Raw genomic sequence first — 122,022 nt, forward strand, 5'->3', positions numbered from 1 at the left:
CTATATGTCTGTATGCCCTTCCCTCTATATTGTCTATATGTCTGTATGCCCTTCCCTCTATATTATCTATATGTCTGTATGCCCTTCCCTCTATATTATCTATATGTCTGTATGCCCTTCCCTCTATATTATCTATATGTCTGTATGCCCTTCCCTCTATATTATCTATATGTCTGTATGCCCTTCCCTCTATATTGTCTATATGTCTGTATGCCCTTCCTTCTATATTGTCTATATGTATGTTTGTCCTTCCCTCTATATTGTCTATATGTCTGTATGCCCTTCCCTCTATATTGTCTGTATGCCCTTCCCTCTATATTATCTATATGTCTGTATGCCCTTCCCTCTATATTATCTATATGTCTGTATGCCCTTCCCTCTATATTATCTATATGTCTGTATGCCCTTCCCTCTATATTATCTATATGTCTGTATGCCCTTCCCTCTATATTATCTATATGTCTGTATGCCCTTCCCTCTATATTGTCTATATGTCTGTATGCCCTTCCCTCTATATTATCTATATGTCTGTATGCCCTTCCCTCTATATTATCTATATGTCTGTATGCCCTTCCCTCTATATTATCTATATGTCTGTATGCCCTTCCCTCTATATTATCTATATGTCTGTATGCCCTTCCCTCTATATTGTCTATATGTCTGTATGCCCTTCCCTCTATATTATCTATATGTCTGTATGCCCTTCCCTCTATATTATCTATATGTCTGTATGCCCTTCCCTCTATATTATCTATATGTCTGTATGCCCTTCCCTCTATATTATCTATATGTCTGTATGCCCTTCCCTCTATATTATCTATATGTCTGTATGCCCTTCCTTCTATATTGTCTATATGTATGTTTGTCCTTCCCTCTATATTATCTTTATGTCTGTATGCCCTTCCCTCTATATTATCTATATGTCTGTATGCCCTTCCCTCTATATTGTCTATATGTCTGTATGCCCTTCCCTCTATATTGTCTATATGTCTGTATGCCCTCACCTCTATATTAACTATATGTCTGTATGCCCTTCCCTCTATATTGTCTATATGTCGGTATGCCCTTCCTTCTGTATTGTCTATATGTCTGTACGCCCTTCCCTCTATATTGTCTATATGTCTGTATGCCCTTTCCTCTATATTGTCTGTATGTCTGTTTGTCCTTCCCTCTATATTGTCTATATGTCTGTATGCCCTTCCCCCTATATTATCTATATGTCTGTATGCCCTTCCCTCTATATTGTCTGTATGCCCTTCCCTCTATATTATCTATATGTCTGTATGCCCTTCCCTCTATATTATCTATATGTCTGTATGCCCTTCCCTCTATATTATCTATATGTCTGTATGCCCTTCCCTCTATATTATCTATATGTCTGTATGCCCTTCCCTCTATATTGTCTATATGTCTGTATGCCCTTCCCTCTATATTATCTATATGTCTGTATGCCCTTCCCTCTATATTATCTATATGTCTGTATGCCCTTCCCTCTATATTATCTATATGTCTGTATGCCCTTCCCTCTATATTATCTATATGTCTGTATGCCCTTCCCTCTATATTATCTATATGTCTGTATGCCCTTCCCTCTATATTATCTATATGTCTGTATGCCCTTCCCTCTATATTGTCTATATGTCTGTATGCCCTTCCTTCTATATTGTCTATATGTATGTTTGTCCTTCCCTCTATATTGTCTATATGTCTGTATGCCCTTCCCTCTATATTGTCTATATGTCTGTATGCCCTCACCTCTATATTAACTATATGTCTGTATGCCCTTCCCTCTATATTGTCTATATGTCGGTATGCCCATCCCTCTATATTGTCTTTATGTCTGTATGCCCCTCCCTCTATATTGTCTATATGTCTGTATGCCCCTCCCTCTATATTGTCTATATGTCTGTATGCCCTTCCCTCTATATGGTCTGTATACCCTTTCCTCTATATTGTCTGTATGCCCTTCCCTCTATATTATCTATATTTCTGTATGCACTTCCCTCTACAAACAAACAAACAAACAAACATAGTAAATGGTTATTGTGCACAGATAACTGATAGGGGTTGGGGATGATACCAAAGAGCTGAATAGGATGGCAATATGGCCAGATATGCAGACTGCAGATACCAGTTAAAGGATTCGACAACGCTGCAGGTACCCTTTAAATGAGTTTACAACACTGCAGGTTCCAACTGAAGCAGCCAACAGTGTACGAGTCCTCCTGTTTTATTCAGAGGCGAAACAATCAAACACAGTCAAACATTTACAAACGTCTAGGTTTATGTGTTGCAGAATTTATTGATGTTACAGGTGTTGCATGTGTTACAGGTGTTGCATGTGTTACAGGTGATAGAAAGGATGATACAGGTGGCCCAGTTAAAAATATCAGCTGTTCAAGATTGTGTACGGGTTATGGTCAGATCCTCGCTTCCTGTAGTGAACATGCTTGTCCATATCGATCAGAACAGTCCATAATCCCAGTAATGCTCCGCCCCCCCACATGTCTTAATCCCTACTTACTTACTTACTTACTTTGGAGATTTAACGTGCGCTTTCCGACTGATGCGTATTTCGCACACGGGCCCGGCCAGGCCATTTAATGTGTTTCCGAAAGGGGCGAGGGTGGTCTGTGCAACCCAAGAGGGGGCTTTAGGGGTTGCTTATATAGAATTTGGGAATTTTGAAATTTGGAATAGATGCCGATGGGGTTGGGGAGGAGAACTAAGGGAGCTGGGTATGGTGGATGATTGTTTGTTTTTGTGATTTTGATTTGGTAGGTTATTATGGTTTTAGATGCGTTTTATCAGTTCCGTTTTTATTAAGAATACGCCTAAGGCCTTGAAGTTTTCTAGTTTATTTTGTGGGTTTAGTATTGCTTCTAGAGTGAGAGCCTTGTTTAGATTGAGGGTGGTTTGTAATGCGGTTCGATGTGTTAGGTAGTGTGTGCAGTGGATGAGTGCGTGTTCTGGGGTTTCTGGTTGTTTGCAGTGTGGGCAGTTACCTGTAGTGTGTTTTTTAAAATTTTTTAGGTGGTTATTTAGGTTGGTGTGTCCTGTTTGGAGTTTAGTGATTACTCTGTCGATTTTTTTGGATGGATGGAGAATTTTTGGTTTGGTTAGTGGTTTGCTGAGCACTCTTTTGATTTGGCTATTTGAGTTTAGATATAGGTTATGCCATTTTTTTGTGATTTTTTGTTTGTTTACACTTTTAATTTCTGATTTTGAGATGGGTAAGTTTAAGCTTATTTCTGGGATTTTGAGGGATAGTTTAGCTGCTTTATCGGCGTTTTCATTACCGTATATTCCTACGTGGGCGGGTATCCACAAGAAGGTTATTTGTTTGCCTGCTTTTGTTAGGTCGTTGGAGCTTTTAAGTATTTGATTTATTAATTTAGGTCGGTTTTTGGTATTTTTGTTTTGGAGGGCTTGTAGTCCACTTAGGGAGTCGGTAAGTATTAGGATTTTTTGGTTGTTTTTGGATTCTTGATTGTGGAGGGCTGAGGCCATGCCCATTAGTTCGGCCGTGAATATTGATTGGTTATTTGGGAGTCGGAAGGATTGTGTGGTTTTAGTTGGTTGTGTGGTATGGACTCCGAAACCCGTGTGTTTGGAGGTCGGATCTGAGGATCCGTCCGTGTAAATGTGACACCAATTTGGCCAATTTTTGTGTATGTATGCTAGTGTGGTAGTTTTAGCTATGTTTGGGTCGGTTTGTTTATTTATTTGGCTAGCTAGTGTTGTGTCTATTTTGGGTATTTTAAGTTTAGGGGTGAAGATATTTGATTGTTTGCAGTTTTGTTTAAGATTTTTAATTTGGTGTTCATTTAGGTAGTTTGTTATTCTTTGGGATATTGGGGTAAGTAAGGGGTGTTTACGAGCTAGAGCTTGGTTTTTAGGGCTGATGTTTTGGTTTATTAAGTTTTGGATGAGAGGGTTTGATTGGGACGCGGCCCAGAAATTTAAGCTTAGCTGTTCCCTGCGTAGACTTAGTGGCATTTCTCCCGTTAAGGCCTGAAGTGAGGTGTAGGAGGTGCCATGTTGGGTGCGTGTAATGAGTTTGAGAGCCTGATATTGTATTGAGTTTTTTAGATAGAGAGTTGTTTAGGGTGTTGTATATGGCGCAGCCGTAGTCTAGTTTTGATCTAATTAGGGATATGTAGAGAGAGAGGAGAGTATCTTTGGAGGCTCCCCAGTTAGAGCCAGTTAGGCATCTTAGGGTGTTTAGGTCTTTACTGCATTTAGTTGTTAGGTTTTGGATGTGAGCATCCCAGGTGAGATGTTCATCGAAAATAAGTCCTAAGAATTTGGTTTGTTTTTGAAATTTGATTGTTTGATTGTTTAGCTGGAGGATTGGGGAGGCGGGTTTCATGTTTTTATGTTTGAATACTATTCCTGTTGTTTTTTCTGAGTTAAGGGAGAAGCCCCATTTGTCAGCCCATTGTTGTATTTTATTAAGAGATTTTTGGAGTAGATTTTTGGCCATTTTCATGCTTTTAGTGCGGATCCAGATGGCTCCATCATCCGCGAATTTTGATGTGTTTACTTTAGGGGATAGACCCTCGAATAGATCGTTTATCATTATATTGAAGAGGGTGGGGCTGAGGATACTGCCCTGTGGAGTGCCATTTTCTAGGGGACATTGGTCCGATAGAGTTTGGTCTATACACACGGTTATTTTACGATTGTTTAGGAAGTCCTGGATGTAGTTTATTATCTGACCTTTGAGTCCTATTTTTTTAAGTTTTTGTATTAGCCCATCGTGCCATACCATGTCGGAAGCTTTAGAGAAGTCTAAGAAGATGCCTGTGGTATATTGTTTATTTAGTTGTCCTGTCTTAATATCTTGTTCTAGTCGGGCGAGGTTATCTAGGGTTGAGCGGCCAGGAGTGAAACCGCTTTGATCTGGGTTTATGGTGTTATTTTGGGTTAAGTAATGTTGTAATCTATTTTTAGCCATTGATTCCATTACTTTACATAAGTTTGAAGTTAGGGATATTGGTCTATATGAGTTAGCTTGATTAGCTGGTTTATTAGGTTTAGGGATTGGTATGACTAGGGCCTGTTTCCAGGGAGTAGGAACCTGTCCGTTTAGGTAGATGAGATTGTATAGTTTGAGTAGTGCCTGGAGCAGTTTTAGGGGGAGTTTTTTAATTATTTGGTAAGAGGTTAGGTCTAATCCTGGGGCTGTGCCCTTTTTCCTGTTTTGGATTACGTAGAGGAGCTCCTCCATTGTGGAGGGTTGATTTATTTCTAGATTGTTATTGTTTGGTTCTTTTGTGGGTTTGTTTTCTGTTTTAAGTTTATCTTGGAATTTTTGGCTGAAGTTGCTGTTACTGCTAACGGCCGAAAAGTGGTTGGCGAGATTATTTGCTTTTTGGGCGGGGTTGGTTGAGTTGTTAATGTTAGGGTTTTTTTTATGTCGTTTTAAGCCTCTAATGGCGTGGATTTTGCGCCAGACCGTTCTGGCATCTGTACGGTTATTTATACCTTCGCAGAATTTTTTCCAGTCTCTACTTTTGGCTATTTGGACTAGTTTTTGAACCTGGTGGTTTAGTTCGTGGGCTATGTTTAAATATTTGTAGTCGCGTTTTGCTTTATTGAAGGCTGATTTACGTTTTCGTCTAGTCTGTTCTATTTCCTCATTCCACCATGGTACCGTCGGTTTGCCTGTCTTAGATGTTTTGAAGGGGATGGAGGTTTTGGCTGCGTTTATTATATAGTCTGTTAGGTTTTTACAATAGGTTTCTGGATCATTATTTTCTATTTCGTTTAAGTTAGCTTCGTTGCAGATATCTTGGAATTGGTCCCAGTTAGCTTTGTTGTAATGGAATTTTGGTTCTTGGTTTTCTGTTTGGATTGGTACGTTTGTATTTCCTATGGTTATGTTTATGGGGAAGTGGTCGCTACCTAGCGGGACGTCGTGTACTTCCCATTGAGTGCTTTGGGCTAGATCTGCGGTGCATATGGTTAGGTCGATAGCCGACATTTTTTTGTTTATCTTATCGTACCTCGTGGGTTGGTTGCTATTAAGGAGTACTAGGTCGTTTGTTTCTATCCATTCGGAGATTAATTTGCCATGATTATCTATTTTATCATCTATGCTCCATGTAGGATGGTGAGCGTTAAAGTCTCCTAGGAATATAGTAGATTTATCGCTTATTTTGAGTAGTTTGTTTAGATCCTCAGGTTGGACTCTTAATCCCAGTCCACCCCTCCCCAATCTATACCATGCTCATTACCCCTTCCTCCGCCACCTCCACGTTTACCGCCCCTTCCTCCGCCACCTCCACGTTTACCGCCCCTTCCTCCGCCACCTCCACGTTTACCACCACTTCCTCCGCCACCTCCACGTTTACCGCCCCTTCCTCCGCCACCTCCACGTTGACCGCCCCTTCCTCCGCCACCTCCACGTTGACCGCCCCTTCCTCCGCCACCTCCACGTTGACCGCCCCTTCCTCCGCCACCTCCACGTTGACCGCCCCTTCCTCCGCCACCTCCACGTTGACCGCCCCTTCCTCCGCCACCTCCACGTTTACCGCCCCTTCCTCCGCCACCTCCACGTTTACCGCCCCTTCCTCCGCCACCTCCACGTTGACCGCCCCTTCCTCCGCCACCTCCACGTTTACCGCCACTTCCTCGACCTCTCCTCCCTTGTGTTACCCTTCCTCCATACACCATGTCCTTATAACCGTCCCCATAATCACTCCTACTTCTTCCTCTGCCGTGTCTTCCAATACCCCCTTTTCCTTTACCATTCTTATTCCTCATTCCCCTGCCGCCATCATCCATTTCTGCAAACTCCATGCCTTCCCCGCTTCTTCCTCCAACGCCAAATTCCATATCATACTCATTATCGTCCCCGTAACCCATGCCTCGTCCATCGCTCTCTCCTCTTCCTCCTCCTTCCCCATGTCTTCCTCTTCTTCTTCCGCCTTTACCGTGACCAATGCCTCCACCACCTCTTCCCCCATCGCCCCCATGTCTTCGTCGACCTCCTCTTCCTCCATCGTCACCATGTTGTCCTCCACCACCTCTTCCTCTATCGCCCCCATGTCTTCTTCGACCTCCTCTTCCTCCATCGCCACCATGTCGTCCTCCACCACCTCTTCCTCCATCGCCCCCATGTCTTCTTCGACCTCCTCTTCCTCCATCGCCCCAATGTCTTCCACGACCTCCTCCGCCCATTACTCCAGCCTGTCCCCCTTTACCATGCTTCATTGTCATTATTCCTCCGCCAGCATAATCCATGTCACCCTCAACATCTTTTCCATAACCCACGTTGGTGTCAACTGGATATACTGCTTGATTGTGTACATTTGAGAAACTGGCGGTTCTATTGTTGCTGAACCCCATGCCTGTAGTTAAATATGAACATATCAGTATCGTCCTCTTATACAATTGGGGGGCACGGGTGGCCCAGTCGTCTAAGGCGCCACGATTTGCTGTGCAGAGTTGCGTCCCTTTGGGCACGCCAGAAACCTATGATTGTGGGTTCGAATCCCGGTTCGCCCCGATTATGTTTCTAGGTTTGTCAGCACCATACCCGTGCTCGTGGGTTTCGCCGAAGTGGTAAACGTCTGAGACCTGCATCACTTCGGGCTTTCCTTCCACATTAAGCTGACACGCCGCGATATAACTAGAATACTGTTAAAAGCGGCGTTAAACCCAACTCACTCACTCACTCTTATACAATTGCATATTAATAATTGGGAGAAGAAATATTAGTTTAACAGCTTCTCTTAATTGATAGTTCGTATTTGGAAGTCATTCCACAAACCGAAAATGCTTCCAAACGTCTTTCCTCAAAGGGTCAATAATTTCATCCCTGTTCCATTCAATTCATAGTGGCCAGATTTACAACTTCAATGCGGCATGGCCTTTCAATACATACATGTGCATGGCTGTAACTTATTGGGGGCATGGCCTTCCAAACATATTGTGCTCCCTCCGTGGTAATCTGAATCTTCATATCAATAGAAATGTCTGCTCGGATCGATAAAATCATATAACAGGAACTTCAGGTTTATCGCTGATCTGATATTGTTCAATAATGGTAAAATGGCCAATTCCCTTCCACTGATTTACCCACCTGAACAACAAATCAAATAATCAGTGAAACTGTCTCAACCGTGCCATATTTCGATCAAAGATTCACAAAAGACAAAACAAATTCCACTAGACTTTATAATGATGGAGATGGCTTCAACTTTCCCATCGTCAACTTTCCCTTTATGTTGAGCAATATTCCAGGGCCCACTTGCACAAAGCGATCTTAGCGCTAAGACTATTGCAAGCCTTTGTTAAAGTATGGGAGTTACAATCATCTTAGGACCCGTGAAGATCCGGGGTAGAATAGGTCTTCAGCAACCCATGCTTGCCCTAAAAGCGACTATGCTTGTCGTAAAAGGCGACTAACGGGATCGGGTGGTCAGACTCGCTGACTTGGTTGATACACGGTCATAGATCCCAATTGCGTGGATCCATGCTCATGATATCAATCACTGGATTGTCTGGCACAGACTCGATTATTTACAGACCGCCGTCATATAGCTGGAATATTGCTGAGAGCGGCGTTAAACAACCAACCAACCAACCAACCAACCAACCAACCAACAATCATCTTAGTGCTAAGATCGCTTTGTGCAAGTGAGCCCAGGAGTTCCAGCCTTTATTGTCTACATTTCAAAAGGGTTAGAGCATTCAAGACCTCAGTAATACGACAGAAACGTTTTTGTGGATGACATTCCCAAATTTGACCATCGGTGACCAAAATTATGAATTGGGGAATAGCAGACTTGACTTTGCATGTGTTTGTGACGAGTGCCACCGGTAGGACAGGATAAGCTCACCTTTTTGCAAACACCAGTTATCATCACCAACTGATAGTGATTCATAAACACATGCTTGTGACATAGTTGGAATCGCACTAGCCACTTGCATGTGCTTCGTTTATCGAACTCGAACGTCGCCATTGGTATCATAAATCATTTTTAGGATATTCTCATATAATTGTGTCCCCCAAATATTGATGATCCCCAAGACGTTTTATATTCAGTATATATCGCATTATTCAGGTTTAATAAAATATGGCACCAACGGTAACGCAAGTCATTGGCCTTTAACACTTGGTTATAATATAACTACATACTTTCCTGCAGAGATACGATGGCCAGTGTGGTCAGTATACACACGGCACGTCCAGTGCCGGACATCATGAAGGCAGAAACTGAAAGAATAAGACCAGTTTTAAGCACCCCTGCAAATAATTAATACTGAAATATCCCCATTCAACACAACTCCAAATTTAGTGCTTATTATATCTACGGTAACAGTTAGGCTCTCTTCTCAGATTGTGAGCCCGTGAAGATCCGGGTTAGAACAGGTCTTCAGCAACCCATGCTCGCCGTAAAAGGCGACTAACGGGATAGGGTGGTCAGGCTCCCTGACTTGGTTGATGCATGCCATCGTATCCCAAATGCGTCGATCTTTGCTGACCGCCGTGATATAGCTGAATATTGTTGAGTGCAGCGTTAAACAACAAATATATAAACACATGTGAAAATGTGATTGTGAAGGCATGCTTCAAACTTGTTGAACTTACCGATCGGTAGCCAATATGTTCAATTTGTCTTAATCAGTCTGTATTTTGCAGACTTTTAGATAGGTTTCTGCAGACAGGCTCCCTCAAATTATCATTTGGAGATTGATTCGGATCGTGTGACGCCTGTCAGAAGCAAATGTTGACCAAGCATGGGTGTGTGACCCATTATTGATCAAGTCATTTTAAACGTTCATCCTTTTACGACAAACCACTGTCGTCTTTCTTGGTTGTTATACCATCAACAATATTGAGTGACGGGGGGCACGGGGGGCCCAGTCGTCTAAGGCGCCGCGATTCGCTGTGCAGAGTTGCGTCCCTTGGGCACTCCAGAAACCTATGATTGTGGGTTCGAATCCCGGTTCGCCCCGGTTATGTTTCTAGGTTTGTCAGCACCATACCTGTGCTCGTGGGTTTCACCGAAGTGGTAAACGTCTGAGACCTGCATCACTTCGGGCTTTCCTTCCACATGATCGATATATGAAGCTGATACGTCGCGATATAACTGGAATACTGTTAAAAGCGGCGTTAAACCCAACTCCCTCACTTTGAGTGCCATGTCACACCTAGTGCTTCAGGTTTCTTATCAAGCCTTTACCATCAGTCAACACCCTTTGTATTGCTGTAATCATTGGTATTTTCGAATTTCCCCTATCTTGTTCTGCCCTAGAGGACCGCCCAAACACCACAACAACACATTATACCATTCAGCCTATTGAAATCCGATAGAGGACTATATGAACTACATGTGCAGAAATGATAGGAATAATAAAAATACCTACCCGAATAAGATCTGTGACACCACCTGAGAGTCTTGTCCTGCTTGATAGCGCACGAGGCGAATAGTGGAGTCAGTTAGAGAATGGTGATTGAGTCATCATTTATGCAATCGTGTTTGTTTTGTTGCTATGGAACACTGATTTTTAAAGCAGTCCTGAAAATTTATCTCTTCAAGCTACACATTCCTATTGCGTCTACTCCATTAAATATTTTTTTCTTATATGTTATGGATTGCTATCGTGCTATTATTAATATTTACAGATTAAAATTAAAAAAGCAGGGAAGAGGGTTTGGGTGATCCTGGTACAGTCAGGCTGATTTGGCTCATCATTAGCTCAGGGCCCTTGCTCCCTCTACACGCAGCCCAGACAGCGAATGGGACTTCTCCCCAGGAATCGCTGCCTTGTCGAACCCACCCAGAACTTTTTCAAAAGAATATGAAGACTCCCCGACACTGCAGCCTTCTGCATTACCCAGATTGTCAGAAGGGCTGTATTCCTGATAGCAAACCCGGGTACTCTCCCAATGTCAACAGTTTGGGAGGTACCAGACCTAAGGCATCGAGAACAACTTGGTACTTGGGATGCAAGCGTGACATTTCGAACGCGAGGTACTCATATCTACCATGTTTTTTCCTGAATCTTGTCAATCACATTCGTGTCAAAAGAGACAGAAAATTCAATGATGAAGATGATTTCATTGGATTTATCAAAAAGGAAAAGATCAGGTTTGTTGGCCTGGATAGGTCTGAGACTGAATACGGGCCTATTCCAAAAAGAAATCGTATTCATCATTTTTCATGACGCCCTCTACATATTCTGGGTCGAACCATGGATGGACCTCTGTGTCAAAACCACAAGCATGACGAAGACGGTAATACAATTATCGATCATGTCGCTTAAGGTACTGCTGACAATATGTTGAACAGTCTCATTAAATTCATTGCATAATCTACATTTCATATTTATATTTTGATGCATAATCACACATTGACGGTTTCGAGTGGGAAGTGACTGGTCTTGAGCAGCAAACAGAAAGCCTTCAGTTTCACATTTTAGGCCAGCCGACCTCATCAAAGGACTCTGCATGGTTGCTGATCTTCTCAACACACTGCACATAAACTCGATGCAGTCGTTCAGATAACCTCTCCTTGAAAAACTCCGTCTGGGCCGATTTAATATGGCACTTCGCTTGGTTGACACTCATTTCAGTACCGTCTACCGTCCACAGGCCACAATTCTGGATCTGATTGCTTCCATGTGACGACGATGATGGTCAGTTTTGGACTCCAGTTGTGACCATACAAGATATTGAGCACAGATGACATTCACCTTAAATATCTACTGTTCCTTTTGTGTTATATGGAACCTGGGTCAATGTGAATGACGGGTGAAAAATTTGAACAATCTATTACGATCAGTTGATCATTTATATGACATATAAATTTACAACTAAAGTCACTTTTGCGTTTCTTCTTTTGCAGAGTATACTTCACCTATCTGGTCAGGATGTTAAATATCTATATTTTGTTGACATATCGTTACTTATCATGTTGGAATGCCATGAATTTAAACTTCAATTATTTATCTTGACTACGTGGTTTATATCGGATATTACGCGGGGAAGCCTTCACATAACTCAATAATTGCTCCCTTCCCTCTCCCTCCCCACACCTCCCCTCTCACTTATTTCAAAGGAAATAGGTTTATTCACAAAAAAAACAATATCCCGCATACCAAACCAGGTTAGGTAGCTTAGTGGTTACAGCGTTCGCTCGAAGCGCCGATGGTCCGGGTTCGATTCCTCACATGGGAACAATTTGTGAAGCCCATTTCTGGTGTCCCTGCTGTGATATTGCTAGAATATTGCTAAAGGTAGAATAAAACCCAACCCTCTCACTCACCCAATCACTCAATCACAAACTCATTCTGACTGTGAGTCATATACTAATAGGGCCGCCTCCGTGGTCTTGTTGTAGAGCGTCCGCCCGGAGAGCGGAAGGTCCGGGGTTCGATCCCCAGCCGCGTCATACCAAAAGACGTTAAAAGATGGTATTTGTTCGTTACCCTGTCTGGTGCTTGGCATAAAGGGGCTAAAACAAGGACTGGTCGGCTCGGAGTCGGTATACTGTGTCTGAGTGGGGTATTCATGTTAAACTGCGGCATGGTATCTCAGTGAGCTAGCACTATAAATCGTCATCAGTCCGGACTGATACAAGCAGCCACACAAACACACACACGTACATGCACGTCGCTATGTAAGTGCAATAATCTTGGACGCGACGTTAAACCCAATTTCACCTCACCTCAACACATATACTTATAGTTTATAACCATGAGGGGTGTTCATATCTGTATCTGTATCACAATCTTAGGCTACATTCTTCATATTGCTGGACTTTTTTTGTGAACAGTTTTACAGCCTCGCTGTTATTCCTATGGTGTAGACGCTGCCAGGGACATCTTCGACATCAAAGCACAGTGAGAAGCTGGAGGATATTGTGAGGTGGATGAAAAAACCTTCCAGCACACCCAGGCAGCTTGGGTTGTATACTCCCCAGGGAGTTGAGAATGATAACTGGAATGCAAACGGATCCACTGATCGGGGAATAAATAAAACCGCATTTGAGCAGATATTAGTGCCTGGATACTTGCGGTATATTAATGTATTGTATATTAATAATAATTTCTGCAATGGTTTGTTAGGTGACAAATAGAAGTAAAAAACATGTGATATATTATATTGTGATAGGGGCGGTCGGGTACCTAGTGGTTAAAGCGTTCGCTCGTCACGCCGAAGACCCGGGTTCGAATCCCGACATGGGTACAATGTGTGAAGCCCCTTTCTGGTGTCCCCCGCCGTGATATTGCTTGAATATTGCTAAAAGCGGCGTAAAACCATACTCACTCACTCACTCCTTGTTGTTGATTTTCGGTGAGTCAGCCAAGTGGTTAAGGTGCTCTCTCGTCAGGCCGAAACGACGGATTCAAATCCCAAAAGGGCTTCAATCTGTGACGCCCATTTCTTGTGGCCCATCTTGAATATTACCGATAGCGGCGTAAGACACATTTCTCTCTCATATTTTCTATTTTCGTTTTTCCACTTCTACCTAAGTAGGGGATTACGTAGACTAACATATAGTCTCTGAAATGAACATATCGTACAGAAAAAAACAGTTGTTCGGTTATCTTAATAAAAATATAATAAAAGGGAGCCCAGTGACTCTCTTCATTCTGATACTGCAGTAATCTAGACTTGCCAAATGTTATGGACTTGCATGGGCTGTATTTGATATATATTTGTATCACGGTCTGTAAGACAGACTAGGGATTGCGTTATAATTAGAGTTTTAAACTGTTAGGCCTGTGGGAAGCAACATGAGACATGGACCTACCCTGCTGATACTTGAACACATGTCACTTTCATGACATGGGATTGACTGTGTCTTCTTTTTGCGCATTGCACGCACCATACACGTTTCTAACATTGACCCGCTATTTATATGTCTGATCATGAATCTTTTAACACTGACCAGTGTTATGTTTAAGACAAGGAATTTACACTATTGGAAATTCAAGACGCCATTATTGAACTAAAAATTGGCAACAACAAAGAGTGAGTGAGTGAGTTGGGTTTAACGCCGCTTTTAACATTATTCCAGTTATATCACTGCGTGTCAGCTTAATGTGGGAGGAAAGCCCGAAGTGATGCAGGTCTGACTTTTACCACTTCGGTGAAACCCACGAGCACGGATATGGTGCTGACAAACCTAGAAACATAATCGGGGCGAACCCACAATCATAGGTTTCTGGCGTGCCCAAGGGCGTGCAACTCTGCACAGCGAATCGCGGCGCCTTAGACGATTGGGCCACGATAGTGTATGGATAATTGGCCTTTGGTGTAAATTATTAGCCCAGGGGATAAATGGAAACTTCTTACGTATAAGATCAATGTATGATTGTATCAAATCACATGTGTCTGTGAATGGTTTAAAGTTATTTGATTGTAATGTTTGACATTTATAAGCATTTCCTTTTCCCTTGTTTTTGAATTATTTAGAATCCTATTTTGTACAGGATTGCAGATCGATTCAGCCACACTTAATTGTTTTGTTGGGGCTATCGGGTAGTGGTTAAAGCGTTCGCTCATCACGCCGAAGACCCGGGTTCGATTCCCGACATGGGTACAATGTGTGAAGCCTATTTCTGGTGTCCCCCGCCGTGATATTACTGGAATATTGCTAAAAGCGGCGTAAAACAATACTCACTCACTCACTCACTAATTTGTTTGTAGATATTGCTCTGGTTTTAGTTGAACTTCTGTAAGCCGAGGACGCATGCGCAGCTCTTTTGGTCACGTAAAGACCTACAGAAATCACTTAATTGTTTTGAAACTATTGTAAATTGTGGAAGTTTACCGTGAACACGGATCTTGGAAAGCGGATATTTCAAATTCTACTAAATGCTCCACATTTTAAAATCGCCAATCAACTTGAACCTTATTTAATAAACATTCCACACCCTTATCCTTTAAATTGCGATTCTTTAGGACGTCTTGTCGCCGCCTGCCAATAGAAGCCGGAAGATGGAACTAAACTCCGTTGAATGAACGTTTATGCAAGCCGTATGATAGTTTGGACATCTAAGATGAATTCCACTATATTTTCAGATGTAAATATTTTCAACGAACAAAGGGAAATATACATCCCAAAACATTATTAAAACCCCAAATATGTTACAACTCCAGCAATTGTTTTACTGCCATAAGATATATCATGAAGATTTTTTTTAAATTTGTGCAATAGAAATTGTAAAACTCCCGGTTAACGTCTGTCTATCGCGATGTGAAATACTGCTTTTAACTGATATGCCGATGCACTCGGCCTGAGCGAAATAAAGTGATGTTCTGTTCTGATCTGTCCTCTCCAGCAGCTGACCGTAACATCGTGTCATCATTGCACATTATGCCACACAATAATGTACTCACATTTATAGTACATGCTTATTTTGATGATACTAATGATGACGAAGACGATGATGATAATACTGATAATGATGGCGACGGCGATGATTGATGATTGATGATGATGATGATGATGATGATGATGATGATGATGATGATTGATGATGATGATGGCGACGGCGATAAATGATGATGATTGATGATTGATGATGATTGGTGATGAGTGATGATGATGATGATGATGATGATTGCGACGGCGATAAATGATGATGATTGATGATCGATGATGATCTAAACCAATCACTCACCAATCCATTCACTCACTCACAAATTCACAGGCAGCCTGGAAGACAGGGTTCCAGGACTTCAGGATTTCAGGGGTTAAAGAGTCAATGATTCTGCTATTTCTTATCTCAGTGTACCGTTATCTCAATGCATGTGTTTATAAGTCGTGGCACACTTGAGCTTCTGTCACACCTTTACGACCTTTACATCACTAACACCATGAAGACTCTCATAGTTCTCGGACTTGTCGCCATTGCATATGCAAGTCGCTCAGAATGAATAGCTAGTCGTTATTGCATATGTAAGTCCACCAGATTGCATAATTATGTAAGTCCACCAGATTGCATATGTAAGTCCACCAGATTGCATTATGTAAGTCCACCAGATTGCATATGTAAGTCCTCCAAGATGTATTATCTAGTTGTCATTGCATATGTGAGTCCTCCAAGATGTATTATCTAGTTGTCAATGCATATGTAAGTCCTCCAAGATGTATTATCTAGTTGTCATTGCATATGTAAGTCGCTCAGAATGTATGTCTGGTTGTCATTGCATATGTAAGTCTATCAGAATGTATAACTAGTCGTTATTGCATATGTAAGTCCACCAAGCTGCATGTCTAGTTATCATTGCATATGTAAGTCGCTCAGAGTGTATGGCTAGTTGTCATTGCATATGTAAGTCCACCACATAACAACAAAAACAAATGGTGAACGATGTTAACACTATTTAATACAAAAAGTGTTATATTTCCAGTGATATACAGATTGGCATTGTGATCGTAAAACCTAAATAGACAAAAGTTGCTGATGAAAAACGCAGGCAATATGAGTTTGGCACAATGCCTTTTGTCTTAGTTATTGGGGACACTGGTTGAATCTCCTGGGCGTGCAAGAATCCTGTGGTCGTGGGTTCGAATCCCCGATTATGTTACTTCGTTATTCAGTATCATATGCCCGTTCTTGTGGATTTCGACCCGCGTAGAACCGGATTAGAATAAGTCTGCAGCAACCCATGCAAGCTACGGGTGGTCCAGATGTATTTGGCGCCGCAATTCGCTTTCCAAAGGGGCATCCCTTGAGCACCCCTTGGGCACACTGGTGCGCCATGATTATCTTTCGAGGTTTTTCAGCACCAAGTCGTGCTCGTTGGTTTCAACAAAGTGGTATACGTGTGAGAGGTGCATCATTTCGGGCGGTCGGGTAGCCTAGTGCTTAAAGCGTTCGCTCGTCACGCCGAAGACCCGGGTTCGATTCCCGACATGGGTACAATGTGTGAAGCCATTTCTGGTGTCCCCCGCCGTGATATTGCTGGAATATTGCAAAAAGTGGCGTAAAACCATACTCACTCACTCCAACATCAAGCTGTAAACATCACACTGGTGCGCCATGATTATCTTTATTATGCATCACTTCGGGCTTACCTCACACATTAAGCTGTGATAGAACTGGAACACTGTCCACAGCGGCGTTAAAGCCAACCCATTCCTTCTTTTTTGTGTGCCAGGATCCGCTGGTTGTTTATCAGAATTTCATTTTCGCCCGATTCGGATTTTTGTATTCTCAGCACCTGAGTCTGCGTACTGCCTGTCTGCAGACATTTCTTTGTATCTTTCAGGGTCAGTTCCCCAATTTTGGCGACATCTTCAACTTTGGAAACCAAGATCACATCCATGGATATTCCTTTGAATACCACAGGAATGATGTAAGTATGACCTGTGATGAGATTCTTGAATTATTTGCTCCACTTTCGTTTTAATTCTGTTCTCTTTCCTTTTGTAACATATATGAATATTAATCCACCGAATCCCTGCACGTCTATCAATAAATGTAGTCCTCTGAACAAATGAAACTAAATTTTAGACACCTAAAATATTACATCATTTGAACGGTACGACCATGGAGGCGGATAACTTGGTCGTTGTTTTCAATCTCGTGTTAACCTTCGTTCAATCTTGAGCGACACCTTGGGACGGAGGTCAATAGACTGGTTTGCCTGCCCTCGAGCGCTTGCGCTCCTCGTTGCACTATCCCTGCGGCTGTTAGGAGGTTAGGGTACCAGTCTAGGAGGACACATGTTTTGTACAATGATTTCTATATGGCAGGATCTGATCCTTGTGAGAAACGCCACTGCCTGCTTCGTCGTGGACGCCACCAAGGACATCGTCAGCAAGATGGAACACAGAGATACCAGGGAGCAGCTTGAGGTTCGTCATCAGTGTTTGTTTTGTTTTAACATGTGCGATATTTGAACCATTTATCATTCAACATTGTCAATCAATCTTTATTCAAGCACTCTAGAGGCCATAGGCCCAAAGTACACATCACATTACATTTAATGCATGCAATGAACGCTTATTTACAGTTGGGTGCCAGGCGGTTATAACGTTCGCTTGATGCGTTAAATACCCAGGTTCGATTCTACATATGGGTACAATGTGTAAAGCCCATTGCTGGTTTCCCTCGCCGTGATATTGCTGGAATATTGCTCAAAGCGGCGAAGAACTATACCCACTCACTCACTCTGTAATGTAGTAAAATATATAATATATCAACGAACAAATAACCACTGTGTTGTAGCCAGTTAGAAGATTTGATAGCAACGCATAATATCCACTAAGAAACCTTGGACACCAAAGAGTATTGATGTTGGAATGATTAAAGCTAATCCAATTGTGTTTACCTTGGGGTCAGATTTACCTGATAGATCTGTTCTGAGGTGAAATACAATCAATGTTTGGACAGTGAGTGAGTGAGTGTGTTTGGTTTTACGCCGCTTTTAGCAATATCCCAGCAATATCACGGCAGGGGACACCAGAAATGGGCTTCACACATTGTACCCATGTCGGGATTCGAACCCGGGTCTTCGGCGTGACGAGCGAACGCTTTAACCAATAGGCTACCCGACCGCCCCAATGTTTGAACAGAACATGTTAGATTTCTATAGGTACATATAAGGCACCATACCTATTTATTTGCCTATTTGAGGGGATAAAATAAGGACTAGTCGGCGCATGCACGCACTTGCGCACGCTCGCGCGCAAAAAGTCGCTATATAAGTCCAATAATCCAATATTAAACACCATTTCACCACACTTTTGTTTCATTTTCACCTGTCATATGAACATCTGATCTCCCCAGGACGACCTGTACGCCCAGATCAAAGCCAACACCGGAGAGACAGTTAGCAGCATCAACGACCTCCGCAGCAACTACCACGACAACAGGGCCGTGTACGAGTGCTTCAGACACAGCGTGTTCGAGCTTAAGTATATGCCCAACTCCTAGATGAATATAGTGTCAGAACAAACCCTCACATAAAGTAATTTTTCCTGCGTACTTGTGTTCGCCGATTTTCTAGGTTGGTGAGCTACCATAATAAAAGACCCATGAAGATCCGGTTTAGAATTGGTCTTCAGCAACCCATGCTTGTGGTAAAAGGGATCGCGTGGTCTGACGATGACTCGGTTGTTGCATGTCCAAGTCACGGGCGTAAAAGGCGACTAACGGGATCGGGTGGTCATGCCCGCTGACCTGGTTGATGCATGCCATCGATCCCAATTGCGTGGATCGATGCTCATGGTATCACTCACTGGATTGTCTGGCCCAGACTCGATTATTTACAGACCGCCGTCATATAGCTGGAATATTGCTGAGTGCGGCGTTAAACAAGAAACCAACCAACCAACCTTGTCACGGAACTGTGCTCAGGGGTGTCATTAAACAAGAATATAGTAATAATGAAAACGTGGTTCACGGGTTTATTAAAAACAGCTAATTATCCCAACAGATGACAAAATAAAGGACCAAATAAACCCAATCTGCTCTGACAAAGATAACTGATTTAATTTAATCAGAGCAAATACACAAGCTGCTTACCTGAGCAAGCGTATTACAGCAATAGAATGATAGCAGCTAAAACAACACTTTGACAAGATACAGACAAGATGCTTAGCCAGCCGCTTAAGTTGGCTGCGATCAGTTAACACCTGAGTTTATTAACTCAACACTCTAATGGGTAAATAACCTCGGCTGGTTTAAATAACGGAAAATAAACACAGAGGGTATATCCCAAAAAGAAGTCACTTTGACAATAAAACAGACGAGAACGTCTGAATATGAAACAAAAGATTCAACCACTTTGTCTGAGCAAGGAAATTCTAAAATTCCCCCAAAGCTAGACAATCACGGGAAGGTTGGTTATCTACGGATAACTGGAAAAACTGAGCATTGGGAACCCTAGTTAATAAGTTTAGCTCAATACAACCAGAGTAGGTCAGGACCAGATCAAAAGTTTCGAACAACCATCCAGAAGCGAAACGACCCGTAAAACGGCCTTATGAATCCCGTATACTGCGCGCGGACCTCGGAGAGAGCAATCACTCCTTATATGAACAGACAGGAATACAATAGTCTGGGGCGCTCAGCCAAAGTGCGTTTCCAACTTGGGAAAAACACGAATAGAAAACTAACTACTATATCCAAACGGACGATGTACGTATCAAAATACGCCATCTATACGATGAACATAAGCTGTCCAATGGTATCATTAAAGATTTACAACAAGCAATGTACAATTATTGAGGAGGCATTCGTGATCATAAATACATGAGAAATATCAGAGTATACATATATAATTCCACTTATGTTTTAAAATCATAGTTGCAAAAGCATTTCAAGACATGAATATGGTAACGAACATATAGAAGATAACATTTCAAGGCTATACATGGTAAGAGTGTGCCATTAAATCACAAGAGAATGAAATACTCGGGTCACTAATTCTCTAATATGGAATGCAATGCCACTGTACGATGAATGCCGGACTTTGCCGAACGGTGTCGGAAACAAGGGGAAACATACATGTACGACACGGGGACAGTCATCGTATCCCAATATTGTAGTTCGATGCTCATGATGTCAATAACGGGATTGTCGGGTCGGTATTATTAAGCAAAGGATAGGTCACACATGGTGGAGTTCCTAAAGTGGGAATCGATCCTGAGACGTGAAATAAGCACATCCCGAACATACGGAGACACAGCGTGTTTGACAAACTGTGGGACAGGACTGAAATACTAGATCCTGTCAAAAGTCTAGCTTGTCGAGCGCAATTACTAATCCCGTACTCTCCACCCTCGTGGGGGCTGGCTCAGTCGTCTGAGGCACCGCTATTCACTGTGCAGAGTTGTGTTCCTTGGGTTCCAGTCCCGATTCGCCCTGATTATGTTTCTATGCTTGTAAGTACCATACATGTACCTGTGCTCGTGGGTAAACGTGTGAGACCCGCATCACATCGGGTTCTCCTGGTACATCAAACTGACCACCCTATCTACTGAGACTGACCACACTGTCTACCGAGACTGACCAACCTATTCACCGAGACTGACGACACTATCTACTGAGACTGACCACCCTATCCACCGAGACTGACCACCCTATCTACTGAGACTGACCATCTTATTACCCTATCTACTGAGACTGACCACCCTATCCACTGAGACTGACCACCCTATCCAGTGAGACTGACCATCCTATCTACTGAGACTGACCATCCTATTACCCTATCTACTGAGACTGACCACCCTATCCACTGAGACTGACCACCCTATTCAATGAGACTGACCACCCTATCTACTGAGACTGACCATCCTATTACTCTTTCTACTGAGACTGACCATCCTATTACCCTATCTACTGAGACTGACCACCCTATCTACTGAGACTGACCACCCTATCTACTGAGGCTGACCACCCTATCTACTGAGACTGACCATCCTATCTACAGAGACTGACCACCCTATCTACTGAGACTGACCATTCTATCTACAGAGACTGACCACCCTATCTACTGAGACTGACCATCCTATCTACTGAGACTGACCACCCTATCCAATGAGACTGACCATCCTATCTACTGAGACTGACCATCATATCTACTGAGACTGACCATCCTATTACCCTATCTACTGAGACTGACCACCCTATTACCCTATCTACTGAGACTGACCACCCTGTCCACTGAGACTGACCACCCTATCCACCGAGACTGACCACCCTATCTACTGAGACTGACCATCCTATTACCCTATCTACTGAGACTGACCACCCTATCTACTGAGACTGACCACCATATCCACTGACACTGACCACCCTATCTACTGAGACTGACCACCCTATCCACCGAGACTGACCACCCTATCTACTGAGACTGACCACCCTATCTACTGAGACCGACCACCCTGTCCACTGAGACTGACCACCCCATCCACCGAGACTGACCACCTTATCTACTGAGACTGACCATCCTATTACCCTATCTACTGAGACTGACCACCGTATTACTTTATCTACTGAGACAGACCACCCTATGCACCGAGACTGACCACCCTATCCACTGAGACTGACCACATTATCTACTGAGACTGACCACTCTATCTACTGAGACTGACCACCCTATTACCCTATCTACTGAGACTGACCACCCTATCCAATTCCATCCCAGAGCCTGAAGTGAAAAGAGTTGCTGACATGTACTGAGTCGGAACACATGTTCCTCCGTTTCGCTTTATATTTTAATATGTAATAATAATACACACAGTAGATATGAATTACCAACTGACTTCAAGTACCGGCCACATGATAGAAAATTTAATCAGCCAAAAAAAGAATTGATCATCTCGAAAGACGGTAGCATAAAGTTCACGTAAAAGGACATTTTCGTCTGGAGTTCTTTACGACATGTCAGGTGTTGAAACTTGATACAGCACTCTTGTTATTCTGAAAACCGGTCGGGAATCTGCTCGTGGTGTGTACCCGCAAGTGACGCTCAAGAGGTCGTTGTCGGCACAGGTACCTCACAAATATACTCCAGGTACGTTTGTGTATACAGAACGGCGGACGAGTCCATATTCCCCAACCAGAAACCGAAACCGGTTCATGTTGTAGATCCAGTTCTCCTGGTTTCTAGTGCATGCGTGCTGCCTCCACACGATTCTGTTTGCCAACAACTCCCAATCTTTAGGTACCATTACGGCCTTGTCAAAGACATTCAACTTCAGAAGAAGTTCCTCCTGACGAACACGTACTGCCATGTAGAATTTAACCGCGGTTTGGCAAACAGGAAGTGACGAATAAAAAAACCACTTGTTACGCGCATTGTTCCCCTGCCTCGGAATGGACTCATCCCTGGGTACTTTTCTGTATTTTAACTTTTGCAATGGCACATTTCTGTATACAGAAACCAACCTGGGGTATATATACTCTTCAAAAAAAAAAGAAACTTGACATAGATGTAATTCACTTTTTGCCAAATATCAAAAATAATTACATTAAATGAGAACCAAATAAGTCAAACAGAAAGACGATGTGTCTATAATTCGGGAAAACACACGCAAAGCACATAAACGTAGCGTTTGGGGGTCAGTTTTACAGCTTCTTCCAAACGCAGCCGCCTGTAAAAAACGTGCAGGACAGGATCCTGCATTTAGGCATGCAGGCCCCCCTGCTGAATGGGTATAAAAATCCACATCAACGGCTGTTCATACAGTCCTCATAACGGCAGTAGAGGCGGTGACAGAATGCCAAGACTGAATGCAGCTCAATGGAACAACGCCATTGGGAGATTACAAGTTGGAGCAACTCAGGAAGAAGTGGCCAGGCACTTTGGCGTATCCAGACAGACAATCTCCGCACTGTGGACCCGATACAACAACACCAACAGAGTTGACGACAGACCAAGGTCAGGAAGACCAAGGGTGACAACCAAAGCACAATATCGATACATCCGGCTGCGACACCTCCGAGACCGCACTATCACAGCCACGTCTACAACCACACAGATCCCTGGGGTACGCAGAATATCAGATCAAAAGGTACGCAACGGACTGAGGGAGGCTGGACATTTTGCACGAAGACCTGTTCGACGTCATGTATTGAACCCACGTCATCTGGCGGACCGTCTGCTTTGGTGCCAACAGAGAGTTAATTGGGCACGTGCAAGGTGGAGAAATGTACTGTTTACTGACGAGTCCCGTTTCCTACTCACACGTGCTGATGGGCGCGCACGTGTCTACAGACGTCGGGGTGAACGTTACGCCCCCAACTGTGTGCAGCAGGTTGTCCCATTTGGCGGCGGGAGTGTCATGGTATGGGCCGGAATTCATCACGGTGGTAGGACGCCTCTCGTGGATGTGGCAGGTGCATTGACAGGTGTGTGTTACAGAGACTTGATCCTACAGCCTTACGTTCTTACTCACGTCAACGTTCATGGCGGACAGTTCCAGCAGGACAACGCTCGACCGCATATTGCACGTGTTTGTCAGGACTTCTTCTAGCACAACACCATCCAGACATTACCTTGACCAGCCCGGTCACCAGATGTGTCCCCGATTGAGCATCTGTGGGACGAGTTGGATCGACGCGTTCGCAGAAGGAATCCACAGCCCCAAACACTTCCGGCGCTTCTTGATAACAGCGTGTTATTGACAACTTGTTTGCATCTATTGGTCATCGGTGTCAAGCGGTGATTGATGCACGTGGTGGGCACAACCGATACTGACATTTTCTGTACCCCTGTGACATTCACTGTATCGTATATGTGTGTCTGTCTAGGTGACACGATTAATGTTTTGAACATTGTGTACATTGATCTTCAAACAGTGTTTCAATTATGGTTTCTGTGTCCTATTTTGAAAGAATCGCATTACATTTTGAAAGTCAGTGTCAAGTTTCTTTTTTTAAAGCATATATATATATATATATATATATATATATATATATATATATATTGATGATGATGATGATGATGATGATGATGAAGAATACTTCAGGCTATCCTGCCATTTTGAATCATGTTGTAATATTACTAAACACACGTAAAACCTCATTCACCCACCCATCCACTCATTCACAGGCCGTCTGGAAGACAGGGTTCCATGATGGAAGGATTTCAGGGGTTAAAGTGTCAATGATTCTGCATTTTCTTATCTCAGTGTACCGTTATCTCAGTGCATGGTTATATAAGTCGTGGCGCACCTGAGCTTCTGTCAAACCTTCACATCTGTTACATCATGAAGACTCTCATAGTTCTCGGGCTTGTCGCCATTGCATATGTAAGTCCACCAAGATTATCTAGTTGTCATTGCATATGTAAGTCTATCAGAATGTATAGCTAGTCGTTATTGCCTATGTAAGTCCACCAAGATGTATTATCTAGTTGTCATTGCACATGTAAACTCACCAGAATGTATATCTAATTGCCATTGCATATATAAGTCGCTCAGAGTGTATATATAATTATCGTTATTGCATAATGAAATGTAAATCCGCCAGAATGTATTATCTAGTCATGAATGCATTTGTAAGTCCATCAGAGTATGTGTCTAGTCATTGCTTGTGTAAGTCAACCCGAATGTATAGATGCATCTGCGTTTCATAAAATTTTCTTTTTCAAATAACGTTTTTCGTGACCTAATAGTTCATTAATGAAATAATTAAAATATATACTGTGTTTTTGTACTCTTTTTGTTTGGGTGTTAATTGCATCGAAGTATATATACTTTCAAAAGTATATTTTTACTTCTAATTCGACCGCCATAACAACAAATGCAAATGCAGAGTTGCGTCCCTTCAGCACGCCAGAAACCTATGATTGGGGGTTCGAATCCCGGTTCGCCCCGATTATGTTTCTAGGTTTGTCAGCACCATACCCGTGCTCGTGGGTTTCACCGAAGTGGTAAACGTCTGGGACCTGCATCACTTCGGGCTTGCCTCCCACATTTGGCTGGCACACCGTGTTATAACTGGAGTATTGTTAAAAGCGGCGTTAAACCCAACTCACTCACTCACTCACTCATGGTTAAGATAAACAGACTGCCGCAACTCCATTTTGTTGTGGTGAACGGGTATCCAAGTCGTCTTAGGCGCCGCAATTCGCTTTGCAAATTCGCGTCACTTGGGCACGCCAGAAACCTATGATTGTTGGTTCGAATCCCGGTTCGCCCCGATTATGTTTCGAGGTTTATCAGCACCAAATGGTGTTTTGGGGTTTCAACAAAGTGAGACCTGCATCACTTCGGACTTTCCTCCCACATTAAGCTGACACGTCGTGATATAAATGGAATACTGTTAAAAGCGGCGTTAAACCCATCCCATTCTTTTTTGTGTGTGCCAGATTGCTTATTAGAATTTCATTTTCGCCCTATTAGGATCTTTGGACACCTCTGATGTTGGGCTTCACCTGAGTCACCGTACTGCTTGTCTGCATACATTTCTTTGTGTCTTTCAGGGTCAGTTCCCCAACTTTGGCGACATCTACAACTTTGGAAACCAAGATCGCATCCATGGGTATGCATTTGAATACCACAGGAATTCTGTAAGTAGGTTCTTGAATTATTCGCTCCACTTTCTTTTTCAAAATGTTCTCTTTCTTATTGTGACAGATAAGAATATAAATCCACCGAAAGCCTAAATGTCTATAAATAAATGCCTTAATCTGAACAAGATATATTTTAAAAGCAAATAAACAGTTTTCATGAAATCGAATGTCTTCTAAAAAATTAAAAAATAAAAAATAAATTTTTGTATTTTCTGAAGCGTAATGATGAGAGATACCCGAGGCACAGAACTGTATACACCAAGCATATGTATATATTTGAATGAAAACTACGTGGATCACAAACACTGTGCTAAATAATAGCGGAAGCGGATATAACAGCGGAAGCCGTAACATCATTTGAACAGAAAGACCTGGATAGGTGGATAAGTTTCAGCTGACAACGCATTTTCAAAGCTGGCGGGGAATCCCCTGATTGTCAATGGTCGTTGTTTTCAATCTCGTGTGAACCAACGAGAAAGAGCGAGACCTAGAGAAGGAGGACACTAAACTGGTTTGCCTGCCCTCGAGCGCTTGCGCTCATTTCTGCACTACAACTGCAGCCGCTAGGATAGGGTACCAGTCTAGGAGGACGCATGTTTTGTACAATGATTTCTATATGGCAGGATCTGATCCTTGTGAGAAACGCCACTGCCTGCTTCATCGTGGACGGCACCAAGGACATCGAGAGCAAGATGGAACACAGAGATACCAGGGAGCAGCTTGAGGTTCGTCATCAGTGTTTGTTTTGTTTTTACATTCGCGACATCTGAACCATTTATCATTCAACATTGTCAATCAATCTTCATTCAAGCACCCAAGAGGCCACACTCCTTTCGTACATATCGTTGAGATGTTGCAAATAATCTTAACTATTATTTACATTTAATATATTTACATTTGGATAGCCTAGCGGTTCACTCGACACGTTGAATACCCAGTTTCGATTCTACAAATGGGTACAATGTGTAAAGCCTATTGTTTGTGTCCTTCGTCGTGAAATTTCTGGAATATTCCTAAAAGCGACGTAAAACCAGAGACTCACTCACTCACTATATCACTATCGTACTATTTAGTCTTAATTGCACTTTTTAATCAAAGCAATAACTAAACGTCTTTGTGAGTATGGGAAAAACTCGTAAAGTCGAAAAATGTCAACGAACGAATAATTAAGTCGCTATGTAAGTGCAATAATCTTGAATCCAACATTAAACCCACTTCATCCCTCCTCATTATTTCCTTTACGCCTGTCATATGAACATCTGGTCTCATGCTTCCCATAGGACGAGCTGTACGCCCAGATCAAAGCCCACACTGGCGAGACAGTTAGCAGCATCACCGACCTCCGCAGCAACTACCACGACAACTGGGCCGTGGCCGAGTGCTTCAGACACAGCGTGTTCGAGCTGACATATACGCCCAGCTCCTAGATGAATACAGTGTCAGAATTAACCCTCTCATAAAGTAATGCTCCCTGGGTATTTGTGTTCGCAGATTTTGTGGGTTTGTGAGCTACTATAATAAAAGACCCATGAAGATCCGGTCAGAATTGGTCTTCAGCAACCTATATATGCTTGTCGTAAAAGACGACTTACAGGATCGGGTGGTCAGAATCTGACACGGTTGATACATGTCATCGTAACCCAATTGAGTTGATCGGTGATGTCAATCACTGGATTGTGTGATCGAGACTCGATAATTAACAGAGCTATCGCATAGCTGAAATAGAACTTAGTGCGGCGTTAAACAGCACACAAACAAACAAATAAATAAATACTATCAAGCAAAGGATGGGCCACACATGGTCGGCTTTCACGAGGAGTTCCTAAAGCGGGAATCTAACCCGAGACGTGAAATAAGCACATCCCGAACAACATACGGAGACATAGCGTTTTTAACAAACTATGGAACAGGACTGAAATGCAATAATCTGTCAATAGCCTAGCTTGAGGAGCTCACTTACTAATCCTGTACTCTCCACCCTCATGGGGGATGGCTCAGTCGTCCAAGGCGCCGCAATTCGCTGTGCAGAGTTGTGTCCCTTGAGCACGCCAGAAACCTATGATCGTGGGTTCCTATCCCGGTTCACCCCGATTATGTTTCTAGGTTTGTCAGCACCATACCCGTGCTCGTGGGTTTCACCGAAGTGGTAAACGTCTGAGACCTTCATCACTTCGGGCTTTTCCCCCACATTAAACTGACACGCCGTGATATAACTGGAATACTGTTAAAAGCGGTGTTGACCCAACGCAATCTCCAGCATGTCATTTAGTACACAGTCGGCCCTTTGCGTTCGACCATATAAGGTTGTGTACCAAACTGTCCAACCGTCGTGCAGTACGTCTTCAGCTCCAGGTCATGGTGTCTATATTTTACTAGTTCTTCAGTACAGTTGAGCACGTTCATTTCATTCAGATTCCACGGAAAGACACATTTTGCTTACAACTAAACTTTCTCAAACAAGGTTTCACTATCAAAGGCCAGATTAAGACATTCGAAAAACGGTTGTTTGTTTGTTTGTTTGTTGTTCAACGCCGCACTCAGCCATCTTCCCACGGCAAGGGAATTAACTGACTATAAAAGTCCAGTTTCCACCTTTGCTTACGAGTTATGTTCCTTCTATGTGCTATTTAACCAATCAGATTCCACCTCTGATGCCACATGCCTTTATTTCAAACAAGACCGCCTCCGTTGTCTAGTGGTAGAGCGTCCGCCCGGAGAGCGGAAGGTCCGGGGTTCGATCCCCGGCCGCGTCATACCAAATGACGTTAAAAGATGGTACTTGTTGTCACCCTGTCTGGCGCTCGGCATTAAGGGGCTAAAACAAGGACTAGTCGGCTCGGAGTCAGTATACTGTGTCTGAGTGGGGTATCCATGTTAAACTGCGACATGGTAACTCAGCTGGCTAGCACTATAAATCGGCATCAGTCCGGACCAGTACAAGCAGCCACACGCACGCACGCACGCACGCACGCACGCACGCACGCGCGCCGCTATATAAGTGCAATAATCTTTGACGCGCCGTTAAACCCAATTTCACCTCACCTTATTTCAAACAAAATGGCGGCGCCCAGTGAAGGCGATCCGATCGATAATGACCAGCCAACCAACTGAAACTGACCACCCCGTCTACCCGGACTGACCACCCTTTCCACCCAGACTGACCACCCAATCCAATTGTGTCGCCTCTAACGACTGGCCATATCGTGCGAGGGACCAAGTCCCCGTGGTTATTGCAGAGAATTCGGCATCATTGAATGTAAACAACGATACACGCCCCTGGGGGCAAAATGACCCACAACATAACGGTTCTTCCAGCTGATTGGTCTCCAGACGATATGACGTCATAGTGCACTGACTCCAAAACGTCAGTGATTAGACGTCACACATGCTGCATTGTTGAGCTAGCACGACGTCATAAAAACACACGTTATGAAGTTGTGATGACCTTCCATTCTTCTGAATCTTCTTTCTGAATCGGGTCGGTCGGGTAGCCTAGTGGTTAAAGCGTTAGCTCGTCACGCCGAAGACCCGGGTTCGATTCCCGACATGGGTACAATGTGTGAAACCCATTTCTAGTGTCCCCCGCCGTGATATTGCTGGAATATTGATAAAAGCGGCGTAAAACCTCCCTCACTCACTCTTTCTGAACCAGTGTGAGAAATCGTAATATAAAGAAGAACGGATCATCTGCTGTTAATGATTGAACGAATAACAATTGTTTCAATTTCATATTTCATTGCATAGTCAAAACGAAGTCGAACTTAAAACACACGAAAGAACATTTTTTTAAATAAAAGTCATTCTTTAATATAATCATACACTTTGAAGCATTACGATGAAGAGTACTCTAACTTGAATACGTCGTGGTGAAAACATTCGGCTACCGCCCTGATATCATGGTAGTCGCTGCGGAGGTCGGTTAGATTCGCCACAGTCTCGCCCATCTCGGCAAGGATCTGACCGTACAACTCGTTCTGAAAGAACAGCGCATGCGCGTGTCAACATGGCTCGGAACAATAGAAAAGATAGTGTATCAAGGCAAGAGAAAGTATATACCCATGTTTGATGGTGGCTAAAAATGAAAATGGTTATTTGATGGTGATTATTTGATACGGGTGTCACAGACGATCATGGATCATATTAATGGATATCTGACAATCGGTCACGTGCATATGACTCCTCAAGGAACACGGGGGTCGCAATTTCAATGAACTCAGTAATGCTTGTTTGTTGTTTAAGTGAGTGAGTGAATATGGTTTTACGCCGCTTTTAGCAATATTCCAGCAACATCACGGCGGGGGACACCAGAAATGGGCTTCACACATTGTACCCATGTCGGGAATCGAACCCGGGTCTTCGACCGCCCCTGTTTATTGTTTAAAGCCGCACTCAGAGATAGTGCAGCTATGTGACGGCGGTCTGTAAATTATCGAGCCTGGATACTAAGACATGCAAGACACACATGTGTAAAACTAACCAAATATCTCACTCACTTACTAGCTAAATCACGCACGCACGCACCCACCCACTCACTCTAAACGCTCACTCACCTGCAGTCACTCACTCACTCACCCAAACACGGCAACAAACAAGTGACTCACTCACTCGCCCAAAACACAGACACCCACTCACGCACACACACACTCACTCAAAACATAGCCAAACACAATTTATCACTCATTCACCCAAAACACAGCCTCACTCACTCACTCACTCACTCACTCTGTACCTCCAATCCTTCCCGACTTCCCCTGTTCCTCATCTTCTCTGTCAGGTCTTCATCAGTTTCAACAATGAAACAGGCAGTGGCGTTCCTCACCAGCACGAGATCCTGGGTCAAGTTCATCAATTACATCATATCAGTAACTTACACATTCTTCGGGCACTAATGAAACATTGGAAAACCAAAGGCACACTAAAGCCTGGTTGGGGGATTTGGGGTGGGGTCATTCTGCACGTCATAATTTTCCTTTTTTGTTTTGTTTAACCTTGTAAGGAAATTTCTTTCAGCACCAAAATAATCAAATCTAGAATAATTATCAAAAAGTTACCCGAAAGTTTCTTTGTTATTTGAATTTGGGAAACATCAATTTATTAGTTCAAATTAGTGCACTGGCCAATCAGCATAAAACCAAACGTCATAATTACTGAATATATTTCCTGCGATAATTACTCAGAGAAACATTGATTGAAACAATGCTAATGTGAAGTTGAATTAATACTTGTGCAAAACTACAGTAAACTGTGGAAGGTGTCCTGTTTGGCAGCCGAGTTATTATAACTCTTGATGTGGTGCTGTTCTGTCATTGCTCAAGTGCTTGTATGCCAATGTATGTTACAAGTATATGGAGCGTGTTAATACATCGGCAGAGACAATGAGCAGACAGCAGGTTAAGTAGTGCAAATGATGAGAACAGTAAGCAAATATGCACGGTTGGTGTCCCTTGGAAATTCTCTGAATTAAGGAAATCAATCTAGCCCCAATTTCCGTTTCAAAAATCAACTTTTTTTTTTATAAATCACCGGTTGGTAAAAGCAATACAATTTAACCCAATTGAAGCAAATAATATTCAAATTGAACTTTCACGGCAAAATATAACATTTCAATTAAATGAACTGTGTTCAATTGATCCGGAGTTCGCAAAGTTTATCTATAATAGGTATTTCTCTGCTTTGCGATTTTACGTCAATTTAAGAGAGGAAAATCCCCGGTGTGGAGATTATAATATTCGTTGGAGCATTGTAATGTAAATGTTTGCAATAAATATGATATATATCATTATTATCCATCTGTATGGGACTCAACCCCATTACTCAAAGGCGCACTGATACTCACCGCTGAACGATGATACTCGAATGTATACCCACTGATTTTCCCGGTTCCAAATTCAAAGATGCCTAACCCAAACTGGGCCTGGAATAGATGGAAGAAGTGGGTGAGTGAATAGTGAGTGAGTATTGTTTTACGCCGCTTTTAGCAATAATCCAGCAATATATCGGCGAGGGACACCCGAAATGGGCTTCACACATTCATACATGAACAAACAAACAGACAAATAAACGTGTAAAGCCCGCGAGCCTTGTCAATGGTGCTGACAAAAAAAGACTATCATTATCAGGGTAAATCTCTGTACTAGGATGAGAGCAATCAAAACAAATATTATTATATACTACTCAAAATTTGATAAGGATCGTAGATATTTTTCTTAATAAAAAAACAAAATAACTGCATAACTGGCAATATTGTGTTCAAGTGAAATCAAAAACGTCTCCAACACACGTGCACGTGCATTTCATACCATGGGAAATGCGTTTCACATCACAGTTCATGCTTTTGCTACCATTGCACGATTTCCAAACAGGCAACGGTGTCTGATTCATTCTGAAACTGTAAACTCAATTGAGTGTTTACACTACGTTTATCTACGCAATGCCCCCTCAACGTGTAAGGCGTCGCCTGACGACAGAACAACTGGGCAGATGTATTGGAATGCCTGATGCTGGCTATTCACAACGTGACGTTGCCAATGCACTAAACGTCAGCCAGAGCGTTGTAAGCAGGGCCTGGTCCCGACAGCAAAATTATGGTACAGCAGCACACCGACATGGGGGTGGTCGTCAGAGGTCGACAACCCAACGCCAAGATCATTTTGTGGCTCTTCAGGCACGACGTCATCCCTTCTGGACAGCAACCAGTCTACGTAACGATCTCCTGAACGCCTCGGGGGTGAATGTTTCCACTCAGACGATACGGAATCGTCTTCACAATGCAGGTCTCTACTCGAGAAGGGCATGTGTCCGAATCCCCCTGACTGTTCGACACCGGCGGGAGCGATTGGAATGGGCTGAAGATCATGTCACTTGGACACGGAACGATTGGGTTCCAGTTCTGTTCACCGATGAGTCCAGGTATTGTTTGGACTTTACAGACAGGAGGCAGCGGGTGTGGCGACGACAACGTGAACGTTTCCATGATGCCAACATCAGTGAACATGACCGTTATGGTGGTGGTTCCATCATGGTCTGGGGTGGAATCAACAGAGATGGAAGGACAGATCTTCATGTCCTGGAGAGAGGAACAATGGCGGGGGTGAGGTACCGGGATGAGATCCTCGATGTGTACGTCAGACCCTACGCTGGTGCTGTTGGCCCTGAGTTCATCCTGATGGATGATAACGCCCGTCCTCATCGCTTCAGGGTGGTTGAGCGGTACCTTGAGCAGGAGACAATTGTCCGCATGGATTGGCCAGCGCGCTCGCCGGACTTGAACCCGATTGAGCATGTCTGGAACATGCTGCAGGTTGCCCTTTCACACCGTAGAGCACAACCCACGACTTTGGCAGAGCTCGGACGTGCCCTCGTGGAAGAGTGGAACAACCTTCCCATTGGGAACATCCGGGTGCTTATTGACAGCATATCTCGACGTTGTCAGGCCGTCATTGATGCAAGGGGAGGTCATACTCGATATTGACACTTCATCGACTAAGTGTAATGATGGACTATCCCTCATAACTGTGTTTTTCTTTCTCTTGTTTGCTGTTAACATTTTTTAATGAAATGCCTTTTGGTGTTTGCAGATTTCAAACATTCCATATTGATACAAGTTCGTGCCGTTCATGAATTTTCATTCATAACATGATTAAACACGTTTCTGAGTCAGAGTCATGTCTTTTGTTATGTTTGTGGTAACTTACACACATATCACCTAGTGATCCTTATCAAATTTTGAGTAGTATATTTACTTTGATTGAATTCAGGGTGAATCTGGAAATTGAACCCTCGTTTATTGGAATCTGACATGCATGGAGGGAAGTCTAGGTCTCTGTACGCAACTCTGCACAGCGAATTGCGGCATCCCCTCATCTGTCCCCCACCCCCTCATCTGTTCCGTCCCCCCTCATCTGTTCCGTCCCACCCCATCTGTTCCGTCCCCCCTCATCTGTTCCATCCACCTCATCTGTTCCGTCCCACCTCATCTGTTCCGTTCCCCCTCATCTGTTCCGTCCCCCCTCATCTGTTCCATCCACCTCATCTGTTTCGTCCCCCCTCATCTGTTCCGTCCCCCCTCATCTGTTCCGTCCCACCTCATCTGTTCCGTCCCCCTCTTCTGTTCCGTCCCCCCTCTTCTGTTCCGTCCCCCCTCATCTGTTCCGTACCCCCTCATCTGTTCCATCCACCTCATCTGTTCCGTCCCACATCATCTGTTCCATCCACAACATCTGTTCCGTCCCACCTCATCTGTTACACCCACCTCATCTGTTCCATCCACCTCATCTGTTCCGTCCCACCTCATCTGTTCCGTCCACCTCATCTGTTCCATCCCACCTCATCTGTTCCGTCCACCTCATCTGTTCCGTCCACCTCATCTGTTCCGTCCCCCCTCATCTGTTCCATCCACCACCTCATCTGTTCCATCCACCTCATCTGTTCCATCCACCACATCTGTTTCGTCCCACCTCATCTGTTCCGTTCCACCTCATCTGTTCCGTCCCACCTTATCTTTTCCGTCCCACCTCATGTGTTCCGTCCCACCTCATCTGTTCCGTCCACCTCATTTGTTCCGTCCCACCTCATCTGTTCCGTCCACCTCATTTGTTCCGTCCCACCTTATCTTTTCCGTCCCACCTCATCTGTTCCGTCTCCTCTCATCTGCCCCCAACCCCTCATCTGTTCTTTCCCCCCTTATCTGCCCCCTCATCAGTTCCAAACCGCACCCCCTACCCACCCATTCCTCAACTATATTAATCTAATACCGATTGGCCCCGTTAAGGATTTACAGCGATCTTCTGACGCCAACTGGCTTCAAGTCATGAAATAATTACATACCACTCTCTTTCTGAATACTCTCTTCTGTCGGAAGTGGACTCCAGATCGAAAACACAGCCGGTGCTGTGTGCCCATGTGTTGAATCGAACCTTGGTTTTCGACAAATAGAAGCTTCAACTACTCACCACCCCCAACCCCCCAACAACAAACAAAAAAACAGTATTTGCAGTAGTATTTTAAGGATGCGTCCAGGCGTCATGTGAAAATTAAAGATCGTCACAAATACAGTCAGTGATATAACATGACTGGCGGCGGGTTAAATCGCCTACCATATTGATCTCTCACATTTATTAATCTATCAAACTTAAATAAAATGTATCATTAACTAAAACAATACCAGAGGATTTTAAGACATTTTAAATGCGAGTTCAATGTTAACGAGGAAGAATTAACTCACATAGGCCACAAAGGACAGGGTAGATAAAATCAACAGTCGCATGCTTTGTCTCACTTCACACAATTACTAACGTCAGCTGGGGAGGTCAGCTGTTATCTTTAGTTCAGATAGTGCCTATTTTGACATTGCATTTGTAAGGTCATATGAACTCAGAATGTAGTTCAAATACTACGAGTGAGTGAGTGAGTGAGTTGGGTTTAACGCCGCTTTTAACAGTAGTCCAGTTATATCAGGGCCTGTCAGCTTAATGTGGGAGGAAAGCCCGAAGTGATGCAGGTCTCAGATGTTTACCACTTCGGTGAAACCCAAGAGCACGGGTATGGTGCTGACAAACCTAGAAACATAATCAGGGCGAACCGGGATTCGAACCCACAATCATAGGTTTCTGGTGTGCCCAAGGGACGCAACTCTGCATATCGAATTGCGGCGCCTTGGGCGAGTGGGCCACCCGTGCCCCCCAAATACTACGAGAACATATTGTGTTTAAGAAGATAAAATAAGTTGTACCAGGATCACTTTGGGTACTGGGGGTTTATGCGTTTCGCGTTAGGTTTTATACCACGAGCCGGACATGTTTTAATGTGACATTGTTAAAGAATTAACCCAATTTCAAAAATGATAGAAAACAGCTTTTCGATTGAGGTGAATGAGTGAGTATGGTTTTACGCCGCTTTTAACAATATTCCATCAATATCACGGCGGGGGACACCAGAAATGGGCTTCACACATTGTAGCCATGTCGGGAATCGAACCCGGGTATTCGGCGTGATGAGCGAACGCTTTAACAAAGGGGCTACCCGACCGCCCCCGATTGAGCTGAGGTGAACATGTACGATGCACATGACTTCCATTGACTCGGAATAAGCGTGCTGAATTTTGCTTTGATGCGGGGTATAAGCGATTTATTCCGTCTCTCAGAAATCCACGTGCAGCCTGTAATGCTCATGGCGGGGTATAAAAGATTTATGCCCCCGCTGAGAAATTTATTCCCCTCCAAGACGTGTTACACAGTATTTTATCAAGATCACGTGGACCAGTCAGATCTCATCCTTCTGACATGGAGGTATGATAAAATTTGAATGACCCCGGTTTTTCACAAAAGCCTGGAAATGTTAAGATTACAGATTTGTACATGTGACAACAGAAATCCCTGTGAAAATCGTGCAAACATATATTCATGTGATATAGTAATAGGTACTGAAATGTCACAGACTTAATAAGTGTAAAATCCGAGGTCAAAATCCTAGAGTTGCTGACTTCCACTGCTTTGGAACAAATATGACTCCCCTTCCGATTTCGCTTCACATTTTTAGCATGCATTAATAATACACACAGGAGATATGGATTACCAACGGACTTCAAGTACCGGTGACAGAATACAAAGAAAACGGGTTATTCGTGGACTCGTGTATTCGAAGATCAGGAAATGAAAATTTAATGTAAAATATCAATAGATCTTCAAAACAGATACTGCCGGTTTACATATGAGCCCCACAAACAATTTCTCGTCTCGGAGGACACCGATTTCACGTAAAATGATCTTTTCGTCAAGGGCTATTTACGAAGTGCCGGGTGTTGAAACTTGATACAACACTCTTGTTATTCACAAAACCGGTCGATAGTGTGTCTGTGGTGTCTACCCGGTAGAGGCAGGAGGTGTTGCCTATACCAACTGCTGATGCGCAACACCGCCGGTGGTGACAGCATCACGTCTTGCGAGTTTGAGTATTTCGTCGGGATAATGGAATGGAAGTGTGAATCTGGGCCCGTCTCGATGTGCAAGCGTAGCTATTCGACTATTGTAATTCCAATACTTTAGCACAGACTTACGAAAGAGGTTATGCTACAGCTATCGTAATTCCAATACTTCAACAAAGACTTACGACAGACGTAACGCTACAACTATCGTTATTCAAATTCTTCAAAACAGACTTACGACAGGCGTAACGCTACAACTATCGTTATTCCAATACTTCAACACAGACTTACGACAGACGTAACGCTACAACTATTGTAATTCCAATACTTCAACAAAGACTTACGGCAGACGTAACGCAACAACTATTCATTTGTAATTCCAATACTTCAATACAGACTTACGACAGACGTTATGCTACAGCTATCGTAATTCCAATACTTCAACACTGACTTACGATAGACGTAACGCTACAACTATCGTTATTCCAATACTTCAACACTGACTCACGACAGACGTAACGCGACAACTATTGTAATTCCAATACTTCAAAACAGACTTACGACAGACGTAACGCTACAACTATCGTTATTCCAATCCTTCAACACTGACTTACGATAGACGTAACGCTACAACTATCGTTATACCAATACTTCAACACTGACTCACGACAGACGTAACGCGACAACTATTGTAATTCCAATACTTCAAAACAGATTTACGACAGACGTGACGCTACAACTATTGTAATTCCAATACTTCAAAACAGACTTACGACAGACGTAACGCTACAGCTATTGTAATTCCAAAGCTTCAACACTGACTTACGACAGACGTAACGCGACAGCTATCGTAACTCCTATGGGGGCACGGGTGGCCCAGTCGTCTAAGGCGCCGCGATTCGCTGTGCAGGGTTGCGTCCCTTGCGCATGTCAGAAACCTATGATTGTGGGTTCGAATCCCAGTTCGCCCCGATTATGTTTCTAGGTTAGTCAACACCATACCCGTGCTCGTGGGTTTCACCGAAGTGGTAAACGTCTGAGACCTGCATCACTTCGGGCTTTCCTCCCACATGAAGCTGACACGCCGTGATATAGCTGGAATACTGTAAAAAGCGGCGTTAAACTCAACTCACTCAATCACTCACTCGTAACTCCTATTCTTCAACACAGACTTACGACAGTTGCAGCTTGACAATCGCTTTTTGAAAAGGAGACCTGGCGGTGATTTGTTTTGAAGTTACTGAACACCAGAGATGACCAGGCTCACCGACTTGGTTGATGCATGTCATCGTATCCCAATTGCGAAGATCGATGATCATGATGTCAATAGAGGTTATCACGCGAGTGTGTTTGGGGATGGTAAATATCCTGCAGTAGGAATAAACATTGTATTTAGCAGAATGACGAGGGTGACCCCATGTTTGTTTATAAACAGTGAAAGTAGTCCTACTTGACCTTTGATATTTGCATCTCTATCCGCATATGACCCCAACGGATATCGTTTTTATCCGTTGGCCTTATCCTGTCGAGAAACCTACCCATTATATGATAAATCACTGTATTATTAACAAACAGCCGTCATATAGCTGGAATAGTGCTGATTGAACATCTTCGTGATCATTCATGTCACCAAATTGGACGATGTCACGAGAAACACCAAGTGCAGGTCTATCACGTGCTCTCGAGCAGTCCAATTTGCAGTAGGGGTGTTGGGTGAGCGGTAGGTGACACAAAGCAGAAAACATTTCTGCGGTGAATTAACTTGAAACCACAATGATTCAGAATTATTATACTTCCAGATTTGTTCTATGCTTGACCTAAGTGAATAAGAAAAATATACATTTATGCCACCCCAAAAGAATTTCTGTCCCCCCTGTGCGGGTCATGGAAGAGCTCAAGGAGAAGGTCGGCTGACTGAACACCGGCGTGGTGTGAGTGGGCGAAGCAACACAGGTCGTAGATTTGAGTCAATTTGTGTCGGATACTTCTGATATTCAAGAGGAATATCCTTACATCGTTACTTGTGTTTGATTCTTTTGGACCGGGATTTGGATGTATATCACCAGCAATGAGCAACAGAAGGAGAGATTCATTTCAAGTTTACACACAAACCAACCAAATATCATGACAAATGTGGAATAGGTACACAGTGAAGTGTTTTTTTTTGCAAAGGATGCTGACTTGACTGATGAACGCTTCATGCCTAAGGTGAGTTGGCTCTCATCTTTTTATGAAATAACCCAATCGTTGCCCTGCACGTTGTCATTATGCTCTGCGATGATTACAAAAGGACAACATGTATCAACGCCAAAGGTTTCCAAGTTAAAACATGTCAGTTCAAATAAGTACATTTCTACAATCCCTGCTTGACTCTAACATGCTGCTGTATTTATCAACCCAAAATGATGCAATATTCAGATAATCAAGTATTCTTCCCTGAATTTGGGAAATACTCGATTTTTATTGGTAAATTCTTTTACAGTCATTTTCGGTAGGCATATTTAAATGATATGTGGAATTAAAGGCTACAAACTGTTTATGTAGAAGCATGGTCTTAAAACACAAAGAGTACTGACATAGGGAACACCCCGCATATTGTCAACCCAACATAAACATACTTCGCAGTTGTAAATATGTTTCAGAAACTGAGCCTAACTGCGCCAATGTTGACCCAATGTTGACCCGATGTTGACCCTATGTGAAGTAGTATGATTTAAGGTAAGTGATCCCCCAACAGCGGCAATAAGGACTCGACTTAATGTCACATGTATTGCCAACAACTGACCAGTGAGTCGGTGGAACCGTGAAGATTCCCGGGTAGAATAGGTCTTCAGCAACCCATGCTTGCCGTAAAAGGCGACTATGCTTGTCGTAAAAGGCGAAAACGAGATCGGGTGGTCAGGCTCGCTGACTTGGTTAAAGCATGTCATCGATCTCAATTGCGTAGATGGATGCTCATGATATCAATCACTGGATTGTCTGGTCCAGACTCGATTATTGACAGACCGCCGTCTTATAGCTTAAATATTGCTGAGTGCGGCGTTAAACAACAAACAAACAAAGTGAGTTGGGTTTAAGGCCACTTTTGACAGTATCCAAAGCACTGACCTCTCCCGCCTTTTGTCTTGATTACTGTATATAATTGGGGGCGGAGTGGGAAAGTGGTCAAAAGCGCCAGGCCACCCGGCCTGTTATTCAGCCTGTTAACAATGTTAACAGGTCTTAAAAGTGTCGTATCCACACCCTGGGTACAGTATGTTCATATACCGAAACACAAGCGTCAAAGCATGTGGTGTCATCCTGGATAAGTGACTTTGTTCAAATGTGCCTCTGTTCACCCAGGAGGGTGGATGAAAATAAACCCCAAGCACCCTTACGCAGCTTGGTTTGTATACTCCCCATGGAGTTGAGAATGATTACTGAAATGCGCGCGGATCAACGCTCGAGGAACAAATAAACCGCATTTGAGCAGATTCCAGTACCCGCATATGTTCGGTATATAAATTTATGATATATTAAAACTGTGACGTCATGAAATTGTTTGAATGCTAATTATTTTTCAGGAATGGAGAATTGTTTGTTAACTATACATTATCTTGAACCAGCATTTGAATTCATTTCCACTTGGAATAGACGGAACTATTTTTTATATTTATTGACAAGTGAATAATTTCATTTTTTCTCGAAAACGTGTCGCCAGAGGGGTTCGAACCCGCATCGTTTGATTTGAAAAGGTGTAATTGTCAACCACAGATACTGCGGCACATAAATGTTTGGGGCGGTCGGGTAGCCTAGTGGTTAGAACGTTCGATCGTCACACCGAAGATCCGGGTTCGATTCCCGACATGGGTACAATGTGTGAAGCCCATTTCTGGTGTCCCCCGCCGTGATATTGCTGGAATATTGCTAAAAGCGGCGTTAAACCATACTCACTCACTCACATAAATGTTTGGCGTGATATTAACTATAAAATAATTTCATACTGTTGCATAATGCTTAAAAGATCAAAATAATATGAATATTATTTGTGTTAAAAAAGGTTACCTTCCACGATGTTCATATTTATAGGTGGGGCACGGATGGCCCAGTCGTCTAAGGCGCCGCGATTCGCTGTGCAGAGTTGCGTCCCTTGGGCACGCCAGAAACCTATGATTATGGGTTCGAATCCCGGTTCGCCCTGATTATGTTTCTAGGTTTGTCAGCACCATACCCGTGTTCGTGGGTTTCACCGAAGTGGTAAACGTCTGAGACCTGCATCACTTCGGGCTTTCCTCCCACATTAATCTGACACGCTTTGATGTAACTGGAATACTGTTAAAAGCGGCGTTAAACCCAGCTCACTCACTCATATTTATTGCATTAAGATAAACCTTTGATGAGAAAAAAACAAGTGCAAATGCATGTCCGTATGTGCATATAATGACCTATGTTTACTAGATATTATTTGAGTCGGTGTTTAATGACATATCTTACTCATATGTGTTTTTGTTTACTTTTATACGTAGATGAACATGTTGTGTCACCCGTGAAGATCCGGGAGATGAATTGGTCTTCAGCAACCCATGCTTGCCGTAAGAGGCGACTAACGGGATTGGGTGGTCAGACTCGTTGACGCATGTCATCGTACCCCAGTTACGTGGATCTATGCTCATGATGTCAATCACTGGATTGTGTGGTCCAGACCGCCGTCATACAGCTGGAATATTGCTGAGTGCGGCGTTAAACTAACAAAAACGTGTAATGTCCAAAACAACCTCAGCACTACGACTGTTAAGGTATGGGAGTTACTGTCACCTTAGCGCTAAGATCGCTTTGTACAACGGAACCCTGATCCCCAACTGCACGAGTGACTGCATGATTGTATAACCCAGGTCCAGACAGGTGTTTCAACAATAATGTCCTATTGCGATTATTATTACTGTAAATACATTTAGACCCGGGGTAGAATAGGTCTTCAGCAATCCATGCTTGTCGTAAGAGGCGACTAACGGGATCGGGTGGTCAGGCTCGCTGACTTGGTTGACACATGTCATCGTACCCCAATTGCGTGGATCGATGCTCATGATATATAGCTGGATTACATAACAAAACCAAAATTATGTCATCAGTTCATAAATCGAAGACAAAGCAAACGCAGTACAAAAATAGCTGTAATCCACGGAATTGACATGCATCAACCAAGCCAGCGGGTTGCTGAAGACCTATTCTTCTCCGGATCTTCACGGGTCTCATTTATATGTAACAGGGATTGTTTACAAACTTGCAAATCGTATCGCATTGATCATTTCATATAATGAGCCAATTTCGGACATCTGTTCGAAAGACACTGAAAGACCGCAAAAGCAATTTCAAGCTAGCAATCACCAGTGGTCAACTTCAGGAACAAACCAGTGCTCTTCACATGGTCTGCAGTTAATGGCTCTTCTGCAGTTCTAGGTTCATAACGTGGATGCTATGTCTTTGAGCGACACTGGTTGTCCAATGATGATTGCTAGCTTGAAATTGCTTTTGCGGTTTTTCACTACCACGTCTGACTCGGCAATATTTCAGCTATGACACCAGTGATACACACCCTTTAGTCACCTCATATGACAAACATGGGCGGCTGAAGACCACTTCTCACCCGAGTCCCAGAGGTGTGTAGTGTAATGGATAACAAAGAAGACTGGTGGCTGGCACACATTTATTCGGCTCAACTACAAATTTTAAATTCATCAAATAGCTGGTTCCAGCTTTCTCCATAGTTCTGTGCCTTATCCTCCCGAGTCGCTTGAGTAATGATCCCTGAAAGTATAATTAATATTACACATCAAACTGATGATATGAAAGCTCTAAATATGTTGCGCAGTTGCCTATGGTCTGTTTTGATAATAAACGTCGCAGCACAAATTTCCGTTCTGCGCCAAAGTGGAACAATTTGGTTCAATTGTGTTGAGGCAGAAACAGGATGATCATTCCGCAAATATACTCACTAAACCCGTTTAACTGGCCTAAAACTCGGCCCTTGGCGAGAATAGAAATCATGGCAACAATACGTAGGACGAAGTGGCAAAACCAGAAGGCTTCTTCGCGCATCATGGAATTTGCTCACGTGAGGCATTGTCTTCATCAGCTGACGAACGTCAACAAATTCAATCCTTAAGTGTATGTTTGTGATTTTATGCCGCATTCAGCAATATTCCAGCTATATGATGGCGGTCGGTAAATAATCAAGTCTGGACCAGACAATCCAGTGATTGATATGAGCATCGATCCCTTAAATGTATGACCATGCTTTTTGACTGAACCTGTATACAGTATAACAAAAGTGGTTGAATGGAATCGCAAACGCAGGTTGAACTTCTTAAGATGATAGTTTCATCATAGCAGATGACGTCAGCTCGGAAGGCCCTGTGGAAATAGATACAGCGTTATGCAACATACAACATTACGGTTAGAACTTATGAACATATCACAATCTTATAGGATCCACGCAGTTGGGACACACGACACAATGAACAATATCACAGTGGATTGCCACGAAAATATATGATAGATGACTCAGGGTATGCTTGTGTCACGGTCACTCATCATGTGCGGAATTCTAGTCCACTAGAGGTGAAGGAATCTCATTTCTTTGTCGGCGTCAGGGGAGGATTTCAGGGGTGAAGGGGGAGATTTTGTTTTAGAGGCCAAAAACAGACGGATACAGATGTGGATGCCGCCGGGACTTCCTACAGAACAGCACTGGCAGAGAATATGCCGCAACATAGACACTTTAGACCAGGTAATAACTAAACACTAAATTGATAATATGCAACTTTTTAAAAAACTATATTCATACTGTCAAAACAGTAAAACGCACTGGTTTAAACCAAGAGAGTGGAAAATGATGCCAAACAATGGTTGTATTGAGGACGAAGTCCATTTTGTGTTTGTCTGCCCGTTTTACGCAACATTAAGACAAAAGTATATTCCTGTAAGATTCTATAACAATCCATGTATTAAGACTTTTAGTAATCTCTTAAATAGCAAAAATGACTGTATACTCAGAAATGTAGCTAAGTATGTGAAGGAAGCCCTATTATTACGTACCAATCTCTAATATTATACCCTTAAGATTGTATATTACTATATATAACTGAAATGTACATGGGCCTATGGCCTCCCATACATGAATGAACACACGTATAACATGCCAAACTTTGCACACCTTTCATTTGTGTTCATTAAGTTGGTACACACGTGCACACTGCAATATGTGTTTTTAAAGTTTGTCTGAATATGTAAATTCTGTCCTGAAAACAGTAGAAATACATTTCTACAGGCACAGTAGAAATGTTTATATACTTGCCTCTTTAAGATAACGTAAGGGGGAATAACTGGTGTTTAAGGATCAATACATATACAGCTGCGTGGTGTTGTGGTGGTTCACCTTTCCCCATGTAAGGGGAGTTTACTGCTGTTCAACTGGCATTTAATAATGACCTCCGTGTTTCCCGACCCTCGGTTTTCAGTTTGTGACCACATTGTAATGGATTTTCAAGAGTTGTATTCACGTCTGAATAATGGCCCTTCTTGAGTAAACCATACTGCTATGCAAATGCATTACAATAATGTTAACAATAAGAACAGTTTGATAGGAATTTTATTACATTGTTGTATGTCTGCGCTTCCGTGATCAATTTCTCGTTTCCTCTTCTCATGCCACACCGGCATAGAAACAGAGCCATATGATACAGATAAAGGTAACATCGGACTTTTTTTGTAGTTCCTGTTCTTTGCACATGATAACCATGAATGTAAAAGAGCCACACTTGCCTGCCTGCCATGTTGCTTACAGTCTCTGATGAAAGAAACGAGAAGTTCAGCTCCTGTCCCCCACAGACACATCTCCAGCATCTGCCAAGCCCTATGATGGTCCGTGGCATGTCGGCACGAGTCTTGGGCTCGAATTGTCCTGAAACCCAGCGTGATGGCAAAATATTTAAGGATTGCATCCCACAATAATTTAAAACTTGCCTTTGCCATGTTGATTTCCATGTGTCCGGGTCCTGGGAGCAATTAGATGTTTCCGAATGTCCGGTGTTCCTGTGGATTGTGACATGGTAGGTTATGGTCATCATCCAGATGCTTCTGTAATTTAGGCACGCCATGAATATCGGTGGCACTGCAGATGGAACATGAGTAATGATTGTCTATCACACGCGAAGCAAGGTTATATGGTAGGCCATCACATCCACTCACACACCGTGATCTAAATAATCCCACACCAACATCTTCCAAAATTCTGCGTACCATAACCTCCATTGACATATGAACATGGATTTATAATAACGGGTTCACCTACAACAAGATCTAGGTGGAACAGTTCACCAGCCTCAACAATGTCATACTTGTTTGGTGTCCTATGTGATCTCACGATTCTGATCTTTGATGTATCGTCATCCCGACTCACCGTGTAGTTGGTGTCATCCATAGCTGTGGGTGGATCAGGCAGCACGGCACAGTCAAAAGTGTCACTCACGCACCTGTACCTTGTTCTGCAAGGACTGTCCAACATTACAGTTAGTGCTTTTGTACGTTGATGACGAAAGACATCCATAGATGAAGATATAAAAGAGTGCATTCTGCAGAGATATGACGTCATACGTCAACCAGTTGCATGGACTGAGATGGGGTGTTGTCTGCAACGTAGTGTCTGGTGGGAAAATGTGGAACAATGTCGTTACAACACTCACCATGGCTTAAGAGTCGTATTTCACTCGCCAATTCCTCGCCAGCACCTGATTGTTGTCAAAACATGTTATAATATCTCCTGCTGTTGGACACTTTGCAGGCATGGTAGCTTGTTCACTGATCCACTTGAGTATGCTTTGGTAAGAGCCAGATGGATTCGTCTTGGACGACAGATTGCAAGCCACTTTACTGCCTGTAACATAATATAGTAACAGGTTCATGGCAAACGATAACGGGCAAATGACATTACTATTCCTTGCACCATATAAGTGTTCATAGGCACGTGCCAAATATGCATGTTTTGTTGCAGAACTATCACTACTAACATTCGTCAGTGATTGTAACAGGGCGACAACAATAGGGTTCTGATGTGTCAACCATTCCTTGGCATCATACATGCTGAGGTTATCTGGTTCCCTGTACTGGGATGACACAATATGGCTGTCATGGTACAATTGTTGCGGTTGAGCGTTACCAAGTGCGACAGCAATTAATCGCAAATCCTCATGGTGTAGACACCGGATTCAATATAACGTGGACATCGACAGCTGTGGGAAAGGTGTTATCGGATGGTTGGTTGGTTGGTTGGTTGGTTTGTTGTTTAACGCCTCACTCAGCAATATTCCAGCTTTGTGACGGCGGTCTGTAAATAATCGAGTCTGGACCAGACAATCCAGTGATTTATATCATGAGCATCGATCCACGCAATTGGGATCGATGACATGCATCAACCAAGTCAGCGAGTCTGACCACCCGATCCCGTAAGTCGCCTTTTACGACAAGCATAATCGCCTTTTGCGGAATGCATGGGTTGCTGAAGACCTATTCTACCCCGGAATCTTCACGGGTGTGTTATCGGATGGATTTGGCAGATGGTTAACTTCAACATAGTTTGCACATTCAGTGCACAAATGATTGTTTGTGGTTGACAGCCACCCATTTTTTCTCAAGAAAGTTTTCACAGGTTGCCTGATTTTGCGCCATTTCAGTTTGTAAACTTTAAAGGTTTTTTCTCCGACAAAATTGTCATGTTGTGTACAACCACATTCCATTCTACCTTCAATTATCTATATATATCTACTGGAGATAACAAATGTTAGATCACAATGTAAATGTCTTTACATACGTCGATCGGCGTATGTTATATACGCCAATTGACGTATAATGCGTCGATTGACTTATTATACGCCGATTGGTGGTTATTCCCGACCTGCTGGTACCACTGGAACGAGTGAGTGAGTTGGGTTTAACGCCGCTTTCAGCAGTATTCCAGTTATATCACGGCGTGCCAGCTTAATGTTGGAGGAAAGCCCTAAGTGATGCAGGTCTCCGACGTTACCACTTTGGTGAAACCCAAGAGCACGGGTATGTTGCTGAAACCTAGAAAATTAATCGGGGCGAACCGGGATTCGAACCCACAATCATAGGTTCTGGCGTGCCCAGGGGACGAAACTCTGCACAGCGAATCGCGGCGCCTTAGACGACTGGGCCACCCGACCCCAACCACCCTCGGAACGATCCAATCAAGGTGACTCAAAGGACTGACGCAACACCAGACTTTGTACCCCCTTGACTAGAAGCTAACCTACGCCACTTTATGACCAAGTTTCATTTTAAAAAGAAACATTTAAGACGCAGAATCGCAGAATTATCAGCATGTTCTGTGATTTGTTCCTGCAAGACACTGTCAAATTTGGGTAGTTTAGGTTATTGACAAACAATGACTTGTAAATGATTTTTAACGCATTTGGAATACAGAGTATCAAAGAAAACACAAAGTTGGAACAAAGCGTGTGAGTGAGTGAGTGAGTGAGTGAGTTTGGTTTTACGCCGCTTTTAGCAATATTCCAGCAATATCACGGCGGGGGACACCAGAAATGGGCTTAACACATTGTACCCATGTCGGGAATCGAACCCGGGTCTTCGGCGTGACTAGCGAACGATTTAACCACTAGGCTACCCGACCGCCCCGTGGAACAAAGTACAAAGCTCTTCCACGTCTATCACTGTACTTTCAAACGATGTGCAAATTCATCATCAATTTGAGAAGCTTTCTAAATCAAAGTATGGAAATCAGTAGCTGCGTTTTGTTCACGTACAGTAGTTCTGTCAATTTCTTCTGTCAAATATTTCTTGAAAGTTTCAAAGTCAGACGTTGATTCAATGGGACAGACCAAAAACACTTAACACAGGGCCCCGGTAGTTAAATAAGTACAAGTCAATGAACCTCTTTCAAAACTCAAAACAAATCTCGTAAATGTTCTCGATGTATGCAGAAAATGTTATTTGCTTGGGGTAATTAACTGGCATATTAAAACCTCCCCCGACAGTGCAAGCTGTTTGGGGTTCCCAGAGCAACACGAATTCTCTCCCTCTGGGTCGGGCACTCCGTGCGACACACTCAATAAAAACTGTCAGGGAAATGATATACAAACATTTTTCACTTACATGTTGGATTTTCATTTGTTGTATCTTCAAACGTTCTTCACCTATCCCCAAATGTAAGTGTTGAAAAGGATGGCTGCCCGCCGGCACGCTAAACATTCCTTCAGATCGACCACACAGGAAGGAAGACAAGGCTGATCTGCACATGCTGCACGGACGACCCGTTCACCATACTCGGCCCTGATTGGTCTGTCGTGTCACGTGCTGTGGCCCGTGGGTATCGCAACATTTAAAGTAATCCCATTATATGTTTACACCTTTGGATTGACACACATAAATAAAAGGTGAAATAAGGGTTTGTGCAGCCCCTGCGAACACCTCTAGAGAAATCAGTTACTTTGATCATCTCAGGAAATCAAGGGAAATGTTCAGTAAACCACTGAATACATAAGGCTGCCACACGTTTCTGCATATATTGGGCGGTGGGGTAGTCCAGTGGTTAAAGCGTCCGCTCGTCACGCCGAAGACCCAGGTTGTGTTGATCGATGCTCATGATATTAATCACTGGATTGTCTGGTCCAGACTCGATTATTTACAGACCGCTGAACCTGGAATTTTGCTGAGTGCGGCGTTAAAGTTACAGCACTGTACACCTTGCAATACAGGGCCGCGTTCCTCAAGGCGATTGTAGCGTTACCACTGTAGTGAGTCTATGTAAAAGTATGGGAGTTACGATCGTCTTCTCGCCACGATCGCTTTGAGGAACGGCGCCCAGAGCTGTAGATACTTGCAAGAGAATGCATGGAAGGAAAACAATCATTGTTATAAATCAGCTTTAATGAGCCAAATAAATATGCAAGAAGAACACCCTGTGCAACGTTTAGGAGCTGGGGGTGATGGTCAGATCGTAGACGGTGTGCCTGAAGCACTCGGCGACGGCGCGGATGTCGTGGTATTTGCTGCGGATCTCGCTAAGGCTGCCCTTGCTCTCGCCAGTGTGGGATTTGATCTGCTGGTAGACCTCATCCTGAAAGAAACCAGTGTGACATGTATTATGATTATGATTATGATCACCACTGTCATTATAACTAACAGGGAAACCTTAGACCAAAATCAGCTTTAACTAGACAATCTCATCAAAAGTATTCCTTATTTATCAATTTCGTCACAACAGCTTTCGTGTTACCTTAATTTGATTCGTGATTTTACAACGATGTTTATGATAAAGTCCCGGGTTCCGTTTTACAAATATCTCTTGGTGATCCGACTGTCGTCAGTCCTTGTTGACTTCATCTTCCCGAGACAAGGGAGTTAACTGACTTTAAAAGTCCATTTTACACCCTTGCCGAACTAGGCTGTAATTCCTGGGCTCGATCGTAACGCAACCAGTGGCTATTACGAGTTAGTCCCTTCTAAGCCTCTCCTATGAACCAATCAGATTCCACCCCTCGTATCAGTTGCTTTTGCTTCAAACAAAATGTTGGGTGGCGCCCAGTCAGGACGATCTGATCGATAATCAAGATCTTTATTGTGATAAAACGGGTCTTACGTCGCGAAATGCATCAAATCACGTGCGCACCTTGATTAATAACATGACAAGTTTTGGAAAGTATCTGTTGACAACGAGTTGGCGGTACTCATGCTTTTCAAATCCTGTAACCGACCGAAATCTGCACGACAGTTTACGAACCGGATTACGACTCCGTTGCGCGATTTTGATTGGACTATGCATAGACTCGTTAGTCCAGCAAAAATGTAATTCCATAATACCAGCCTAGCTCGGCAAGGGTGGAAACTGGACTTTTATAGTCAGTTGACTCTCTTGCCTTGGGAAGATGTGTTGACTTACGATCGTCTTATTAATCAGATCAGAGAGCTAGAGTTTTCACGCTTACACAATCGTAAGTCATTCATGGAGTGTTAGAAAACCGGTAACCATAACATACTGAAATGTCCTATGAAGGCAAATGAAGTCCCATGAAGTTCTATGAAGTTTTATGAAGTTCTATAAATTGTTATGAAGTTCTATGAAGGCCTGTGAAGACCATGCAGGACCGTGAAGGCCAAGGAAATCCTATGAAGGCCATGAAGGCTTAGGAATGCCAATGAAGGCCTGTGAAGGCCCATGAAGGTCTGTGGAGGCCAATGAAGTCCTATGAAGGCCAATGAAGTCCTATGAAGTAGCGGGCATCTGGCAGCCTTGAAACGGTAGGGTTTAAGAAAAACCGCAGGCTACCCCCTGGAGTCTAGCAGCTTTAAGAATATGAGGTGAAGGACATTCTTACCCTTTTTGCGAACACCTGATGTCATCACCGATCCATTCTTATCAGTTTTACCCCTTGTCTTTTACGCCCATCTGAATCTATTCCGGCAGTAATCGAGACTAATTATCCATGTACATATGAACTGTCAATGCAAGAGAATAACCATACTAGATTTTCTGCCAAAACAGATTCCGCTTGGCGTAAAGGGCAAACAGCTATGGAAATTATATGAATGTGTAGCAGGGCGTGGAGTCATCCCACAGATGACATCCTTACCTTGTCAGCTTGCTGACGGGGTTAACCTCTTTGGTCGTGTGGGCAAGGCGTCCGACCTCGGATCAGAAGGTCCGTGGTTCGCGATCGAATCCCATCACGGGACTCAGACATTTTCTGACCGCTAGAAATGGACCACTGCTAACCCGTGATGACCCAGGCGTCGCGAAAATGGTAAGAATGTCCTGCCCTACCGGTACCCCACGCCATTCATACAATTTGTATAAAAAAGTAAGTATTTATTGCCTGACGCAGCACAGCAGGACTTCTGCCATGCGACGTCAGCCTGCAAACAAACCAGACAATCAAGTGATCGATGGACGACACACGAGAGTATCATAACTGATTTTGTTGAAGCTAATAAAAACGGTATATTAATTTTGAGGTGGTGAAATGGGGTTTAGCGTCGCGTCCAAGATTATTGTACTTAAATAGCGACGTGCATGCACGTGTGTGTGTTTGTGTGGCTGCTTGTACTAGTCCGGACTGATGCCGATTTATAGTGCTAGCTCACTGAGATACCGTGCCGCAATTTAACATGAATTCCCCACTCAGACTCAGTGTACTGACTCCGAGCCGACCAGTCCTTGTTTTAGCCCCTTAATGCCAAGCGCAAGACAGGGTAACAACAAGTACCATCTTTTAACGTCTTTTGGTATGACGCGGCCAGGGATCGAACCCTGGACCTTCCGCTCTCCGGGCGGACGCTCTACCACTAGACCACGGAGGCTGTCTATTAATTTTGAATTCCGTGTGGTGTGTACACGTACCTCAAGCTTCTCCCTGGAGTCCTTGTGCTGGAGCAGCTTCTCGGTGTCGCTGTTCACTGACACCAGGTAGCAGGAGTCGGCGTTCCTCACCAGCATCAGATCCTGACCAATCAAATCAATTGTTACAATTGCAGGATATCTTCATAATGTTGACTTGATGTCTTCCCAATATTTACTTGATATCCTCATAACACCGACTTGATATAAACAAAACACCAAAACACTCGAGCAGGATTCTCTTCAAGTATCCTCTACAGCCACGACCCACAGAGCGTTCGCTTTATGGGTGAGTGAGTGTGGTTTTACGTCGCTTTTAGCAATATTTCAGCAATATCACGGCGAGGGACACCAGAAATAGTCTTCACACATTGTACCCATGTCGGGAATAGAACTCGGGTCTTCGGCCTAACGGGCGAACGCTTTAACCACAAGGCTACCCCACCGCACCGCGCTTTATGGAACAAGGGCACATATAACACAGCAGAATTACCATGAATTGATTATCTTTGCAAAACATCAAACCCTACAACACAATTCTACTACCCAATAATATTAAGAACATTTGAGACGGAAGAGACTTCTCATAGCCCGTGGGAAGTACTGCCATACAATTTCGGTCATCTGTTAGAAAATTCCATAATTTCCTTTGGTTCGCTTTTCAAATTTTGAATCGAGAAATTTGTCAAATATTTTTCAAAACAAATTTTTGAATAGAAGTCGATAGTTTGAAACTAGTGCTGCAAATGTCGAGAAGGCTGTTTTCTGATTGGCTAATTTCGACTTCCCGTTAGTGCTTTCATTGGTCGATAAAAATTCGCAAAAGGTCGTTCTAACGTGACCTGTGATAGGATGTCCTCAAATATTTGTGTAGCGAGCACAAAGATTTGATTTTTAGGAAATTGATCATTCGCGGATGCCTAAAATCGCAACTCTTCAACTCCTCAGTAAATTGTGACGCTTAATCTCCTCAGTAAATTGGGACGCTTAAACTCCTCAGTAAATTGGGACGCTTAAACTTCTCAGTAAATTGTGATGCCTGGGCCACCCGATACTCAAGATAATGAGTGAGTGAGTGAGTGAGTTGGGTTTAAAGCCGCTTTGAACCAAAGATGCTGAGGTTCTGTCTCGTACTTACATGGGTTCTGTGGTACTCAAAGCTCCAGCCGTGGATCCTGTCGCTGTTCCAGCCAAGGATGTTGTTGATGATGTCGACAGGTTTGAATTGAGCCTGGAAGAGTGAGTGAGTGAGTTTGTGTTAACCCGCTGTGAACGAATGCTGTGTATCATCGCAACATAGGAACAGGTAAAGTAAATATATTTAAAAAACACATCTTTCAACAATGTTGACAATTTATGTGTTCAACCCCACCTAGCCCGAATATCAAATTTTCGATTTCTTGTGGGTTCGACTGTTGTCGTTTGCCGTCTGTGAATAATGTTTATTTCAAAGCAACAGAGAACGAGTACTATTCCTTGTCAACTGTCCCAAAAACTGATTGAATTTTTAAAAAAGTTCTGTGAATCAATTTACAAATGAACACATCCAATTCCCTCGACAAAGACGACACACTCACAGCAGCAAGAGCGCAGAGCCCCAGAACGATGAAGGCCTTCATGTTAAGTAGTTCTTTCTGTGATGACAAGGACGATTGAACACCTGATGCGTCTTTAAATACACTTTTTTAGCAGAGGATAGACCTTTTTAGATATCTTTTGAGCAGATAAGATAACGTATTTCTGAAGAACGAAAGGAGCGCCCTTTTATCAGTCACGAACTGGATCTTATCAGAATGACTTGCATTTCTCAGAAGGGCTACGTCTTAGTTAGGCTGAAAGTAACAGCTACCGACTGAATTTGACCAGTTTGTTTCTGATGTGGTGAGTGAGTATGATTTTACTCCGCTTTTAGCAATATTCCAGCAAGATCACGCCGGGGAACACCAGCAATGGGCTTCGTACATTGAACCCATGTGGGGAATCGAACCCGGGTCTTCGGTGTGACGAACAAACGCTCTAACCACTAGGCTACCCCACCGCCTTGTTACTATTGTATGAAAATAATGAGTTTTATGCCTCCTTTATGTGGAAAATGCGTTCGCTATAGCTGTAAATTCTATATACATAATTCATTATTGGCGTGATATGATGTTGTAAATTAATTGGGACATTACTCTTATTGTTAGTACTTTATATCCGTTCAGGTGGCACGTCAGAAACTTATGATTGTGGGTTCGAATCCCGATTGGCCCCAACTATGTTTCTAGATTTGTCAGCACCATAGCCGTGCTCGTGGGTTTCACCAAAGTGCTAAACGTCTGAGACCTGCATTACTTAGGATATTCTTCCCACAATAAGCTGATACGCCGTGATATTAATGGAAATTACTGTTCAAAGCGGCGTATTACCTAATTTACTCACTCACAAACAGCCATTTTCTACAAGGGCTGGTCAAAAAGTTCTAATTGTGAAAGTGTTTCTAATTATATTTTTTCACATAATCTCCCTGCTTTTCAATACACTTCTCATATCGATAGTGAAGCTTTCTTATTACAGTCAGGAAGAAGTTTTCTGAAACCACCCTGGAAAATCTATTCACGGCAGTGTTGAGGTCATCGTTGTCGTCATAGCGCTTTCCATGAAGGTGTTCTTTCAGTTTAGGAAACAGGTGGCACTGTTTGACCAGTCCTCGTACAAGTTGTCAACAAGATGACGATCCATGTTTGCCATGAAAGTGTTGTGGATGGAAGAACCCATTCAAGAATCCATTAAAACGGCCTTGCACAACGTGTGAGCTGTGCAAGTTACTTTTTGTTTGTTTGTTTGTTTGCGCCGAGTCTGTATAAGACAAATCAGTGATTGATGTTATGAATAACGATCCATACTGTCGGGGTTCGATGCCATCCAAGTTACCGAACCTGACCACCCGACTTATTTAGTCACCTCTAAGAACCAGCATATGTTGCCGGGGTCCAATTTTAACAAAGGGACATCCTTTATCAAAATTACTCAGTTGAGTATATATATATATATATCTATATCTGCATCCTTCGCTATGTGCATGTGACATTGAAGGATGAATGGTGAGGTTGTAGTTTAATTATAGGGCAGTAGAAATGCTGTATGACTTGGCTTTGGTGGTTGTTGGTTTGTTGTTTAACGCCGCACTCAGCAATATTCCAGCTATATGAAGGCGGTCTGTAAATAATCGCGTCTGGACCAGACAATCCAGTGATTGTCACGCAATTGGGATCGATGACATGCATCAACCAAGCCAGCGAGCCTGACCACCCGATCCCGTTAGTCACCTCTGATGGCAAGCATGAGCTGCTAAAGACCAATTTTAACCCGGATGTTCACGGGGGCGTGGCTTATGGAAGATACGCGGTGGACACACAGAATCCCGCCCCTGTGTCTTTGACAAAAAAACAACATCAATATGAGTCGATACAAGTTTAAAACTGACAATGGTGAGATTCTATTCATCATCCAAAATCAATTTTCAAACTGTTTCAATGTGTAAACAGAATTATAAACCTATCATCACAATACCCTATATTGCACTAGGTTCCTGACAACCTCGATTAAACCCAGATGGGAAGTAAATCAGTAACCAGCCCATCTTCCAAATCAAGGTTGTGACCTGGCCTTTTGATTTGAAAATAATGTTGATTTTTGGTTGGTTAAAAGTCACATTTATTAAGTGAAAATTCCATGACGTGAATCCATTCTGCAACCTCACACATCGTGTTACGTTTTGTAACCCACTGTTTTCATCCTCAGCCACCGGGGCAGGTGTTTTTCAATTTTACAAAGTTGTTAAACTTTACATGTCATGACTCCAGTTGGTCCATGTTGCACGTGGTTTTTCTCTCGAACTCTTTGATCGAATTCCTTTTATACCGCGACTCGGAGTCGTGTTTTATCCCCAACATAACCAATGTTTCCAGTGTAAAATACAACCAAACTAGCTTCAGTGCAGACAGATGTTACAGTCTGTAAACGGGGCGATCGCGTAGCCTCGTGGTTAAAGCGTTCGCTCGTCACGCTGAAGATCCTGGTTCGATTCCGAACATGGGTATATGTGTGAAGCCCATTTCTGGTGTCCCCCGCCGTGATATTGCTGGAAAATTGCTAAAAGCGGCGTAAAACCATAATCGCTCACTCACTCACTCGCTCACTCGTTCACTCACTCACTACAGTCTGTTTTTTCTATAGAAGCCAGTTTGGGATGATATGATTGTGTGCATGGTAGAATACGAGATCCAGCTAAGTTACATAATATAGTAAATGTATAGTTTGTAGGTGGTGATGTGAAATGGGGTTTAACGTCGCGTCCAAGATTATTGCACTTGTATAGCGACGTGCATGCACATGTGTGTGGCTGCTTGTACTCGTCTATGCCGATTTTAAAATGCTCGCCCACTTATACTCTTCAAAAAAAGAAACGCACAGGTAGTTTGCAGTTCATTTAACCTGACTACACAATAAATCCTGTATATAAATTGGATATATGTTATTGGAAAATGTTGGAGGCCTGATATTCGACAAACGGATGGTCAAAACGTAGCCATTGTCGATTCGCAAACGGCATTGTTTTCACACTTGTTCAAAAATGGCATGGAGGAAAACAGTAAAGCAAAATGCACGTGCACGTTATGGCATTCTTAACTCGTGGTATTGGCTATAAAAAGGCAAGCATAAGCCAATAATTTGTCATTCAATTGTCAACATTTTTCAAGTTCGAAAATGCCGAGACTCAGCACCATAGGACGTATCCAAAGAGGGGAATCCCAGTCTTCTGTTGCACGCCACTTCAACGTCCACCACTGCACCATTTGCTGCCTTTGTAACCGATACACACAGCTCAATTCCACTGCAGACCGTCCGAGAACCGGTCGACCAAGAGTTACCATCCATGCACAGGATCGCTACATTCGTCTGTTCCACCTACGCCATTGCAATGCCACAGCTTTGGAGACAGCAGGACGCATCCCTGGTTTGAAGAGGATATCGGATCAGCCTGTCAGGAACCATCTTCGTGTGGCTTGAATCCGACCCATAAGACCAGGTATCGTCCCTGTTTTGCAACAGATTCATCGACAGAGACGCTTGCGTTGGTGCCATACATTACAGCCATGGAATTTGGGAACATGGAGACGGGTGTGGTGCAGCGATTAATCACGATTTCTTCTTCACCGACGAGATGGAAGACAACGTGTTTATCGTCGTCGAAATGAGCGTTTTGCCCACATTGTGTGTACTACGTGAATTCAACAAATTCGGTGGTGGTAGTGTCATGGTTTTGGGGGCCATATCCTACATCAGTTGTGATTCAGGGAAATTTGACAGCAAATAGCTACATGTATCAAATTCTTTAACCACACCTTCTTTCAATCATTTACCGTCAGAGGGAGCTGTTTCAACAGGACAACGCTCCACCGCACACAGCTCGTGTCGCGGTAGACTGCCTTCATATATAATGCCAACATAAACATCTTGCCCTGGACGTTGTGATCTCCAGATCTCAACCCAATCGAACACCTTTGGGATGACCTCGATCGACGTGTACGTCAACGTCAGAACACGCCGCAGACACTCCCACAACTGGCCAACGTGTTACAACCAGAATGGGGCAGAATTCCGCAGGACAGAATTCGTACACTTATGCAGTCAGTGCCAAGAAGATGCAGAACCGAGATTGCTGCCCGGGGTGGTCACACGAGAGTTCAGCGCAACCTTGTGACCTTATTTAACATGACAATGAACATTTTTCAATGCCTTTGTACAACGACAACATGTGACTTTCGAGCTCCAAAATTTCATATTTGTATCTATGATATTAAATAAAATATATCGACTTATGAGGTACAATAAATTTACTAAAAATCTACCTGTGCGCTTCTTTTTTTTGAAACATGTAGATACCATACAGCAGTTTAACATGAATACTCAACTCAGACACAGTGTCTTCCGAGCCGACCAGTCCTTGTTTCAGCACATGGGTGATACAAGTATTGATGACACTACCTTAAGTATGATGCTGTTCTCACCTGTTCAAGGATCTGCTGATTATAGGTTGGTGTGTGTGTCAGCCTCATTGTTGCCACCAGAGCAGTAATCGTCCTTGCTGGCGTTTCCTTCGGTTTCTAAAGTGTTTGACAATTATATACTGAACCAAATTAAAAACTTCACAATCCTAAAATTTTAACATTTGACCAGTTATCATTTTGGGCCCCTATTGTGTATTTAAACAGTAATGGCCACGTATTGTCTTCACATAACACCCGTTTTTGTGCAGGTGAATCGATCAAAATCATGTGCACAGCACTATAGTGGCAAAAGTGTTTTTTCACGTGCAACTGGTCACGTGGCCATAATACCGCACGTGTTTTCAGCTATACTTATTAGCAGCCATTAACAAAAAAAAAAAAACACAAGAAAACAAAAAAGTCTTTACGGCCATTTGTCATGCCATGCCTTTCAATTGTGCAACGTGAACGTGCCATCGGCATGTTGCAGACGGGAACGTCCGTCGCAAGGACGATGGGTTGTAATCGACGGACTGTTTATGATTTACAGATGCGCCTACAGCAAACGGGTACCACCGCTGATCGCCCTCGGCCAGGTCGACCACGTATGACGTCACATGCAGGGGATCGTCAGATTGTCTTACGTCACCTCCGTAACCGATTTGTGACGGCTACATAAACCAGAAATGAACTGTTTAGGGGTAGACTGAGTGCGTAAACTGTTCGAAACCGTCTGAGAACTGCTCACCTTCAAGCACGACGGCCATACTGCGGGCCGATTCTGACTCAATTACACAGACGTCAACGTCAATTGTGAGCACAGCGACACTTACGATGGACTTACTTACTCCGAAACGTTGTGTTCCTCTAAAAGAAGTTGACATCCGAATATTCTGCTCTTTATGTGTATCACTTCTAAATGCCTTTCATAAGAGTAACTGTCGGTTCGTGAATAGGAATTAGTTAGGAGCAGACAGTTGTTCACATCCCAACTGACTCAAAGTTAAAAAGATTTTTTTCTGCTGTTGAAGAAGGTGGGCCGTCGCTAGTAAATTTTTACAATTATGTGAGGTCTCAAACCTTTCATCCGGCCAATCAGAGCGCCACTTACCAGATCTGAAAAGTCACCGTCGGTATGTGCTTTCTGCAACCTGAGACTTAACACTGACTATTCTGAACAGCAGTTACGGACTGTTCGACTGATTGCTAGACATAGTCTATCCCCCGATAGGACAGCATTTGAAATGGAGTGAGTGAGTGAGTGAGTGAGAGAGAGAGTGAGTGAGTGAGTGAGTGAGTGAGTGAGTGAGTGTGGTTTTACGCCGCTTTTAGCAATATTCCAGCAATATCACGGCGGGGGACACCAGAAATGGGCTTCACACAGTTTACCCATGTCGGGAATCGAACCCGGGACGTCGGCGTGACGAGCGAACGCTTTAACTACTAGGCTACCCCACCGCCTCACTTTTAGGAAATGTAAGAGAACTTTTCATAGCCCGCGGGAAGTACTGCCACACAACTCGACCATCAATTAGACATTCCAGAATTTTCTTTTGTCCAATTTTCAAATTGTGACTCGAGAGCCATGTGAAACTAGTTATTAAAGCGTCGTCAGGAAAAGAAGTCGAAAGAAGAAATGGGCTCCACACATTGTACCCATGTGGGGAATCGAACCCGGGCCTTCGGCGTCACAAGCGAACGCTTTAACCACTAGGCTACCACACCGCCCCATCTACATGTATATCAAGAACATCGAAGTAAGTAGAATAGCTTTACACAACATAATTGTTTTGATAGAAATTGTTACTTTCACAACCAACTGTCCTTTCGAGAAATACAATGGTTCGTTAAAACAATAGAGTAACGTCACAAATATGTTTAATTCTCAAGAAATGTTATCAATCCAATGTTAATTTTATTTTTGAGGTGATGTGAGGTGAAATTGGGTTTAAGGTCGCGTCCAAGATTATTGCACTTATATAGCGACGTGCATGCACGTGTGTGTGTGTGTGTGTGTGTGTGTGTGTGTGTGTGTGTGTGTGAACTAGACCAGACTGATGCCGATTTATAGTGCTAGCCTACTGAGATACCATGCTGCAGTTTAACATGAATACCCCACTCAGACACAGTATACTGACTCCGAGCCGACCAATTCTTGCTTTAACCCTTAATGCCGAGCGCCAGACAGGGTAGCAACAAGTACCATCTTTTAACGTCTTTTGGTATGACGCGGCCGGGGATTGAACCCCGGACCTTCCGCTCTCCGGGCGGACGTCCTTACGTCCACGGAGGCGGTCTTATTTTTGAGAAAAAGTAACCGAATTCCATTTTGAAAGAATGTGAAGAAATGAATTTTGAATTTGCTCACTTCATTTTAATAACCCAGTGTAAGCACCGTTAACAATTACTGATAGGGAATTCCTGACACTCCTCAACACGCAGTAACCCTATTGCCTAATCTCACTCAGAGACTCGCGGACCAAAATGAAGGCTCTTCTCGTGTTCACAGCCTTGGGAGTTGTGCTGGTAAGTTGACAAACAATGGCATTAATACGAGTTATGTATCATGTCTGTATAGGTACCAATCACACCAATACACCATGTGGTAGACCAGGGCCCACTTGCACAAAGCGATCTTAGCGCTAAGACTATTGTAAGCCAATGCTAAAGTATGGGAGTTACGATCATCTTAGCGCTAAGATAGCTTTGTGCAAGTGGGCCCAGGTGTACTTCATCTGACAGGGGGCGGTCGGGTAGCCTAGTGGTTAAAGCGTTCGTTCGTCACGCCGAAGACCCGGGTTCGATTCCTCACATGGGTACAATGTGTGAAGCCCATTTCTTGTGTCCCCGGCCGTGATATTACTGGATTATTGCTAAAAGTGGCGTAAAACCAAACTCACTCACTCACTCATCCCACAGATGACAAGAAGACCGAAAGTCTGATTCATTCTTTTCATCTGTGTCTACCCTATTTCGTTTTAGGAGAATGTCACCAAAACGTTAAATCATTGAGTTTCTCTCAAGGTACAAGTTTTATTCGACATTTGTATAAACGTGGAGTGAGTGGGTGAGTTTGGTTTAACACCGCTTTTAACAGTATTCTAGTTGTATCACGGCGTGTCAGCTTGATATGGGATGAAAGCCCGAAGTGATGCAGGCCTCAGACGTTTACCACTTTGGTGAAACCCACGGGTATGGTGCTGACAAATCTAGAAACATAATTTGGATTCGAACCCACTATCATAGGTTCTGACGTGTCCAAGGGCGGTCGGGTAGCCTAGTGGTTAAAGCGTTCGCTCGTCACGCCGAAGACCCAGGTTCGATTCCCGACATGGGTACAATGTGTGAAGCCCATTTCTGGTGTCCCCCGCCGTGATATTGCTGGAATATTGCTAAAAGCGGCGTAAAATCAAACTCACTCACTCACTCACTGATGTGTCCAAGGGACACAACTCTGGACAGCGAATTGCGGCGTCTTAGACGATTCGGTCACCCGCGCCTCCATGCACAAACTTTGTCCTAATGTTTTCTGACAAACAGGTTATATAAATCTGATAATGATTACATTTAACCAAAGCACACAATTTGAGTGCATAACATGAATATATAGAATGAAATATAGGACATAACTCACCGTGTGTGTGGCACCGAGCGCAAGGACGTCAGATTCGCCATGTATGTAATTAGCCATGGTGACCCTCCCGAATGTAAATATATAGATTGTCAGTTATGACATAAACATGGTAGCAAAAACTTAAGTATGATCTGCCATTCTATATCAACCAAGAAATATAATCGGGCGATCCGGGAGTCTCTTAGCAGCACGAGACACGCCACCCATTTCACCAGGTGTCATTACTGTCGTTGACGAGAGCTCTAAGCATGACAAGAGACGCCACCCATCTCAAATACCAGGTGTCATTACTGTCGTTGATGAGAGCTCTAAGCATGACAAGAGACGCCACCCATCTCAAATACCAGGTGTCATTACTGTCGTTGATGAGAGCTCTAAGCAAGACAAGACACGCCACCCATCTCAAATACCAGGTGTCATTACTGTCGTTGATGAGAGCTCTAAGCATGACAAGAGACGCCACCCATCTCAAATACCAGGTGTCATTACTGTCGTTGATGAGAGCTCTAAGCAAGACAAGACACGCCACCCATCTCAAATACCAGGTGTCATTACTGTCGTTGATGAGAGCTCTAAGCAAGACAAGACACGCCACCCATCTCAGATACCAGGTGTCATTACTGTCGTTGATGAGAGCTCTAAGCAAGACAAGACACGCCACCCATTTCAAACACCAGGTGTCATTACTGTCGTTGATGAGAGCTCTAAGCATGACAAGGGACGCCACCCATCTCAAATACCAGGTGTCATTACTGTCGTTGATGAGAGCTCTAAGCAAGACAAGACACGCCACCCATCTCAAATACCAGGTGTCATTACTGTCGTTGATGAGAGCTCTAAGCATGACAAGAGACGCCACCCATCTCAAATACCAGGCGTCATTACTGTCGTTGATGAGAGCTCTAAGCAAGACAAGACACGCCACCCATCTCAAATACCAGGTGTCATTACTGTCGTTGATGAGAGCTCTAAGCAAGACAAGACACGCCACCCATTTCAAACACCAGGTGTCATTACTGTCGTTGATGAGAGCTCTAAGCATGACAAGAGACGCCACCCATCTCAAATACCAGGTGTCATTACTGTCGTTGATGAGAGCTCTAAGCAGGACAAGACACGCCACCCATTTCAAACACCAGGTGTCATTACTGTCGTTGATGAGAGCTCTAAGCAAGACAAGACACGCCACCCATCTCAAATACCAGGTGTCATTACTGTCGTTGATGAGAGCTCTAAGCAGGACAAGACACGCCACCCATTTCAAACACCAGGTGTCATTACTGTCGTTGATGAGAGCTCTAAGCATGACAAGGGACGCCACCCATCTCAAATACCAGGTGTCATTACTGTCGTTGATGAGAGCTCTAAGCAGGACAAGACACGCCACCCATTTCAAACACCAGGTGTCATTACTGTCGTTGATGAGAGCTCTAAGCAAGACAAGACACGCCACCCATCTCAAATACCAGGTGTCATTACTGTCGTTGATGAGAGCTCTAAGCAGGACAAGACACGCCACCCATTTCAAACACCAGGTGTCATTACTGTCGTTGATGAGAGCTCTAAGCAAGACAAGACACGCCACCCATCTCAAATACCAGGTGTCATTACTGTCGTTGATGAGAGCTCTAAGCAGGACAAGACACGCCACCCATTTCAAACACCAGGTGTCATTACTGTCGTTGATGAGAGCTCTAAGCATGACAAGGGACGCCACCCATCTCAAATACCAGGTGTCATTACTGTCGTTGATGACAGCTCTAAGCAAGACAAGACACGCCACCCATTTCAAACACCAGGTGTCATTACTGTCGTTGATGAGAGCTCTAAGCATGACAAGACACGCCACCCATTTCAAACACCAGGTGTCATTACTGTCGTTGATGAGAGCTCTAGGCAGGACAAGACACGCCACCCATTTCAAACACCAGGTGTCATTACTGTCGTTGATGAGAGCTCTAAGCAGGACAAGACACGCCACCCATTTCAAACACCAGGTGTCATTACTGTCGTTGATGAGAGCTCTAGGCAGGACAAGACACGCCACCCATTTCAAACACCAGCTGTCAAACACGGGAACGTTGCCTCCTTCAACAACAACAAGAACAGCAACAGCAACCGTATTGTCTCTATAACATGCGTCACAGGCTCAAGCTAGTGAGTTGGGTTTAATGCCGCTTTTAACAGTAGTCCAGCTATATCACGGCGTGTTAGCTTAATGTGGGAGGAAAACCCGAAGTGATGGACCATCCATGCCCGTGCACACACGTAGCTGAGCAGCTGGCATATCGGACGGGTGATGCATCAGTGACATTTGTATATGGCAATCCCCGATAGCCTGGAAACTCTCCCGCGGTAATCATATTAGGGGACCCACGTAGATCCGGGTTAGAATTGGCCTTCAGCAACCCATGCTTGTAATAAGATTCGACCAACGGTCATGTAAAAATTGTGACTTTTAACCAATCAAAAATCAACGTTAAATTCATATCAAAAGGCCAGTTTAAAAAAACCGTAAAACCTCAAAGCAGATTTAGAAGTCACCCAGGTCAAAACCTTGATTTGGAAGATGGGCTGGTAACTGATATACTTCCCATCTGGGTTTAATCGAGGTTGTCAGGAACCTAGTGCAATATAGGGTATTGTGGTGATAGGTTTATAATTCTGTTTACACACTGAAACAGTTTGAAGAATGATTTTGGATGATGAATAGAATCTAACCATTGCGAGTTTTAAACTTGTATCGAGTCATGTTGATGTTTTTTTTTTGTCAAAGACACTGGGGCGAGATTCCGTGTGTCCACCGGGTATCTTCCGGAAGCCAGGTCCCGTGAATATCCGGGTTAAAATTGGTCTTTAGCTACCCATGCTTGTCATAAGAGCTGACTAAGCTTGCCATCAGAGGCGACTAACGGGATCGAGTGGTCAGATCCTCTGACTTGATTGATGCATATCATCGTAACCGAATTGCGTAGATCGCTGTTCATGCTGTCAATCACTGGATTTTCTGTTCCATATTCGATAATTTACAGACACGCCGTTATATAGCAGGAGTAATGCTGAGTGCGGCATTTACCAAGAAACAAAGAAGTGATTATGCATAATAAAGAACTATTTATATTCAGGGAATGAGTTAGGTCCCTTAAATTGTTAGGAGAAGTTAGGAGATGCCCTCTCTACAAAGACCTGAGAGGGGAACTAAATTCATCACCCGGATTTGCTATGCACCCACTATCGCTAAAAATACCATTAAATCATCCAGAGCCCTTTGCAAAAATTATCTCTAATTTCATCCACAAAATGTTCAGGCAAAGAAAATCTGCATCTCCTCCCTAACAATATAATCATAGCAATATTTGTATTCTGTTTTGTATGTCAATGTTTTAATTAGTCATGTTCATGTTTTGTACCCTGCCCCCTGTGGGTGTTTATGTACAATAAATATTATTCTTCTTCTTCTACATATATATCAATATACATAGGGGGTTACAGCGAAGTTTTAAACGTCTGAGGCCTGCATCACTTCGGGCTTTCCTCTCGCATTAGGCTGACACTGGAATATATGTTAAAAGCGGCGTTAAACCCAATTCACTCACTCAGTCACTCAGTCACTCACTCACTTACTCTCACCCACCCACCCACCCACCCATCCTCACTCACTCACTGACTCACTCTCACCCATCCATCCACCAACTCACTCACTCACTCACTCACTCGCTCACTCACTCAGGTTAGATCTGACCACTAATGTGTCAGTCGACCAACAGATGATCGGGAATGCAAGATGTCGTCTAAACGTACTGCTTCTTTGCATTAGATATCCCTTGTTTGATGAAGGCTTGTCTCATTATATATTAATATTGATATCATATTTCAGGCGCAGATTGTGTACTACCATCCAGAACTCGTCCATGGCTACTCGATGGAGTATCACAGCTACGCTGTATGTGCTTTATCATATTTCTCATCAGGGAAAAATCATTTTTGGTTCATATTCATGTTCATTCCTCCCTCGTTATAATGCCCCTCGTTATAAAGCCAAGTTGTAATCAGAACGGATTTCTGCCATATGAATATAGTGCCACCCAGGTTATTATGCCACCCTGGTTATAAACCCACCCTGGATATAGTCCAATCATGGATATAACCCCACCCTGAATAAAGTTTCACACTGGTTATAACTCCACCCTAGATATAATCCCACCCAGGTTGTAGTTTAACCCTGGTTATAATGCCACCCTGGATATAACCCCACCCTGGTTATAACCCCACCCTGGTTATAATCCCACCCTGGTTATAGTTTCACTCTGGATTTAACCACACCCTGGTTATAGGTTAACCCTCGATATAATGCCACCCTGGTTGTAGTTTAACCTTGGATATAATCCAACCCTGGTTGTAGTATCACCCTGGATATAATCCCACCCTGGTTATAACCCCACCCTGGTTTTGTTTCACCCTGGATATAATCCCGCCCTGGTTATAACCCCACCCTGGATATAATCCCACCCTGGTTGTAGTTTCACCCTGGATATAATCCAACCCTGGTTGTAGTTTCACCCTGGATATAATCCCACCCTGGTTGTAGTTTCACCCTGGATATAACCCCACCCTTGATATAATCCCACCCTGGATATAATCCCACCCTGGATATAATCCCACCCTGGATATAATCCCACCCTGGTTATAGTTTCACCCTGGATATCATCCCCCCCTGGTTATAGTTTCACCCTGGATATAATCCCACCCTGGTTGTAGTTTCACCCTGGATATAATTCCACCCTGGTTGTAGTTTCACCCTGGATATAATCCCACCCTGGTTATAATCCCACCATGGATATAATCCCACCCTGGTTATAATCCCACCCTGGATATAATCCCACCCTGGTTGTAGTTTCACCCTGGTTATAATCCCACCCTGGATATAATCCCACCCTGGTTATAATCCCACCCTGGATATAATCCCACCCTGGTTATAATCCCACCCTGGATATAATCCCACCCTGGTTATAATCCAACTCTGGATATAACCCCACCCTGGTTATAATCCCACCCTGGATATAATCCCACCGTGGTTATAACCCCACCCTGGTTATAGTTTCACCCTGGATATAATGCCAGCCTGGATATAATCCCACCCTGGATATAATCCCAATGCCAATTCCCTCTTCTAAATCAGCAAACTAACTGTATTGATCTCAGTTTGTTTCACAGCTAATCCCCACACAGAGACACATTCACTTTCTTTAAATAACAAACAATTAGAGATAATAACTTCTTATATAAGCAAAGATAAACTGACATGTAATGTAGATATGTATATACAGTATCAGTAAGGTTCTGTTTTCATCTCGCTGGTTACATTTTCTGCATTATATCGAGGGAGGACGGTACGCTGAAACTCAATTACGTTGACCGGATATTCCGGACACCCCATACTCCGGACACTGGGAACGTCTTTATATACACATAAAATACCCATGATTCGTTAGTCCTAAATTTGGACCGGAATATTCTATTCGGAATTGTACCATCAGGCTTTGCTATGTTGAATTATCATCCAAAACTTGGTCCACGTGATATCATTGGGTGACATATCTCCCTAGAGATCTTAACCATGACGTCAGAATTGAATAACATCACTAATCTGTCTGCACTGAATGATGTTAGATGATAAATAAGAACCTCATACTTATGTCTTTTGATTCCAATGTTTTCAACACTTGTCGATAAATGTTTCAAATTCCTAGACAAGACTCGGATTTGCTCTCAGAAGACACTTTGGGGGTTTCTGAATATCACTTGAAACTAAAATAATTCTTTAATCGTCACCGGTATTGGATTGAAGAAGATTATTATAAAGCATAAATATATCAGACATTACAGTTTATTGTATTTATAAATGAAAGCACGACAGGAAACCGACTGATTCATGTAAGATAATAAAGACTCTATATTTCAGGACATCATCGTTGTCAGGAACGCTACTGCTTGCTACATCGTCGACGTCTCCGCCGGCCTCGAGGGCGACCTGAGACAAAGCACTACGAGAGCAAAGATAGAGGTATAAAATTGAAATGTGCGACCATTTGTAACCATGTATCTTACTGATGCTAGTTGCTTCTCAGAGCTGCCGAGATGCAGTGTGCGTGGATTCATCCCTTGTGGCATCTTTGATCTGTAAGGGTTATAATTGTTCACGTGAATATACGTGCCCGACCAGTGTACCCCTGGACTTCTATCCCACCCACCCACCAACTCACCCACTCACCCACTCACCCACTCACTCACCCACCCTACCACTCACTCATTCACTCATATCAGCCACCCACTCACTCATTCACCACATACCCAACCACCCACCCACTCACCACATGCCCACCACTCACTCACTCACCACACACACACACACACACACACACTCACTCATCCAGCCACTCACTCACCACGTACCCACCCACTCACTCATAGCATACACCCACTCACTCATTCACCACAAACCCACCCACCCACTCACTCACCACATACCCACCACTCACTCACTCACCATACACAGACTCACTCACTCATCCAGCCACTTACTCGCTCACCCACTCACTCACTCATTAATAATCCTTTGAAATCATATCCCTATTTTACAATCAAACACTCCTCCCTATGATATAAAAGTACATCAAGTGTTGTATTATTTCAGGAGGAAATCTACAACCAAATGATGAGTCACAATGGAGAGGTCGTGTCCTCCATCGACAAGATCCGACACGAGATCCAGGACATCCGTGCTATAGTCGAGTGTTTTCGCCACAATGTCTATCAGATCAAGTACATGCCCTCAACATAGGAATCAGTGAAATAAAGCAATCGAATGTACAATCCAAGCAAATTAGTCCTGACATCTGAAAAAAGTAGCTTGTATGTGTCGAATGCGAGGTAAATCCATTTATTCGTATTTTCAAGATATAGTTTGAATACACAAAAGGACAGTGGTTCTGTTTACGTAACATTTTTACACATTCACCCCAACCACCACTTCCACACAAACACATACAACACAATACACACAATACACCCTTACACACACAATACACCCCTACACAAACAATACACCCCTACACACCCATCACATACACACACACAATACACACACATCGCACCCCTACACACACATCACACCCCTACACACCCATCACATACACACACACAATACACCCCTCCATACACATCACACCCTACACACACATCACACCCCTACACACACAAAACACCCCTCCACACACATCACACCCTACACACACATCACACCCCTACACACCCATCACACACACACACACAATACACCCCTACATACACATCATATACACACACAATACACCCATACTACACATATCCTACCTCTACACACACAATACACCCCTACACACCTATCATATACACACACAATACACCCATACTACACATATCCTACCTCTACACACACAATACACCCCTACACACCATCATGTACACACACAATACACCCCTACATACACATATCCTACCTCTACACACACAATACACTCCTGCACACCCATCATATACACACACAATACACCCCTACACGCACATATCCTACCTCCATACACACAATACACCCCTACATACACATATCCGACCTCTACACACACAATACACCCCTACATACACATCACATACACACACAATACACCCCTACACACACATCACATACACACACAATACACCCCTACATACACATCACATACACACACAATACACCTCTACACACACATCACATACACACACAATACACCCCTACGTACACATATCCTACCTCTACACACACAATACACCCCTACATACACATCACATACACACACACAATACACCCCTACACACACATCACATACACACACAATACACCCCTACATACACATATCCTACCTCTACACACACAATACACCCCTACACACATCACATACACACACAATACACCCCTACATACACATATCCTACCTCCACACACACAATACACCCCTACATACACATATCCGACCTCTACACACAATACACCCCTACACTCACATCACATACACACACAATACACTCCTACATACACATATCCTACCTCTACACACACAATACACCACTACACACACATCACATACACACACAATACACCCCTACATACACATATCCTACCTTTACACACACAATACACCACTACATACACATATCCTACCTCTACACACACAATACACCCCTACATACACATATCCGACCTCAACACACAATACACCCCTACACTCACATCACATACACACACAATACACCCCTACATACACATATCCTACCTCTACACACACAATACACCACTACACACACATCACATACACACACAATACACCCCTACATACACATATCCTACCTCTACACACACAATACACCCCTACATACACATATCCTACCTCTACACACACAATACACCCCTACACACACATCACATACACACACAACTCACCCCTACATACACATATCCTACCTCCACACACACAATACACCCCTACATACACATATCCGACCTCTACACACACAATAGACCCCTACACACACATCACATCACACACACACACCCCACACACACATACACCACATCCCTACATTGATGCGACAGGCACACATCACACATTAACACACACACATCACACCCTTACACTCCCACACCCAACACTCATACACACAAACCACATAATACACACATTCCCCTCCACACACACACACACACACACACACACACACACACACACACACACACACACACACACACACACACACACACACACACACACACACACACACACACACACACACACACACTGAAGCGACACTCTGTGTGACCAGTGTGACCAGGTCTTGCATTCGAATGACTTTGACGCACACGTCTCCCGAATAATGACTCAAACCTGTTCAATAGGGAAAAGTCTGTCGTCATTCCTGACCATGGCATTCTGCTGGGATGAGCACAGACGACTAGCACACGGTGAGAACGGGCGTTGTCGTCCTGAAAGACAAAACGCCGACCCGCACGCCCTGCAAACGGGACAACACAGGGTGTCTGTATGTTGTCCCGAAAGTACTGTCCACTGACCCGTCCTTGTACAATATGGAGTGGAGTTTATATAAACCTATTTATTTTCATAAAGTTGAGGGATTGGCAAACAAGCAAATGTTGCTTATGTGAATGCCTCTCCCAAACATGATACACATACAAATTACAATGTAATAAAAGTGACATGAGAAATAGCATACATGATATAATTGACATTAAAGATAATTATTGTTCTGTAAGTGTTTTATTACTCGATTATCTTTCGCAACTACAGCTACGTTATTATTTACATCCAGTACAACGTCATCGCAGTATCATATAGAAAAGCCAACATTAAAAAAGAAAAGAAAAAAAAGACAGATAAAATCTCTAAATCGGTAAGAAGATAGATAAAACTGTGCCCTCATTTCAAAATTTCAAGATTTGTTACAGTCGCTGAATTACCATTTACAACTGATTTTTAATCGTAGCCTTTTACGAAATAATACATATTTTGCCACGTAAGAAAGAAATAATCGATTAAGTGCATCTTCTGTGTGACAGCCACAACATCTCGGGCTGTCGGACATAAATCTGACAAATGTGTCGGCGTTAAGATCACTGCAGCCAAGTCTGAGACGGGAGTGTTTTACCTGTCAGAATCCTGATCCATAATTTACATCAAAGTATAGACCATTCCTATCATTGCTTTTTATAAAACTTTTAAATCTTCCTAAACTACTGGCATTTGTGTATTCAGTAGGTAGTGAGTTCCAAATATTTGACTCGCCGTTTCAGCTCGATTTCGTAGAGCCTGATTTCGATCAATCGATCCTGTACTCTTATCGTTGACCTGGGACGCCCTGAACGGGGTCGATCGTCAACATTTTGTGTTTGTTGGTGCCTGATAAACAGACTGTGAAACATTGAAAGTAATGTCACATTAAAATCAGATCTTGGTTCCCGCTATCGCTAAACAAAGATCTGAGGACGTCCCATTAAGGGTCACGTCAGAACGACCTTTCATCCGACCAATCAGAGCGTCGCTTACCAGATCATGAAAGTGACAGTCTGAATGCGTTTTCTAATCATGCAACCACGAAATATTTAACACGGGGTATTCTGAACGACAGTTACGGGTTTTATGATGATATCCATACAATCTGTGCAATCTATAAGCCATTCCAGAATGTTCTTCTTATCAGTTTTATTTTTTTTAAACGAGAATACGTCAAAATATGTTTCGAAGCGTAGTCGCCAGTTTGAAACTAGTGTCAAGCGTTGTCTGAAATGGAAGTCGCCAGGTTGAAAGAGTGCCGTAGAGCTCGAGAAAGCTGCTTTCTAATTGGCTAATGTCGATTTCTTGTCAGTCATTTCATTGGTCGGTCAAAATTCGCGAAAGGTCGTTCTGACGTGACCCGTAATGGGATGTCCTCAGATCTTTGTTCAGCGGTAGCGAGAACTAAGATCTGATTTTAATGAAATTGTGTCACTGCACTGCGACTTCTGTAAGTTTCCACCTTTGGTGTTAAGTTTTACAGACAAACGTTCTTGCATAGGATGTTTGTCGTCAACACTTATTCTTGTTTGTTTGTTTGTTCGTTTGTTTGTCTGTTTGATGTTTAACGCCACACTCATCACTATTCCAGCTATATGACGGCTGTCTGTAAATAATCGAGTTTCTATCAGACAATCCAGTGATTGACATCATGAGCAGCGATCCACACGGCTGGGACACGACATGCATCAACCAAGTCAGCGAACCCGACCACCCGTTCATAACAATAAAAATAGTCGCCTTTTACGGCAAGCATAGGTTGCTGAAGACCTATCCTACCCCGGATCTTTACGGGTCACTTATTCGTGTCCTGGTTTTACTTGGTATTAATATATTTATTTCATGATCCCCTACTTTTTCGAAGAGTATAGGCAGACAATGAATTATGCAAAGACACAGTATCGGTAATTTCGCTAAAATGAGTGATTATTTATTGATAATGTTTACCTGTATCACTAATGCCACGTGATATAAACATATCAACCACATTCAAATCTCCATCTATAAAAGTGTGTGATTCAGTGATCAGCTCACTGTCTATTTTCCAAGGACGAAAGGTAAGTATTCTTAATCTAATGCTTCATCCGTGAATTTGCATATATAAATAGGGGCGGTGGGGTAGCCTAGAGGTTAAAGTGTTCACTCGTCACGCCGAACACTCGGGTTCAATTCCCCACATAGGTACAATGTATGGGGCCCATTTCTGGTGTCCCCCGCCTTGATATTGCGGGAATATTGCTAAAAACAGCGTAAAACAATACTCACTCACTTTTATAAATAATTTCACGGAGTGAAGCCAGGGTTGGCTTGTGGCAAGGCTGCTCCTAAAACTGAGAACACAACGAAAAGAAGATTTGAACAAAAACGACGGTTTCCGTAAAGCATTAATTTTAAATTTCAGAAAATGCATTTTAGCTGCAAAGAAATAATTATTTCATTTATGTTAACGTTCATAAAGGCGATTCTGGTTTAGAGGGTGTTGGGGAAACCTAGTGGTTCAAACCTAGTGCTTCCCCAAATTGGTACAATGTGTGAAGCCCATTTCTGGTGTCCCCCGCCCTGATATTGCTGGAATATTGCTAAAAGCGGCGTAAAACCTGACTCACTAGCTCTGGTTTAGGAACGATTGACCTTGTCGTCTCAGGCGTCGCAATTCGCTATGCAGAGTTGCGTCCCTTGGGCACGCCAGAAAACTATGATTGTGGGTTTGAACCAGGTTCTCCCTGATTATGTTTCTAGGTTTTTTCAGCACCATACCCGTGCTCGTGGGTTTCACCGAAGTGGTAAACGTCTGAGACCTGCATCACTTCGGGCTTTCCTCCCACATTAAACTGATACGCCGTGATATAACTGGAATACTGTTAAAAGCGGCTTTAAACCTCACTCACTCACTCTGGTTTAGCAATGATACCAAGCCATCTTTGTTAAAAGCGACGTTAAACCCAACTCACTCACTCACTTAGGTTTAGCAATGATACCCAGCTGTCTTCGCTTATTAAGGGGTGCCCAAGTAGATCGGGTGGTCAGTCGCGGTCACTTGGATGACTGCGTGTCATCGTGACCCCACGGCATACGCTATTGTCACCTCTCGAAAAAAACTGTCAAAATTAATTCAATTTCTTTCCATATTTCATTCATATTTTGTCGGTCTGCTGAGCAAACCAATTGCAACTTATGTTATAGACCTAAGACAGATCTGACAGTAAAGCAATGAATTTGCAACGATATGACCCCAACCCAACTATGTTTGAAATGTAAATTTGTGATGGAAAAGGAAACTATTTATTTTCAAAGATACGGTGTCTACGAAACACATCTTAAGTTGTATATTATGCGACTTTTTTAATTTTTAAAATGTTAAAAAATTATAAAAACAAGTGGAAGCATTGTTTGCGTTCTGACAAAGAACCAATAAAGTTCATTTCATGGACGTAATATCGTTAACATAAGATATTTTCAAATATCCTCCCACATTAAGTTGACAGGCAGTGAAAACCTGGAACACTTGAGTCCGTGACGTTTCTGCATATTATAAAGACAATACGGTTGTTGTTGTTGTAGTTGGCAACGTCCCCGTGTTGCTACTGTCGCCGCGGTTTCAAAATAATATTTATGTCGATTGTCGATGGAGACGCCCTATATGTAAATTGATATAGAAGTTGCTATGATATCGACTGTGTTATGATACTTATTAAATGTATGCTACTCAAAAGAAGTTAAGGACCATCCGATTCTTTGATATTAATACAGTAAATCTGTCCTTCTATGGGATATCTACGCGGAGTTAGGGATCACAGTTCTATACAAGATTGTTGTTGAAATGAATTGTTGAAGAAACAATGAGTGGGCACTAACAACTCAAGACAATCAATACAGTGTCCAAGGACATTAAAAACCTTGTACAAAAATATATATCTTATAATACAACAAACACTTACCCTTAACACGGGCAGGAATAACACCTGGCGTTTGAATATCTGGCGTTCCTTGGCCTGCCTCGAGCACACATCAACGAGAGTTATGCCACCTAGTGTTTGAAATAGGTGGCGTGTCTTGTCATGCTCACAGCTCTCATCGGAGACACCAATGACACCTGGTGTTCGAAATAGATAGCGTTCCTTGGTCTGCCTCGAGCTCTCATCAAAGACAGAAAGGACACTATGAATTAAGGATGGGGGCGCTCTTTTCAACGAGAGTAATGAAAGCCACACCATTCCAACCACATATTGGCTCCAATCACATAAAACCCCACCCGTGAAGATCCGGGGTAGAATAGGTCTTCAGCAACCCATGCTTGCCGTAAAAGGCGACTATGCTTGTCGTAAAAGGCGACTAACGGGATCGGGTGGTCAGATTCGCTGACATGGTTGATGCATGTCATCGATCCCAATTTTGTGGATCAATGCTTATGATGTCAATCACCGGAATGTCTGGTCTAGACTCGATTATTTACAGACCACCGTCATATAGCTGGAATATTGCTGAGTGGGGCATTAAACAACAAAAAACAACAACATAAAAGCCCACTACTCTCATATAATATAACATAACACGGGGAATTAATCAGCAAAGACGTCATTCTTTTGAGCTTATCTCATCTGAATCCATCATCCACCACAGGCATAAAATGAACAAGAAAAAATAAACCCAAGCAAGAAATAATGACTTGAACTATATGATTTGAGATAATGTGTTTGCAGCAGACAGGCCAGGAGACAATGAAGTGGTACCTTCTAGCTGCGTGTGTCGTCCTACTTGGACAGGGAGAAGCTAAGCCGGTTGAAGGTAATTATCGTCGCATCCACCTTAATTTAAATTAATTTGATAACATACATTTAATTGTTATTCATATTAATATCATATCAATTCTTTCATATATTACCCGTGAAGATCCGGGGTAGAATAGGTCTTCAGCAACCCATGCTTACCGTAAAAGGCGACTATGCTTGTCGTAAAAGGCGACTATGCTTGTCGTAAAAGGCGACTAACGGGATCGGGTGGTCAGGGTCGCTGACTTGGTTGATGCATGTCATCGATTCCAATTGCGTGGATCGATGCTCATGATATTAATCACTGGATTGTCTGGCCCAGACTCGATTATTTACAGACCGCCGTCATATAGCTGGAATATTGCTGAGTGCGGCGTTAAACAACAAACCAACCAACCAAGTTATTATACGAATAAATAAATGTTATGATGCTGGTTATAACCGGGGTAGAATAGGCCTTCAGCAATCCATGCTTGCCGTAAAAGGCGACTGTGCTTGTCGCAAGAGGCGACTTACTTGATCGGGTAGTCAGGCTCACTGACTTGGTTGATGCATGTCATCGTATCCCAGTTGCTTGGATCGATGCTCATGATGTCAATCACTGGATTGTCTTGTCTGACGAGATGCGAACCGGTGTAGAAAGCTCAAACAACTCTCCCTAGATTTGACTCAAGAGTCATATGGGCCTAGGCATTCATGACTCGCCTAGCCAGGCTCAAAACACTCCCTCAAGGCTCAGCTAACTCCCCTACTGGGCCCAAATGACTCTCCTTATTTTGAATTAAAATGATTACTCGCCTCTATAGTTCTCATGATATCCGAGAATTTAATCTCCACAAAGCTGTTTTTCAACATTGCAAGTCATTATGAGAATTTCCTGCTCAAAATCCCAGTAGACGATCCTACTTATATTGTTAAAACAATATTGATCGATGAGGCAACAGGCGTCATTGCGATCTAGTCAATTACAGGTAAAGGGTTAAGATTGAAAGAACAGAGAAAATGTTTATACAGTGCATAGTGGTTGTGAGATTATGACTACCATTTGTTAGAGTTGTCAAACAGACTATCCACTCACACTACCTTTCAAAATCATCGACACGCATTTTTATTATGTGACCTTTTCCGTTCAGGTAAAACAAATTCCCCAAATACTTGGTAAATTTTGATTCACGGACAACAAATACCACGTTGTACAGCTTATTATAAAATTCACCTGGTAGGTAAATATATCCGATTTTAGTTACTCACAGTTTATAATGCGCAGTTGCCGAGATTTAGTGTACTGAAATGGGCGAGTCGCTGCATTAGGAACAATAGGTAACTTTAATAAAACCCATAAAAGATTCTATTTTTACAAGACGATTAGTTTTCGTGTATAAAGAGACACAAGTGTATCAAACACCTATTACCCAATAAAACAATGACCGCGCCCAGTGAACACAAAGCAGCACACTTAAACTTCACTTTAAGGTAATTTGACGATAAAAATAAGGTGAGGTGAAATGGGGTTTAACGTCGCGTCCAAGATTACTGCACTTATATAGCGACGTGCATGTACGTGTGTGTGTTTGTGTGGATGCTTGTACTTGTCCGGGCTGATGCCGATTTATAGTGCTAGCCCACTGTATGCTGACTCCGAGCCGACCACTCCTTGTTTTAGCCCCTTAATGCCGAGCGCCAGACAGGTTAACAACAAGTACCATCTTTTAACGTCTTTTTGTATGACGCGGCCGGGGATCGAACCCCGGACATTCTGCTCTCGGGCGATAATAACCTCAAAAAGGAAACTTATTAACATATCACATAAGGTAAAGTAAATATTTTCATATGTTTTGAACAATACAGATTTCAATTAATTTTTTTACATTGTGATCGTTCATGCATATCAACATTTTACACGAAGAAATAAGATTACCTTACAGGTCATAGTGCCAATATAATTATCTTTTTCAAAAATATTACAGATATTACAATCAAACATCAGGTGCAGTATAATTTGAAATACAAAGTTTGTAAATCAAACAGAAAAATGAATGCAATTTTTTTCTAAGTTAAACAAATATTGCAGTAAACCGTCAATATCACATCATATCAAGCCATTGTGTCAGAAAATAATGTTGCTGATGTGTAACAGTATTAAAAAGTCTAAACGAAATGAATTGATAATGTCCTTCAAATTTATCACATAAATTCTTATTATGCCAAACACCTGGTAAATTCACAATTTGTAAAAAAATATTAAGTGCAATCATCGAAAATACGGTGCTGTATCATCGAAAATATATTATTTGTGTTACGACATTCACAGACTGTTGCACAATTAGTGTCAAAACATGTGTATTCTTCAAAACAAATGGGGGAGTCATTTGAGTCGGTTGAGTCATTTGAGCCTACGACGGGGGAGTCATTTGAGCCGCCTACACTGGGATTCGAACCCCACAAAAATAGGTTTAGGGTCTGCCCAAGGGACGCAACTCTGCACAGCGAATCGCGACGCTTTAGACGACTGTGTCCCCTATTATATGACCTGAACCCTGCATTGTTAAGATTAATCCAACACAAGCATGCTGTAACCTGACTAAGCAGATCGACTTATGAGCATTTTGTACTCCTAAAAATACTTAAAAAAACATTTGCCTCAGGTTTTATAACAAACATGAGGGATGTCCTTTTTTCGTTTTGTTAATAAATATAAATGTGTTCGCCTCATCTTTTTGAGGAAAGATATGCATTTCTTGAATCAGTTGCTGAAATAATTTCCGTCTCTTAAAATAATTGCTAAATAGTTGGTCTCTTGTGGTCACCAGATGGACAGTCCGGGGCATCTCAAAATCTATTCAGGTCACCTGGCCAGGTAACGTATGACAAAGAGGAACACGACGACGTTGAGCAGCATAACGAAGATTTTGACGACGTTGACAAGTATGATGAAGAAGATGACGAGGATGACGAAGAAGAAGACGAGGGTGACGAAGAAGATGACGAGCATGACGAAGAAGATGAGGAGGATGAGGATGAGGATGACGAGGATCATGGTATAAAAAGCCAAAAGGGAGGATTCTTGAAAAGGCACAACCTACCGGAACCAAAAAACTGGGGGAAAATGAATTCAAAGGAGCAAAAGAAATATATAAAAAAATATAGGAAGAAAATCCGTCAATTGAGGCAAAAGAGCAACGATGACATACAACGGAAGGCGAAAAAAATGAAACGACTTGGGGACGAAATCATAAACGACAGCCATGATTTGAAAAAAACTGGGCAGAAGATCCGCAGCAAAGCAGTTGACGTTTTGCGTTCTGTAAAACTTCTTGACAACCTGTAATCTGGATCAAGACCAGGTGTCTAATAAAGGTGTAACAGCAAACATATAAGCCTTTGTTTGTTTATTTGTTGTCGTTTGTTGCTCCTGCCTCCTCGTGAAGGGGCCACCCAAATCAGCCTCGACCTCAGCGGTCACCCAAATCGTTTTTGAGCGTTTTGTTTCTTCTTTAACGCCGCACTCAGCAATATATGACGGCGATCTGTATATAATCGAGTCTGGACCAGAAAATCCAGTGATTGACACCATGAGAATCGATCTACGCGATTGGGACACGATGACATGCATCAAGCAAGTCAGCGAGCCTGATCACCCGATCCCGTTAGTCGCCTCTTACGACAAGCAAAGTCGCCCCTTACGACAAGCATTGGTTGCTGAAGACCAATTCTGACGCATCCTTACGGGTTGTTTTTTTAATGCAGAGAATGTTGTACACGACGAAGATGTTAACTAAAATGGTTCTGACGATAATGCAACAACTCCCAATGACAATGCACATGGTGATAATGATTAATAATTTCACATTGTACCTGAAGCACAGATCCAACTCTGCTAGAAAAAAACCAGTTGGCTTGGGGATTGCAGTGAGGAATAAGAGATAGTTAGTAATATTATAGATCTGACAAGACATTTCAAGATATTGTTCAAGACGTTTACTTAGTGTGAGGTGGGGTGAAATGGGGTTTAACGTCGCGTTCATGATTGTTCCACTTTTTTTGCGACGTGCATGAACATGTGTGTGTCTGATTGTACTAGTCTGGGCTAATGCCGATTTTATAGTGCTAGCCCACTGAGATACTATGCCACAGTTTAACATGAATACCCCACTCAGACACAGTATACTGACTCTGAGCCGACCAGTCCTTGTTTAAGCCCCTTAATGCCGAGCGCCAGACAGGGTAACAACAAGTACCATTTTTTAACGTCTTTTGGTATGACGCGGTCGGGGATCGAACCCCGGACATTCCGCTTTCCGGTGAACGCTCGACCAGTAGATCCCGGAGGCGGTGACTTACTGTCGGTGTGTGTACATACCACTTGAAGGTTCTGAACACGTGCATAATGGTATACTCATTTTTGAATTATCTCTCGGTGATAGAGTTACTGTGTTTGGTGATTTAAATGATGTTGTTTCTTGTTGAACACCGCACTCAGCAATATTCCAGCTATATCACGGCGGTCTTAAAATAATGGACTCTGGGCGTGACAATCCAGGGATTGATATCATGAGCATCGACCTACGCAATTGGGATACGATGACATGCATCAACCAAGTCAGCGAGCCTGACCACCCGATCCCGTTAGTCGCCTCTTCTGACAAGCATAGTCGCCTTTGACAGCAAGTATAGGTTGGTGAAGACCTATTCTAACCCGGATCTTCACGGGTAGACATTGTTTGTGGGGAATAAACGTGTCTCGAAAATATTTCATTTATATCACGTTCAATTGTCAATCGTTCATCTAAATAAAACACGGGGACTAATGCTACAAGTCAAAATAGGAATTCCATCAGCTATCGCTCTTGTCACTGATGCATCATTGTAAAACGATAATGAGTAGTGAGTGAGTGAGTGAGTATGGTTTTACGCCGCTTTTAGTAATATTCCAGCAATATCACGGCGAGGGACACCAGAAATGGGCTTCACACATTGTACCCATGTCGGGAATCGAACCCGGGTCTTCGGCGTGACGAGCGAAAGCTTTAACCACTAGACTACCCGACCGCCCCAAAACGACAGTGCAGGTGTGACCTCAAGCAAATTACATCGAAAGGGGAAAGCAACACCCATGCAGCCTAAGAAGCCAGATGTTAAACACATCCTTCGTCTCCTGGTGGGGCACGGGTGGCCCAATCGTCTTAAGCGCCGAAAATGACTGCAGAGTGGCGTCCCTTGGGCACAAAGCCCAAAGTGATGCAGGTCTCAGACATTTATCTCTTTGGTGAAAGCCTCGAACACAGATATGGTGCTGACAAATCTAGAAACAAAATCGGCGCGAACCGGGATTCGAAATCACGATCAAAGGTATCAGGCGTGCCCAAAAGACACAACTCCACAGCGAATTCCGTCACCTGTACACACACAAACACGTATAACAACTTACGCACACACAAACACGTGCAAAAACTCACGCACGCGCACACAAACACACACAGACACACAAACACGTGTAACAACTCACGCACACACACAAACACTTGTAACAACTCACGCACACACACAAAATCGTAATGACTCACTAACACACAAACACGTGTAACAACTCACGCACACACACAAACACGTGTACCGACTCAAGCACACACAAATACTTGAAACAACTCACGCACACACAAACACGTGTAACAACTCACGCACAAATGAATACTTGTACCAACTCACGCACACACAAACACGTGTAACAACTCACGCACACATAAATACTTGTACCAACTCACGCACACACAAACACGTGTAACAACTCACGCACAAACAAAAACACATGTAACAACTCACGCACACACACAAACACGTGTAACAACTCACGCACACACAAACACTTGTAACAACTCACGCACACACACAAACACTTGTAACAACTCACGCACACACAAACACGTGTAACAACTCATGCACACACAAACACTTGTAACAACTCACGCACACACACAAACACTTGTACCAACTCACGCACACACAACACGTGTAACAACTCACGCACACACAAACACTTGTAACAACTCACGCACACACACAAACACGTGTAACAACTCACGCACACACAAACAGTTGAAACAACTCATGCATACACAAACACGTGTAACAACTCACGCACAAACAAAAACACATGTAACAACTCACGCACACACACAAACACGTGTACCAACTCACGCACACACAAACATCTGTGACAAGAATGCGTTGATAAAAGGGATCCGTGAAGATCCGGGATAGAATAGGTCTTCAGCAACCCATGCTTGCCGTAAGAGGGCGACTATGCTTGTCGTAAGAGGCGACTTACCGGATCAGATGGTCAGACTCGCTGACATGGCTGATGTATATTGTCGTATCCCAATTGCGTAGATCGATGCTCATGTTGTCAATTACTTTATTTTTCGGTCAAGACTCGATTATCTTCAGACAGCCGTCATACAGCTGGAATATTGCTGAGTGCGTCATGAAACAACAAACAAACAAACAAACAAACAAAGAGGATTGTGTATAATCACATGTATAACTAATAGTGGTACCAAAGAAATGGTTACATAAATTGTTGTTCTGTCACCTTTAATATCATTTAAGCCTGTTCCTCTTTGAAGAGATTATTAACATGTTCGGAATTCTATAACTTCTAGATAAGATAAGATAAGGTCACGTTTACTCGCCCAGGGATCACGTGATCGTCACACCGTCCCCTTCCCACGGTCACATCAAAAGTGTGCATTATTTTTTTTACTAACATACTTGTTTCAAATGAAACCACATACATCGACCCTTAAAACAGTCTCAAATACCAATGGAATTAAACTTACAGGAATAGAATCTAAATGAAAATCGTAACAATTCTAATATATGCAAATAATAAACGTACACAAAAGGAATAACTTCAAAGGGGGAGTTCGAACCCCGGTTCGCCCCGATTATGTTTCTAGGTATGTCAGCACCATAGCCGTGCTCGTGGGTTTCACCGAAGTGGTACACGTCTTAGATCTGCATCACTTCGGGCTTTCCTCCCACGTTAAGCTGACACGCCGTGATATAACTGGAAAAGTGTTAAAAGCGGCGTTAAACCCAACTCACTCACTCACTCACTCAATGGGGGGCCTACCAATGGATCTGTTATCATGGTTATCAGTCGTTAAAAAAACCAAACTGCGAATTATGAAATTAAAGTGGAGCTAAACCGTGTATGTATAAATGAATGACAATGCATTAAAGGCAATTTTTGTTTGGTGTAATTGATTAATTTTAATAAAAATATTCTATTTTGGGACTTCAACCGTCACGATCTTATGTCGGAGGACTTATCTTATCTAACATATAAAAGATGACTCATTGGATTGTACCGTCTCTTTAGGACACATATCCGTGGAAATATGAAGGCGGTCTTTGCTCTCGCGCTCTTTGGGTTTGTTGTGGTAGGATTTCTGTCTCATTCTCAAATCATACATAATGACTATAGTAGCACTGGGGCACATGCAGAGTTGCGTCCCTTAGTCGAATGAGGATCCGCTAATCATGTATTCAAATCACTGTTACGCCTTGATTATGATCCATAGTTTTCCAGCCGTGCTGGTAGGTTTCACCAGAGTGGTTTGTTTGTTTGTTTGTTTGTTTCTATGTTGTTTAACGCCGCACTCAGCAATATTCCAGCTATATGACGGAGGTCTGTAAATAATCGAGTCTGGACCACACAATCCAATGATTGATATGAGTATCGATCCACGCAATTGGGATACGATAACATGCATCAACCAAGTCAGCGAGCCTGACCACCCGATTACCTTAGTCGCCTCTTACGACAAGCATAGTCGCCTTATTGCGATAAGCATGGGTTGCTGAAGACATATTCTACCCGGGATTTCACGGGTGTCACCAGAGTGGTAAACGTCTAGACCTTTTGACGCCTGATATGACTGAAATCCTGCTAAATGTGCATAAGAAAACTTCCAACTTTAGGAAAAAGAAAACAGGTTTACTGCACACAGCGACGGTTCCATGTAGCTTTCACACTCGCTGGAGTATTTTGTCTGAAATAAAATTTTGTTTTGTTTTTAGGCCCAGCATCCCAATAATTACAACCGTGATCGAATCCATGGCTACACATTTGAATATCACTCATACGCTGTAAGTATAAGTCTACTTGGAGGTATTCCACACGTTGCTTTTTAGGCGGTCAGTGTATTTCCAGCCTGCTTTCCTGGGTAGGTTGCGCTTGCGCTACACTCAGACTAGCGCAAGCGCAGCCTATCCACGGAACCTGACTGATGTCTTTCCCGATTTTGTAAAAAGCACACTTATTGTGAACGACTTGGAACGTTACTATCCTTTCCTGCTTCGGGATTGTACAATAGTAACATATTGGTAAATGGAAATACGACCAAGTGACCATCTCCAACTCAACTTCTCGTCTTACAGACTCAAGTCATTTGGTTCTCGGTCTTTCCAATGCTATGAACTCATAAAGCAATAAGCACCACATCTGTGCAGACTTACATGTGTATCCTGTTTAGTTGGCTTCATGTCCCATTGGCTTCCACCTATGTGTTTTCTGTCCATGCTGTGACAGTATTATCCTTCTGTTGTCATTACCTACTCATGTTATCCCACTCATGGATGCAGTTGTGTGTTGAATGGTAAAACTGTATTGTATTTTTGTTCATATAACTAGGTTTTAGAATTACATCTCTTGACATCAACAATAATGTTAACTTCTTTGAAGCCTGATATTTTAATGTTTGTTTGTTGTTTAACGTCGTACTCAGCAATATTTCAGCTATATGACGGCGGTCTGTAAATAATCGAGTCTAGACCACACAGTGATTAATATCATGGCCATCGATCGATGCAATTGGGATACAATGACATGAATCATCAATCAAGTCACCTGACCACCCGATCCGTTAGTCGCCTTTTACGACAAGCGTTGCCAACTATTACGACAAGCATGGGTTGCTGCAGACCTTTTCTAACCCTGATCTTCACCAATCTCATTAAAAACCCTGATCTTCGCCAATCTCATTAAAATCAGATCTTAGTCCTCGCTATCGCTAAACAAAGATCTGAGGACATCCCATTACGGGTCACGTCAGAACGACCTTTCATCCGACCAATCAGACCGTCGCTTACCAAATCGTATAAGTGACAGTCGGAATGTGTTTTCAAATCATGCAACCTCGAAAACGTTAACACTGGGTATTCCGTACGACAGTTACGGCCCATACGACTGATTTCGTCAAAATTATCGTCTATCTCTCGCTTCCGTGGGATAAACATTTGAATGGAGGAGGCGTTGCACAGTACGTGGGAAGCACTGCCATACAATCTCAACCATATATAAGACATTCCGGAATGTTCGTTTGTTCAGTTTTCAAAATATTAATCGAGAACTGTGTCAACATACTTTTCAAGCGTTGTCTGAAATGGAACTCACTCGGTTGAAACGAGTGCCGTAAAGCTCGAGAAAGCTGCTTTCCTATTGGCTGATGTCGACTTCTTGTTAGTCATTTCAGTGGCCGGTCAAAGTTCGCGAAAGGTCGTCCTGACGTGACCCGTAATGGGATCTTTGTTTAACGGCAGCGAGAACTTAGATCAGATTTTCATGAGATTGGATGTTCACGGGTCTAGTATTTTAATGACTTCACGCACATGTCTCCTCCGGTATTTTAATTACTTCACGCGTGTGAGTTCTCCGGGGGTTTATTTTAAAACATTTATTTTGGTTTTAGCCAAAAAATATGTTGTTAGATAAAAGCGACAAAACCGTTTCAATCATCATATGAAATATCTATTGTACGATTCCGACTAAATCATAATCATGAGTTTAGGAATAACTATCAATTAGTGATGATACCACGTGTTCGCGAAAAGGTGATCGTTTCCTGACACCCCCACAAACACATGCAAAGGCAAGTCAAGTGTTCTGAAAAAGACGGAAACACGTATGACTAAAGTGAAAGCTAGAAGTTAGAGGCCGACTGTTTGATATTAATAACTATATATTGATAACTAATGGGGTGACGTTTCCGCTTCAAGACAATCGTGCAAAACAATTCCTTGGAAACCACAGCACATCATTAAACCCAGCAAATTGGGTGAAAGGTCTGGTGATAAAAATGTTTGCTCGTCACGCTTAATTTTCGGGCTCGATTCCCCATATGGCTACAATGTGTGAAGCCCCAGTCAGGTGTCCCCCTGCTAAAAGCGACGTAAAACCATACTCACTCCAACAAGTCAAGCGAAAAGGTTCCCCAAAACAAATTGACAACCTCAAGTCTAGTGGATAGACTGTCTGCCAGGAGAGCAGAAAGACGGCGGTTCGATCCCTGGCCGCGTCAAACTAAAAGGGGTTAAAATATTGTACTTGCTTGACGCTCAGCATTAGGTTTGTTTGTTTTGTTTGTTTGTTTGTTGTTTAACGCCACACTCAGCAATATTCCAACTATATGACGGCGGTCTGTAAAAAAATGGAGTTTGGACCAGACAATCCAGTGATTGACATCATGAGCATTGATCCTCGCAATTGGGATACGATGACCTGCATCAACCAAGTAAGCGAGCCTGACCACCTGATCCCGTCAGTCGCCTCTTACGACAAGCATAGTCGCCTCTTACGGCAAGCATGGTTGCCTGAGGCCTATTCTACCCCAGATCCTCACGGGTCCTCGGCATTAGGGACTAAAACAAGGACTGGTCGGCTCGGAGTCCGTATAGTGTGTCTGAGTGGGCTTAAACTGAGTGAGAAACAGGCATTAGCCAAGATTAGAACAAGCAGGCATACACAGACACACTTATCTTTTTGATTTACTTTCAGGATTTACTGGTAGTCACTAACACCAGCACCTGCATCCTGGTTTCCCTCCCGGGCAAGGATGCTGTCATGGGTGACCTCCAGCAACGCTACGCAATTGAAGTGAGGCACCCCTTCAACACCACTTAACACCCTTTAACACCAACAAACACTCATCAACACCCCACAACACCCATCAACACCCCACAACACCCATTAACAAGCCTCAAAATCAGCCAACACCCCACAACACCCATCAACACCCCACAACACCCATCAACACCCCACAACACCCATCAACACCCCACAACACCCATCAACACGCCACAACACCCATCAACACGCCACAACACCCAACAACACCCCACAACACCCATCAACACTCATCATTCCTAAGCATAGTCGCCTTTTACGGCAAGCATGGGTTTCTGAAGACCTATTCTGAACCGGGTCTTCTCGGGTCTGCTGGAAGTAAAAAGGAGATCAAACATTTGAACATCTCCAATAATTGGCACACCAGTTTAATACATGCATTTCTCTACAAATCTTTACCAAATGGTATTTCCAGGTGTTCAAAAAAGGGCCTGTACCCTACGTTATCTTTCGGGGAAATAAGTTGCGCCCCTTCGGGATGATATGATCCTATGATCGTGGGCTCGAATCCATCATTATGATGACCAGCACCATGCGGGGTAAAACCTCATTCACTCACTCACTCATTCCACAGGACAAAGTCTACGCCCAAATCACGTCCGGCCAGGGGGAACATCGTACCAGCCTCTCCCAAGTCCGCCAGGACTATCACGACATCCGGGCAGTGTTCGAGTGCTTCAGAAAGACTGTCTACGAACTAACATACTCAGCAGCCACTTCAAAATAAACACCTCTATTCTGCTGATCACATCCCCTGGTGTTATTAAAACATTGTCATATGATTGTTATTATATTGATTTCTTTAAAAAATATATTTGTTTTGCATATATGGTATCGCTTCAATTAGGAGATAAACCGATTTTCGATTTTAAGGTTTCAAACGTTGATTTGATACTTGTAAAAATAATGAGGAATCGAACGCTTTAGCTTTACGGAAACTGTGGTGTGAAGGTTACACAAAACTAAATGATTTCACAAAAACTTCTACAGTAATGTTTTACTTTTTAAACAATAACTTGGCATTCAACAACTATCACATAAACATGAAAACACAGCCTAGCCTAAAAGCAGCAATACAAACAAACAAAATAGCTAGCTTAGCCAATTCCTTTTCAGAGTTCAGGAAGTTGAAAACACCAACCCCATTCCGCACCAAATGTCACCTGTCGGAAAATATCTGTGGTCACACTCAGCATAAGTCATCATGTTACGAAAAAGCAGTAAATATTGAAAAACTTGGTCAGTTATGGATTGATGTACATTTAAAAAAACATAAACATCTCACACAGAACCATCCCATGACAGCTGCCTGATGTCTCAATCTGCACTGAAGGCCACGAAAACCACTGTGGGGACAACATATTTGGTGTAGAAGAAACTGGGTGTTGGTGGAATAGTGTCGACCATTTGCATTGTCCACTGAAACCGTCTTTGCATGTCCACAAAAGAAAATTTATACGAAAGGGATCGTAGTTGATGACATAGATGGTTCACAAACATATCAGGTGCAGCGTAATGGATGCGCCATCAACATTGTCTTACGTAGATATCGGGCCAGGAGCATGATTCTAACATGTCATGCAAAATTATCTTACCCACAAATTAAAGGTAAATCTTAAAATAAAAGAGTCTAAAGCTATTCATTATGTTAGGGTTATCAACTTTAGAGGTATTTTTCTAGTACTAGCGATACACTGTCTGACTGTCTGTTTGCCGTGCAGCTCGTGTAGTTGATAAGGACATGGCAACCCGTGCAGCTCGTGCATATGATAATGACATGACAATCCATGACATCGTGTGTATGTCATTATCAAATACACGAGCTGCACCAAATCAGATATTTGATATCAAAAGGATTTTTTAAGTTACTTGAAAAATAATAATTAGCTAATCACATATAGGAAGAGTGTATTATGATAATGACACGGCAGCCCGTGCAGCTCGTGTATTTGACAATGACATGTCAGCCCGTGCAGCTCGTGTATATGATAATGACATGACAGCCCGTGCAGCTCGTGTATATGATAATGACATGTCAGCCCGTGCATCTCGTGTATATGATAATGACATGACAGCCCGTGCAGCTCGTGTATATGATAATGACATGGTAACACGTGCAGCTCGTGTATATGATAAGTACAGCCCGTGCAGCTCGCGTATATGATGATGACATGGCAACACGTGCAGCTCGTGTCTATGATAGTGACATGGCAACACGTGCAACTCGTGTATTTGACAATGACATGGCAACACGTGCAGCTCGTGTATATGATAATGACATCACAACCCGTGCACCTCGTGTATATGCTAATGGCAGCCCATGCAGCTCGTGTATATGCTAATGGCATGTCAGCCCGTGCAGCTCGTGTATATGATAAGGAAAACCCGTGCACCTCGTGTATATGCTAATGACATGACAGCCCGTGCAGCTCGTGTATATGATAATGACATGACAACCAGTGCAGCTTGTGTATATGCTAATGGCATGTCAACCCGTGCAGCTGGTGTATATGATAGTGTCATGACACACCTTGGAACTCGTGTGTATGATAGTGACATGACACCCAGTGCAGCTCGTGTGTATGGTAGTGACAGCCCGTGTATATGATAATGACATGGCAACCAGTGCAGCTCGTGTATATGATAATGACAGCCCGTGTATATGATAATAACATGGCAACACGTGCAGCTCGTGTATATGATAATGACAGCCCGTGTATATGATAATGACATGGCAATACGTGCAGCTGGTGTATATGATAAGGACAATCCGTGCAGCTCGTGTATATTCTAATGGCATGTCAGCCCATGCAGCTCGTGTATATGATAGTGACATGACCGCCCGTGCAGCTCGTGTATATGATAATGACATGGTAGCCTGTGCAGCTCGTGTATATGATAATGACATGGCAACACGTGCAGCCCGTGCAGCTCGTGTATATGATAAGGACAACCCGTGCACCTCTTGTATTTGACAATGACATGGCCGCCTGTGCAGATCGTGTATATGATAATGACATGGCAACACGTGCATCCCGTTTATATGATAATGACAACCCGTGCAGCTCGTGTATATGATAAGGATATGGCAACACGTGCAGCTAGTGTACATGTATATCATAAGGACAGCCCGTGCAGCTCGTGTATATGATAGTGACATGGCAACACGTGCAGCTCGTGTATTTTGACAATGCCATGACAGCCCGTGCAACTCGTGTATTTGACTATGACATGGCAGCCCTTGGAGCTCGTGTATATGATAATGACATGACAACCAATGCAGCTCGTGTATATGATAATGACGGCCATCCGTGCAGCTCGTGCATATGATAATGACATAGCAACACGTGAAGCTCGTGTCTATGATAATGGCAGCCCGTGCAGCTCGTGTATATGATAATGGCATGTCAGCCCGTGCAGCTCGTGTATATGATAATGACATGGCAACACGTGCAGCTCGTGTCTATGATAATGGCATGTCAGCCCATGCAGCTCGTATATATGATAGTGACATGACAGCCCATGCAGCTCGTGTATTTGACAATGCCACTGCAACACGTGCAGCTCGTGTATATGATAATGGTAGCCCGTGTATATGATAATGACATGGCATTACGTGCAGCTCGTGTATATGATAAGGACAACCCGTGCAGCTCGTGTAAATGCTAATGGCATGTCAGCCCGTGCAGCTCGTGTATATGATAATGGTAGCCCGTGTATATGATAATGACATGGCATTACGTGCAGCTCGTGTATATGATAAGGACAACCCGTGCAGCTCGTGTATATGCTAATGGCATGTCAGCCTGTGCAGTTCGTGTATATGATAATGACATCACAGCCCGTTCAGCTCGTGCATTTGAAAATGGCAGCCCGTGCAGCTCGTATTAATGATAGTGACATGGCAACACGTGCAGCCCGTGCAGCTCGTTTATATGATAAGGTAAACCCGTGCACCTCGTGTATAGGAGAGTGACATGACAGCCCGTGCAGCTCGTGTATATGAAAATGACATGACAACCAGTGCAGCTCGTGTATATGCTAATGGCATGTCAACCCGTCCAGCTCGTGTATATGGTGGTGACATGACACCCCGTGCAGCTCGTGTGTATGATAGTGATATGACACCCCGTGCAGCTCGTGTATATGATAAGGACATGGCAACACGTGCAGTTCGTAAATATTATAATGACAGCCCGTTTATATCATTATGACATGGCAATACGTGCAGCTGGTGTATATGATAAGGACAATCCGTGCAGCTCGTGTATATGCTAATGGCATGTCAGCCCGTGCAGCTCGTGTATATGATAGTGACATGACCGCCCGTGCAGCTCCTGTATATGATAATGACATGGCAGCTCGTGTATATGATATTGACATGGCAACACGTGCAGCCCGTGCAGCTCGTGTATATGATAAGGACAACCCGTGCACCTCGTGTATATGCAAATGGCATGACAACCCGTGCACCTCGTGTATATGCAAATGGCATGACAACCCGTGCAGCTCGTGTATATGCAAATGGCATGACAACCCGTGCAGCTCGTGTATATGATAAGGACAACCCGTGCACCTTGTGTATATGATAATGACATGACAACCCATGCAACTCGTGTATATGATAATGACGGCCACCCGTGCGGCACGATTATATGATAATGACATGGAAATACGTGCAGCTCGTGTATATGATAATGGCAGCCCGTTTATATCATAGTGACATGACAACCCGTACAGCTTGTGTATGTGGTAATGACAGCCCGTGCAGCTCGTGTATATGCTAATGGCATGTCAGTCCGTGCAGCTCGTGCATGTGACAATGACAGCCCTTGCAGCTCGTGAGTATGATAATGACAGTAGTGCAGCTCGTGTATATGATAATGATAGCCCGTGCAGCTCGTGTATATGATAATGACAGTCCGTGCAGCTCGTGTGTATGATAATGATAGCCCTTGCAGCTCGTGTATATGATAATGTCAGCCCGTGTAAATAATAGTGATATGGCTACCCGTGTCTGCTTTACGTCAATAATGACATCTACATGACGTCAACGTTGCTTGGTATAACGTTTCCAACTCTCTTATCTTGAACAGTGTAGCTATCAATAAAAGGAATGAATGACGTATGTCGCATTTCATGTAGCCCTTCTTCGATCTGGAAACACAAAACTCGGACACTCGCTACGAACATCGCATCTACATGTCTACAACCTGGCGTCTTCACACGAGTGGCAGACTGACGGATAGCGGGTGACACAATTATATCTCAGTTCCAAGACAATTTCATATTCATATTGTTTGATTTTTCAAGAAAGTGTTCGAAAGTATCGAACGTTACAGATGACTACACAGTTAGTCTTACGTCGACACTGCAGCCTAGTTTTGTTTATATGTGTTTGTTTGTTTGTTGTTTAACACCGCACGCCAGCAATATTCTAGCTGTATAACGGCGGTCTATAAATAAGTAATCGAGGTCTACATTTCGCCATGTAGATTATCCAAAATACTTAGTGTGTTACCAATATTACAATCGTTTATTTGTGACGATACTGGTAAATTACTTCATTTGTTTATAAAGCTTATTGAAGTGAGTGACAATTAGGATTTAACGCCGCTTTGAACAGTATTTGAGGAATATCAGTGCGTGTCATCAGAACGAACGCAGGTCGCATATAACCTGTTTAAACCCACGAACACGGGTGAACACAAATAGCGGATCATAATCTGTATGAATCTGGGATTCGAACCCACGACGAGTAGACAGTGTAGGTCGTAAGGATTTGTCACTTCGTTGATACCCAACAATAAGACCACGGTGTGACAAACTAAACCATAATTCATGACAGTGACGAAAGTGGGGTTGGAACCCAAAACTGCGGATCCTGTTAAGCTTAAGGGACGCAACTCGCAATGGTTTCCCGAGGCCACACGACGACGCGCCATTACGTAATTCAATGGGTTATTTAGGTACGGCATTGTAAGTATATATTTAATTGGGATACTCTTTCTGACTTTATAGATAAGACCTTTTATCAAACGACAAGGTGACGCTTCTCAGCTATTTAATTTCTTTATACGTCAACGTGCCACAGAACTTCCAAATGAGAGGTCTTTCTTTTGCAGCCATTTTTCGGTACTCAGCTGTGAGTAAAACGTTTTTTCACCCATCAATTCTTGATATTTTAATCTCTGTATTTGACATCTAAAGGCCTTTATAAAGTTGCTTGAAAAATAGTAATTTATAATTCTCATGCAGACAGAGTGTGTTAGGAGTGAGGGCCGCCTCCGCGCAGCGTCCATCCGCCGCGTCATACCGAAAGATGGTACTTGTTGTTACCCTGCCTGGCGCTCGACATAAGGGGCTCAAACAAGGACTGGTCGACTCGGAGTCAGTATACTGTGTCTGAGAGGGGTATTCATGTTAAACTGCGGCATGATATCTCATAGGGAAGCTCTATAAAATCGCCATTAGCCCGGACGTGTACAAGCGCACGCACAAACAAACACACGCACACGCACGTCGCTACATGACTGCAATAATCTTGAACGCGACGTTAAACCCCATATCACCTCGCTGCCTCACCTATTAGGAGTGAGTAAAATTGTTATACATCGGGTCGCCCAAATTATCACAACTATATGAAAAAAGGCCACAATTTCTATATTTTCGAATATACTTTTAATACAATTGAGCATTATTTAGGGACTGATCATTTATTATAGGAGCGAGGGGGGCATGAGAGATTGCTTCATGTATGTGGGTGGGCCACGACAAATTGTCACATACAATGGGAGGGGTGTGTGAGTATGGGAAATTATGATAGTCTTGAGACCAATTTCACCGACCCCACCCCATAATATATGACTAGCCCCTCTCCTCACCTTTGACCCGTGAAAATTCGGGTTAGAAAAACTGTTTAGCAACCCATGCATGCTGTAAAAGTCAACTGACTATGCTTGTTGGAGGGGGCGACTAACGAGAGCGGGTGGTCAGGCTCGCTGATTTGGTTGATGTAAGTCATCGTAACCCAAATACGTGGATTAATGGTGTCAAACACTGAATTGTCTGGTCCAGACTCGATTATTTACAGACCGCCGTCATATAGCTGAAATATTGCTGAGTGCGGCGTTGAACAAAACACAATCAAACAACCAAACAAATAAACAAACAAACCTCACCTTGCCGTTTGGGCACGCTGACATACAATCAGTCAGTTCGTAAATGCAACCGTGTTCTTATTTGTAGAAACTAAATACAAGAAGGGGTCTTGACAGACCTATTCTCCCCCGAGATCTCCAAGAGGCGTTTTCATTTTGATCGACTCTTGTTGTGAAATGTTGATTTTCATTGTATGACAGCCATGGATTTTCCTTTGTAGGCCTTCATTTTCACCATTACATCATTTAATGAACTGTACATGGGCTACCGATTTGAATATCACGCACCGAACGTAAGTTAAACAAAACATTTTACTTATATCATTATAATATTAAGCATGTAATAATCATAGCAAAGTGTTTTCTTGTACCATGTTTACAGGGTCTACTTGTGGAACACACTGATCTATCATGTTACATTGTACCATGTTTACAGCGTCTACCTGTGGTACACACTGATCTATCATGTTACCTTGTACCATATTTACAGGGTCTACCTGTGGTACACACTGATCTATCATGTTACCTTGTACCATGTTAACAGGGTCTACCTGTGGTACACACTGACCTATTATGTTATCTTGTACCATGTTTACAGGGTCTACTTGTGCTACACACTGATCTATCATGTTACCTTGTACCATGTTTACAGCGTCTATTTGTGGAACACACTGATCTATAATGTTACATTGTACCATGTTTACAAGGTCTACTTGTGGTACACACTGATCTATCATGTTACCTTGAACCATGTTTACAGGGTCTACCTGTGTAACACACTGATCTATCATGTTACCTTGTACCATGTTTACAGGGTCTACTTGTGGTACACACTGATCTATCATGTCACCTTGTACCATGTTTACAGGGTCTACTTGTGGAACACACTGATCTACAATGTTACCTTGTCCCATGTTTACAGTGTCTACTTGTGCTGAAAAACTGATCTATCATGTTACCTTCTGCCATGTTTACAGGGTCTACTTGTGGTACACACTGATCTGTCATGTTACATTGTGCCATGTTTACAGGGTCTAATTGTGGTAAACACTGATCTATCATGTTACATTGTACCATGTTTACAGGGTCTCCTTGTGGTACACACTGATCTATCATGTTACCTTATAGCATGTTTACAGGGTCTACTTGTAGAATACACTGATCTATCATGTTACATTGTACCATGTTTACAGGGTCTACGTGTGGTACAAACTGATTTATCATGTTACCTTGTACCATGTTTGCACTGACTTCTTTTGATACACACCGATCTATTATGTTACCTTGTATCATGTTCACAGGGTCTACTTGCGGAACAAACTGATCTATTATGTTACATTGTACCATGTTTACAGGATCTACTTGTGGTACACACTGATCTATCATGTTACCTTCTACCATGTTTTACAGGGTCTACTTGTGGTACACACTGATCTATCATGTTACATTGTACCACGTTTACAGGGTCTCCTTGTTTCACACACTGGTCGATCATGTTACCTTGTACCATGTTTACAGGGTCTACTTGTGGAACACACTGATCTATCCTATTACCTTGTTCTATGTTTACAAGGTCTACTTGTGGTTCGCACTGATCTATCATGTCACCTTGTACCATGTTTACAGGGTCTACTTGTGGTACACACTGATCTACCATGTTACATTGTACCATGTTTACAGGGTCTACTTGTGGTACACACTGATCTACCATGTTACATTGTACCATGTTTACAGGGTCTACTTGTGGTACACACTGATCTATCATGTTACATTGTACCATGTTTACAAGGTCTACTTGTGGTTCGCACTGATCTATCATTTTACGTTTTATCATGTTTACAGGGTCTACTTTTGATACACAACAACCTCAAATGTTTCCTTGTCCACGTCGATCTCCGCCTCAGCCAGGCGTTCAACAATCAAACTGAGAAAGACAGGATTAAGGTAAGAGAGTGAGTGAGTATATTCTACTTCCCATGTGTTACCACAGCAAGCAGATAGATATCGAGACTTAGCAGACCAGTCGTCGATGAAATGAGCAACAAACGTCGGCTTTACACAATCAGCAGATCCTGCTGCTCCTAATGCATACCACCCAATCCCCATTTAGCACGGAAACCCACCGGAATGCGAGTGTCTGTGAGGATAATATTCATTTATACTGAACAAAAAATATCACGAATAATTTGGGGAATATTTTATGACGGCGGTCGAATCTGGCCCAGACAATCCAGTGATTGATATCATGAGCATCGATCCACGCAATTGGGATACGATGACATGCATCAACCAAGTCAGCGAGCCTGACTACCCGATCAAGTAAGTCGCCTCTTGCGACAAGCACAGTCACCTTTTACGGAAAGCATGGATTGCTGAAGGCCTATTCTACCCCTGTTATAACCAGCATCATAACGTTATACCAGGCCCAATTTATTCGTATAATAACTTGGCTGGTTGGTTGGTTGGTTGGTTGGTTGTTTAACGCCGCACTCAGCAATATTCCAGCTATATGACGGCGGTCTGTAAATAATCGAGTCTGGACCAGACAATCCAGTGACTAATATCATGAGCATCGATCCACGCTATTGGGATCGATGACATGCATCAACCAAGTCAGCGAGCCTGACCACCCGATCCCGTTAGTCGCCATTTACGACCAGCATAGTCACCTTATACGGCAAGCATGGGTTACTGAAGACCTGTTCTACCCCGGATCTTCACGGGTCACTTAGTAATTCTCTTTCGTTTCTATAAACTTTTTTCTCAGGATGACATACTGGCCATAATATCGGACGGAACTTCAGCCGTCAATGTGTCATCTGACGTCCTCCGTTACGACTACAGCGACTACCTGGCCGCATCCCAGTGCAGAGACCTCCAAGTCTACAAGCTCCCCTACACCTATGACACACAAGCTGGTGTGGAAATGACGACTGTCTACTAGTCTCGGCTTAAAATCGGGATGATTGTTTACCCAAAGTGAGAACCGAATTTAAAAAGGAAAATATATTATTTTATTAATGTACCATCGTTATTGTTTGTGTTAAACTTTGAGGGTTTAGACGTGGGTGTCTTGACGAGATGACCAGATCTGGGATCTTTAAGGCTTCCATAGTCTGTCTTACAGTCCCTGATACAAATATATCAACTACAGCCCATGCAAGTCTATAATGTTTGGCAAGTCTAGATTACTGCAGTATCAGAAGAGAATCACTGGGCTCCCTTTTTATTATATTTTTATTAAGATAACTGAACAACTGGTTTTTTTTGTACGATATGTTCATTTCAGAGACTATATGTTAGTCTAAGGCTTCCAGGTTGACAATGACTTCAGAGAAAACACCTATTTCCTTGCTGACGTCTTGAAATGCCGCCCGCCACCGGTCACAGTACAGAGAGCACTAGGACTTTGTGAAGCAAGTCCTCTACGCCTGGCCTGCAAGAGGTCTCCACTTGGTTCCAGCAGTTTCGAGTTTGTCTTCATAGCCTCCATATCTGGGCTAGAAACTACCTCATGACCCTGTTGGAACCTTTCGTCAGCTTCATACAACTTACTCGAGGTACATTCAGTAACCAGGTAAACTGCCCAAAGCTGGGTGATTTTGGTGAGACTCGTGAAGATCCGGGTTAGAATAGGTCTTCAGCAACCCTTGCTTGCCGCAAAAAGCGACTTTGCCTGTCGGAAGAATCGCCTTACTGGATCGGGTGGTCAGGCTCGCTGACTTGGTTGATGCATTTCAACGTATCCCAATTGCTTGGATCGATGCTCATGATATCGATCACTGGATTGTTTGGTCCAGACTCGATTATTTACAGACCGCCGTCATACAGATGGAATATTGCTGAGTGCGGCGTTAAACAACAACAACAACAACAAAACAAAAGACTTGGTTGACCGCTGAGGTCGAGGCTGATTGGGATGGCATGCCCTAGGGAGAGCCCTGAGTGAGTTGGGTTTAACGCTGCTTTTAACAGTATTCGAGGAAACCCCGAAGTGATGCAGGTCTCAGACGTTTACCACTTCGTTGAAACCCACGAGCACGGGTTTGGTGCTGACAAACCTAGAAACATAATCGGGGCGAACCGGGATTCGAACCAACAATCTGGCGTGCCCAAGGGACGCAACTCTGCACAGCGAATCGCGGTGCCTTAGACGATTGGGCCCCCCGTGCCCCCCTAAGGTGAAAGAACTGATCAAGGTAATTCCGCATAGTGGTGTTTTACTGTTGGGTATCTAATTTCTTCATGCGTATTTGTAAGAAGCAAATCCAAATTAAATGACGACCGCCTCCGTGGTCTTGTGGTAGAGCGTCCGCCCGGAGAGCGGAAGGTCCGGGGTTCGACCCCCGGCCGCGTCATACAAAAAGACGTTAAAAGATGGTACTTCATGTTACCCTGTCTGGCGTTCGGCATTAAGGGGCTAAAACAAGGACTGGTCGGCTCGGAGTCAGTATACTGTGTCTGAGTGGGGTATTCATGTTAAACTGCGGCATGGTATCTTAGCGAGCTAGCACTAATATTCGGCAGCAGTCCGGACTAGTACATGCAGCCACACAAACACACACACGTACATGCACGTCGCTATATAAGTGCAGTAATCTTTGACGCGACATTAAACCCAATTTCACCTCAGCTCACCTCACCAAATTAAATGGATCATGATGATTTACAAATATAGTTTAGGTAGCCTATCTGGAGCTATGGGGAAGTTTTAGACTAACACCTAGTCTCTGAAAAGACCATATGTAACAGAAGAAAAACAGTTATTGATTTATCTTAATAAAATATAACAAAAAGGAGCCGAGGGATTCTCTTCATTATCAGAACTGTAGTAATGTAGACTTGCCCACTATTATGGACGTGTATGGGCTGTATTGGGTATATTTGTTTCAGGGTTTGTGTGACAAACTAGAGAAGTATCAATACACTGACATCTTGGACAGATCCCTCCCCTTCACCAACCCCATAGATCATTGGACATGGTACATACACATATACATGCACGTGCAGACGTACACATGCTCTCACACGCGTTATAGTGAAGCATCGTGGTAGCCATGGTTCTATGACATCAAGCTCTTCTCAAACATCATTTATACATGGTTATCACTTTAAAGTGCATCAGTATACAAATTTAAGGATGCTTAGAAAAGTTAATAGAATTTAGGTGTGTCAATTTCTCAAATATAAAGAACAATTTGCAAATACGGTACGCCCATCTTCACTTTACACGGTTAGATTTGAGCCATAATACCAGGGAACAATGACCGAGAATTCGAATAGTCACACGATTGCTGTTGCGGTGTCAAACAACACATGCGAAGGCAAGTCAATTTTTCACCTGGCAATCAAAGGAAGATATAATGCAACTCAAGACAGAGAAATGCACCGGACATCATTCCATTCGCCTCTTCTGTGACCGTCACAAATTAACCGATTTATCCCGGCAGGCTTACAATACCACCAGAAGGAAACAAAACATGCACAGAGAGAGAGAGAGAGAGAGAGAGAGAGAGAGAGAGGGGGGGGGGGGAGAGAGCAAGATAAAGATAGAGAGAGCGAGAGATAGAGATAGAGAGGGAGATAGAGAGAGAGAAAGAGAGAATGAGAGGGAGAGCGAGAGACTGAGATGAGAGAGCGAGAGATAGATAGATAGAGAGAGAGAGAGAATGAGAGGGAGAGCGAGAGAATGAGATGGAGAGAGAACGAGACAGAGGGAGAGCGAGAGAGTGAAATAGAGAGATAGAGAGATAACGAGAGAGAACGAGAGATAAAGATAGAGTGAGAGCAAGAGAGAGAGCGTGGGTGGTAGAGAGAGACACACAGAGAGATAGTGAGCGCGAGAGAGAGAGCGAGAGATAGAGAGCGAGAGATAGAGAGAGCGAGAGATAGAGAGAGCAAGAGAGAGAGAGAGAGCGAGAGAGAGAGAGAGAGATAGGGAGAGAGAGAAGAGAGAGATACACATGTGGAGGAAGAGAAAGGGACAGTTATTTCTGCGACATGCTATTTCAAACCTCCAAATTCCTAGTTATATCTGTCATCGTATTTATCCGATGCAACTCGATACGAGTGTGGAATTGTTGATAAATGATGTGTACTAGTGAATTGTGTCTTCTGATGAATGATGTGTACTGGTGAATTGTGTCTTCTGACGAATGACGTGTACTGATGAATGACGTGTGCTGGTGAATGACGTGTACTGGTGAATGACGTGTGCTGGTGAATGACGTGTGCTGATGAATGACGTGTGCTGGTGAATGACGTGTGCTGGTGAATGACGTGTGCTGATGAATGACGTATATTGATGAATGGCGTGAATTGATGAATGACGTGTACAGGTGAATGACGTGTACTGGTGAATGACGTGTGCTGATGAAGGATGTGCATTGATGAATGACGTGTACTGGTGAATGACGTGTAATGGTGAATGACGTGTACTGGTGAATGACGTGTACTGGTGAATGACGTGTACTGGTGAATGACGTGTACTGATGAATGACGTGTACTGGTGAATGACGTGTACTGTGAATAATGTGTACTGATGATTGACGTGTACTGGTGAATGATGTGTACTGATAAATGACGTATACTGTCGAATGACGTGTACTGACGAATGACGTGTACTGTGAATAACGTGTACTGATGAATGACGTGTACTGGTGAATGACGTGTACTGATGAATGACGTGTACAAGTGAATGACTAGTGCTGATGAATGACACGTACTGATGAATGATGTGTACTGGAATGTTTGTTTGTTTGTTGTTTAACGCCACACTTAGCAATATTCCAGCTGTATAACGGCGATCTGTAAATAATCGATTCTAGACCAAACAGTCCAGTGATGGACATCGTGAGCATCAATCCACGCAATTGGGATACGATGACATGCACCAACCAAGTCAGCGAGCCTGACCACCCGATCCCGTTAGTCGCCTCTTACGACAAGCAAAGTCACCTTTTACGGCAAGCATGGGTTGCTGAAGACCTATTCTACCCCGGATGTTCTTAGTGTTGATGTTGATATGTGTGCTGTTGGTGTTAGTGTTGTTTATGGTGATGATGAGGGTGGCGTTGTTTGTGGTGATGGTGTTCGTGGTTATGGTATTGTTGTTTGTGATAACGTTGAGGGTGGTGTTAGTGTTGGTGTTTGTGGTGGTGATATTGTATTGATGAGTTGTTGGTCTGTTATTGGAGGTGGTATAATCGTTACCATTAAGATTAGGCCGACCCACACACCGCATGACCCTCAGTCGACCTCGAGCCAAATGGTTAGTCGCGCACCTGCTGACTAGAATAGAAACGAACAGTCTCAGCTATCTGTGAAGACACCAACACAACAATCGCAGCCATGCAGCTCCTCGCTCTTCCAGCTGTGTTCGTATGTGCTTCAGTAAGTACTGTCTATAACCTTTTAATGTAACAATGTATATAACATATAGCCCAGTATTCGCTTTTAATGAGTGAGGTGGGTTAAATTTTAACAAAAATGTAATTATTTCAGTAATTGTGCAGTTATTTAATTCACATGGCTTTACACTGTTTGGGTTATTGTGAAATTCTTGATGCTGAAAAATAATTGAAAAAAAGTTAAAATACATTTCATAAGAAATAAAAAACTGTTTATCTGTTCTTTTCATGCTGTCGTCGTATGGCAGGAATCCTCCTGTGCGGGTCAGAAAACAAAACACATACTTTTTATGCAACTTGTGTAGCAGGTGCCTCCGGTAGGACAGTACATACCACTTCCGCGAACACCTGGTGTTGTCACTGAGTTTCAGTGACCTATTCATATAATTTCCACCGCTATTTTGCCTTTTGCGCCCAATGGAATGTTTGGACGTATAATCGAGACTGGTTATTCTCTGGCATTGACGTTTCGTATTTTTGTTATTTGTTGAATAATTCTCTTGTTTGTTTCAGGCCTTCATATTTACATCCACCACAGTAAACGAAATCTACCAAGGGTATCACTTCGAAGAGCACTCATCGCATGTAAATATATCCCATCATGCATTGAACATTTTACAGGATGGCCGTCTTTGATCTTCCGTTTTTTTAGTCGTCTTGTTTTAAATTTGAGGCTAATCTAACATCTTTGTTGTCTAGGTGTAGTTTAACGTAAAAGAGTGATATTATAAGTGGTCTCGAGGTGTATGTGATGTACATTGGCTCACACATAAGGTACAATACACCATTTGCCCTGAGGGATCGTTATAAATGAATTTATTTAACCGACATTCATTTACACAGACCCGGAATACGTCCGAGTACATGTCCGAAGTTTTATTGAGTAAAACGCTTTGATTCAGCCATTTTGACAGCTAGCAGACGACGCAAACGTACCGAGTTACTGCCCTTTACCCAATTATCGGATAAACATCGGTTATTTCAGCATAACGATACTTATGCAAGATAAGCAAGTTACCTAAGGTGTGTTCCGATTGATTTCTTAGCGGGGTACATGAGGGCTACATGGAAAATCAGATACTTGTAGTTTAATGTAAGGTGAGATAATGTTCATTGTCGTTTTAAACCCAATCGTTTTTTCTATCCATTGTTTCAGCGACTGTTGCTTATCAGAGATCAACTGAACTGCTACCTTGTCCGTATGGATGACGTCCTGGAACAGGCTCTTCTAGTCCCCATGACCAGGCGAGCCGTCGAGGTGAGATGACGGAAGGAGGTGACGTTACGCCGCATTAAACAGTTTTTGTTTTGTTTGTTTGTTGTTTAACGGCACCATTCAAGCTATATGACGTCGGTCTGTAAATAATCGAGTCTGGACCAGACAATCCAGTGATTGACATCATGAGCATCGATCCACGCAATTGGGATACGATGATATGCATCAACCAAGTCACCAAGCCTGACCATCCGATCCCGTTAGTCGCCTCTTACGACAAGCATAGTCGCCTTTTACGGCTAGCATGGGTTGCTGAAGACCTATTGTACCCCGGATCTTCACGGGTCGCATTATACAGTTTTTTAGTTGTATCATGGCGAGCCAGCTTAATGTGGGGGAAAACCTGAAGTAATGCATGTCTTTGACTACTGCCAATTTGGTGAACCCAATGGCATGGTGCTTACACACCATGAACCCTAATCGGTGCGAATCTGGGGTTCCAGCTTGCCATCAGTGGATCTTTATAGACACTCGGTCCACTTGATGTCATTCGCTTACTCTGTGATAATAGTTGGTAATAGACCCGTGAAGATCCGTTAGACAGTAGGTCTTCAACAACCCATGCTTGTCGTGAGAGGCGAATAAGGGGATCGGGTGGTCACACTCGCTGACATGCTTGATGCATGTCATCGTATCCTAATTGCGTAGAACGATGCTCATGATGTCAATCACTGGATTGTGTGGTCCAGACTTGATTATTTACAGACTACACACGTCTCGATTACACACACATCTGGAACACTGGTCACTTCGTCAACATTCATTCACTCACTCACTCCACCAATCTCTTTTCAACTGAGACCTCAAAATGAGGTTGCCAAATGAGGTCTAGCTGTGGGTTTAAACTATTTGTCATGACAATTTGCTTAATAATTTCAATGGTTTCATGTGGAACATACACGTCTGGAAGTTTCAATGTCAACGGCCTGTTTAAGAATATCACGCTGTTGGAAGATACCAGCGCCATACTACCCAGACAACCCCTTTTCACCTTGACCGTGTCTCTGTCGTAAAGATTTTCTTTGCCTGTTTTGTCTTTGTTTTGTTGGTTTTGTTTTTTGTTCTGTTTGAGGTTTGGTGTTTGATTTTTTAGGGGAGGGGACTGTACGTTTCGTCAGTAGGTAAAAAAAATCAAAAAATACTTTTTTACGGCATTAATTAAGTTTGATATGGATCGGTAGATGATAACAAATACAAATCGTTTGGGTCCTTATAAATTTTATTAATCTAAAAGCAGACCGCTTTATTTTAGTTTTATGGATTGGTTGGTGAGACAGTAGATTGGGATTTAACATTAACATGGCCACCACATCTATTGCACTGAGGAGGATAGTGAGTGAGTGAGTATGGTTTTACGCCGCTTTTAGCAATATTCCAGCAATATCACGGCGGGGGACACCAGAAATGGGCTTCACACAATGTACCCATGTCGGGAATCGAACCCGGTTCTTCGGCGTGACGAGCGAACGCTTTAACCACTAGGCTACCCGACCACCCCTTCAGGACATCCAGTAGCATCATTGTGGATATGTGATGCAGAGAGCCTGGAAATCAATGGCCTGGCATCCAGTAGAAAAAAGATTATACTCCTTGCATTCCATACAACGCAGATTTAGTCATATAAACATTCATCGGACTGTTTATTGTCAAAACTATCTCTGATACCAATTGCTTCCCAATTTTGATTTCTTAGGACAGCGGATCCGTAAGAAAAAAATTATATATGTCGCAACGAGTTAATAACAATGGCCGTATTATTCACAGGATGAAGTCATCGCCAAGATCAACTCGAACACTGACGTGACAGACGTCGGCAAGGACGACATCAAGCACGACTTCCACGACTACCTGGCCGCTGCCCAGTGTGCCAACCTCGGCGTCCATGTCGTAGCGTACACCTACGTGCCCACCGTCACCACGCCGCCGATGATGTCGTCTACATATAATGCTATTTCCGACGCCGTGCCTATTGTCGATGATGTATAAATACATCTTTGTCTGGGATAGACTTGTATACTCGGGAAATAAAGGAATTGTTGTCATTGTTGCTGTATTGATAAATGCGTTCTGTGGCCTGTCCTGGTAGTTGAAGCGTTGTCACTCTGAAGTCCGGGGTTCGAATCTCGACATTGGTGCTATGTGTGAAGTGTTACACTGTGTTATCATAATATAATTTCTAGAAACAGCTTAACACTCCAGTCACTTACTAATAAAAATGACATATTGTCATATTTTTCCTCACTTACCCATGAATAAAATTGTACGTTTGTTTTGAGACACAAGTCTCTGGCCAGAGTGTTATAAAAACGACAAAAGACTTTCTGTGATCATAATATATACCCACGGAAAAAAACGTAACTGTGTTTCAAATAATGGATCTTAATGCATAATAATGCATCTTTTAATGCATATTCATTAAGACATCTTTTAGTTGCATGCTAATGCACGGTGAGGTGAGGTGAAATGGGGTTTAACATCGCGTCCAAGATTATTGCACTTATATAGCGTGTGTGTGTGTGTGTGTGTGTGTGTGTGTGTGTGTGTGTGATTGTACAAGTCCAGACTGATGCCGACCAGTACTTGTTTTAGCCCCTTAATGCCGAGCGCCAGACAGGGTAACAACAAGTACCATCTTTTAACGTCTTTTGGTATGACGCGGCTGGGGATCGAACCCCGGACCTTCCGGGCGGACGCTCTACCATCAGACCACGGAGGCGGTCTGTTAATACACGGCGCCCAATTCGGATGCTGGGAGCATGATTATCACACACGTGCATGTTTTAATGCAAACAGCACACAATGGTTGTTTTGCTATCAGGTTTCTCATAAAAACGCTTTTGTTTAACCGTAAATAACGCTTACGCAATTCCACAGCTTGCTAAAAATCAGCGTCTAAGCGCCGTGATTATAAGTATGTTGCAAACAAGAATGGTGCAAAGCGAAGATGCCAGAAGTTTTAATGTTCATCGAAACGCAATATTATCTCTTTGGAGACGTTACCCACAGCGGGGAAACACTCGTGACTTGCCATGAGCCGGTCGTCCACACGTGACGACAACCATATTCGGCTGGTGCATCAACGAAATCGAAACCAAACTGCCACAGTTACAGCTCGGGTTGTCCGGGGTTGAGAACAATTAGTGGCACAACCCCACGCAATAGGTTGAGGGCGCACAACGTCCCGACGTCCAGCGATACGCCCAGGTTTGTTTCCACGTCACTGTCAGGCACGCCAAGCCTGGTGTCGACAGCATCTAGGGTTCAAAAGACAAGACTGGAACATCATAATGTTCACAGATGATTCCAGGTTTCCTCTGGACAGCCTTGGTGGTCGTGCACGGGTCTATAGAGGTCCTTGAAAACGTTTTAACGAAGCTTGCGTTAACCAACACCGTCAGTAATGTGGTGGAAGTGTAACAGTATGGAGTGTCATCGCAACTCATAGGAAAACACAACTCATCATTGTTAATGATAATTTGAATGACCCCGCGATTCGCTGTGCAGAGTTGCGTCCCTTGGGCACGCCAGAAACCTATGATTGTGGCTTCGAATCCCGGTTCACCCCGATTATTATTATTACTCGTGGGTTTCACCGAAGTGGTAAACGTCTGAGACCTGCATCACTTCGGACTTTCCTCCCACATCAAGCTGACACGCCGTGATATAACTGGAATACTGTTAAAAACGGCGTTAAACTCAACTCACTCACTCACTCACTCACTCAATCATCTCTTGTACATAAGTAAATAATGTATGGAAATACCAAGCAGAGGTTGTCCTTAGTTGGGTGACTTGTTCCTCATCCTTTTTCCATTTGTGAATACAATATGTTTAAGCTACACCAACTTAAAATGACTGATGTTAAACTGTTAGTGACTCAAAAGGACACACCCAACCGTTAACAGGTTACCTGGTGGAATTGTTGTCATTATACAATGTTTAGTTTGTTGTGTTTTGCTCCAAGCTTTATAGGGAGCTGAAAAGGCAATTTGGATGGACACTGAACAGGTGTCCGTCAATGATTCCGAAGTTTAAGGTATCATTTTATATGCCCACTTTTATTACATAATATTTGAAAAACACTTACTCAGGCGCCATCTGTGCCCTTGCAATTGTGAACATGTTCAGAGCAGAGAGCCTCTCATCGATTCAACCAAGGCGTTCTCTTGACGTGAATGGTGGTTAAGAAGAAGTATTCCACTTATATTGTTGATAAGTCACTTTCATTTTATCATTTTATCAATAGAAAGTATCACACAGTGTCGCTGTCAACTGTGGAAACTTTACATAAACATCGGCGTGCTGCCATCGAGCTAGGAGAGACTGCGCGATGAGCGAGTGAGTTGGGTTCATCGCCTCTTTTAACAGTATTCCAGTTTTTTCACGGCGGGTCAGCTTAATGTGGGACGAAAGCCCGAAGTGATGCAGGTCTCAGACGTTTACCACTTCCGTGAAACCCACGAGCACGGGTATGGTGCTGACAAACCTAGAAACATAATCGGGGCGAACCGGGATTCGAAGGCACAATCATAGGTTTCTGGCGTGCCCAAGGGACGCAACTCTGCACAGCGAATCGACGCGCCTTAGACGACTGGGCCACCCATGCCCCCGTGTAAGTTAAGAACAAATGTTATTATACTGAATTAGGCACTGACAACTAATTCCAATGTCTAGTCTTAATTGGTTTTGGAAAAGTGGAGATAAAATCTGCGAACACATCTTACGGTCTTCATTATGTAATTTTAGTACGTCTTATCAGCACGTGTCGTTTTCTCACACCAGATCATAGGTCACCTTGTGCCAGCAGGACTATCTCCTGACCTTTGACCTTATCACACAATCACCATGCGTCCCCTCCTTTCTCTGGCGTTCCTTGCTCTAGTTTTGGTAAGTGAAATGTTTGTTTTTTAAGATACATTAATAATGTTACGCATGAAAAACATCTTGGCAAACGATATATCAACGTTATGAATTATTACCGCTGGAATAATAATGTTTTGACTTCTATAGTGTTTCCTGTCTTTTTAAATGATTCAATTCCATGACTGTTTCAGGCGCAGGACCCGTATGTGGTTCCTGATGGTTATATTACTTCGAGAATCGAAGACTACTGGTTTGAATTCCATGCTACCCACGTAAGTTGTGCAAGGGAGATAATTTGAAAAACGGAGTTGTCCCCCCTACTATGTGTCCTCGGCGACACCGGGAATCGAATTGTGTGACAAAGGAAAAGCGTCTCGTACAAGATTAAATTTATAGCGACGTGAGTGTGAAGGGGTTGATGTGTGTGAGGGTGGATGTGTGTGAGGGTGGATGTGTGTGGGGGTGGATGTGTGTGGGGGTGGATGTGTGGGTGTGCGTTCGTGCGTGCGTATGTGGGTGCTTCTACTAGTCCGGACTAATGCCCGTTTTATTGTGCGAGCCCACTGGGATACCATGCCGCAGTTTAACATGGATACCCCACTCAGATATAGCATACCGACTCCGAAACGACCAGTCCTTGTTTTATCCCATTCATGCCGAACGGCATGTAGTATAAGAACAAGTAAGTCTTCAAAGAAGTATTTCTCATTACGCGTCTTATAACAACCCTAATACACTAAAATCAAGTATTTCTTTTGAGACACATTTATTTCTGTTTACACTTCGATGGTCGATTGACCATATCTTGTCAAATCAAGAGTGGTATGTCCTGTCAAGCGAGACGAGTCAATCAGGCGACATTTTGTTAGCGTCACATGACTTCGAGCCATTCCATTCCATTCAATCTTCGCTGAAGATTTTCTCTCCAACATCTCTAAAACCAATAATTCTCCACATCCTTCCTCGTTATGATTCTCTGAATCAGACTATGTAATTGCCAGTGTTTCTCTGAATCAGAGGGGCGGTCGGGTAGTCTAGTGGTTAAAACGTTTGCTCGTCACGCCGAGGACCCGGGTTCGGTTCCCGACATGGGTACAATGTGTGAACCCCTTTTGGTGTCCCCCGCCGCGATATTGCTGGAATATTGCTAAAAGCGGCGTAAAACCATACTCACTCACTCACTCTGAATCAGACTTTGTAATACGTAATGTTCTTCTCTATCCAACTTTATAATCGCCAATGTTCCTCCAAACCTGTCTTCGTAATAAAGTTAGTGTTCCTCTAAATCCGTATTCCTCTAAATCACACTTCGTAATTCCCGACGTTCTTCTAAATCCAACTTTATAATAGCCAATGTTCCATTTAACCTGACTTCGTTACAGCCGTTGTTCCTCAATACCTGACTTCGTTACAGCCGTTGTTCCTCAATACCTGACTTCGTTACAGCCGTTGTTCCTCCAAACCTGACTTCATTAAAGCCTATGTACCTCTAAACCTGACTTCGTTATAGCCAGTGTACCTATAAATCTGACTTCGTTATAGCCGATGTTCCACCAACCTGACTTCGTTATAGCCGATGTTCATCTAAACCAGAACTGTTATAACCGATGCTCCTCTAAACCTGACTTCATTATAGCCGATGTTCCTCTTAACCTGACTTCATTATAGCCGATGTTCATCTCAACCTGACTTCATTATAGCCGATGTTCTTCTAAACCTGACTTCGTTATAGCCGATGTTCCTCTAAACCTGACTTTATTATAGCCGATGTTCCTCTAAACCTGATTTCATTATAGCCGATGTTCTGCATACAGCTTTATTTTAACCGATAGTCCTGTATACCGACTTCATGATAACTGGCATGGCTATTATTCATCGCTAATGTTTATCAACCCGCTTGTGCAACTATATTTGCGAACATGCAATTGCAAGTTGATTAAAATGACATGATATCAATATTGTGATTTACATGACCATTTCCCAGCTAACTCAGTTTGCAGTTCAATACTAATCGCTAAAGATGAATGTGAGCGTTAAACAACATCCCTCCCTTGGGAAATGAGAGATGTGTCTCGTCAACGGCCTATTTACATGTTGAGGCTAAGCCGTAATATCACAAAGTTGTCGGGACATTGTGCCGCGTACAAATACCTTTTGTAGCACGAAACGTGTTGCGGAATCTATAGATGTTGCTTGCAAATAACCCGCTCTGCTTGGACTGACAGAATGTCACCATAAACCATCTTGCAGACAAATGAGGTTTCAGTTCAGCTTGATAGATTTGGTTGTATCGTGTTGTCACAAACATGACATGATTGACAGCAGCCCCTCGTTAGTAAATTTACATAGTATTACCTAGATTCTGTAGTCAATACACACATAGTGTTTTTGTGTCAGTGTATATAGATGTTACGCACAATATAACCATGGATTTTCACTGTGCTAGGCCAGTGATGACAATACTTGTTTGTTTGTTTATCGCCGCACTCAGCAATATTTCAGCTATATAACGGCGGTCTGTGAATAATCGAGTCTGGACCACACAGTCCAGTGATTGACATCATGAGCATAGATCTGCTCAATTGGGTGAGTGAGCTAAAAAAATTATTTAACGTCGCATCGGCATTTTTCAGCCATATAGAGACCTTCGCAATTGAGATACGATGACATGCATCAACCAAGTCAGCGAGCCTGATCACCCAATCCCGTTAGTCGCCTCTTGCGACAAGCATAGTCGCCTTTTACGGCAAGCATGGGTTACTGAGGACCTATTCTACCCCAGATCTTCACGGATCGACAATACATATATATGTTATACTCTCACTCACTCACTCACACACTCATTCACTCACTCACTAACCACTTACTGCTACATATTGTATTTGTTGCAGCATCTACTCTTGATTGTGGGGAAGACGTGTCACATCGTCCATGTTGACACTATCATGGAGGGGCAGCTACGAAACAAAGATGAAAGGGAAGCTCTTGAGGTAAGGTCATGAACAAGATGAGGGCTAACTGTGTTGATATCTTGTGAAAACTTCCTTCATTTTACATATCCAATATACGTCAAGGTGTTCCTGTCATCCCGATGTCTACTAGGAATCGCACTATTCCCTCACGCACTGTTCCCTCACGCACTTTTCCATCACATAATGTTCCCTCACGCACTTTTCCATCACGTAATGTTCCCTCACGCACTGTTCCCTCACGCACTTTTCCCGCACGTACTCTTTCCACACGCACTGTTCCCTCAAGCACTTTTCCATCACGTAATGTTCCCTTACGACGTGTTCCATCACGTAATGTTCCCTCACGCACTGTTCCCTCAAGCACTTTTCCCACGCGCACTGTTCCCTCGCGAACTGTTCCTCACGTACCGTTTCCTCACGCAGTGTTCTCTCACGTAACGTTTCATCAGGCACTGTTCTCTCAAGTACAGTCTCCTCTCGTACTGTTCTCTCGGGTAATGTTCCCTCACGTAGTGTTCTCTCGTGTAATGTTCCCAGCCCACTGCTCCTTAAAGAACTGCTTTCTCACGCACTGTTCCCTTAAACTATTCTCTCGCACACTGTTCTCTTACGCACTGTTTCCTCACGCACTTTTCCCTCACGTTATGTTCCCTTAAACTATTCTCTCGCACACTGTTCTCTTACGCACTGTTTCCTCACGCACTTTTCCCTCACGTTATGTTCCCTTAAACTATTCTCTCGCACACTGTTCTCTTACGCACTGTTTCCTCAAGCACTTTTCCCTCACGTTATGTTCCCAAAGAAATGTTCTCTCGCGCACTGTTCTTTCACGCACTGTTTCCTCACGCACATTTCCCTCACGTTAAGTTCCCAAAGAACTGTTCTTTCATGCACTGTTTCCTCACGCACATTTCCCTCACGCACTGTTTTCTCACCACGGTTTCCAGGACGACCTGTACCTCAACTACGTCAAGCCGAACCTGCACGAGCACGCCTACACCTACAGCGAACTCCGCAGTGAGTTCCACGACTTGTACGCCAACTTCCAGTGTATCGGCAAATACGTGTACAAGGTGGACTATGTGCATCCCTCCAGCGTCCCCTCATCCTCCGGGCCCATGGCCACTGCCTCGGACAGTGGATTTTGAGGAACCTTACCTTGAATTACCTGAGTAAACGAAGTCTGTCTCTCACTCTCTAATAAACTAAAATTTAAAAAACGGTCATTTCTTTCTCCTTTCCTGCTTTCTGTTTCTCATCAGCACTAAATAACACAACGTTAGGCAACTATATTGTGATATGATACACGTAGTGCCACAACAATACACACAGTACCACAACAATATACACAGAAACACAACAATCGCTCAGTAGCACGACGATATCACACAGTAACAAAACATTACACACGGTAACGCAAGGATACACAACAATACACACAGTGATACAATACACACAGTACCACAACAATACATCCAGTCACACTACGGCACAAAGTAACAACGATCCACACAGTACCACAACAATACATCCAGTCACACTACGGCACATAGTAACAATGATCCACACAGTAACACAACAATACATCCAGTCACACTACGGCACAAAGTAACAACGATCCACACAGTACCACATCAATACATCCAGTCACACTACGGCACATAGTAACAACGATCCACACAGTAACACAACAAAACATCCAGTCACACTACGGCACATAGTAACAGCGATCCACACAGTACCACATCAATACATCCAGTCACACTACGGCACAAAGTAACAACGATCCACACAGTACCACAACAATACATCCAGTCACACTACGGCACATAGTAACAACGATCCACACAGTACCACAACAATACATCCAGTCACACTACGGCACAAAGTAACAACGATCCACACAGTACCACAACAATACATCCAGTAACACTACGGCACAAAGTAACAACGATCCACATAGTACCACAACAATACATCCAGTCACACTACGGCACATAGTAACAACGATCCACACAGTACCACAACAATACATCCAGTCACACAACGGCACAAAGTAACAACGATCCACACGGTACCACAACAATACATCCAGTCACACTACGGCACAAAGTAACAACGATCCACACAGTACCACAACAATACATCCAGTCACACTACGGCACATAGTAACAACGATCAACACAGTAACAACGATCCACACAGTAACACAACAAAACACCCAGTCACACTACAGCACATAGTAACAACGATCCACACAGTACCACAACAAAACATCTAGTCACACTACGGCACATAGTAACAACGATCCACACAGTACCAAAACAATACATCCAGTCACACTACGGCACAAAGTAACAACGATCCACACAGTACCACAACAATACATCCAGTCACACTACGGCACATAGTAACAACGATCCACACAGTACCACAACAATACATCCAGTCACACTACGGCACATAGTAACAACGATCAACACAGTAACAACTATCTACATAGTACCACAACAATACATCCAGTCACACTACGGCACATAGTAACAACGATCCACACAGTAACACAACAAAACACCCAGTCACACTACGGCACATAGTAACAACGATCCACACAGTACCACAACAATACATCCAGTCACACTACGGCACAAAGTAACAACGATCCACACAGTACCACAACAATACATCCAGTCACACTACGGCACATAGTAACAACGATCCACACAGTACCACAACAATACATCCAGTCACACTACGGCACAAAGTAACAACGATCCACACAGTACCACAACAATACATCCAGTCACACTACGGCACATAGTAACAACGATCCACACAGTAACACAACAAAACACCCAGTCACACTACGGCACAAAGTAACAACGATCAACACAGTACCACAACAATACATCCAGTCACACTACGGCACATAGTAACAACGATCCACACAGTACCACAACAATACATCCAGTCACACTACGGCACATAGTAACAACGATCAACACAGTAACAAACAACTATCTACACAGTACCACAACAATACATCCAGTCACACTACGGCATATAGTAACAACGATCCACACAGTAACACAACAAAACACCCAGTCACACTACGGCACATAGTAACAACGATCCACACAGTACCACAACAATACATCCAGTCACACTATGGCACATAGTAACAACGATCAACACAGTACCACAACAAAACACCCAGTCACACTACGGCACATAGTAACAACGATCCACACAGTACCACAACAATACATCCAGTCACACTACGGCACAAAGTAACAACGATCCACACAGTACCACAACAATACATCCAGTCACACTACGGCACATAGTAACAACGATCAACACAGTACCACAACAATACATCCAGTCACACTACGGCACAAAGTAACAACGATCCACACAGTACCACAACAATACATCCAGTCACACTACGGCACATAGTAACAACGATCAACACAGTAACAACTATCTACACAGTACCACAACAATACATCCAGTCACACTACGGCACAAAGTAACAACGATCCACACAGTACCACAACAATACATCCAGTCACACTACGGCACATAGTAACAACGATCCACACAGTAACACAACAAAACACCCAGTCACACTACGGCACATAGTAACAACGATCCACACAGTACCACAACAATACATCCAGTCACACTACGGCACATAGTAACAACGATCAACACAGTAACAACTATCTACACAGTACCACAACAATACATCCAGTCACACTACGGCACAAAGTAACAACGATCCACACAGTACCACAACAATACATCCAGTCACACTACGGCACAAAGTAACAACGATCCACACAGTACCACAACAATACATCCAGTCACACTACGGCACATAGTAACAACGATCAACACAGTAACAACTATCTACACAGTACCACAACAATACATCCAGTCACACTACGGCACAAAGTAACAACGATCCACACAGTACCACAACAATACATCCAGTCACACTACGGCACATAGTAACAACGATCCACACAGTAACACAACAAAACACCCAGTCACACTACGGCACATAGTAACAACGATCCACACAGTACCACAACAATACATCCAGTCACACTACGGCACATAGTAACAACGATCCACACAGTACCACAACAATACATCCAGTCACACTACGGCACATAGTAACAACGATCAACACAGTAACAACTATCTACACAGTACCACAACAATACATCCAGTCACACTACGGCACAAAGTAACAACGATCCACACAGTACCACAACAATACATCCAGTCACACTACGGCACATAGTAACAACGATCCACACAGTAACACAACAAAACACCCAGTCACACTACGGCACATAGTAACAACGATCCACACAGTACCACAACAATACATCCAGTCACACTACGGCACATAGTAACAACGATCCACACAGTACCACAACAATACATCCAGTCACACTACGGCACATAGTAACAACGATCAACACAGTAACAACTATCTACACAGTACCACAACAATACATCCAGTCACACTACGGCACAAAGTAACAACGATCCACACAGTACCACAACAATACATCCAGTCACACTACGGCACATAGTAACAACGATCCACACAGTAACACAACAAAACACCCAGTCACACTACGGCACATAGTAACAACGATCCACACAGTACCACAACAATACATCCAGTCACACTACGGCACATAGTAACAACGATCCACACAGTACCACAACAATACATCCAGTCACACTACGGCACATAGTAACAACGATCAACACAGTAACAACTATCTACACAGTACCACAACAATACACCCAGTCACACTACGGCACAAAGTAACAACGATCCACACAGTACCACAACAATACATCCAGTCACACTACGGCACATAGTAACAACGATCCACACAGTAACACAACAAAACACCCAGTCACACTACGGCACATAGTAACAACGATCCACACAGTACCACAACAATACATCCAGTCACACTACGGCACATAGTAACAACGATCCACACAGTACCACAACAATACATCCAGTCACACTACGGCACATAGTAACAACGATCAACACAGTAACAACTATCTACACAGTACCACAACAATACATCCAGTCACACTACGGCACATAGTAACAACGATCCACACAGTACCACAACAACACACACAGTACCACAACAATATCACACAGTATCAATATTTTACGAACGGTAACGCACGGATACACACAGTAACACAATACACACAGTGATACAACAATGTACACAATAATACAACGATACACACATTAACACAACGATAGACACATTAACACAATGATACACACAGTAACACAACGATACACACAGTAACACAACGATACACACAGTAACACAACGATACACACAGTAACACAACGATACTCCACACAAGCGCCGATATGCACAGTAACAACGATCCAAACAGTAACACAGCGATCCACAGAGTAACAACGATCCACATAGTAACACAACGATAGACACAGTAACACAACGATACACACAGTAACACACCGATACACACAGTAACACAACGATACACACAGTAACACAACGATACTCCACACAAGCGCCGAAATGCACAGTAACAACGATCCACACAGTAACAGAACGATCCACACAGTAACAACGATCCACTCAGTAAAACAACGATAGACACAGTAACACAACGATACTCCACACAAGAGCCGATACGCATAGTAACAACGATACTCCACACAAGCGCCGACACGCACAGTAACAACGATACTCCACACAAGCGCCGACACGCACAGTAACAACGATACTCCACACAAGCGCCGACACGCACAGTAACAACGATACTCCACACAGGCGCCGACACACACAGTAACAACGATACTCCACACAGGCGCCGACACACACAGTAACAACGATACTCCACACAGGCGCCGATACGCACAGTTACACAACGATACTCCACACAGGCGCCGATACGCACAGTAACAACGATACTCCACACAGGCGCCGATACGCACAGTGACAACGATACTCCTCACAAGCGCCGACACACACAGTAACAACGATACTCCACACAGGCGCCGATACGCACAGTGACAACGATACTCCTCACAAGCGCCGACACGCACAGTAACAACGATACTCCTCACAAGCGCCGACACACACAGTAACAACGATACTCCACACAGGCGCCGACACGCACAGTAACAACGATACTCCACACAGGCGCCGATACGCACAGTGACAACGATACTCCACACAAGCGCCGATACGTACAGTTACACAACGATACTCCACACAGGCGCCGATACGCATAATAACAACGATACTCCACACAGGCGCCGATACGCATAGTAACAACGATACTCCACACAGGCGCCGATACGCATAGTAACAACGATACTCCACACAAGCGCCGACACGCACAGTAACAACGATACTCCTCACAAGCGCCGACACACACAGTAACAACGATACTCCACACAGGCGTCGACACGCACAGTAACAACGATACTCCACACAGGCGCAGATACGCATAATAACAACGATACTCCACACAAGCGCCGACACGCATAATAACAACGATACTCCACACAAGCGCCGACACGCACAGTAACAACGATACTCCACACAGGCGCCGATACGCATAATAACAACGATACTCCACACAGGCGCCGATACGCATAGTAACAACGATACTCCACACAGGCGCCTATACGCATAGTAACAACGATACTCCACACAAGCGCCGACACGCACAGTAACAACGATACTCCTCACAAGCGCCGACACACACAGTAACAACGATACTCCACACAGGCGCCGACACGCACAGTAACAACGGTACTCCACACAGGCGCCGATACGCACAGTGACAACGATACTCCACACAAGCGCCGATACGTACAGTTACACAACGATACTCCACACAGGCGCCGATACGCATAATAACAACGATACTCCACACAGGCGCCGATACGCATAGTAACAACGATACTCCACACAAGGGCCGATACGCATAGTAACAACGATACTCCACACAGGCGCCGATACGCATAGTAACAACGATACTCCACACAGGCGCCGATACGCATAGTAACAACGATACTCCACACAAGCGCCGATACGCACAGTAACAACGATACTCCCCAAATCCGGATTTGACTGAATGCGGTCAAGTTTAGAAAGAAAAGGTTTTGAGGCTGGCATAAACACCAAGCAGCCACAGTCAAGCCTTGATAGCAATATAGCAATATCATAAAGCAATATCACTGAGTTCTGGCAATGCATTTCTTCAGATTAATAGCATTATTAATTCTGGTCACCAAGTGTTAGTTCTATATTTGAAGGAATTTCTTGTCTGGTTATCATCACGGCATGAACACACAATGCCATTTTGAAAGTGATCAAACGTTACAAATGTTATATTTGGGATAACACTTTCTTAGTAAAAAACAGATTCTTGTACTCTTTTGGGTTGAGTCCCGTCCGCGATTCGAGAGTAAATTGGCACGGCTCCCTTGGCCGGAGGCTATGAACACACAATTCCATTTAGAAAGTGGTCAATTGTATCAAATGATATGTTTGGGATAACACTTTCTTAGTAAAGTATTGATTATAGTACTTTCTACTGGAATCTCTACTTTATTGAGAAAGTGTTATCCCAAATATATCATCAGTTATATCATCACTGCAATAGTGAGTGAGTTGGGTTTAACGCCGCTTTTAACAGTATTCCAGTTATATCACGGCGTGTCAGCTTAATGTGGGAGGAGAGCCCGAAGTGATGCAGGTCTCAGACGTTTACCGCTTCGATGAAACCCACGAGGACGGGAATTGTGCTGACAAACCTAGAAACATAATCCAGGCGAACCGGGATTCGAACCCACAATCATAGGTTTGGTGCCCAAGGGACGCAACTCTGCACAGCGAATCGCGGCGCCTCAGACGACTGGGCCCCCCGTGCCCCCCGAGAAACCATAAGACCCCACTGAGAACACCACGCAGTAGTGCTGTTTAAGCATTTATAAATTAAAAGTCTATAATCAGGAATCAGTTCTGCATTATGGTAAATCTGTGAAAAATAATTTAATATCGAAGAACTCCGGGCTAATAACACTACCCATGGGATAACATTTTCAATCATATGCGAACCAGAATGGTCCTGACCAATGCGAACTTGAACAGATTTTTCAGGAATGAACGAGCGCATTCGTCCAATTTATGTTTTATTTGTTTGTTTAACGCCGTACTCAGCTCTATTCTATCTGTATGACGGCGGTTTGTAAATAATCAAGTCTGGACCTGACAATCCAGTGATTGACATCGATCTACGCAATTGGGATACGATGACATGCATCAACCAAGTCAGCGGGCCTGAACACCTGATCCCGTTAGTCGCCTTTTAGGGTAAGCAGGGGTTTCTGAAGACCTATTCTTCACGGGTCGCACGAAAAAAGATGTGTGATGCTTGTTTCATGAACATATTTTTGATGAACTTCTGGATTTGAGAGATAAACAAAGCTCACCATATTGCAGATGTACACAGGACATAGACAGGGTCAATAGGTTAGGTGTCAAACTCATTTAAATATACAAATATTTTAATCTATTTATCTGTAATGGCAGTTTGGGCAGAGACAGGAATACTGGTAACTAAAGGCAACTTGTAAAGTGAGTGAGTGAGTTGGGTTTAACGCCGCTTTTAACATTATTCCAGTTATATCACGGCGTGTCAGCTTAATGTGGGAGGAAATCCCTAAATGATGCAGGTCTAAGACCACTTCGGTGAAACCCACGAGCACGGGTATGGTGCTGACAAACCTAAAAACATAATTGGGGCGAACCGGGATTCGAACCCACAATCAGAGGTTTCTGGCGTGCCCAAGGGACGCAACTCTACACAGCGAATCGCGGCGCCTTAGACCACTGGGCCACCCGTGCTCGCAACTCTTCACAGATAAAGAAATATTAAAATTATTAATTACTCACCTCTTTTCTCTTATGTCCACTGCCCAGTATACGTCACTGTCCAAATACCTTCCAGGAACCAGATTTCCAAATTGAGCTTCTGTGTAATCCATCCATTGGTACATTTGAAAGTGAGAAACACAAGCGGTACAACGCAAATGCATCCACCATGTTTTGTCAGTGTGTCAACAGGTGAACTGATTGAGCCAGCACGTGCAGCACGTGAAACTCAGGTTGAGGCGAGAGTGATCAAAGGCGTGGCCGGCGATATTGGACACGCTCTTGTTGATGCTGCATGCACTACATTCAGAGTCAGGAAGAATGTCAAACCATATACTAACCATAAAAAGAAACATGATACACCTTGATTTGGCAAAGAATGTAGTATCCAACTTTAAATGTTTTAAAAAGATAAACATAAACGCAGAAAACCAAACACCTTTAAATAGAGCTCATTGCCACCAAATGTCTAAGAACTTTTAAGCTTGTATTGATAAACGTATGAAAGGTTACACAAATAATGTACAAAACTCCTTGTGATAGCCGAGAGAATTTTGGAAAATGTTGAATAGAAATGATAGCAATTAAAGCGACAAACCCCTTTCCATAGTCATAAGATTTGTTTTTGTTTGTTTTTTGTTTAACGCCGCACTCGGCAATATTCCAGCTATATGACGGCTGTCTGAAAATAATCGAGTCTGGACCACACAATCCAGTGATTGACATCATGAGCATCGATCTACGCAATTGGGCACAATAACTTGCATCAACCAAGTCTGGTTCCCGTTAGTCGCCTCTTCCGACAAGCACAGTCGCTTTTTACAGCAAGCATGGGTTGGTGAAGACCTATTCTACCCCGGATCTTCACGGGTCCATAGTCATAAGAAAACTATACAAGCAGAGTCCATTGTACGATTCCGACTATATCATGAGCATGTGTTTATGAATAACTATCAAACAGTGATGATACCAGGTATTCACAGAACGGTGAGCGTATCCTGTCCCACAGGTGGCACCCGTCGCAAACACATGCAAAGGCAAGTCAGTTGTTCACTTGAAAAAAACAACACGGGAACATATGGTCAAAACTTTGCACCTGACATCATTTTTTGTAAGTGATGCGTCAAACCTTTAAATACCCTCCAGCTGTCTAACGTTAAACGTTTTGGAAGCTTTACATGGGCCTTGAACGCTGTAAACCTTGATTAACAACTTTTGAGCAAGAGTCGAATAAACACGCTCTTTTAACAACGGATATACTAGTACTTCCCGCCAGTACCCAAACCCGGAGCTGATGTCACCTGAGTCAGTCAATTAAGAAAGGTATATTTCTCGTTTATTGATAGTTTATTATTTCAGGACAATACATTTTTAAACTTTAAGGTATTTATTACATAACCTCAGACAAAGAATATCGATTTATGTGTTTGATCCTGAATGTTGCATGCTTTCATTTTTCTCACAAATAAGTAACAATACATAGTTGTCATGCATCAATCATTATGGCTTTATAAAATGTCTTTATTGGCCATCAACCTTGCATGCAGACAATGAAATAAGCATTAACTAATGTAACACGCCATCCGTCACATCAAAAAGTCGTTGGTATGGTGTGATCTGGTGTGTTCCAAATGACAACATTCAGTTATGGCAGGAACACGACACGGGCGTGGCGTCTTGGTCCTTAAGTTGAATAGGCATTCATCTGCACGTGTCTTGCTGTGGCGTAAGGCATCTGAAAAGACTGTGCCATCCATTACTTATTAATGACAACGTATTGTATTGTGTGTTCCAACTCCAGTGTGAAGCAGGTGCTCCCTCGACCAGCTGTGTCCTCCTTTTGTCAAGTTCCAGCTTTAGACAGAGTTAAAAAAGACAGCAACACACTTACCAGATTAACTACGCACAACATACTGTCTTACCTTTTTATGCACTGTATGTGAATGGCGGTGCTACTGGTAGGGTACGAAATTCTTACCCTTTTCACTTGGCATCAAAGTAATTTTCAGAAATCCATTCATAAAATTTTCACATTTTATCTTTCAAAGGAATCTGGTTATTCTCTAGCGTTGTCGTTTTATATTACAGTATAGCAGCTTATTGTGGCTGTCCCGTGGTATTGCCTCTCAACTCGGTAACACAGACACGTTCCCATGGCATTGAATGAATTACGTAGACAGCTTGAACGTCAAAGTTTGCTAAACTATTATCAACTGTTTAAAGAAATGAGAGCATTGCCACGGGACGTACGCGTATTGAACTATAAAGCTTTCTTGTTGATTGCTTACATAAGGGGTAGCCTAGTGGTTTAAGCCTTCGCTCGTCACGCAGAAGGCCCAGGTTCGATTCCCCAAATGGGTACAATGTGTGAAGCTCATTTCTGGTGTCCCCCGATAGTGCTGGAATATTGCTAAAAGCGGCGTAAAAGCATACTCACTCACTGCTTACATAGTTTCATTCATCTACTGTGAATAGCAACCTACAATAAATTACGGTTATAACGAACTCAAAGGGACTACTAATTTTAGTTCGTTATAACCGTAGTTCGTTATAAGCATATATACAGCATAACTACAGCAAATAGTCGGGACCCAAAAAGTAAGTTCGTTATATCCGTCAGTTCGTTATAAGCGTGTTCGTTATAACCGTAGTTTACTGTGCTAACTTCCATCTGCCTTTAGTCGTCATTTCAGTTTATTTTGAAAGTGTAAGCTATCGGCCTATTATTACATTTTTTGTATTACAATCGGCGGTGTGTACACTGGTCTTAGAGAAGTAACAACAATGAACTACGGAGTGACATCGCTTGGTACATTTGCTTGATGTTTAATGATTTTACATTCAGTTGTAGACATAAGAGTATTAAATGTATGTTTGGTTGGATATCCACAATATCTCTTGGAAAGTAATCCATTTGTAGAGCTGTGATGATCCGGGGTAGAATAGGTCTTCAGCAAGCCATGCTTGCCGTAAAAGGTGACTAACGGGATCGGGTGGTCAGACTCACTGACTTGGTTGATGCATGTCATCGCATCGCAATTGCGTAGATCAATGCTGATGATGTCAGTCACTTGATTGTCTGGTCCAGACTTATTTATAGATCGCCGTCATATAGCTGGAATATTGCTGAGTGCGGCGTTAAACAACAGACAAACAAATAAACAACCAGTAACTTGTCATAACCAGAGCAGATTGACAATCTTCTGTTACGTGGGATATCAGTGTATCTCCCTATTTCAACGACCGCCTCCGTGGTCTAGTGGTAGAGCGTCCGCCCGGAGAGCGGAAGGTACCAAAAGACGTTAAAAGATGGTACTTGTTGTTACCCTGTCTGGCGCTCGGCATTAACGGGCTAAAACAAGGACTGGTCGGCTCGGAGTCAGTATACTGTGTCTTAGTGGGGTATTCATGTTAAACTGCGGCATGGTATCTCAGTGAGCGAGCACTATAAACATCAGTCCGGACTAGTACAAGCAGCCAC

General features: G+C 43.2%; 10 protein-coding genes across 10 annotated transcripts; 8 read left to right on the forward strand and 2 right to left on the reverse strand.

Moving 5' to 3' along the window:
• The first annotated feature begins 15,775 nt into the window (after positions 1-15,775).
• LOC139471000 (uncharacterized) lies at positions 15,776-18,915 on the forward strand. Its single transcript, XM_071253307.1, has 4 exons — positions 15,776-15,889; positions 17,246-17,332; positions 17,733-17,834; positions 18,769-18,915. The coding sequence occupies exons 1-4, from the start codon at positions 15,776-15,778 to the stop codon at positions 18,913-18,915; spliced, it is 450 nt and encodes a 149-aa protein (XP_071109408.1).
• A 5,723-nt stretch (positions 18,916-24,638) lies between these two features.
• On the forward strand, positions 24,639-27,481 carry LOC139470833 (uncharacterized). The gene is made up of 4 exons (XM_071253147.1): positions 24,639-24,740; positions 25,916-26,002; positions 26,629-26,730; positions 27,286-27,481. The coding sequence occupies exons 1-4, from the start codon at positions 24,699-24,701 to the stop codon at positions 27,430-27,432; spliced, it is 378 nt and encodes a 125-aa protein (XP_071109248.1). The 5' UTR covers positions 24,639-24,698; the 3' UTR covers positions 27,433-27,481.
• Positions 27,482-29,784: 2,303 nt separating this feature from the next.
• Positions 29,785-35,315, reverse strand: LOC139470968 (uncharacterized). The gene is made up of 4 exons (XM_071253289.1): positions 35,229-35,315; positions 31,842-31,919; positions 30,735-30,836; positions 29,785-29,979 (listed from the first exon to the last, which is right to left on the reverse strand). The coding sequence occupies exons 1-4, from the start codon at positions 35,268-35,270 to the stop codon at positions 29,836-29,838; spliced, it is 366 nt and encodes a 121-aa protein (XP_071109390.1). The 5' UTR covers positions 35,271-35,315; the 3' UTR covers positions 29,785-29,835.
• A 13,533-nt stretch (positions 35,316-48,848) lies between these two features.
• Positions 48,849-53,029, reverse strand: LOC139470966 (uncharacterized). Its single transcript, XM_071253286.1, has 4 exons — positions 52,911-53,029; positions 52,472-52,564; positions 51,337-51,438; positions 48,849-49,056 (listed from the first exon to the last, which is right to left on the reverse strand). Exons 1-4 carry the CDS (start codon positions 52,950-52,952, stop codon positions 48,910-48,912), a joined length of 384 nt encoding a protein of 127 aa, XP_071109387.1. The 5' UTR covers positions 52,953-53,029; the 3' UTR covers positions 48,849-48,909.
• A 6,756-nt stretch (positions 53,030-59,785) lies between these two features.
• Positions 59,786-67,872, forward strand: LOC139470870 (uncharacterized). The gene is made up of 4 exons (XM_071253189.1): positions 59,786-59,891; positions 64,877-64,942; positions 66,962-67,063; positions 67,694-67,872. Exons 1-4 carry the CDS (start codon positions 59,850-59,852, stop codon positions 67,838-67,840), a joined length of 357 nt encoding a protein of 118 aa, XP_071109290.1. The 5' UTR covers positions 59,786-59,849; the 3' UTR covers positions 67,841-67,872.
• A 6,821-nt stretch (positions 67,873-74,693) lies between these two features.
• LOC139470981 (46 kDa FK506-binding nuclear protein-like) lies at positions 74,694-78,262 on the forward strand. The gene is made up of 2 exons (XM_071253296.1): positions 74,694-74,924; positions 77,719-78,262. The coding sequence occupies exons 1-2, from the start codon at positions 74,828-74,830 to the stop codon at positions 78,234-78,236; spliced, it is 615 nt and encodes a 204-aa protein (XP_071109397.1). The 5' UTR covers positions 74,694-74,827; the 3' UTR covers positions 78,237-78,262.
• Positions 78,263-82,272: 4,010 nt separating this feature from the next.
• On the forward strand, positions 82,273-86,656 carry LOC139470908 (uncharacterized). The gene is made up of 4 exons (XM_071253235.1): positions 82,273-82,350; positions 82,991-83,059; positions 85,746-85,844; positions 86,449-86,656. Exons 1-4 carry the CDS (start codon positions 82,309-82,311, stop codon positions 86,599-86,601), a joined length of 363 nt encoding a protein of 120 aa, XP_071109336.1. The 5' UTR covers positions 82,273-82,308; the 3' UTR covers positions 86,602-86,656.
• Positions 86,657-91,909: 5,253 nt separating this feature from the next.
• LOC139470948 (uncharacterized) lies at positions 91,910-96,055 on the forward strand. The gene is made up of 4 exons (XM_071253272.1): positions 91,910-92,019; positions 93,256-93,327; positions 94,877-94,978; positions 95,802-96,055. The coding sequence occupies exons 1-4, from the start codon at positions 91,978-91,980 to the stop codon at positions 95,976-95,978; spliced, it is 393 nt and encodes a 130-aa protein (XP_071109373.1). The 5' UTR covers positions 91,910-91,977; the 3' UTR covers positions 95,979-96,055.
• A 4,263-nt stretch (positions 96,056-100,318) lies between these two features.
• Positions 100,319-103,764, forward strand: LOC139470952 (uncharacterized). The gene is made up of 4 exons (XM_071253276.1): positions 100,319-100,426; positions 100,957-101,028; positions 101,600-101,701; positions 103,484-103,764. Exons 1-4 carry the CDS (start codon positions 100,385-100,387, stop codon positions 103,703-103,705), a joined length of 438 nt encoding a protein of 145 aa, XP_071109377.1. The 5' UTR covers positions 100,319-100,384; the 3' UTR covers positions 103,706-103,764.
• A 2,741-nt stretch (positions 103,765-106,505) lies between these two features.
• LOC139470967 (uncharacterized) lies at positions 106,506-110,771 on the forward strand. Its single transcript, XM_071253288.1, has 4 exons — positions 106,506-106,606; positions 106,774-106,854; positions 109,474-109,572; positions 110,502-110,771. The coding sequence occupies exons 1-4, from the start codon at positions 106,565-106,567 to the stop codon at positions 110,700-110,702; spliced, it is 423 nt and encodes a 140-aa protein (XP_071109389.1). The 5' UTR covers positions 106,506-106,564; the 3' UTR covers positions 110,703-110,771.
• Positions 110,772-122,022: the final 11,251 nt, after the last annotated feature.

The sequence above is a fragment of the Haliotis cracherodii genome, unplaced genomic scaffold (genome assembly GCF_022045235.1).
Source record: "Haliotis cracherodii isolate W230 unplaced genomic scaffold, xgHalCrac1.p SCAF_21, whole genome shotgun sequence".
Lineage (NCBI taxonomy): Eukaryota > Metazoa > Mollusca > Gastropoda > Lepetellida > Haliotidae > Haliotis > Haliotis cracherodii.

Bases quoted from the DNA above. Each gene is read 5' to 3' on its own strand.
- LOC139471000 (XM_071253307.1), top strand. From the start codon at position 15,776: ATGCATGTGTTTATAAGTCGTGGCACACTTGAGCTTCTGTCACACCTT. The intron at 17,333-17,732 runs GTAAGTATGACC...TCTATATGGCAG, and splicing joins TTGAATACCACAGGAATGAT to GATCTGATCCTTGTGAGAAA. The intron at 17,835-18,768 runs GTTCGTCATCAG...TGATCTCCCCAG, and splicing joins ATACCAGGGAGCAGCTTGAG to GACGACCTGTACGCCCAGAT.
- LOC139470833 (XM_071253147.1), top strand. From the start codon at position 24,699: ATGAAGACTCTCATAGTTCTCGGGCTTGTCGCCATTGCATAT. The intron at 26,003-26,628 runs GTAAGTAGGTTC...TCTATATGGCAG, and splicing joins TTGAATACCACAGGAATTCT to GATCTGATCCTTGTGAGAAA. The intron at 26,731-27,285 runs GTTCGTCATCAG...TGCTTCCCATAG, and splicing joins ATACCAGGGAGCAGCTTGAG to GACGAGCTGTACGCCCAGAT.
- LOC139470968 (XM_071253289.1), bottom strand. From the start codon at position 35,270: ATGCGACTGTTGATTTTATCTACCCTGTCCTTTGTGGCCTAT. The intron at 30,837-31,841 runs GTGAGTATCAGT...AACTTGACCCAG, and splicing joins TCGAGTATCATCGTTCAGCG to GATCTCGTGCTGGTGAGGAA. The intron at 29,980-30,734 runs GTACAGAGTGAG...CTGTTCTTTCAG, and splicing joins GAAGTCGGGAAGGATTGGAG to AACGAGTTGTACGGTCAGAT.
- LOC139470966 (XM_071253286.1), bottom strand. From the start codon at position 52,952: ATGAAGGCCTTCATCGTTCTGGGGCTCTGCGCTCTTGCTGCT. The intron at 52,565-52,910 runs GTGAGTGTGTCG...TCACTCTTCCAG, and splicing joins GGCTCTGCGCTCTTGCTGCT to GCTCAATTCAAACCTGTCGA. The intron at 49,057-51,336 runs GTACGTGTACAC...GGTTTCTTTCAG, and splicing joins ACTCCAGGGAGAAGCTTGAG to GATGAGGTCTACCAGCAGAT.
- LOC139470870 (XM_071253189.1), top strand. From the start codon at position 59,850: ATGAAGGCTCTTCTCGTGTTCACAGCCTTGGGAGTTGTGCTG. The intron at 59,892-64,876 runs GTAAGTTGACAA...ATCATATTTCAG, and splicing joins CAGCCTTGGGAGTTGTGCTG to GCGCAGATTGTGTACTACCA. The intron at 64,943-66,961 runs GTATGTGCTTTA...TCTATATTTCAG, and splicing joins TGGAGTATCACAGCTACGCT to GACATCATCGTTGTCAGGAA.
- LOC139470981 (XM_071253296.1), top strand. From the start codon at position 74,828: ATGTGTTTGCAGCAGACAGGCCAGGAGACAATGAAGTGGTACCTTCTA. The intron at 74,925-77,718 runs GTAATTATCGTC...TGTGGTCACCAG, and splicing joins AGAAGCTAAGCCGGTTGAAG to ATGGACAGTCCGGGGCATCT.
- LOC139470908 (XM_071253235.1), top strand. From the start codon at position 82,309: ATGAAGGCGGTCTTTGCTCTCGCGCTCTTTGGGTTTGTTGTG. The intron at 83,060-85,745 runs GTAAGTATAAGT...ATTTACTTTCAG, and splicing joins TTGAATATCACTCATACGCT to GATTTACTGGTAGTCACTAA. The intron at 85,845-86,448 runs GTGAGGCACCCC...CTCATTCCACAG, and splicing joins AGCAACGCTACGCAATTGAA to GACAAAGTCTACGCCCAAAT.
- LOC139470948 (XM_071253272.1), top strand. From the start codon at position 91,978: ATGAGAGGTCTTTCTTTTGCAGCCATTTTTCGGTACTCAGCT. The intron at 92,020-93,255 runs GTGAGTAAAACG...TTTCCTTTGTAG, and splicing joins CCATTTTTCGGTACTCAGCT to GCCTTCATTTTCACCATTAC. The intron at 93,328-94,876 runs GTAAGTTAAACA...TCATGTTTACAG, and splicing joins TTGAATATCACGCACCGAAC to GGTCTACTTTTGATACACAA.
- LOC139470952 (XM_071253276.1), top strand. From the start codon at position 100,385: ATGCAGCTCCTCGCTCTTCCAGCTGTGTTCGTATGTGCTTCA. The intron at 100,427-100,956 runs GTAAGTACTGTC...TGTTTGTTTCAG, and splicing joins CTGTGTTCGTATGTGCTTCA to GCCTTCATATTTACATCCAC. The intron at 101,702-103,483 runs GTGAGATGACGG...TATTATTCACAG, and splicing joins TGACCAGGCGAGCCGTCGAG to GATGAAGTCATCGCCAAGAT.
- LOC139470967 (XM_071253288.1), top strand. From the start codon at position 106,565: ATGCGTCCCCTCCTTTCTCTGGCGTTCCTTGCTCTAGTTTTG. The intron at 106,607-106,773 runs GTAAGTGAAATG...TGACTGTTTCAG, and splicing joins CGTTCCTTGCTCTAGTTTTG to GCGCAGGACCCGTATGTGGT. The intron at 109,573-110,501 runs GTAAGGTCATGA...CACGGTTTCCAG, and splicing joins ATGAAAGGGAAGCTCTTGAG to GACGACCTGTACCTCAACTA.